Raw genomic sequence first — 144,179 nt, 5'->3', positions numbered from 1 at the left:
CTCGATTTGTCCGGGGGAGGAGCGGAAAGGGCTGTTTGGGGGCGAAGGACTTGGCTCGGAGCGCCGAGCTGGCCCCCGTTGAGGCTTCTCTTTTGGAAACGTCGGTACACTTTGGAAGGTTCGCGGTTTCCTGCGGCGCCAAGGCGAGGCCCCGTGAGCCGGTTCTCGGAGGAGCAGCGGCTCCAGGAAGACGGGGGCTGTTGTTTTGAGTCCCGCTGGCGGGCCCCTGCGGGGTTTGGGTGAGCGATCCGCTCGGTGTCCGCAGTTCGATGGTTTGTTCCGACCGAAATGAGCCGCCCGTCCTCCGCCGGACCCAGCGCTAACAAACCTTGCGGCAAGCAGCAGCAGCAGCAGCAGCACCACACGCCATCGCCGGCTGCTGCTCCCGCCGCCAACCCCACCGCCGCGGCCGCCACCATCTCCGCTGCCGGAGCCGGCTCTTCCGCGGTGCCTGCCGCGGCCGCTGTGATCTCGAGCCCTGGAGCCGGGGAAAGCAGCGGGGGGCCGGTGTCGCCTCAGCACCACGAGCTGACCTCGCTCTTCGAGTGCCCGGTTTGCTTCGACTATGTGCTGCCCCCGATCCTGCAGTGCCAAGCCGGGCACTTGGTTTGCAACCAATGCCGGCAGAAGCTGAGCTGCTGCCCCACATGCAGGGGATCCTTGACCCCCAGCATCAGGAACTTAGCGATGGAGAAAGTGGCCTCGGCAGTCCTCTTCCCTTGCAAGGTAAGGCTGGTTGGGAGAAATCGGGCAATGCCACCGAGAAGGAAGGAAGGTGGGCGGGGAGAGGAGCGGCATGGAGCGACGGGGAGCGACGCTGTTGGTCTGAGCACCTGCCCTTGAGGTTGCGGCAGGGAATCGCAACGGTTTCTCTAATAGTGGCTTTATCTTTAAAAAAAAATCCCCCGGGTCGCCTTGAAATTGTAGCTCTTATTAGAAAAGTCTTGGGTTTCCCGTTCTCGGGGAAGGGACAGGGAGCTCTGGCTCTCTGACACGTTCGTGAAAGTGAGGTGTAGCATATTTAGATCTAGATCTCTATACATATTCTTTCCCTGGCATTCATTCAGAGAACCATCCCAGTAGCTCTTTTGCTTAACAATTAATTACGTTCTCTTTACTCTTCCTATTGGACTGGGCATCAGCATTTTTCTCGAAACGAAATGATCTGCTCAAGATTTCTGCTCACAAGCCATCTGCCCAGTGAGAAATGGTTGCTACTGCATTTTCTAGGGAAAGAGACTGAAATGGAGATATAGGAAGGCAGGCACCGGATATAAATCTCACCTGGACCACGGATGTAACCCAATAAAAATATTCCTGTCTCAGCTCTTGATCCTTGTTTTATAGGCTATTTAAAGTACTCTCTTAGATCAGCAAGTCCTCAAGCAGGCCGTCTTCAGTTATACTGGGGCTGCCTTTGGCCCTGGTTGTGAAGGATTCCTGAAGTTGCAGACCTATTTACCTTTGAAGGATACCAAGTTACAGAATGCTACCCTAAAGAATTGTTGTAAAAAGATTAAATTAAATGTATGTAAATACAGTAAGTAGTCTTGAGGACTTAAAGAATAGGGATGCTGTATAATCACTAACTTTGTTTCATAGATCTTTACAGCAAACTTGTCTCCGTAGTTGGATTACGCCGGGAGGGAAGTGGGTGGAACCAGAACCTTACAGGTTTAGTACACCGTAGTCTTTTTTAAATGTTTGGTTCTTAAAGGTGGTATTGGCTGTTTTTCTCATCATTCCCCGCTCCAATGTTCCCCACAGTTCTTACAAAGCTATAGTAAATCATTCTGAGATATAAATAGGAAATGTGAGTTTTCTTGTGAAATCAGATAAAGCATCTCAGCCTAAATGAGAGACCCTGTGGATTAGTACTAATAAGGAAGATGGGGGGAAAAAATGATCGTTGCTAGTCCAGGAAAGAGGAAGTCCGGCTGATTTGGATAAGGTATGAAATCAGTCTTGGACAAGTTGCATTGCCATGGAAAGATCAGACTGAATGCTTTGTAGGTTCACTACAAAGAATTGCTGTGGCTAGAAAATATTTTTGCAAGCTTCAGCTTGAACAGCAGTTGTGGCTCTGTGTGAAACAATTGAGCATGGCTTGGATAATATCTTCATTAATTACAAACCAGACAATAGCAAAGTATTTTAAGAGGTAGCGCCTGTGGAACTTCAAAGTGCAACTTTTCTGATGCTGGCAACTTACAAAAAGTTGGGAAACAATTCAGATTTCGTACCAACTGTATTTGATTCTAGTTCAGAAGTGCTATTGTAAATAAACGTGATCCCAAATGATTACAGGCAGGGCCATTTATAAGCTATAATGTTTTTTTATATAATCTTGCCTATGCTTGCAGAACTGTGTAGTGCAGAGGTGTCTAATTCAAGCCTTCCGAGGGCCAAATCCAGCTTAGATTTGGTCCACAGGGCTGTGCTGGAAATAGCAAAGGACCGGTCCACAGTGCCTCTGCTAGTGAAAATGGAACAGCCTTCCTGAGCTCCATTTTCGCTGGCAGAGGGTTGCAGGAGGCTGTCACAGCCAAAAATGGAGCTCAGGAGCCCATTTTCGATGGCAGAGCACTCAGGCCATCACATGTGTCATCCCCCCCGACACAAGTGATGTCATGCTGGTCACACACACCCCAAGGTCAAACACAACCTTGATGCGGCCCTCAGTGAAATTGAGTTTTGACACCTCTGGTGAAGAGTATACTTTATAAATGCTTATGGCTAAGATTTGTTAGATTGGCATGGACAAGAAACAGTGTTGCAGCCATAACTGAAAAGGCCCAATGGTCTATCCCTTTCAGTTGAAATGTTAAAGGAGGGGCAAAAATATTTCTGTTTAAAACTTTCTCCAGTTAAATTCATAGTTGGGCTGCAAATTTAACATTATTTTTCAAAACTTCCTTTATGTTGATGGGGCTATTGTCCAACAGAACTCTTCTTGATACATTGTTTGATGAAGTTGTAGCACTGAAAAGCCTCTAAAGCACTTTAAATAATAACATGAAATAAATGCTCCAGTTAGTGGAGGGTGGAGAGGAAATATTCTTAAATATCTGGGGAGCATCAGTGTTCAACAGCTACATAGTCATATGACTGGTAAAACAGGAATAAATTGAGCTATTCTAAAGTGCAGGTTCTCACCACTTTGTATTAAAAGCTTCTATAACAACAGTTCCGTGAAATGCATCATAGTTAATGGACGTCCTGCAGTAATTTAACTAGACACTTTTATAGACCCTCTTGGGATGATGCTAATTTCTATGCTGTAGTATTTAGTAGCATAATGTAATATATCATTACAGGATCTTCTTTTAAGCAATCTCTATCCACCTGGTGATATACATACATGTGAGTATATCCAGTGGCCATGTTAGCTAGAAAAAAATGTGCATAGTGATTTATATCTGATTATTTCTTAGTTGGGGGAGGTTGCTTTAAGTTGTTTGTGGCCTGAAGGAGTCCTCTCTGGATCTTTCTTCCTTTTAGTTTACTATTTAATATTCCCTACATCTTAGGAAACTTTTTTTTTTCAAATCTTTATCAGATATTACCAGTTTAGGTTTTTAAAATAGGTATCTTGTTATTTACTGATTGCTATATGTCTACCTGCAGATATGTACTGGCTGTTTCTTCAGGCGGGGGAACCCATTTTACTTCTCAAATGATAGACACCCAACCATCAAAGTTCATTATTAAATAAAAAGATAATAGCTAGTCAACATGGTGAGCATGGATTCCACAATATAGCACTAATCCCATAGGATTCGTTCTGTGCTATTTATTGCTTCTTTTTTTTTAAATGTCTCCTTACCTCTTTCTGCTTTCATACTTTTACTGGGGGAAGCAGCTACTGTATTGCATCTAAGTGTCAGCTGGCAAGGGGGAGAGCTTTTTTTTTTTTTACCCTTTTTATCACTACTAATCTCAAGAAGCCACTTTTAACTTGATATCCTGGTATCAGTTTCAAGTGTCTTTTGCTCCCAAGTTAGGTTTAACCTGATCAATATGCACTCTAAACCTTCTAAAGTGTCATTGAGACAGATCTTTAAAAAGCTGATACAAGCAAGATTGGAAATGCTACTTAAGTTATCCAGAGGAAAGGCTCCAAGGGAGAAAAGAAAGCTGAGGTTGAAGTAGTGTTGTCCTATTGATCCCTAGGTATGAATTAAAGGAGAAGGAGAGACATTAGATACAATAGTTGTTTTTCTTTCATTTAGGTGGAAAAGCATTTCGGGTTCCATGTTTGGGTTCTCTAATTCAAGGGTGAAACATATTGTTTCCTGAAGATGTTAGGCAAGAAGATTTAAGTTAGAATTTAAGTTGGACATTTTCTGTCAATCATACCCAGGAGTATTGGATTAGATGAACCCATGGTGTGATACTTAAACCTACCGTGTTCCTCACAAAATAAGGCGAGGCCTTTTTTTTTTTTTTTTCTGAGCCCCGAAAAAACAGCTAGGATGTCTTTTCGGGGGTGAATTAATTTCTTCCTCCCCCCCCCTGCACCAGCGCCGTCTCCAACAACAGCATCTTAGTCACTCCCACTTCCCACTCCCCCGTCCCTATATCAGCAGGGGGAAAAAAGATTTTGAGGTACCTGGGAGCGCCACGTGCTGTATTTTGGTTTAATCCCGAGCGGCTGGGTAGGTGTGAGAAGAGCCGAGCGAGCGTGTCTGCTGCTGCTACCCTTGGTGCTCCAGCCTTGGGCTCTGCAAGTTTGCAAAAGTCCCGGTGCGCAGCCCGTTCCTGCATTCCAAGTGCCCAGGCTGAGCTGCAGCTGTCCCTCTCTCCCCAGCGCCATCTCCAATAACAGCAGCAGCAACGGTGGGAACCATGGAAGTGTTTTAGCTGCTTCTCGGGTGGGGGAGCCGCCTCCGTAACTTCCACGGTTCCCGCTGCTGCTGCCGCTGTTATTGGAGACAGCGCTGGCGAGAGGGACAGCTGCAGCTCGGTCTGGGCACTTGGAATGCAGGAACGGGCTGCACACCAGGACTTTTGCAAACTTGCAGAGCCCGAGGTTGGAGCACCAAGGGTAGCAGCAGCAGACACGCTCGCTCGGCTCTTCTCACACCTACCCAGCCGCTCAGGATTAAACCAAACGCAGCTCGCGGTGCTTCTTGGTACCTCAAAATCCTTTTTTTCCTGTTGTTACAGGGCCGGGGGGAAAGCGGGAGCGACTCAGATGCTGTTGTTGGAGATAGCGCTGGTGAGAGAGGTGCCAGCACCGGTGGGAACCATGGAAGCTACAGAGGCCTGAGAAGTGGTTGAAACGCTGCCAGACATCCATGCCAACGCCGTCCGCCTGCTGACCTGGGGAGGGGAGGGGTAAGGGAGCCCTCCGTGCTCCACCATGGTGCTAGGAGCGGCTGATGGTGAGGCACAGCTGCCCGCGGGACACTCCTAATGGCAAGTTCCCCCTGCCTCCCCGCCCCCAATTTTGCATGTTTTAAACTAGGCCTAAATTTGGAGGGAGGGGCTTAATTTCATTTTATGCCTAGAAAACATGCTGGGTCTTCCTATTTGGGGGGAGGGGCATATTGTTGGAGAAACACAGTAGTTCTGCTCAGCATAAGAAGCTATTTTATATTGAGTCAAGCCATTGGCTGAATTAGGTGACTTGTCTTAGATACTGAAAGGTATGGTTTTCATCAGATTAATTTAACATGAACTAAGATTAGGAAAGATGGCAGCTGTGATCCAAATCAACTGGAGAACATTGTTAGAACAAAACTGTCTTACATTGACTAAGGATAGTTCTCAATGGTTTTAGCTGCAGATTTTTTCCAGATCTATTTAATTTAGGTATCTCCAAATTGAACTGGGAATATAAGCATATGTGCTACTGCTGAACTACTGAACTTTTTCCTATTAGATTACTCAACTCATCATGGATGTAATAAGACCTGTCAGGCATTAACAGTTGTTTTGTCACCAAGCGAAAAATACTTAGAGGAAGAAATTTGACAATGTATATCATGTCATTCTAGTCAGCAGATTACCCTATAATCTGCTGAGTCTCGGTGATGCAGTGGTTGGAGTGCTGTACTGCAGGCCACTTCTGCTGACTATCGGCTGCCTGCAACTTGGTGGTTCAAATCCCACCAGGTTCAAGGTTGACTCAGCCTTTCATCCTTCCGAGGTGGGTAAAATGAGGACCCAGATTGTTGGAAATATACTGACTCTATAAAATTTCTCAGAGAGGCCTGTAAAACACTGTAAAGTGGTATATAAGTCTCAGTGCTATTGCTGTGAGGGCTGAATGGCATGACATTAAGAAGATAGCTGGCTTGAAAATTGTACTAAAAGAGCCCATCAATCAAATTAGAGTGATATCAAGTGGACCATCCCAAAATTCAGGCCCTAGTTTCCATTCTTCAGTATTTTATTAGTAATGGATGGAGAAGTGGAGGGAATGCTTATCAAATTAACATTATACAAAACTGAGTGGACTAGCTTCAATACCTTAGAAGAAAGAAGTGAAATGTCAGAAAATAACAGAGTAACATTTAACATGAAATGTTATTTAATTAGGAAACAAAAATCTAAAGCTTAATAATAGTATTTGTGAAAAACAGATTCGTAATGGATTTGAAATTAAATATGAGCCAGATGATGTCACATAGAATATCAAGATCTGTTGCCTTTTTATTAGAGTTCAGGACATGGAATAATGGATCTAAGTTACAGGAAGCCAGATTTTGATTGTATGTGAACAAAGCTTTCTCTAACAGTAAGAGCAGTGAGATGGAGTAAGAATAGTGAGACTAGAAAAGTGGAGTAGTTGGTTCCAATGTTGCCCTGCTCTACTGCTTCATATGATGTGTTTGAGTGAAAGCTAGACAACCATTGGTCGAGGTGCTTTATTTTGGATTCCTGTTCTGACTCCTGATTGGACCAGATGACCTAAAGTTCTCTTCCCATTTTATGGTTCCATGAAATGGCAAATGAGCTTTGTAGAGCCACTATTGATATCTTATGCACACTGTTTGGATTGGCATATTGCAAATTAAACATGACGAAGGTAACTATATGGAGAAAGTGAACCTAATTTATTTTACCTTCAGGCAATAATAGAATAATTTAAATCTTCATTGCCATTTAGGCTGTAGAGACCCTTTATTCTGCAGACGCTTCTGTGTTTATAATTTCTTTTTAGGAGGAATTATATATACTATTAAAAATCAAGCACACATTCAAAATATGTTTAATAAATGCTGGTTTCACGCTCAGCATATGCTAATAAACTGTTGCTCAAATGAACTGTTGCTCAGTTAGGAATCCTGAGAAACAAAAAAAGCCAATTATGCGCAATGACCTGGGAATAAGTCTTTTGAACACTGAGTAAATATGGATATAAGCCAGACTAAAAGTTCAGTTATCATTTGAGGAATTGGAAAAATCAGTTCACTTCATAATATTTTTAGCCTGGTCATACTGAAAATATTAAAAGCAAGACAGGCATACACATTAGTATCCATGTTAATTTATTTTACAATATTTATTTAAAAGATTTCCAAAAGGACTTTTCTCACAAGCCAGTTTACAGAAATGAAATGAAATAAAGTGAAGCAAATTGCACAAAATACATACATAGTAATCAGCATGTGAAAGTCCAATTACAATAGGAAAGTTTGCAATATTTAAAAATTAAATATATTTTTTAAATATTTGGGTAAACAATTGTCACCTAAAGACAGCAAAAATTGGTGCCAGCCATACTTCTTGGAATGAGAATATTCCATATCTGAAGTTCTGAAAAACTTTCGTAGCAAACTTTGGAAATAAGAGTGAGAAATTATTATTATTGTTGTTGTTGTATCTGGTCACACAGTCAGCCAGATGTTTAGACTTGATTCAGCATTTTCATCTACTAATCAAATCATTTCCAAGGACTTAGGATTGATAGATGTTGTTTGATGGTGTTAAAGGTATCGCCATAGGATGTAAGCTGTTCCAAATAAATAATAGTGATTTTGTCAATATGGATAGTGGTCAAGTGATGTTCCAGTTGTTTTGGGATTGCACCCAAGGTGCTTATTATTACTTATTATTACTATTGGCACTATGTTTGCTTTTTTTGTCACAGTAGTTCTATTTCTATTTGCAGATCCTTCTATTTTGTTATTTTCTCCATTACTTTTTCTTTTATTCTCCAGGTACTGCCAAGTCCACTATCTAGACTTTTTTGGCTTTCTTATTGAAAAAATTTTAAGTCAAGGATATTATGTGGCAGATGCTTGTTTGTTTAAATTCTAAAGTCCCAAAGCACATTTTCTATTACTTTGTCTATTTTATGGTCCCATCAATTCTTGATTTCAGGCAAATGATATTTCTTGCATATTTCATGGTACCATTGTTGCTACTTTATCATGCCACTGCTTGTAATCAGTCTGTATGATCATCTTGCAGAAGCTAGCTAGGTCCAATATTCTTTTTTATTTTTCAACTGTGTAGTGTATTTGCAGCATTTCACACCCACCTATTTTCCTTGTTAAATAGGTCTGTCAACATCACTGTTTGGATAGGCATTAAGGGCATGATTCATTGTAGGATAGGATAGGATAGGATAGGATAGGATAGGATAGGATAGGATAGGATACGATAGGGCTGAAAGGGACCTTGGTGGTCTTCTAGTCCATGCTCTTACTCAAGCAATAGAATCTATACCATTTCAGATAAGTGACTGTCCAGTCTCTTCTTAAAAACCTCCAGTGATGGAGCATCCACAATTTCTGAAGGCAAGCTGTTCCACTGGTCAATTGTCCTCACTGTTAGGAAGTTTCTCCTTAATTCTAGTTTGCTTCTCTCTTTGATTAGTTTCCAACCATGTCTTGCCCTCTGGTGCTTTGGAGAATCATTTGACTCCCTCTTCTTTGTGGCAGCCCCTCAAATACTGGAATCCTGCTATCATGTCATCCCTAATTCTTCTTTCTTTATACTAGTCAAATCCAAATTCTGCAGCTGTTCATTTTTTCAGTCCTCAGGTCTTTGATCATCTTAGTTGCTCTTCTCTGAACTTTTTCCAAAGTCTCAAACTTTTTTGTAGTATGATGACCAAAATTGGTTGCACTATTCCAGGTGCGGCCTTACTAGAATTTTATAAAGTGCTACTAATACTTCACGTGATCTATGCCTCTGTTTATACAACCCAGGATTGCATTAGCTTTTTTGGCTGCTGCTGCACACTGCTGCTCATATTCAAGTCATCATCCACTAGGACTCCAAAGTCTCTCTCACAGTTACTGTTTTTGAGCCAGGTCTCGCCTAGTCTGTACTTACACCTTTGATTTTTCTTTGATTTTTGTAATGTAAATGTAAAATGTAAAACTTTGCTTTTTTATATATTATTTTTATAATATTTCTATCTGGGCTTTTAATTATGCTTGAGTCCATTTCATTATTCCAACTGCATGTCTAATGACTGGAATTGCCCAACTGTTAATAGCCCTGGTGGTATTTCCTCCACAGGGTTTGGACTTCACTCTCCTGATGTATTCTAACCTTTTTCTCAACTTCAGTGTACTTGATGTTGTCAGATTAAATGATGCCTCCAGTTATTTGTAATGATGGTCTTTAGTCTTTAGCCAGACTCTTGATATTATTTCCATAGGGCAGAGGTCTTGGCAACTTTAAGACTCGTGGACTTTAACTCGTTGAGCTAAAACGACTGAAGGAGGAATTTTGGGAGTTGAAGTCCACAAGTCTTAAAGTTGCTAAGTTTGGGGACCCCTGCCATAGGGCATCTTGATTCCTTCAGTTTTCACTATTTCTCCTCTGTTGATGGTAAGGGTGGCACATTTGTCCAGGGCAAACTCCATTGCAATATCTTGACTGTATATACAGGTGTGTTCATAAGTTTACATACCCTGGCAGAATTTATAATTTCTTGGCCATTTTTCAGTGAATATGAATGATAACACAAAAACTTTTCTTTCACTTATGGTGGTTGGCTGAAGCCATTTATTATCAATCAACTGTGTTTACTCTTTTTAAATCATAATGACAACAGAAACTACCCAAATAACTCTGATCAAAAGTTTACATACCACAGTTCTTAATACGGTGTATTCCCCACTTTAACACCAATGACAGCTTGAAGTCTTTTGTGGTATGTGTGGATGAGGCTCTTCTCAGATGATAAAGCTGCCCATTCTTCCTGGCAAAACGCCTCCAGTTCCTGTAAATTTTTGGGCTGTCTTGCATGAACTGCACGTTTGAGATCCCACCAGAATGACTCAATGATATTGAGATCAGGAGACTGAGATGGCCACTCCAGAACCTTCACTTTATTCTGCTGTAACCAATGCCAGGTCGACTTGGCCTTGTGTTTAGGATCATTGTCATGTTGGAATGTCCAAGTACGTCCCATGCGCAGTTTTCGGGCTGATGAATGCTAATTTTCCTCCAGTATCTTTTGATAACATACTGCATTCATCTTGCCATCAATTCTGATCAAATTTCCTGTGCCTTTGTAGCTCACACATCCCCAAAACATCAGTGATACATTTCTGTGTTTCACAGTAGGAATGGTGTACTTTTCATCATAGGCCTTGTTGAGTCCTTTTGAAATGTAACGTTTATAGTTGTGGCCAAAAAGCTCAATTTTGGTCTCATCACTCCAAATGACTTTGTGCCAGGTTTGAGGCTTGTCTCTGTGCTGTTTGGCATATTGTAAGCAGGATACTTTGTGGCACTTTGTCTTTCGACTGCAGTTTGTAAAAGGTCTGAAGACAATAACTTTCTTAGTACCAAACTGGAGGGCTCGTAGGGAGAGACAGGGAAACAGCATGGGTGCAATCTTCTATTTGCTTAACAGTTCTTCTTCTCTCTTCTAAGATATAATTCAAATTTCTTGCTACTGATTTAAGAAGGAATCAAAAAACATCTTTTCACTGTCTTGCCTCAGGTAATATTTATCTTCCCAAAATACCTGAGATAAGGAGCTAAACACTACAAAGGCTTCCATACAAAGTTTCTTTATTGGATTATATGAGGCATCCTCAAGGTATAACTCACAGTTATGCTGAGATTCATCTAATGTCCAATCTTTGCATTGTTGTCTTCATAGTGTGAAAAGATAGTTATCTTCATCCCATAATGATACAGCAAGGGGAGACTCCAGCACATTGCTGGGTCCAGGTAAGAATGACCAAAACTCCCCCCAACCCAACCTGAGGTCAATTCAGTGACCAATCAGAATTGCAGATGTGACCACATGACATGAACTACATCTCCCATGAGGCATCAACTACATATCCCATGAGGCATTCCCTTAAGGGGGCAGTTCTCATTCCCAAACTAACTATATACTGTTTAACCAGCACAGCACACACTTGTGCAATAATGGCTTTCTTCTGGCAACTCGGCCATGCAGCCCATCTTTCTTCCAGTGCCTCCTTATTGTGCAGTTTGAAACAGCCACACCACATGTTTTCAAAGAGTCCTGTATTTCACCTGAAGTTATTTGTGGGTTTTTCTTTGCATCCCAAACAATTTTCCTGGCAGTTGTGGCTGAAATTTTAGTTAGTCTACCTGACCGTGGTTTGGTTTAAATAGAACCTCTCATTTTCCACTTATTGATTAGTGTTTGATCACTGCTGATTGGCATTCTCAATTTCTTGGATATCTTTTTATATCCCTTTCCTGTTTTATACAGTTTAACTACCTTTTCCCACAGATCCTTTGACAATTCTTTTGCTTTCCCCATGACTCAGAAGCGAGATATGTCAGTGCAGCACTGGATGAAAGCTGCAAGGTCTGTCAAGAGTCCAGGAACTCACTGACCTTTTATATACACACACTAATTACTAGCAAACAGATCACAGGTAAGGATGGTTACCTTTAATAGCCATTTAAACCCCTTTGTGCCAACGTGTGTGCATGGTATCAGGCCAAAATCACCAGGGTATGTAAACTTTTGATCAGGGTCATTTGGGTAGTTTCTGTTGTCATTATGATTTAAAAAGAGTAAACTCAGCTGATTGATAATAAATGGCTTCAGCCAACCACTAACCATGTGAAAGAAAAGTATTTGTGTTATCATTCATATTCTCTGAAAAATGGCCAAGAAATCATAAATTCTGCCAGGGTATGTAAACTTATGAGCACAACTGTATAGACAGTGTTGAATTCTGTTGCAAATGATGCTTTTCCATAGAACTTCAGATCGTCCATGTAAAAGGAGGTGGGATACTTGCCAGATGTTTTTGATATTTGACAGACATGGTCTGATTTGTTCAGTATTGTTGTCAGAGGAATTAGTGCAATAACAACAGTAGTGATGATAGTGAATCTCCTTTAAAAATTCCTCTCTTTTGTTATTAACCACTCCCAGTCACCTATCACCATTGACCAACAACTATATCTCTTGAGTTGAATAGGTTAGTCTTTGGCAATCTAGTGCCTTAGAATTTATCTTATCCAGCATGGTCAATATCAGCATTGGTTGGAAATTGGGTGAATTGTAGTGCATCCGGAGGACCTTAGGCTGGAAAAAAATTGAATATAAGAGACAAAGCTTTTAGATGCATAATTATGCTTATGAGCATCTTGGAACAGGTGGTTTCCCAAGTTGGAGGGGAACAAATAAATACATCTTCTTTTACATTTCAGGTTCAGGGCTTTTCCCCCCTCATTTGCATTTCCTATTCTTACATCTCTGCTTAAAATCTATATTGCTTGTGGTCTGTTATTTTAAAAACTTTTGTCTTGCTTCTTGAGTCATCTGTCTTCCTGACTATATTTACCTCAGAATTTGAGTGGCATGAGCCAGAAGGCTATAACACTTCCCTCTGACCCTGTCTGTATCTGTGAAAATGATTTTTTTCTTTTTTCATATCTGCCTCAATTAAGGGCAGTACTGTCAAACTTTTCCAATGGAGTTGAGAAGAAAATCTTAGCTGTTTCTCTTTTCTCCTGCAAGTTTGAACAATCCATATAGGCACAAACCCTATGGGCACAGGAACATTAGCACTTAACCCTCAAAATAAATATGTGCCCAAAACACCCTTTAGGATGATTTCCTTGAGCTATTTAATTTTGTTAACAACCTAGATAAGAAATCCCTAATAGAAGACAGGAATCTGTTACCAGAAAGTTTCTATAAATTGACTTCATGAGATCTTAAAGGCAAACGAAGGATACATATTACTGATTTTATCTTACCACAGCAATTTGGTCAGAAATGTTATACTTTATCAGACAGTTCAGATAAGGCTAATAGTACAGCCCACTTAGTTTAAACTACAGCTCTAAGCACTATATCCACTTATTTCATTCGCAATTTGTGTTTTCAGGTATATAGTTAAAACTTATGAAGGGTGCATCTCAAAATCATTTCTGAAGTGGGCAGAATCAATTGCAGAGGAGTTGGTGCAGTGAAGGCAGAGTTCACTTTACCTCATCTGACTTACTAAGGAACCCAACCCCTAGTAGACATATAGCTAATAAAACTATTTGTGTCTTTCAGAGATATTTGTGGGTATTAAAGAAGAGATAGTATAATGCAATTGGTCTCCATTAGCCAAAAAAAATCAGTACTACCAGTATTTATTAGCTTTTGTCAGTTGCCCATTTAAGCCTATCTGTTTGGAAGAATGAGAGTTATTTTTCCAGTTAACATGTTGCCAAAAACAAAGTCAAAGCAGTAGTAATGTCATTGCTTCATGGTCACCCAAAGAGTTAACACTCTCCAAGGAAAATGGGGAAATCATAGCACATTACTAGAAGTACTAGTTTTTCCTGTTTGAGAAGAATATCATGGGAAAAAATGCAGTTCAAATATAATATAATTAGAGCAGATAGCTGATCTCAAAATTGTGTTGGTCAACCCATCTATCCTTTAAACTGATTTACAGTAATCACAATACACTAAATTTTTATATTATCAGCCGACTTAGCTATCTTGAGATTTGTCCTAACTAGGTGTCAGGACCCAATTGACTTTGGCTGGTCTCAAAAAGATATATAGACTTGGATTGGCTTACTACATGAATGGAAGATTATTAGGGACTCCTAGGCTAGAAGTTGAAAAAAAAAATCCAAATGTAGAACTAGTATACCACTTCTCTATAAAGCTAAGAAAGCTATATGAATTTTTTTTCCTGAAGTCAACAACTGACAAGCTTCTCTTGAAGGAGCTTTTGCTTTCTTATTCAATCCATTTGAGAGTTTTAGGAGGATACCAGATCATGAAAAGCACTTATGGGAGAAGTTGAGATGAATCCAGAGAACCTAAACTCAATCATCTCCTAAATCCTTGCTTCTAGATAAGGCCTACAAAAGTGCCATCTTCATAATAAGTCAGCATTTATCTGGGGTGAAAGTTTATAACTTAAGTAATCAAATAAAATTAAATTAATGAACTAGTGAATAAATTTGAAGGAGACCATTTTACTTGTAAATTTGAAAGAGAAGGGTTGCCTTTGTAGCTAAATGGTCATCGCTAACTTGCTTTGGAAAAGTCATCAACTGTGATTATGGACTATTTTTGTGATCCAAATCAAGCAACTTGGGGGATTGGTAAGTTAGGAGGAAAAAATGCTGTGTTGATCTTTTACTTCCTTTCAAATTAAATTCATAAGTAAAATCTGACTCCCTAAAAATGGTGGCAAAACTGCTTTTGGTTTATTGGTTTGGAACAATATAGAATTATAGTGGCACAATTTTTTAATGCCAAAAAGAAAAGCTATAACTGATAACCAATAAAGAGGTGATTAGGGCAGGGGTGTCAAACTCAAGGCCCAGGATGCTTAGATCTGGCCCATGAGGCCACCCTGGAAACAGTGAAGAACTGGCCCCCAGTGTCTGCCAGCAAAAATGGACCCAAGAGGGCTGCATGTGGCCCTCCCGAGCTCTCTTTTCACTGGCAAAGGGTTACAGGAGGCTGTTGCAGGCAAAAATGGAGCTCGGTCGGGAGTCTGTTTTCGCTGGCAGAGCACTTGGGTCACCACAGGTGCACCGACACAAGTAACATTGAACTGGCCATGCCCACCCTGACCACACCTACCCCAGCCCTTGAGGTCAAACACAACCCTGATGCGGCCCTCAATGAAATCAAATTTGACACCCCTCAAAAACAAGCACTGATGTTCTCTGTCTTCCCTGAATCTGTTTTTTCTCAAATTAGTAGCTTTGGAGGCTCTTATTCATAAAAGGCTGAATTGCTTATCAATCTGTTTGCTCAAAGTGGGCAATCTTTGGAATAGACTTTCAGGAAGAAATATCATCTTGTAGCTCAGGTGTTGATCTAGCATTGAAAAAAACCTAACTTCAAACCTACCTTTGCTACCAAAACTTGCTGTGTGATTTTGGACTAGCTTTGTCTCTCAACCACATCAACAAGTTTACTGTTTGAACTCCCAAGGAAAAAGTGAAATATTAATCCATTTTTAAAAGAAATCTCCTAACTTTTGGTTAGAACTTGCCAACATGGTTTTCTTCTTAAACAGGTGATTTTAACATCAGCCCTAGGTGAATGTTTGATTAAGATTTACTCTCTTTTTAAATTTCTGAATAGCAGGCAGCATGATTGCCTCGATTCATGCTTCCAAGGCACCTGGCCATACCCCACTTCTCTAGTTTTTTTCTATTACCAATAAATCCAACAGTGGGATATTTCCGGGGATTTATTTTAGAGGAAAAACAAGCTAGAAAGCTTTAAGCTGGGCAGCACTAGACAGGCGAGAACTAATAGGATGTTCTGGCTGAATGACTGACCTGTGACTGAAAAATATTGTACATATGAAAGGAAAGTTCCAGAAAGTTCCATGACGCTCCATTTTAAGGGGATGATAGCCACAGAACTAGAGTTTCAGGTTTTATTGATAGGTTGCATTTTGTTATTGCTCAAGAGTAAATAAGAGTTCCGCTTCTGGTTTTTTGAAGATTTAAAGACAAAGGCAGTATCTGCTCAAAGCATATGTTGTTTTTCTTCTCAATCATGTCCTCCCACAATATGTGTGAAATTAGCACATGCAATCTAGTCCAGAAACCTGAAACTGGAGCCTCTTCTCACGGGGAGGCAGGGGCTTCTGCAGGGGAAATCATAAAATCAATGTTTGCCATGACTATATGATCAAAGTCTTCCTCTTTTTTACAATGGGTATGAAAAAAAAAGACAAGGCTTCAGTCATGCAATTTTGCCCTCACCCCATCTCAACTAGTTTTTTGACTCACTACCATTGCGGACATCCTGGAAGGGCAGGTTATCCATTGTTGTTTTTTTTACTCCAGTTAAATTTCTCCTATATACCTCTTTCCTTGCTTCTCTAGTTTGATGATGCAGACCAAAATGGATGCAGATCATTCTCAAGTTATGACCACAATTGGAACCAGAACGTCTGTTATTGAGTGAGATGGCTGTTCAGTGAATTGCACCCAATTTTAAAGCCTTTTTAACTGTCATCACTGTGAACCACACGGTCATTAAGCAAACCCAGTTTCCCTCATAAACTTGGCTTGTCAGAAGTTGAAAGTAAATTTGCAAATGGCAATTTCATGGCCCCAGGACGCTGTAGCTGTGATACATACATGTATCACAGCTACAGCATGACCTCACCCCATCCCTAAGAGGTCTGTAAGGGGCGTGCATAAATGCACAATTGTGCCTACCGTCCCTGTCCTATTGTCCCTATTTATTCATACCTATTTCCTGTATTCTTACTCATGTTTATACTTATACCTATTATCTTGTAAGTGATTGACAAATCTGAATTTTGATCATGTGACCATGAGGATGTTGTGTCAGTTATAACTGCAAGGCCTGGTCATAAATCAAAAAAATTTCAGCACATTTGTAATTTTGAACTATCACTTAATGAATGTTTGTAAGTCTAGGGCTAACTAATCTAGGGCTAATTGCTTGAATTGCAGCCACATCAGTCTGCTGGTTCATATTTTGTTTCTGATCAACCACTATTCTAAGCTGTTTTTCAGTACTGTTATCAAGCCAGGCAACTTTCCAAGTGAAAAATGTTGCATTTGCCTGTGTCAAATTTCCTTTGGTTTTTCTTTAGGACTATCTTATCTGTGCCTTACCAGAGTATATCATTGGACACTACTGGTCTCTGTCAACAGCAGCTTATTCTAACAAATTGCTTTGCCATTTCCAAGTTCCTTTAAAATATGCCTGAAGACCTTTTTAGATACTTTTGGCCTGGATGATTGAGTCTTCATTTGCATGATTCAAGAAGGGAGGGGAAGGGAAGCAATCATATTAAATAGTTGGCTTCTTTAGAGAAGAAGTGCTAATGGCTTATACTACTAGTATAGGCAGGAAATAATTGTGGTGTTGACTTTTTCTAGTCTGGGCTACCAGATCTCCACTGTTATAATAAGAGTTTTCTGTTCCTCTTTATTCATATCCAATGGCATGTAGATTTTACAGCTCACATCCAAAGTCTTTATCAAGTCCTGATGTAAACAGAAGTTCAGACAATGTCAACTTCAGAAATATAGATCTTGAGGCTTCCAGTTTTGGACTTCCCCGAAGACGGACCGCTGACTGTGATTGTCCATGGCTTTGGTCCATGCTTCTTTGTCTGAGAGCCTCGATCGGCTAGATCTGGGGCAGAAGCCCCCTACTAGGGGCGGTGGAAGAAGGGGAGACCATCAGTTGAGTAGAGGGCAGTCGTAAACCCCCTCCCTGGCTTGGCAAAGCTTCCTCCCGAAGATGTCTGAAGCAGTGGTCTAAAATGGCCACCCTGAAGGGGAAGAATATGCTGGAATAAGATTGTGCAGGAGAGAGAAAGAAGCGGGCAGCATGAGAAATGGGATGCTATAACTATATGAAAGGTACCTCAGGATTAATTTTTAAGATTTTTTTTTTTAAAAGATTTAAAGCGGCGAAGAGAAAGAAAAAAAAGGTGTGAATTGTTTTTTGACAGCGGCTGGGCTTTGAACCAAAAAAGGTAGAAGCTGGAAGAAGAAACCATTTAACTGATTTGGACAAATATATTCTCTTACTATATAAGTACTAATAAGGCTGAACTTGCGATTATCAAAGAGAAAACTCAATATCAATTGGACTTGATTTTTTTTTTTTTTTTGGAAGACTGTGGTTTAAAAAGCCCTGAATGGATGAATTAAAAAAAAGGGGGGGAAATTTGTTATGATAAAGAGTGCCATCTAATGGTTAAAGTTAACTTATTTTTTTTTTACTAAAGGACTCTGTTTCTTAAAAATCTTAAGGAATATTGATACAGTATAATAGATCTTTGAAAAATTGAAACTTTGAAACAAAGAAAGAAGCAGGAAGATTCTGCCCTGCAATTAACTATTGATTTTGGCTAGACTTGGTATTGGACTAGTTATGAGTTAAAAATTTGAGAAGAATAAAACAAAAGCTGACTGTTGGAAACTAACCTTACAGATGCTATTTGGACTAAATTACTAGATAGAAACATAAAATGGCGGTATCTCTTCTGGAATTAAAAATGGAACTCAGAAACATGAAAGAAATATTACAAAAACATGGTGAATCATTGGGTTATATTACACTTGGAAAACGTGATCTTAGAATATGAACAACAAAGAAAACAAAGACAAAGATGGAAGATGAGGAGAAGCTGACTACAAAAGAGGCCATTTTCAACTATCATTGAATAAAGAACAAAGAACTTTGAAAAAGAAGGAGGAAAAGAGTGAGAAATAAAAATATGAGACGTAAGAAGTTAAATAAAAAAGGGAATATTTCAAATTTAAAAAGGTAAATCAAAACAGCAGAAAATTGAAGGGTGGAAGGAAGCTATAAATAGGGAGAGGGATAAAAATGAGTGGCAGAATAAAGGGGAAAATGAAAGGGGGAAAGGGGGATAAGAAGCAGGTGTTGGAAACAGAGAAATATGGCAATTGTAAAAAAATGAAAAGGAATTGTTTATTTAGAAGGCATAAAGACAATGGCTAATTAATATTTTAAAAGGGGATTTTTCAAGGTGAGGAGGGGTAGTTTAAATATACTTAAAGTTATGAATACTGTAGGAAATAGGGACATACAGATTATTAAGATGGAAAATAGAACTGATACTCTTTAATATTGGAATGTAAGCTCTTTTCTTATATGTATAGAGATGAATGCATACTTAATGAAAGATGTTTATTATATTGAAATAATTGAAAGGAAATATGAGGGGGGTTGTAATGGAGTAGACATTTTTTAGTTCTGGAAAACAGGCCTTTTTGTTTAAAGGTATAAAAATGAATGGAATAATTAATGGAATATGTTTATTAAAAATAATTGAAATGATATAGGAGGAGAGCTGAAATGGAATTAATATCAGAGTTTAGGATTAAAGAAACAGATTAATATGTTTTCTTTAGTTTGAAAGCGTAAATATTTTTTATGAATTTAAGAAGGAGAAAAACTATGCAGAATCTGATTTATATTTGTTATGTAATTTTAAAAGGATTATTAATTTCAATTTTTTAGGTAATAAAAGTTAAATGTTCACCGGGATTAAAAGGGGAGATAATTAGTGAATATGTAAACTTTAGAGGTGGCACACTTAAAATTGGTTATTTAAGGGGGAAACTAACTTTATAGAATGAATGTATTAAATTATATTTTATGAATGGATGCAATAAGAACATGTGATGAAATGACATATATGTGATGCAAATATGGCAGTTAAAAGTATCAAAGTATTAAAATATAATATGAAGATATGAGAAATATTGGTGAATTAAATAATGAGGCAAGCATTTGGAATAATATAAAAATTGAATATGTAACTATAGTCATATTTGTATGTGAAGATGAACCTGTAATCATGCTGTTCACTAAAAAGAGACGTTTTTAAAATGTGGAAAACTGAAATAAAACTTGTTTTTTTAAAAAAAGAAATATGGATCTTAACTTCATTGAATGTTTATTCAACTTACTAATCATCCTTTAGTTCTGGCTTTATTAAAGCATCTTTTCTTAATCTAATTCAGCAGTTCTCCTTTCTGGTATTAAAATCAAAGCATCTATCCAAATTAATTCATCTTTATTCTTTATCTTAAAATAGTGTTAATTAAAATGGACCAATAGATCCTTTTTGCTCTTTTTCTGTCCCTGAGTAGCTTGTCTGACTGAATCAAAAGCTGTTTGGAAAGATCAAATATGAAGCAGAACAAGATAAAAGAGGCCAGAAAATGGGCTTTGGTAGAAGTTACCGTGAATGCCCTTTCTATCAATGCTGCGAGAGAGCCCAGGATGGGTTGACTCCTTCCTGTGACATCATTTAGCTGAGTCTGTACTAAGATATAAAAGCCAGCCCCCGGGAGAGACCCCAGCTTTGGTGAAGATACTTGACAGACTGAAAGGTGTCTCTGAAAGCACAAAATGAATACGGAAATATGTCTTACCCTCTCCAGACGAATCAAGGGAGGGGCTGGGATCTCTCGCAGCATAGATAGAAAGGGCGTTCACAGTAACTTCTACCAATGCCCATTCTCCTCCATGCTGCACCGAGAGCCTAGGATGGGACATACCATGGGCGGCTTGCATGTCCATGGGTGGGTCCTCGTCCAGCTCATCACACTGACTGTTGAACCACTAGTTGAAGCACCCGTCTGCCGAAGGCTGCAGTTGCTGAGGCAAAGGCATCCAGAGGGTAGTGTCTGATGAAAGGAGATGGGGACATCCACGTGGCCTCACGACAGATCTCCTCCAAGGATGCTTGGGTCGCCCAAGCAACAGAAGTGGCCGCGCTTCTGGTAGAGTGCGCCATCAGACCTCGGGAGGGTCATCAGAACTGGAAGGGCCACAGCTTTGTAGGCCTGCTCAGTGCAAAACCTGACCCACCTGCTCATAATAGGAGAAGAGGCCTTGTGCCCCAAGTGAGAAGGGAAAAAGGAAACAGACATGGCTTCCGACTTCCTGAAGGAGGAAGTGCACTTAATGTATATTCTAAGAGCCCTTCTTACGTCTAGCGTGTGCCACTGCCGCTCTAAATCATGGTGTGGGAGGGGGCACAAATCAGGCAACACAATGTCCTAGGACCTGTGAAACCAGGAGTTAACCTTCAGAATAAATGAGAGGTCCAGACGGAGAACAACCCTAACATCGTGAAAGGAACAAAGGTCCTGTCTGATGGAAAGAGCAGCAAGCTTGGAAACCCGCCTGGCTGAAGTGATAGAAACGAGGAACACTACCTTCAGAGTCAGGAAACGGAGAGGCACTGTTCTAAGGGGTTCAAAGGGGGGCTTTGTAAGGGCATTAAGGACCAAATGAAGATCCCAGGAAGGATACCTGTGAACCCAGGAAGGATACCTGTGCAGGTTGGAAGCCTCTTTCAAAAACCTCCTGACTGAAGGTTGATGGGATAAGGAAGGAAGCAAACCCCATGAAAGAACCGAGGAGAGGGTCGCAACTTGTCTGCGGAAGGAGTTGGGGCCCAAACCTTTCTCCAGACCATGCTGAAGGAAGCTAAGAACTTCTGCCAACTGGGCTGAAGCAGAGGAGAGACCCTCCCTAAGGCACCATTGGGAAAAGGCCTTCCAGGTGGCATCATAGATGCACCTTGTAGAAGGTTTGCGAGACACCAGGATAGTGAGGATGACCCTTTCTGGAAGATCAGCCTCATCTAGCCACTGCTGCTCAAGTGCCATGGTCAGCTGGAGCCACTGGGGCTCTGGGTGGAGCAGAGCCCCCTGATGAAGGGAAATAAGATGGGCTGGGATCCTCTAAGAAGAAGCCATCGATAGGTTGACCAGGTCCACAAGCCAGGGCCTCCTTGGCCAATAGGGGGCCAGGAGGAGGAGCTCTGCTTGTTCCTCCAGCATCTTCCGAATTACTGCCGGAATAATGGGGAGCAGTGGAAAGGCGTAGAGGAGACCTTTGGGCCATCTGCACTGAAGGGCATTGGTCCCCTCTGCTCCCTGGCAAGGAAACCTGGTGAAGAATCTGGTGACTTGGGCGTTTTGAGGAGTGGAGAAGAGATCCACCTCTGAGGGAAAGGTCCCTGAATAGAGATGGAGGAATGGACCATTCTGCCTGGTCGACTAAGCTCCTGCTGAACCAGTCGGCCTGGGGATTGTCGACCCCGGAGATGTCTGCCGAGATCGACAACAGGTGTTTCTCTGCCCATAACCCAAACTGTAGATCCTCTCTCAAGAGGGCTTTGGACCTCATCCCCTTTGCAGATTGACATGAGCCTTTGCGGCCATGTTGTCCATAAGAACTAGAACATGAGAGCCGGTCACTGAGTGCCTGAAATGCTTGAGAGCCAGAAAAATGGCTCTGAGCTCCAGCCAATTTATGGGAAGAGTCTGCTCTCACCTGGACCAAATGCCCTGAGCTATCTGGCCCTGCATATGGGAACCCCAGCCCAGGAGGCTGGCATCAGTGGTTATTGCTAGCCTGTCTGGGACCCTGAACAGGATTCCCTTCCAGATTGACGAGGAATGCCACCAATTGAGAGATCTCCGGATTTGTGGTGGGAGCGGGACCTTGAGGGATGAGTGGCTGGTTCCTGCTCGTTGGTAGGGAAGCAGGAACCATTGGAGTGGTCGGGAGTGGAGCCAAGCCCATGGGACGATGCCAATACAGGAGATCATCTTCCCCAGAAGTTTGGACAGCAGCGACAGGGGGACAGTTTGATGTTGCTGGATCTGGCTGATGATCTCTGCAAGGTTCTTTCCATGAGCTAGGGACAGGAAAACCTGGCATGACTTGGTATTGATGACTGCTCCCAAGTGTTGCAATTTGGTTGTGAGAGAGAGCTGACTCTTTTTGGTGTTGATGGAAAATCCGTGGCTCTGGAGATATGACAGGGTAATTTGCAGATCCCAATGGGCTGCATGGATGGAGGAGGACAGAATCAAAATGTTGTCCAAGTAGCATTGGATCCTCACTGGAACAGAATGCAGAGATGCCATCAATGCTGCCAGAACCTTCGTGAAGACCCTTGGAGCTGACGAGAGGCTGAAGGGAAGTGCTTGATACTGGTAATGGGTATTCTGATAACAGAAATGGAGAAACTGGCGATGATGAGGCAAATTGGAATGTGGAGGTAAGCCTCCGTGAGATCATTGGAAGAGAGGAGATCGCCCTCCTTCTAAAATAGAATGCAGACTCTGCATTTTAAATCACCTGTATTTTACAAATTGGTTGAGAAATTTTAGATCAAGGATGGCTCGCCATCCCCACAAGCCTTTGGGAACAATGAAAAGGTGAGAGTAAAGCCCACGTCACCGTTGAGAGGAGGGAACAGGTTGAATAGCTCTGATTTCAAGGAGGTGTTGAATGGCCTGATTCATGAGGGCTTGCCTTGAAATGTCCTGAGAGACAGGACAGATCAAAAAAATTTCTGGGGTTGGAGTTAGGAAGTCCAATTGTAACCCTGACCTAATAGTGCTGAGCACCCAGGCATCCGTCATTGACTCCTCTCATTTGGAGGCAAAGAAGGCTGATGGGTGGGGAGAATGAGGGATTACTTAGAATGACAGAAGGAATGACCCCCTCCCACCCGAAAGGGCCATTTACCAGTAGAAGGTTGTTGCCTGCCAGATGCTTCCGCACATTGGTCTTGGCATTGGGAGTACGGCCTCTGAGAGCGGGGGAAGCAGGATGAGGTCTCCGCTCGGAAGGCAGGAGGGCAATAAAGAGCTGGGCGATAGTCAGCTTTCTTCCCAGAGGAAGAGAGAATTTTACGTTTATCTCTGGTTTCGATAAGATAAGGTTCCAGAACATCGCCAAAAAGCTTATCACCTGTGAATGGAACTGAAGCCACCTTCCATTTTCGATATGACTCTGCCTGCCAAGTTCGGAGCCATAATAGTCTTCTTGCTGCTACTGAAGATGGCATGGCCCTAGATGCAAATTTGGCGGAATTGAGAGTGGCATCCGAAGTGAATTCCACCGCTTCAATAATCTTATTAAGGTCTTGGTGAGACCAAAGGTCAGAAGCAGGCAATCTATTCTGGAGTTGGCGCAGCCACCGTATAGATGACCTCGTGAAGAAGGATGCTGCTGTTGAAGCCCGAACAGCCCATGCAGCGGCCTGGTGATTGCACTTGAGGGTTTGTTCAGAGCGTTTATCACCCAGTTTCAGGATATCTTCTGGCTCCGTGGGAGTGCCAGAAGATGAGAATGAGGCCAGAACCGAAATGTCAACAGAAGGCACTGCCAGGGCATTGTCCAGGGCTGCACTGACATTGTAGAAATGCTTATCCAGAGACGATGGGCAAGGACCTGCCGAAGGGGAAGCGCACTGTTCCTTGACCATATCCAGGAACAAAGTGGGAGAAGGCAAAACCTCTGCATGCACTATAGGCTTGGAGAAGAGCGAGTCTCCCTGGCTAGAGGAATTTCCTTGTGGTTCAGGAGCCACTTCCTCCGGTGACAGCTTGGCAGTGAGCAAGGCCTTGCTGAGTAATGGCCTGAAGAGAGTAGGTTTGAAGACCGATGCAGAGGATGACTGCTCTGGGCGAGAATCTCTGAAAGATTTTGGTCAAAAATCTCACCCTCTTCATGCTCTGAACGAGAGGAGTAACTGTGTTCAGATGGTGAAGACCTTCTTTCCTCATCAACCTCCTCCCATAAGAATGGACCCTGAGGTCCTGGGGCATGTGTAAATCAGGGTGATGGTGCAAGGAACTTATAGATTGAGAAGGGAGAAGGGCCTGAACCCTTTCCAAAGGTCGAAAAAATTGCTTGCAGCCTTCAGCCAATCCCTGCTAATGGCCAATGACACAACATCTTGGATATCCCCTGGTCTATGCTCAAAGGTACAGGCAGAAGGCAGAACGCCCGCTGCTATGGGAGTGAAGGTGGTTTCAGGCCTAGATTGAGAAGAGGATCGAGGCCTGAAGGGAAGGGGAGGAGCATAGGGCCCAGAAGCCTGTTGGAAATAGGACCCAGATCTGCTGAGATCCCGAGGATCAGATTGTTCTGCAAAAGCCTCAGGAGACCAGGATGGAGGATGGAAAGGCTCATAGATAACTTCTCCTCCCCTGGGAGGGCTTGGCTGGGGCCCACGAGTATCACCTGAAACATGCTGTAGTTGCACTCCCTTCTGTTGAATAGTTCTGTTGAACTGCCTCTCTAGAGCTACATGTCTGCGCTTCTCTGCCCTCAATTCAGCCTGAGTTGCCTTCTTAGGGGCTTGAGCCTTAGCTTTGATTTTTGCAGCCACCTCCCTCTGGAATGATTGGGTGCATTGCCTACGTCTTTTTCTCCTATTGGGCTTAAGAGACTGTTCCACTGGGGGTGAAAGCTCTGCCAGAGCCTTATCTTGCTTCATTTGTAAAATAAAGACTCTAGCGTTGGAAAGAAGCTGTTTAGGAATTTTTCTTTTAAGCCCCTTCGGGTATAAATGGCCCCTGGGTTTACAAAATGGTGCTCACCTCATGGTGGAAGGCTTGAATCCAAGTTGGCCACTGACTACAGGAATACAGGCTCCAAGATTGAAGAATCGCTCCTTAGGCTATACAGAGCCCCGAGCAAAGTCAGCAAGGGAAAAACACAGCAACCAGCTACATGATCAGCTGGCTTGAGCTCTTATCAGTTTGCCGATCGTGTTTACGATCACTCCAAACTGCAGGCCTGGGGGAGGTCTACAGACGCTGCACAGAGCTCTGTAAAGCTGCTCCCAATGTTGCAGGAGAGAGAGAGAGCCCTACTCTCCTGGAAGAGCAGCTGCCCAGATCCCTGGGAGCTGCTTGAAGAGAGGAAAAAAGTACTGAAGATCACTGGTGATTGCTATTTAACAGAACGCTTTCAGAGACACAGCTACTGACTGAAAGGAGCTGAGTCAAAAGCTGGGGTCCCTCCCGGGGGCTGGCTTTTATATCTTAGTACAGACTCAGCTAAATGACATCATAGGAAGGAATCAACCCATCCTGGGCTCTCGATGCAGCATGGAGGAGAATGCTTTCTTTTTCACAAAAGTTGATAAATCAGATGGGTCAGAGCAGCTGTTGATCCTGTTTATAGTTGTTCGTGTGTTTCATGGATAATTTATGAATACCTTTGAGTTTCTTATTCACAAGGGTAGGATTTTGGCTGATCTAGGATGTATCTTTGTATTATTTGGATTAAAATTAGATTGTAACAAGCATGGCAAGAGCCAGCCACATTTTTTGGCTTATTTGTTATTTTAAGAATAGGTTCAGATTAGCTTTGCAAATATTACTTGTGGGGGAGAGTGGGGTTGTACAGCTATAGGAGACATAACCGGTTACAAAACATTAATTTACCAGAATACTTCTTAAGCAGTGTTTACCCCATCTGGTGGGATATTGGGTACTATTGCTATGTTTTAGGCCAGAGATTCAGTGAAACACATTTATTCAGATCACATAAATAATTACAGGTGCAGTTGTACAATATATATGACATTTGATTAGCATGTTAGCCTTTTTATGGCTTAGCACTTGTTGCGCAAATCTGCTTGGGTAGCTTAAGGGTTAATTCACTAGCTGGGTTAAACAGGTGATATAACCTAGTCATGCAGCTGGGCTGCTATGCACAAACAAGTTTTAAGGAGTAATTAGAGAAAAGAGGGATCTATATCAACAGAGCTTAGAAATCTAAGAAAGGAAATCAAGAACTGTAAACTTCCCAGAGTCACCTTAGAGTGGAGATGGGCAGCATAAAAATATAATAAATAAATGAAAGGAAAATCCTAAGCATGGCATAGAAGACAGACTGATATTATCTCCAACATCTCCACAGCTCTTAAGTTCTAAGTGGTTAACTCCTCTATCGGCTCAGCTGTTTCTTCATGAGTCTGGTTCCGAAAGAAGTTACTGTATTTCTCCAAGAGATCTTGACCCTTTGTCCATTCAATTCTTCTTGGACACAACATTGGATTGGACTTGAACAATACTGGAACCTGCTACTCTGGGCAGTCTGGGTAGACACACACATAGGGCTTGTGGGCCTGAAGATACCAAAGGACTGTGTCATACCACAACATTATTACTTTGGTATCACTGTTTGAAAAGCAAAAGATAATGCAGGTAAAAGCATCATAAAAGCTTGTGTTTATTGAAATCCCTTGTGGAGCTCTGGGGAGCCCCTGTCTAACACTTGATGTTGTAGAAGGATTATCTTCCAAACAATGAAAATGGTAGATAAGATGTTGGAAAGCCCCATTTTAAACTATTTATTGAGCCACGACTGAATTGAGCTCATTAGTTGCCCTTGGTTCAGTTGCCATTTATTAATCTCTCTCAAGGGAGTATTATAAAAGGAAAGGAAGAAGAGAGATTAGATAACTCAAACTCCTTGGGATAGAAATGCAATATAGTAAACATTAAATCCTTACTTTTACAAACCTACTTTCTTGGCTGCAGTGATTGGCTCACATGATTTTTCTGTATTTCATATGCATTAAATAAATTAATCCAATTTTGAATAACATACCAGTGTTCAGATTAAGTGATACTTCCCCCACTTTGTTCTATAGAGATTTTTCTCTTTTAAATGTTTTTTTCTGACTTTTTCCCCAGTTGTTTTCCCACAACTCAAGGCTCTCCATTTGTTGAATGAAGTAGGAGAAGAGCAACTCTGCCCATGGTTTTGCAATCCTGCTTGCTTGTTCTGTCATTTTCTGATTCACTTGTGCTTGCTACTTCAGCACTTTTAGTAGCTTCCCTTTCCATTCCTGGTATACCTCTTTCCTCCAAGAAGCAGCTTGAAGAGGTTCATACATCAAACAAATCTAATGAGACTTCTTGGCTTTTGGCATATTGTGGAAAATCAGCCATTGTGATCTGCCAGTCATATATTTTGCATGCATACTAGACATCTTAAGTTGTGGTTAATTTGATGAGTGAACCTAATACTTATATAGGATTTCAGCTTCATTATAGGATTGATTTAGTGTTCTTGGCTTATAATTTTCATTGGTCATTGGCAAGGATCATTATAAACTTGGATGTGTATCCTAGCTCAGCTTGCTTCCTGTCTCTGACATTTTAAAGAGAAAGGTGGAAGAAAATGTAAATGACTAAAATAATACATTCATTATAAAACTATTGATTTTAGGGAAAAAACTGAAATTCATCCTAGGAATCCTGCTCATTTTAGAAATTATAAGCCTAGAGATCTACAATTCAACAAGCTGCCACAGGTATTATTTACTTTTGTTCCTCACCCAGCTCTGATTTATGCACACCTGGCCTTCAGGTGAGAATATTAAGTAAACTGCTCAGCTGTATGAACACCTGCATTGTGCAGATGGCACTGCTGTATTACTAGGCAAACTTTTTGCTGACGTGATGCACACATCTTTTGCTCTCCTTTGTCTTTTCCCTCCTCTCTAAAATGCATGGTTCAGGTTTACTCAGCTTCAGAACAACTGAAGATCTGCTGATTACCAGTATTGTTTTCCCGCTGCAGATTGCTCTCATCTATTGCTGATTAACAGCTGCTTCATCTGCCTGCAGCTTTGCTCTTGCTACAAGCAGAAGCCAAGTTTTCATAGCAGTCTTGGATATCTAATCTGAACTGGGAAGGAGGCTTCTGAAAAGATGGATGGGAAATTTAATCACAGAGTTTAACAGATATTAGAGAGGGATTGTTTCTTCTGGGAGCAACAGACTTCTGTCTTTTGTCCATTCCTGGACAATAAGATAACCTGTCCTAAAATGAGAATCTGAGACATAAAATGCCCAAAACATTCAGTAAACCAAAAGACTCAGTAGCTCAAGAAGAAAACAAAAACATGAGTCCTCTACAGTTTACAGCATAATGACTATAACAGACACTATTTGGGACAGACAGGCAGAGTACCAGCAGACCACGTTCATAAATATCAACTAGCAATCAGAAGACACATGGAAACACATGGTCAGATTCAACTCAACCATGGTTTCAGCTGGGAAACTCAGCATCCTAGACCAAGCTAAATCTAAAAATGCAAATGGATTCAAACAAATCAATAGGCACATAAACTACACTTGCACCACATTCAAAACAGACAATAAAAATCTACGAAGAAATCTAAAAATCCAGAAGACATCCACTCCAGCAGCCTACTCCCAGATAAGCGTGGATTAATATAAGACAAACAAACAAGCAGAAAACAATACCCTAATCAAGGGACTACCAAGGAGAAAATCACACCCTGCCAAAACTGGCAGGGCATGTTACTGTACATAAAACAGGTAGCAAACTCTCACTCACTTGCACTGATTATGTTATCTATTTGGGTAATAAAATGTCTGCAAGCAAGCAACCAAGTTAGACAGCACCACTGTTCAATACTAAACTATTATTCTCTTCTATGAGATTCTCTTCTAGCAAACAAATAGTGTCCAGAATTTTTTCTAAAATATTAGCAAATTACCCTCTGTCTAAAGTCAGTGCTCAAGCTCTAAAGCTACGTTCAGACCCAGTAACAGAAGTAGGAGATTTAATCAGTGAGATTTTAGTGTATTCTCAAATTGTATATAGTTGTTTTCATTTTCATGATTGGGTCTGGTAATAAAAATACCTTCATCCTTTCTGGCAGGGCTACAATATTATAAAAAAAAAAATGCCATGTGTACAAGATTTCTGTGTTCATGTTATTCTGATTTACTGTCCTTGACATTCTTTTTTTTCTCATTTGGTATACAGAAAGCAGTCAAGGCAGATCTCTAAATATTTTGTTGCTCTCATATTTCCCTGACCATTGGCTTGTGCTTATGGACTAGAGCACTAGATTGCATACTCAAGTTTAGATGGAAACCAGGAAAGTTACATCTTTAAAACTGAAACTTTGCCCCAATGCACAATAAAAGATGGCTTGGAAACATGATGCTCATGGTTTCTGAAAATTAAATGAAAACTAAGTTTAATATTAAAATACTGGGCATTTGAGTTCTTTTGTAATGCTAGAAGATTAGATGGCAGATATGATTTCATATGATTGCTGTAACATTGATTCCTGGCCTTTGCAAAGGTTACGGACCCTGCTGTAAATCAAATACATTTCACATTTGTTCAGTTTTCACAATTCTTCCACTGTTTAAAGAGAGCAAATGATACTCTATCTCTCTCCAGTTTCTTTTTCCTTATAAGTTAAAAATTTGCATCCAAATGCAAATTCTCTACTTGCCTGGACCAAACCTAATGTCATTCTTAATCTTAATAAGTTAATTGCAGAATACAATTGCTGCATTTCAAAAGCTCTATTTCTGATTGTGTATCTAATCTGCAGCATTATAATTCACTAATTCAGAAATAATAACATAAGCAAACAATTAACTGTGTGACTAATACAGCATGTGCTAACCTGTTCAGCTGCTGAGACTATGGCTAACCATGATTGTGGGAGGTGAAGTGGGAGTAGCAGTCTCAAATAAAATGTGAAATAATTGGAAGGGACAATGGCTGAACAGATGTCAGCTTTCTGTATTCAGATTTCAAGGATTTAAGTATAACTTCCATAAACCCTAATGATCCATTGATTTTTGGGTGGTACACAACTTTCTTTGTCTGTTTAAAAGGGTTTTCTCACCCATGGCTTTTACATTTGCCTATGGATGATAGGTCATAACTGTAATCTGAATGGAGCACTTCAGAAAAGTTTAGAAAAGTATTTCTCAATCTCAGCAACTTTTTAAGATGTGTGAACTTCAACTCTTGAATTCTGCTGAAGATGAATTGCTGAGGTTGAGAAACACTAGATTATAGCATCTTAGAAAATGCTCAAGAGACACCCTTTCAAGGATGCATGTCCCAGCACCCTCAGCAAAATTGGCTGATTGCTGCGTCATACCATTTTGCTATGTCAGTGTGTCTTCCCACCCATACACAAAAAAATATAATAGTACTGTAGAATTGTAAACAATCAGAGGGGAGAAATCTCTTAGCCCAGCTCTTTTTAATGGAGGAATTACACACCTCAAGTATTCAAAAGCTGTCTTCAACTTCTGTTTACAGGCTCCCCTAGAGGAGAACCAACCACCTTCCAATCTACATTATTGTACAGTAATAAATATTTGATTTGTTTGAATGTATGCAAATAATCCTTTCCCTTTGACAAATGCTCAGAGGATACATTTTAGGCACTTTCCCCATACATACCCATTTCGTTTGTATATGTGTGTGTGTTAACAGGTAGTTATTCCATTACAAATTTAGAAAAGAGTTGTCCTCTATCTGATGCTCTTCGCTTGTTGGAATCTGGAATTCTCATCCTATCCGATCACTGGAATCCTGAGAAGTTGTCACTAGAAGCATCAAAATTGATTTGAGTGAGATTATTCTGAAATTTCATAGACCTGCCTTATGATTTCTTGCACTCTCTTTCATTTGTAATCCTCCTGATTTCCCAGCACATTTTTCTTTCTAGGAAAAAAAAATTTCAAAAAAGAACAGATGAAATGGAAACTCTCAGTTGGGGAAGGAGAGCATCAGACTGAGGAAGGTTGCAAAACATCATAATTCATACTTATCTAGGATATACAACTATTAATGGATGGAACTCATACAAGCCCTTATTCTTGAATATTAGAGACTTGAAAAAATATAAAGCTTTAAGGATCAGTCATAGCTTAAAAGTCTTAATCAGGATTTGGCTTATGAAGAGATCTGATTAATGGGTCATTTCTCCAGCCTGCCAAGGCTAACAGGGCCAGGCAACATTTTTTGACAAAGATTTACATGATATTCTTGGAGAGGGTAGATGAGGACTATAAGGCAAGTATGGCTAATGTTTCAGGAAGAATTTTGAAGATTTTATTTGCTTTTTTAAATGCTTGTTTTGCAGCTGTTTCAAAATGGGTGATAAAGTTAAGGTCAGACCACAGGCCTGGCCTAAGAGAAGTGTGAGAGCTGCAGATGAGTCTAGATGGCCACCATTGTCCACCTGTCCTCTAGATGCATTTAACTGCTACCATATTTACTTCCTGCCCCCATAATTCAAGAGAACTGACTGAAACATTCAAATGTATTATTGAGACAAATATGAGCTAAAGTGTCCTCTTTTTAGAGGGAAGAGGTGTCTAGACATTTCCTTCTAGAATGCCTTTCTTGTCAGATGAGTCATGTAATAATCACCACCATGTTTTTAGCTGCCAGAAAGAACCAATAAGAGGCAAATCAAAACAGGCCACTCATGTACATGTTATTAAAAACAATATAAAAGCATCTGTCAATAATCACCATCAGGATGGTTACACAGCTGCAGCATTCTGCTTTCAGCTATGCTCAGGTATATTCCTTACTACATAGTTTTGTTTCTTCTTTGGATTGTAGAGATACATACACAAACTTCATAGCCTGAGCAATAAAACCTAAATATTCTTATCGGGATTAAGTCACAGTCTTCATATACCGTATATGTTGTATATGGGTCAGATTTATAATCCAAATTATATACACCTTATGCTAGAAGTATTTCCATTCCAAGGAAGCTGAAATACTCTGGCATTACAATATTTATGCATATATATTTCTAAAAAAATCCTTAGCCTGCATAGTTTGGATCTTCTTTCAATTCAAAGAAGTTGCAATGGTGCTGAGAGAGAAACTAAAATGGACACCAGGCAAAGTTATGAGTATTAGGAGCAATTTTCAGCATCTTTCATGTCTGTTATAGAAATGCTAATTTTTTTCATTGTAGAAACTTAATAATTTAAGTAGCTCATCCATGAACTTAGCAATTACAGTGGAGTTCGGAATGATTTCTTATAAGAATTCCTAAGTACCAATTAATAGAAGTTTTTCTTTTCTTTCTTATATCCCTTTGATCAATATTTATGTAAAATTCAAAATATTCTTGGCTATTTTTTGCAACAAAGAGCTGCCAGCCAAGAGTTATTCAGGGGTTACAGGATCACTCCAGTAAATGTCCCATCTGTTCAACTTGCCCAGCCGAAAAAAAATGCTGCATATGACCAGTGAATAAAAAAGCACCAGCCTTCCCTCTCACAGAGAACATATTATTAGAACAGCACTAGGCAGCTCTCAACACCGTCAAGAAACAAACATGTTTCATACTTTTTTGTTGACTTAGCTGTAGTTTTTCTGTTGGGCTTGGTAATATCTCACTTAGCAACCTCAGCAAATCTGATCAGATTTCATAGGTAGCCCCAATTATGAACGCAGCATTCAAACAGCAAAATGCCATGGGAAATGCTTCAGCGCGATTATACAAGGTAAAGTGTTAATCCAAGATAGAATGATAGCTGCTGGGTAAAAAAATAAGTTCTGCCTGAAAACCCTTGATGACAAATGGATAAAATGTATAACCTGGAAGCCATGCCAGTCAAAAGAAGTGATAGCAGAGAAAACTTCTGTTGGGAATTCCCGTGCATTCCATCCTCTCATGGTTTCCCATTGTCCCCATAAGTCAATCAATATTCTACAGCCAGTGATCTTGATTGATTGATTGATTTATAATTTATTGACTTATTTATATCCTGCCTTTATTATTTTCATAAACAACTCAAAGCAGTGAACATAACTAATACTTTTTCCTTGTTCTACTGTGTTTCTCCGACAATATTAACAGCTGCACGGATTTTGTATGCACAACTCTGGAAGGAAAAAAGGGTTCCACCGGAAGGCATGGTTATAAAAAATAATAATAAATTGTATAGAGATGGACAGGCTAACAATGAAATTAAAAGACAGAGTAGATTCAATTTATTATAGGGCCTGGGATGCCTGGTAGGAGTGGTTTGGAAATAAAAATAAAATAAAATGGCAATTAGGAAAAGAATGAGGGAATATGTAAATATACCATGGAGAAGATTGAGATGTAAGGATAAAAGATATTGATTTATAACAAGAGTAAGATGTAATGGTAAAGGAATAAGTAAATACATATACTGAAAAATGTGAGGAGATGCAAAAGATGTCTTGATGTTGATAACAATGTATAAAGTTTTATTTTATGTTTTTAAAATTTGGAAACTTAATAAAATTTATTTTTTTAAAAAATGAAGATTTGCACTGCATTTCTGCTTCCTGAGCCAGCCGCTCTTCTTTGTCCCCTCAGATAGCCCTATTTCCCCCCAGAGATGTGTATCATCTTATTCTATGGGCAAACTACAGGAATGGCGTGAGGTAGGTACCGTATTTGCGCAAACCACACCACAGACCACAATGTTCTGTGCAGAAGCCAAAACTATATTTGTGAATTACCCTCGCCCTTGTACTGACTGAAAGAGAGACGCCAAAATACCCCACCAAGCACACAAGGGAGAGCTGAAGCCGGACTCCACCACCTGTCAGTGGTTGGGCTGCAAGCAAAACCTCGAGAAGAAGGTAGGAGAAAGGTGGGCTGTTTAGCTCGCAGTTTTACGGACAGCAACCTCAAAGCATTCCTTCCCCCTGGAAGACACTAGTGAATGGCAAGGGGCACAAAGATCCCCCCGACCTCCCTTTGAAACCAGTTGAGCAATTGAGTAAACTCTGAGTTCCCTTAGTTGGCAGCCTAAGCGGAGGGTCCCGGAACTGCCCATTGCAGGTGAAAGATGGAATCAGCTTCTTTAGTGACCCTCCTGCAACCCATTCCGTCCAAGTGGTTGCAGTGGGAAATCTGGGATGGGTGGAAATAGGGCTATCTGAGGGGACGAAGAAGAGCGGCCGGCTCGGGAAGCAGAAATGCAGCGGGAATCTTGAGATCCTCTGATATTTACTCTGACAACAGTATATGTACGTGATTGAGTTTGCAGTTGAGAACCCGATGCATAGCCATGCCTCGCCATGGGGCCGCTTCTATCGGCCGATAGAAGCAGCTGGTGACTCTGCCCTTGGGGCGCTTCTATCAGCCGATAGAAGCGGCCTCGAGGCGAGGTGAGTACGCGTGGCGCTCTAAGTGGGGGTGCACATGGGAGGAAATTAAGTCACCCACCAAAAGACGGCCTAGCCGTTTTTTCAGAGCTCAAAAAAAAAAAGGTGTTTTCCCCACAAAAACGCTGTTGAAATGAGAGACAATATCTGACTCACAGTCATGTAGCTGGCTTTCATATCTAAAGTAGAACTAGAAATCACAGCCTCCTGGTTTCTAATCTGGTGCCTTAACCACTAGACCAGACTACACTATCTTAACTTACATTAGGTTGCCTTGATTTACCCCTCCACAGCCTTTCTCTCCTACAAATGTTGCAGTTGCTCCTTGATGGACATAAGCTGTTCCATTTTGATATGTAACTGATAGGACTTGCAACTTGTACATTATCAGTGATGAACTACTGGAAACAGTTTACACTGAGTTCTTGGTTAGATGTAATATTCCAGACTAATAATTAAACTTATATTGTGTACCTGATTCACAAACTTAAAACCTCCTTTGAACATACATAGAAAATTATTCATCTTATTATAAGAAATGATTCATGCAATTCAAGTATTGTAAGCAATGGAATATGCAACCCCTTTCTGATTTTTGGAATCTTTAAATTTAGGTAGTTGTTATTTTAAATAACTTTTAGATGAATTATTTGGGGAGCTAAATCATGGTCAGTCACTCTGTCTCAGTTCAACCCACCTCAAAGGGTTGTTGCTATGGGGAAGATAGGAGAAAGGAGGAATATTAGATATGTTCACCGCCTTCAGTTATTTATAAAAATAATAAAAGTGAAACAGAAGTAAATGGTAGTTACCTTTGCTTAAGAACTAGAATAAAAGCTTTGTTGTGTAGCAAATTTAAAAGACTTTGATCTGCTTTGAATAGAAAATAATAAATAATGTATGTAATGCTTATCGATCAATGCTGCTCGTGTTATGTATTTTTTTAAAAAAATTTATACTTCATTTTCCTTGAGGATTTCAAGAGGGATTCATAGCTTCCCTTTTCCAAACTTTCTTTGCATAATAACTGTGCTTGAGGGAAGTTAGGCTGAAAAATGTCAAGAGTGAAGCTGAATCCAGGTTTTCCCATATGTTTTCCTACTTTCACCACATGACCTCCTTTTCTTTGAATAGGGGATCTCTGGGAACTGCATTCTGAAGTTAGACTAGATCGGTGTTTCTCAACCTTGGCAAGATGTGCAGACTTCTTGCTCATGCTAGCTGAGAAATTCTGGGAATTGAACTCCACATTTCTTAAAGCCATCGGTGACAAAACACTGGACTAGAGGCATGTCAAGAACAATATATAAAAGGAAGGTCCAAAGCAGCATACTTCCATTGCTTTTCTCATCTCCATGCAAAAATAGTCCTTCCTGGTATCAACAAACTCATGATCTGATCTGTAAAAAGCAGATTCTTATGCTTCTCAATGTCATGCCATTCAGCCATCTCATAGGTTGCGCTCCTACTGTTGTATGTTATTAGGTGATATGAAATAGGAGTGTGGAAACCTGGCATCAAACAACAAAAATCTAAGCAGAGGGGGAATCCTGCTCATTCTGACTGCAAAGATTTAGATATTTGCTGCAACCACTAACATTTACCCAGAGTTACTGTGGAAAAAATATATTTGCAATTCTCAGTAAAATGACCTATGTCAATAGCAGAGTACTTTGAAATTGAAGTATAGATTGGCAGGAAAAAGAAGAGAAAGGAAGGGGGAAGTAAAATGCTGTGGAATCATCATTTAGGTAAATTCTTCTGGACAGAATGCAGTGGGAAGAAAATGAGAAATCTGTTGCTGTTGCTGTTGAAATCTGAGCAAATTTATATTATACCTATTTTGATTCTGGGGTTTATTATTTTGTTATTATTGCAAACAGTCCAAAATATTGATAAAGGATGGGAGTGAGGTATAAAAAAAGATGAAGCATTTCTTTTCAAACAAAACAATATAGCAGGCTTGTAAAAAGCCAGATTCTGAAACTAGTAGGAGTTGCATACTGAACTGCCTTTCTGTGGAATAGTGTTTAAAGTTGAAGTGTGCTTATCATTGCACTTGTTGAATTTTATCTCAAAGAATAAATCCATGATAAGACTCATGCAATTAAACTCTTACAAATACTCAGGCGTACTCCAATATCTGAAGGGCCTAATAATGCAGCTTTTGAAAACCAATAGGAGGTTTAATTCTTTCCCTCCGGAAAGGCTTAATTACCCCACTGAGACAAAACTCTGAAGAGAAGAACATTATAGATGTATATGTGTGGCATCTTAGAGATATAATTAAACAGTAACATTTCCATGCAGAAAGTCCCTGGTTCTAAACCTAGCATAAGAGCCATGGTGGTGCAGTGAGTAGAATGCAGTACTGCAGGCTACTTCTGCTGACTGCTGGCAGCCTGCAGTTTGGCAGTTCAAATCTCACAGGGTCAAGGTTGACTCAGCCTTCCATCCTTCCGGGGTCAGTAAAATGAAGACCCAGATTGTTGGTGGCAATATGTGACTCTTTAAACCTCTTCGAGAGGTCTGTAAAGCACTGTGAAGAGGTATATAAGTCTAAGTGCTATTGCTATCTCATGACACAGAACTGGGAATATCTGCTTATCAAAATCCTAGGGGAACCAATGATATGCCCTGCTGTAATCCAAGTTTCTTTGTTACTGATCAGGAGAATTTGTTTCCTTTATCCCATGTCTACCAAAATTAAGACATAAGAGTTTTGATATATATCAGAAGGCACAAGCTTTGCATGCAAATAGTCTTATTCCAGTCTCGTTAAACATTTGGGCACCAAAAGAAAGGAAAGATCTCTATCTATGGCTCTGGAGAGCTACTAATCAAATTAGATGATGCAAGGCTGTACAATAGGAAAAATTAGAACAATTTTGCAGAACATGTAGGAGTTTAAATCAAATAGCAAATAAACAATTTAACTTATGATCTTTCATCTTTTCAGTATGCTACCACAGGCTGTTCCCTGACACTCCATCATACAGAAAAGCCAGATCATGAAGACATTTGTGAGTATCGCCCTTACTCCTGCCCGTGCCCAGGAGCATCATGCAAATGGCAAGGCTCCTTGGAAGCTGTAATGTCTCATCTAATGCACGCTCACAAGAGTATCACAACTCTTCAAGGAGAAGACATTGTCTTCCTCGCCACAGACATTAACTTGCCAGGAGCCGTTGATTGGGTGATGATGCAGTCATGCTTCGGCCATCACTTCATGCTGGTTTTGGAGAAACAGGAGAAGTATGAGGGCCATCAACAGTTCTTTGCCATAGTCTTGCTCATTGGCACTCGCAAACAAGCAGAGAATTTTGCATACAGGCTCGAACTGAATGGCAACAGACGGAGGCTGACATGGGAAGCAACACCACGCTCCATCCATGATGGGGTGGCAGCAGCTATCATGAATAGTGATTGCCTTGTGTTTGACACTGCCATAGCACATCTATTTGCAGATAACGGGAACCTTGGAATCAATGTGACTATTTCTACATGTTGTCCATGATTTTTTTGTGTAACTTGTGAAACCATGTGGTTTCTCTGGGCATAGTGCTTTCATGTTTTGCTGAGTCATTTTTTTTTTAAAAAAAGGTATTCAACTGTTGACCTGTCTTTTCCTTCTCATGCAGATCATAAGTACATGAGGAAGAGCAGGAATTTGCCACCAGTGCCATCACAAACCTATCATTCACTTTGGAGTGATGTATCTGTAGTGTAATCTATATATGTACACTCCCTCCATTATATGAAATCCTGCACAAATGTTAATCACTGGTGGCAATACACCCACATAGGGAGTGTGTATCTTCATAGTAATACAAGTCTTACCCTGACATTTTAATAAACTATATTCATTGGGAATTTTAAAATAAGATTTATCATAATAGTTACTAAAGCAAAACCAATGCCCTTTTAATCCAAAAGGAAAGAGATATATTTTTAAGAGGTTCACTGGAGTTTTTTAGAGGGAGAAACAATGTCATCATCTTAAAACAAAACTTCTTTTTTAAACATAGGAAATAAAAAAGGTGGGACAGCCATCAGAGGTAGCAGATCTTCAATGCCTAAAGAGTCCATGCACAAGTTTGGAAAAATGAATAGATTACAGCACTTCTGGTTACAAGCAGGGAACACATATTTAAACAATTCCATGCAACAGAAACATGGTACAGCAAAAATAATGTCACTAAATTACAGCTTCTCTCCTATAAGGCTGTGCTACTTAAGGGACTTTTTTTTTTCTGTGAGGGAATTTTTGAAAATGTGACCCACAACCTGGAGTCTATTTCTACAATCTCAGTACTTTGATGGTTCGCTATATTTCATCTTCAGGAAGGGACAACACACTGCTTCAAACAACTTATAAAACTCTTGACCATCTTTGTAGCAAAATATTAAAAGGAAAGTGTAAATGAACAGAACGTGACAGTGTTGGAATTGCTTTATTTTTAAGCTTTTTACACACAGGAATTAATGGATATTACATTTTACACAGTAATGCACACAAGAGAAAAGGTTTACTTTATCAAGTGAGTTTTCTTGCTTTTTTTCTGGCTGATGAATTGGTTAAGTTTTTATCTTTTAAAAAATGAATGTTTTCTATTAGGAATGAAGACTTGGATATCTGCACAGTGGGCCCACTTCATCTACTCATCTGTCTATTTCTACAAGAGTTAAAGAGACTGTGTCAGAGCTGTTTACCTAAGGGGTTGCAAAACACACACGCATGTACACTCAAACATGGCATACTTCACATATACATTAATATTCTAAAAAGTGATCTAGAATAACATAAGGGAAATTGATATGAGGGTAGTCTTCTTTTCTGCTATTTAATTTTTTTTTCTGTTGGCATAGCCATATTTACTCTAGTTTTCTAAATAAACCTTTTGCAAAAACAACAACAACAAACTTGTGTGGGCTCTTTTACTGAGTAGAAAAAGAATACCTGAGCATCAACTTTGCATTCATATTGTAGCTGCCAAGGACAAATAAATCTCAGTGGGATAGCACATCTTATGCACTGGTCTAGTAAGCTTTTCCTATCACAGAGACTGTCAGTGAACAGACATGGAATTTATTCTAGTAGGACTGCATTCCCATGATGTCACATGGTCATGACATTTGTCAACAAAATATGTCGCAATGAAGTCATTCTGCACGACCATTACTCTCACCACAGACCCCCATGCTTCTCATCTAGCTTTCTGACTGAAAATATAGGTGTTCATAATCCATCCTAGGAATGATAATAGACTAGGGAAGGTTGAAGTTAACTCTTGGAGTTCAGGAGACCAGTTGCTTTAGTTTTAGACATGTTTGACTTTTTTCTCTAATAATACATATTGAGTTTTATCAAACATCAATGCAGAAATAAATTAAGAAAATTGAGTGTTATACAACATAAAAGCACCTGGTTTAATCTTTGGTAGCGCTAGGAACTTTCTCCATTGAGCTGCTCCAAGCATCCAGAGAGTGGGAGATAGTCTCTGCTCGGATAGGTTGGGCTTAACTGTTAGGACGCTGTTGCTCCTCCCTGGCTCCTCCCTAGTGTCCCCCAGTTTTAACTCAGCCTTTGGTGCGATAGGCAGCTTATCCTTGGCCAGAGCAGGATTGAAAGGTTTGAATTAGTTTGATCAGAACAGATTTCCAAATTTAGATTTCTATTTACTAAGTTCCGACTGCAATTGGCAAGAAAGCAGTTGGAACGACAGAAAGCAGATTGCCTTGGCGATGTGGCCGCTTTAGCAGCCTCAGGGTTTTTGGGATTTCCCTGGTTATGCAGCAGTTGCTTCTCTGGGAGAGAATGCTGTTTTACATTTCTTTGCCAAACACCTTCGCCTTGCCATTGTGATTCGACCTGCAAGCCTCTTTTAAGGAAGCGTGCTTATTTGTCTCTAATTCATTTTGCCGGTGGTGATTTCCTCCCCTTGGAGAACGCAGGAGATGGGGGCGTCGAAGCCTCTCTTATCCCCTCCTCACCGCTCAGTCACACAGTAGCTTTTTTATCAGACGGGCTGAGCAGCAGAGGCTGCTACTGTGTTCGTGCCTAAAAAAATAAGGCCAGCGCCATTTTCCTTAGGGGCCTGCAGACCATTTTGGCGCACTTTTTAATGGGCACCGCCATTTTTCCACATTGCATCATGGGGCCATTCACTGGTTCGCCAGTACCCTGTGAGAGGCTTTAATCACCTCTAAGCACACTAGTTACAGAGGGAAATAAGGACATTTAACTCCCTTTACTCCTGTTTCAGGGAGATAAAAAGCTTTGTTGTTCTTGGCTACCCTCACAAGATATATATGTGTGTGTGTTTGTTTTCTTAAGTTTTCACGGGTACTTACATATATGGTATTCAGCTTTGTTCAGGTATGTTCCCATGTCATTATAATTGTGCTTTTAAAGTTGTAGCAACGTTTCGGCAGAATCTCATTGCCATCATCAGGCTTTTGTATAGTGTATACTATACAGTATACTGTACACTATACAGAAGCCTGATGATGGCAGATGAGATTCTGCCGAAATGTTGCTACAACTTTAAAAGCACAATTATAATGACATGGGAAAATACCTGAACAAAGCTGAATACCATACATATAAATACCCACGAAAACTTAAGAAAACACACATATATATACACACATATATATACATACACACACACAATTATAACCTACTACAGATTCCTCATTGTTGAGGAAATTAAAGAAGTACAATGGCAAGCAGAGGTGGTGCTAAGGCACAGACCCATGGTGAGTCCAAAAAAGCTAAGGGTCCTTCAAAGGCAGCAGAGAAAGATGCTTCCCGACGCCAAATGGCACTGGAAAGGCAAATTAATAAACGCACTAGAGAGGCTGAGCAGTCTTCCCAGCCTCCCCCTCCAACACCACTGCCTCAGTCTCAACCCACCCCAGCAGTATTAGATCTGTCCATGCCTACTAGGCCTATTAATTTTGTCCAGGCCTCGTCAGGAGTTCAGGTTTCATATCAAGCCCCCGAGGCAACTTTCACCCTGACAGCGGTGGGCCTACGCCAGGAGGAATTGCTGCCAGACAAGATTCCAGAAACAATGAAAGCATGGATGGAGCTGGCAATCCGCAGGGGTATCGCAGCGGAGGTGCAACAATCTATGATGGCCAGGCAGAGACAGTGTCGGAATGTGACTCATAATCAGTAAGATCTCTATGCAGAACTGACCTGCATTATCTTCAGGTACCTCCTCAAGGGGATCTTTCTATGATTTCCAATACACATTCACACAAATTCCAGGAGGAGGGAGAAGGAGAGGATCAAATGGATCAATCAGAGGCAGTCTCAGTTCACGATAGTGAAGCCTCCCCAGAGGCTGGGCCCCTAGGAAGAGGCATGTCTGATGACGACATCAAGCCTGACCAACCTACTTTTACACGACTGTTTCACCCACAACTGTTCAGATCTCTTGTCTTTAAGGCAAGAACCACAGCTCACCTTGAAAAATCTTCTATTCCACAACCAGAATCTCTAGGAGAATTGGATGATCTGATTTTCTCACAGCCCATTAATGAGGTTGAGGTTATTCCAGTTCCACAAATGTTTTCAGACCTGATCCAGAAACAGTGGACCTGAGCAGCAGTGTATCCAGCTCCTACAAGTTTCGATAAAAAATTCTTCAATTTAGCTTAGGAATTCTCTGATTCCCTGAGTACCCTGGAAGTAGACGAGCCAGTAGTGACTTTGGCATCCTCCTCCGCTATTCCCACCAAGGTGGAGGAGGCCCTTAAACCAGAGGAGAACAAAACTGAGATCGTTCTCAGAAAGGCACATCAATCCAAAGCATGGGCCATAAGGACGGCAACTGCCGCGTCCTTCACTAGACCATCCCTCAGATGGTTCTGCCAACTAAGGGACACCATACCAAATTCTAATATTAGAGTGCATCAGGACATCACAGCTGCAGAGTTTTCAGCGATGCTATTTTCATTTGGTCAAATTTTCAGCTCAGGCCATAGCATCACAGGTTACAGCTCACCATTTCCTTTGGCTGAGACATTGGCAAGCCAATTCCAAACATAAATGGAAGTTAGCTTCCTCCCCAATTTCAGGTGACATTATTTGGTACTGCCCTGGATCTGCTATTAATTGAGACTAGAAGAAAGAAGAAGATTCTCCCCTCCCTCTTTCGGCGCTCAGACAGCAGGAACTATCAGCCCTTTTGGAGAGGCTCCTTTCATCCCTATTATCAAGGTCCATTCTCCCCTAGATTCCAGAGGGTATCAGGATACAGGGGAGCCCAGCAGTCCGATAGATCAGAATTCTCCGACAGACCTCGTGGGGGGGACAGGGGAAGAGACCTTTTAGGGGGACAGGAAACAGAGGTTTCCGTCGTCCACAATAAATCTAGCGATCTCGCTCTCCTTGGAGGATGACTGAGACTCTATGCAGACCGTTGGGAATCTTCCACATCAGATTCCTGGGTGCGCGACACCATCAGATTTGGCTTGGCTCTAAAGTTCCACTCCACACCCCCAAACTTTTTCATGAAATGCCCTATTTCCAGGAATCCTGTTAAACGGAACCTGATGGAGACAGCGATCAATCACTTACTGGAAATCAAAGCCATCCAACTGGTATCCCGGGATCAACAGGGACAGGGGTTCTATTCACTAGTTTTTGTAGTCCCTAAGAGTTTGGGGGGATGGAGGGCAATCCTAGATTTAAAGTGACTTAACCACACTCTAGTCTATCGCAAATTTAAAATGAGTATGTTACAATCCATTCTGCTTAGCATAAGAAAGGGTAACTTTTTAACTTCCAAAGATTTAACAGAGGCCTACTTACACATACCAATCAGACCTTCACACACCAAATTTCTCAGGTTCTGCTACAACAACTAGCATTTTGAATACGTCACTCTGCCCTTTGGGTTGTCATCTGCCTCCAGGACTTTTACAAAGGTTCTGGCAGCCCTGGCTGCTCATCTTAGGATCGCCCCTGTAAGACTCCAGTGCTACCTGGATGACATCTTGATATTATCTTCCTCAACCAAGCAGGCAGAATTGGATACTCAAATTACATTGCGAACCCTGCAACATCACGGTTTCTCCATTAATTGGGCAAAGAGTCAATTGTCTCCCTCCACACGCCTAGCTCACCTGGGTTCGATAATAGACACAATTGAAGGAAGGGTGTTTCTATCCCCTGAGAGACAGGAGAGCATTAAGAACTTAGCTTAGCCTATCAGATCTCTCAAACTGGTTCCTCTAGCCAATCTGTCTAAATTACTGGGGAAAATGATTTCCTGTATTTCCATTATTCCCTGGGCCTGGTTCCACGCTAGGTCGCTCCAGTGGTACCTGCTTCTGTTTCAAAGAGTGGGATGAAGCAACTCTAAGACCCGAGTATTGATTCCAATGAAAGTCCTGCTCTCGCTGCTCCAGTGGACCATTCCAGCCATCAATGGGTTGTCCACTGCAAGAGCCCCACAGACTCACCATCACTACAGATGCCAGTCTGTTTGGATGGAGAGCACATTTACAGGCCCTCTCAACTCAAGGGCATTGGTCAGCAGCAGAGCAGTCGAACAGCATAAATTGGTTAGAGCTCAGGGCAGTCCACCTGGCCCTTCGCAGTTTCCTTCTGCACATTCGAAGGAAACATCCTCATTCTTACAGACATTACAACAAAAGCACACATCAACAGACAAGGGGGACCCACTCGAAACAACTCATGTGGGAAGCAGAGACTCTGTGCCTTTGGGCGGAAAGGAACTTGGGTTCCTTTCCTTTCCAATCAGAGTGATGCCTACACCCGGAACTGTTTCAAGCGGCAGTGCAGAGATTTGGACTACCAGTTATAGATCTGTTCACTTCTCCTCTGAACGCGCAGCTCCCGAGTTTCATTTCGAGATACCCTTCCCACAGAGTGGAGAATGTCAATGCCCTCCATTGTCGGTGGCCTCAGGGACTCCTATATGCCTTCCCCCCTCTCCCATTGATACCCAAAGTGGTCGAAAAGATGCTGGAAGAGAAAGTGGAACTGATCTTGGTGGCACCATTCTGGCCCAGGAGACCGTGGTTCGCAGATCTGAGGGGTCTGTCCACAGAAGACCAGTGGAAAATTCCACTGCACAGAATTCTACACACCCAGGGATCGATCCAAAACCCAGACCCTCAATGGCTACACCTAGCCATTTGGAGGTTGAGCGGAGACACCTAAGAAAGGAGAACCTCTCGACTAGGGTGATCAACACCACTCAACACGCCCCTCAACGAGCCACATCTATAATGCCGCATGGAACATTTTCTATAAATGGTGTTCAAAATCCAAAGTAGACCCTTTTGCTCCATCAGTGGCATAAGTGTTAGAGTTTCTTCAAGATGGACTCGACAGAGGTTTCTCACCAAACACCTTAAGACAACAGGTTGCGGCTATTGCATCGGTGGTGACCTGGCAGGGTCTAACCTCCATCTCCCACCACCCTCGGATAAAGAGCTTTCTCCGGGGAGCCACAAATCTATGTCTGCCAGTGGTACATCGTTACCCAACCTGGGACCTTAACAAGGTACTCACAGCACTTTTGAAGGGCCCATTTGAACCACTGAAAACTACCAGTCTCTGTTTTCTCACATACAAAGTAGTCTTCCTCGTTGCTATAACATCAGCACGACGTATCTCAGAACTAGCGGCACTATAGGCCAGAAAGGACCTCTGTATTTTTTATACAGACAGGGTCGTTCTGCGGCCAGACCCCACTTTCATACCAAAGGTCAACTTGGCCTTCCACAGGGCACAAGAACTGGTTCTCTCAAACTTTTGCCCCAGGCCTTCACAAGAACTAGAGTATCAATGGCACCGGCTGGATGTCCGCAGAGCTCTTCATACATACTTACATCAAACGGCTCCCTTCAGGAAGACTGAAGCCCTTTTTCTATCCTTTCAGCCAACCACTCAAGGGGCATAAGGTCTCACCTTCAACTATAGGCAAATGTCTGAAAGCCACAATAGTCAAAGCATATGAGACTCAATTATTACCTGTGCCTAGAGGCATCACAGTGCATTCAACCAGAAGCGCAATAACCTCAGCACCTGGGCCACTCAAGCCCCTATAGCAGAAATACTGTTTTTCTCAAAAAATAAGGCCGGGACTTTTTTTTTTTTTTGAGCCCCCAAAAAACGGCTAGGACGTCTTTTCGGGGGTGAATTAATTTTTCCCCCTCCCCGCACACCAGCACCATCTCCAACAACAGCATCTGAGTCTCTCCCGCTTTCCCCCCATCCCCGTAACAACAGGAAAAAAAAGATTTTGAGTTACCTGGGAGCGCCGCGCACTGCGTTTTGGTTTAATCCCGAGCATTTTAGTTGCTTCTCAGGTGGGGGAGCCGCCTCTGTAACTTCCACGGTTCCTGCCGCTGCTGCTGCTGTTATTGGAGACGGTGCTGGAGAGAGAGGGACAGCTGCAGCTTGGCCTGGGCGCTTGGAATGCAGGAACAGGCTACACACCGGGACTTTTGCAAACTTGCAGAGCCCGAGGTTGGAGCACCAAGGGTAGTAGCAGCAGAGACGCTCACTCGGCTCTTCTCACACCCACCCAGCTGCTCGGGATTAAACCAAAATGCAGCACGCGGTGCTCCCAGGTACCTCAAAATGTTTTTTTTTTCCTGTTGTTATGGGGACGGGGGAAAAGCAGGAGCAACTCAGATGCTGTTGTTGGAGATGGCACTGGCGAGAGAGGTGCCAGCACCGGGGGAACCATGGAAGCTATGGAGGCCTGAGAAGTGGTTGAAACGCTGCCAGACATCCACGCTGACGCCGCCCACCTGTTGACCCTGGTAAGGGAGGGATAAGGGAGCCCTCCACCATGTTGTTAGGAGCAGCTGATGGTAGGAGTAGCTGCCTGTGGGGCACTCCTAATGGCAAGTTCCCCCCACCTTCCCCCCCATTTCACATGTTTTAAACTAGGCCTGAATTTGGGGGTAGGGGCTTAATTTCATTTTATCCCTAGAAAACATGCTGGGTCTTCCTATTGGGGGGGGGCGTATTGTTGGAGAAACACGCTATGTAGAGCAGTGACATGGGTTTCTCCATCGCCCTGTATTAGACATTACAAAATTGATGTCTTTGCATCCGCTGAAGCCTCCTTTGGCAGGAGGGTATTACAATGAGTCCACTCGGACAGTGGGGGAGCTCCTGCCCAGACGGAGACCCTCCCATAGGACAAGCCAAGCTTTGGTATGTCCCACCCTCTGGATGCTCGGAGCAGCTCAATGGAGAAAGGTTTTTGGTACTTACCTGATATGCCCGTTCTCTGTGAGCTGTGACGAGCATCCAGCCCCACCCAGTATCCATCTGTTGTTCCGGCCAACAACTAATCTGACAGAATACAGAAACCAATGAATGACTAAATCACAGAATTTTATATTTGTTCCAAAGAATTCCAGTTAGACTTGGAAAAGATTATTTTGAAGATTTAAATAAAATTGTGTTGAAATATATTGAAAGGTAAGAAAGCAAGAATAAAATTAAAACTTTTGCAAGATGCTAGAGTTAGAGGAGGATTTGGTTTGCCTAATTGGGAATTGTACTACCAAGCTACAAATTTGATGTGGGTTAAAGAATGGGTAACATTAAGAAATGCTAGATTGTTGACACTAGAAGGACATGGCATGCTTTTTTATGGTATAAAGGAACTAAAACACAGGGGTATTTTAGAAGACATTATATACGGGAGTCTCTGTAGTTAAACTGGGAGAAGACTAAAAGGCAATGTTATTTGAAAATTCCAGTCTGACTATCAACTATTGAAGCTTTTTCCTATCCTATAATATACAAAAAGGAACAAACAGTTAGATATGGTGAAATATTGAATGAAAAGGGTGAACTTAAATCTATGCAAAAATTAGAACAAGGTATAAAGATGAATTGGTTTTCATATATGCAAATACATTTAAGGTATGATAAAGATTCTAAAACAGAAGGTTTCTATGATAAATTGGCTGATTTAGATAAGATTTTGACAAGTACTAATGAAAAGGTAATTAAAAAATTGTATGGCTATCTATTAGAAATTAAATTAGAAGAACAAGTTAAAGAAACAATGATTGCTTGGGGGAAGAATTTCGGATATGGGATTGATCTAGAGAAATGGCAAAAATTGTGGTCTCAAAATTATAAAATGACATTGTCAACAGCATATAAAGAAAATTTGTATAAGATGTTTTACAGGTGGCATTTCCCCCGACAAGAATAGCAAGAATAAATCTGAAAAATGTTGGAAATGTCATCAAGTACCTGGCTCATATTACCATATTTGGTGGAGTTGTGTGGATGCCAAAAAATATTGGACTAAAATCCACACATGGTTGGAAAAAAAATGACAAAAAAGCATATAGATTTGAAAGCAGAGATATTTTTATTGGGAATTTTACCTGAAATACATAGTAAAGAATTGAAATACCTGATTGTAAATGTATTAATGGCGGCTAGGATTGTATTTGCCAAATACTGGAAAAATGAGAAAGTACCATCACAGGAGGAAATTATTAAGAAAATATTGGAATGTGCTGAAATGAGTAGATTGACATTTGAAATCAGAGAACAAGATGATAAACAATTTTATAAAATTTGGGATCTATTCTATCAATGGTTAGACAATAAAACATGGTAATGAAATATGTAGATTTTTAGAACATAATGAATATATAAAAATGTATTTTTTTATTATATCTACAAAATGATTGTAGGATAGATCTGAGATAATAATATGAACTGTCACAAAACAGATTAAATAAAATATGGATTATCTTGTAAAACATGAATGAATAATAGTATAGTCAAAGGTTTGATTAATAATGATATTAATGTATTTAGGAATATTTGATTGACAATATGAGAATATATACAATGTAATTGTAATTGAAGACTACGAAGTAGAAGCACAAAACAATTTGTAAGCCAACAGACACATTGTATGTATATATATGGCAGGTGGCTTGATGTTTTTATGTTTTGTTTGTCTATGTTTGTCTTAAAAAACAGTAGAACTTTTTTTTTAAATGCTCCTAGAGAGCCATTTTAACAAAACTTCAAACTCCTTCAGCTCTTGCTACTAATATTAAAATTAATTAAAATTATTATATTATTTATTTAAATTTTGATCTGACCCCACCTAATTGTCTTAAGCAGACTCATTTTCTAGATGTTAGAAGACACTGCTTTGAGGAAAAAAAAATAGTCTCAAATCAATTGCAATAAGAATTCATGGTCTCTTGGTCTATTTGCAACCCAATTCTTATGTGTTTTAATGAACAATTCAACAATTATCTTCTTTTATAAAGCAATGCTTGTAAACTGTAGCTGAAAGCATTACTGCTTGAAAGAGAGAGAACTAGGATGTTGAAAACTGTTGACTTGAGCATAAGATGTTAACAAATGCAACAGCTTAACACTTCCATAACAGACAAGAAGCTGATTGCAAATATTCTGTCTCAGACAGCCTAGATCAGGCTTAACCACATAGTTTTACAACAGAATACTATGGGAGTAGAAAGTCTGGGATAACTTATGTGGATGTAAGCAGTTAGGAATAAATGTAGGTCATGGCTTAAGGAAGTCCTAGTTCAAGTCTTTCTCAGCTTCATGGGAGTTTGATGTCTTCTATTTCTACCCATCTGTTGCAAGGATTTTCTTTGCAACTGTGAACCTTTTGCACTCTACTTGACCACGTTCATATGTTATTTGTCTCATCTGAAATCATATCCTGCACTAAAATGTTAGTCTGATCTTTAAAGTATTTGATAAATCTCTTGGAAAAGTATCTATTGTGATGGACAGCAAAACATCTTATTCATGTAGACAGATAAGTCAGTTCTCAGTTAAGAACTATATCAAATTGTTCTATTATATTTAGCACAAATTAAATGGTTCGATAACTACAAAGGGGAAAAACCCTTTTTGAGGCATAGATTTTAATCATTCTGCATGGGATAGATTTAGTGATCGTTAAGTGTTGAAAGAAGTGAACTCCCAGAACTCAAGAGGTGACTTAAGATCTTTTAAATTGTGACACCTAGATTAGCTACTATGCATTCTAAAAGTGACCTCATCTGGCTATTCAAGCCAATATGTTAGTACAGCAATGCCTACAGCTGCTCTTCCTTGTCACTTCCCGGGATGTTTTTTGCATTCCTCTGCCAGCAAGCCAAAGGGGCTTGCAAACATAATCTTTTGACCACAACCATATAGAATTCCATTATGATGAGCAAAGCCTACAGAAAGAGGAAAAGAATGTCGCAACTTCTGCAACAATATTTCCAACCAAAATGTAAGCCGTCTCAGCAAGGAGAGATTTTTCCCAGGTCCTACTCAGAGCACGTAATGGATTTTCCCCCAACAGATAATAAAATGGATCAGAACAAAAAGCTAGGTTAAACAATGACCAAGGAACTGCCTTCTTCCCTATAAGTAACTATAGCTCTGAATTTCATGGTTATAAAAAATTTATCCCAAATACAGAAGAACTGTGACTATATATGTATACTTTTGATTCTGTGATGACTAATATTCAATAAAACTATATAAATATTGAAATGTTAGTATCCCTCAGTGGAACATTAAAAATACAATATGTATGATATAAAATATAATCAATTTGTAACTGATAAACAAATTTACTGAAAGTCACATACTACCTAGATTTCTAGAATATTTATTCTGAGACTCAATAGTGGAGTAACTATATTTAATCATGTTTTACTTATTTTCATGTGATATCTATATCCTTTTTTCCTACAGAAACTCACACTGGCATACAGTGCACTCCTTCCTCCAATTTTTCCCACAATCACCACCTTGTTGTCAAAGTTGTTGTTACTTCCATGGCTAAGGATCAACTAGAACCTGCTTCCTCCCAGGATTGGGATGCCTAAGAACTCCTTTGTTTAACAACCCTGTAATCCCTTAATTATGAGCACAGTTGGGATGATTCGATGGAGCTGAGCATTTACCAGATGGACGCTTTTCCTGATGCCATACAGAGTTTGCAGCAGGTTTTTTTTTTCTTTGTGCCCTAGGAGAGAATCATCTGCCACCACCTAGGATTGAACTCTCAACCTTCTAAGTGGAAGACGAGCATCTTCACCACTAAGTCACCACGCCACTCATCTGGATGCCTAATAACAAACCATTAAAATCCTCTTAGCTAACATTAAAACAACAATAATCAGATTGTTATCCAGAATAAACCATTATGGGCCAAAGACCCATAAAAAAAGAGCAGTGTTCAAGGTCTTCTATAGCAATAAAGGAATAAGGGGTCAGGCATACCTCCAGATATTTCACTGCAAAGATCTGCCTCTTCTCATATGGATGGAACTCTCAGTAGATCATCTCTGTGTGTTTGGAGTAGATGGGCCAAATCATTATTTGGTAAAGCAGCCCTTGATGTAATAGCATCCTGACATGACCAGAATCAATTATTTATAAGAACATACATACTTATTGAAAAGCAAGTGCTACTGAGCATTGTGGGATCATTTAATGAGCACAAAATAGTATGGTGATCAGAATTCAGGAAAAATTTTATACTGTTTTAGATTTTAAATTTTTTTTACATTGTATTTCTTCATATACAAATATTTAACCAGAGTTCTCTTTATATTGTACTGTTGTTATTATATATGAAGTAAAAATATACATTTATAATAAGTGTTAATGTATTATCAATGCTGAACTAAGAATTTAGAGTTGGTCATTACATCTATTAACACAAATAGCATCTGTTAACACAAATAAACTTCTCAGGAGTTACACATGAAGAATCATCTGGAGGGGTGGATCTGGATAGTGATCTCGGTACAACCAAGTCAGTACGACAAGTAAGGAAATGGACAAGTTACATAAATCTCACTTAAACCATTTGAACCAATTCTCAGATGAAGGAGTCATCTGGCTTGTAAAGGAATCGATCAAGAATGGGAATGGGTCAAGGCAAGAGACATTGAGAAACAACTGAGGATAAAAGAAATGCACTTCTAAGAGAAAAATTTCCATGATTGCTGAGCTCAAAGCACATCCTTACCCTGTCTACATGCCCCAATTTTTTGTTTCCTGCCATTAACATTTACCTCATGAACTACTTAACCCTGAGCTTTAGTTTGCATATAATTGGATAGTGAATGGTTTGCTTTCTATTTATTTTTCTTTAGTTTTCTAAGCAAAGAAAGAAGTTAAAATTTAACTTCTCAGCTTGCTATCTGGTAGCAGACAGAATTCCATTTGGTTTTCCTATCTTTGTTCAACATTTATCCTTTAAAAGGAAGTGAGCTCACAGGGAGTTTTCAGCAAATGCTGAATTAAATACAATTAGGAAAGCTATTGTTCTCTAACAAAAAAGGTAAACTGGGAAGTTGGGCAAAATAAGCTCTGATAAACTGGATTTTGACAGACTCAAAGTCTTGGGGAAGGAAGAGATGTCTATGTTAGTTTGACTAACTGTCTATCAACCCTGGGTAGGTAGCTTGGGTTTCTTTGCCTCGGTGGCAAATTATTTTGCAATCATTCCATATAATGTCAGGGGTTACTGGTGTAGCACAGAGCATCTGCTTGAGAAAAACTGTACAGGACATAACTAGAGCAAGAGAAGAGGATGACAAAAAAGAATACTTTTTGTGTACTCTTCTCCCTTATAGCCTGAATCAACATCCCGTGTTGATTCATAATAATCAGTGGAACTACCCAGTGCAAAAATAACAAAAAAATGGGTATATGTGCTTTTGTCATATCTAGTTAAGAATTGATTTCACACACAACAGTGCTTCCACAGTGAATAATTGTGACTAAAAACATTAGTAGGAATGCATGGAATGCGTACAAATGAAAACATTTTTTGTAAATCCTGTTTTTAAAAAAGGCGGTGATTGCAGCACTCCTAATCTAGTTAAATGTCAATGTGATGTGACCTTATTTATACAGGTAGTCCTTGATTTACAACCACAACTGAGCCCCAATTTTTTGCTGTTAAGTGAGACATTAAGTGAATTTTGCTCCTTTTTATGAACTTTCTTGCCACAGTTGTTAAGTGAATCAATGCAGTTGCTAAATGAGTAACATGGTTTGTTAAATGAATCTGGCTTTCCCATTGGTATTGCTTGTCAGACGGTCACACTGGAACACTGCAAACATCAGAAATGTGACTCGGTTCTCAAATGTTTGAATTTTGATCACATGACCGTGGAGATGTTGCAATGGTCGTAAATGTAAAAAACCGGTCATAAGTCACTTTGTGTAGTGCCCTTGTAACTTTGAATGGTCACAAGATGAACTGTTTTAAGTCAAGGATTACCCGTATTACATTTTTACTGATGCAACTAATATTATTTATTTTCCATGCAGTACTTTGTTTGCTATCATCACATAATGGTTCTCAATAATACAATGTCATTTGTGCATATAGAATACTGCCTTTGCTCATAGAAATGAACATTCTCATAACACACAATCCTGCTTCAAATCATCAGTCTGATCTCACCCTTTTTTTCAAACTTTGCAATCTTATGCATCTCAGGCAGTATCCAAAATAAACAATTTGATTGGGATTGGATCAAAATAATTCCACACATTTTATACACATTTTATACACATTCTGTGTATAAAAACACCATATTTTGTCAATCTGCTAAATGCTTATGATGAAGGAAGTGAAAAAATATTTTTAATACCAGAATATGTAAACATATTCAGACAACACACTAATCTATAAATATGATTCACCTGCTTCTGGTTTGCATGTTGGGTAAATAGCCAAGTCACAATAGAAGTCACAATAGCCAAGCTGATAAAATATAATAAGCCAAAATATTTAAGCCCAAACCAACCAAGTTATGTCTTAACGTGATTTAAGAATTAATAGATGTATGGATTCAGTCTTAAAATAAAAAATCAAAATCAGTAGGGAAAAGCCAGATTCATTCAATGACCACATGATTCACTTGAAAGTTAATTCACTTAACTGTGGCAAAAAGTCATAAAATTAGGCATAACTCATTTAACTACCTTGCTTAACAATAAAAATTCTGGTCCCAATTGTAGCCAAATGTTGAGGACTATCCATACACTTCCTTTTATTCTAAACTGCAGGATTAAAAGCTTACTAGGGCTGGTCCATTCTTGCAAAAAAGTAACCCACTAATATTAAATATGCGCACTTACTTCTACTAGACAACATGCACAATATTATATCCACTTAGGCCCATTACAAACAATTTTGCACCTGAGGGAAAGAGGACCTGTCTTCTGACATTCTCTGAAGCGCTACACAAACAAGTTCAAATAGTGAATTAATTTTGCTTCAATGTGGATCGTGATCTTCAGCCCCCATGATGGCCTGGCCCATCCTGGCCCTGGATGGAAATTCGGGGAGGGGGGATGTAGACCCAAGATACTATGAATGCCAAAGAAGAAATCTGACAGTTGGGAGCACCAAAGCCCCTGAAGAAAACTAGGGTGGAAAAGATGGGTTCTCGAAAATTCATAGCAGGCCATGTGGCCCATACAGCTTCTCTCTTTAGAAGAAAAGGAGCATATAGGAAAGGCCCCTCAGCACTGAAGTTTCCTCACTCTCTTAATATCAGAAAACAGGCTGATTTGCCAACAAATCGGAAACCACTGCCCATGTGTCCCTTGAAGCTGCAATGTTGCAACATCCACCATTTAATGCACTTGCTATTCAAGTTCTTTAAAGATAAAGAATTATTCAAATTCAGTTTCTGGTGTACTATATGGACAAGTCCCTGCAATTTTCCAATTCACTCTACAGCGTTAGGGTAGCCTTTAATTACTAATCACGCCAGATCTGCTTGGCTCTTTTTCCGAGATGAGTTAAGGTCTGCTACATGCTGCCCCCTGCTGAAAACGTATTTAAAAAAAAAACAGAGGCAACAGGACAGAACACTTGCTGCATGTGGCGTCATAATTTACTAGCGTTGCTAATAAACGTGCAGATCAAACACGCCCGACAAAGAACCAGCCTGAAAACTTTCTTATCGGTGAACAGGCAAACGGGGATAAAGGAGTTTAACCCCAAAGAGAGGTGAGGATACAAGACACCCACACCCCAAGCATCAAAAATAAGCCACCCGGAATGAACATCTAGGTACGGGTGGAGTTTCTGCCCAGCCGTGAGAAGGAGCGCTTGAGCTCCTTCCCTTGAAGTCCCAGGGGAGTCGAGTCCTGCTGCGCCGTTTCCCGAGAGACTAGAATGCAAAACATTTCACGTCACAATGCACATACAACAGCGGTTCTCCAAGCAGCGCTCGGCGTTTTAAAGGGCCTGTCTGAGATGCAGTGAGAGAGAGAGAGAGAGAGTTGGCGCGCGGATGATGGAAGGATTTTCTCGGACCTCGGAGAAAAATCGAGATGGAGGCAATAATCCAGGTGCTAGTCGAGCCTTAATGCTCTGTGCCATCGGGTGTCCTAGAGAAACACGCGACGAAGTCAACTGAAAAAAGGGGAGGGGAGGGGAGTAGCGGGAAAAAGACGTTTTCAGCGCGCCCCCCTTCAGGGACTCGGGCGCAGACCGCAAGAAGCAAGGAACACGCGTGAGTTTAGTGTCACGTGCGCAGAGAAGCCCAGCGGTCTCCCAAAGCTGTTGTGTTGTTATGTTGGCTAACGAACTCACATCAGCAGACGAGAGTTTTCTTAGTGGGGGTTTAGCGCACACGGAATAACCGTCTTTCCTCTGAACGTTTTTTAAAGTGCAAACTTAGGTCGAGCTTTACCAATCTTTTTGTAAGTGATGAAAGGAAGTTAGTCGTTTATATATTACATGCTTGTCCCTGCTTTTTTTTTAAAATGGGAACTGAAAGTGGTGTTCTTGGGGCCTTCTGATTTTAATCCCACAGCAACAACTCTGGGGAGTAAGAATTTCAGAGCCCTCAAAATTAGAAGGGTGAGTAGATGTGGAACAGCAATGTGTGTGATTGGTATCATCTATGAAAAAGGTTGGGGAAAGAACTGGACAGCGGGACCAGAAGATATTCTCCAGTGCAGAACATGTCTCTCATTTCAACATAAAAACATTATAAATAATCTGGGAACACTTATTTGTTGGTGTTTCATGTTGTCCGCAGCTGTTGAGCAGAAGAAACATAAATCATCTTTAAGTGTTTCTCTCCCTCACTCTTTTAGTCTCAAGGCTGTTCAGGAATAGCTTAGAGATATATAAAATCTGTAAGATTTCTTGCCCCACACCTAGAAAAGAATCAGGCAATTGCACTGATTTAAATTACAGTAAGTAACAGTGATAGAATAGGAATCAGCAAGCAACTCAGCCAATTTCATCCTAGTTTAGTTTCCTGCAAACATTTGGGCAGAAAGCACTTTGGCTCACTAGTGAAATCAAGGCCCAAAGAAACTGGATCCAGTCACCTAATAAGCACTGTGGTTGAGTGGAGATTTGAATCTATGGCTTCCTGGTCCAAGCCCAGAACCACTGACTTGGTAATTTCCTTCCCTTTTTATATCTTCCCAAGGCAAACTTCCAAGATTATGCTTTTCTTCTACAGTGTTATCATGGGAATGGCTGAGAAATTTTTGCTGTCAAAACTATAGACACACTCATACATTTCATTCTTCCATTATCCTGACTCAAAGGAGGTTAGGATGGGAGATGAGATAATTTCTGTCAGCAAGATATATACCTCATATGTGAAGCCTATCTCTTGTATTTATATCGTCTAATCCTGTGGGTTTAAACCAATTTGAATTTTACTTTATGTGATTCAAAACCTAATTTTTATGTTCAACATGCAGCATCCATAGATACATAATGCGGTTAATGGATCTCAGTGGTATCTTACTGTAAAAGTATAGTTTCTGTAGTTAAATGCAATCACTAAACAATTCAGATTTTTTTTCCCAACATAGTTTATTCATGATGTATCAACTATGTGGCATGTGTGGAGTAACTTAAATGTTGTCTAAGTTACATTTGATTTTTAAAGGAAGGAACATAGGATGAGCAGATGCTTATATTTTTTTAAAAAAAGCAGCCCATATTTGTGCATATGCCACACATTCCTATTCCAATTTTGTTATTGTAAAAATGGTAGATTGAGTGATAATGCTTCATCCTTGGAAAATTCCCTCCAAATTCTTTATTTAAATAGCAGAACATTGGGAGACTTGCATAAATTAAAGGTAGGTAGGTAGGTAGGTAGGTAGGTAGGTAGGTAGGTAGGTAGATAGATAGATAGATAGATAGATAGATAGATAGATAGATAGATAGATAGATAGATTTCTTTATTGGCCAAATGTGATTGGATACACAGGAATTTGTCTTTGGTGCAAATGCTCTCAGTGCACATAAACAGAAAAGATACATTCATCAAGAATCATAAGGTACAACACTTAATGATAGTCATAGGGTACAAATAAGCAATCAAATCATACTAGGAAACAATCAATATAAATCATAAGGATACAAGCAACAATGTTATAGTCATATAGTCATAAGTCGGAGAAGATGGGTGATAGGAACGATGAGAAGATGAATAGTAATACAGGCTTAGTAAATACTTTGACATTGTTGGGGGAATTATTTGTTTAGCAGAGTAATGGTGTTCGGGGAAAAACTGTTATTGTGTCTAGTTATTCTGATGTGCAGTGCTCTATAGCGTCGTTTTGAGGGTAGGAGTTGAATCAATTTATGAAATGCTGCTTTTTAACGTTAACATCTACAGAGTTTAAACTTTTTTTTTCTCCTTGTCTTTATTATTTTTATAAATAACTGAAGGCAGTGAACATACTTAATACTCCTTTTTTCTTTTATTTTCCCCATAACAACAACCCTGTGAGGTAAGGTGATCTAAGAGAGAGTGACTAATGGAATAATTCCTTTAGTAACTTTATAGTTTGTGAAAGAAAATTGTTTGGCCCAAATCCATGTGATGTGTCATGATTTTTAAGTCCCATTTTAAGTCTCAGTCAAAGCAGTAACTGATCCCACAGAGATTTCCTTGGAAATAGATGAAGTTGAACTAAGACTGGGGATATCCAGAATCAAATCATGAATCATGAAACTTGCTGGATGAGTTTGGGTCAATTTTTCAGCCTTATCTATCATTTAGAGTTATGAAAACAGTGGATGGGGAAAGAACCATTTACCTTTTGATCTTTTAAAGAAAGGTCAAATTTTTATTTTATCAAATAAATGTTCTTAACTTTCACCTATGGTTTTCTCTAGCTGGAATGAGGATTATATTTAGCATTACTTTAAAGTTTAAATTCAAAACCTGGTAAATTCATGCATATATTTATAATAAGTGTCTGTATTTACCAGATAGCAAAGATACTGGAAAAGAAAGTTCATCTTCTGAAGCTGATAATTCTGATAAGTAAGTAAATGGTAAAAATTGTTTTCTTTTTCTGTAGTTCATCAAAGTATTGCAAAGTATACTAAGAAAATGAATATCCTCTCAAAGCCATCCAATAAAAATTCATTGATAATAAATTTAGGCTAAAAGTCAGAAAGTAATTTCTCTGTGCTTCACACCAATAACTTATGGTATTAGTTGCCGAAGATGTGGCAATTGGAAGATTTAAAGCAACAAGATGAATGGGGGTAGTGTTATGGAAACTAATAGGAATATCTCACAGCTGCAAGTAGCCAGCTAGATGCAAACACAACTGTCCCACTTGAATTCCCACAGAATTATCTATCTATCTATCTATCTATATGTAGGGCTAGGTGTGTTCGGGTCTTTTCCCGTGTCTTGGTGACGTTTCGGTGAGGTCCCACTCGCCATCCTCAGGCTGGTGCTTTCAGCTTCGTGCCAGTGCAAGCAGTGTGATCAGAGCTGCGGTCTCTCTATAAATACTGGTGCGGGGGGGCTGGTATGCTGGGCTGGTTGGCTGCGCTGCTGCCAAATGACCCAGGAGATTACAACACAGGACCCAGAATACCACAACAAAAGAACTCGCAAGCCCATCACACAACCCATTACCCAAGCTGTTAAAACACGGGAGGCTAATGGAAAAAAAATCACTACAAAACAAACAACCCAGGAGATTACAGCACAAGATCCAGGATATCTCCACAACAAAACTCACAAGGCCATCACACAGCCCATTATACCAACATCAACTCCATCAACCAATCAAGAGGCAGCAGCGCAGCCAACCAGCCTAGCACACCAGCCCCCCCAGTACATATAGAGAGAGACAGCAGCTCCGATCACACACTGCTTGCACTGGCACGAAGCTGAAAGCACCAGCCTGAGGATGGCGAGTGGGACCTCGCTGAAACATCGCCAAGATACTGTTAATCTTACATGGGAAAAGACCCGAACACACCTAGACCTACATACTTGTACCCGTGAAAATCTATGAAATAAATAAATATATAAATATGTATGTATGTATGTATGTATGGCATTCAGCTTTGTTCGGGTATTTTCCCATGTCATTGTAGTTGTGCTTTTAAAGTTGTAGCAATTTTTCGGCAGAATCTCATCTGCCATCATCAGGCTTCTGTGTAGTGTTCATCTGTGAGTCCGGCTTTTATAGTGGTTTCAGATTTAAATTTGGGGCAGCCTATTGCTGTGCCAGAATGGTTTTTTCTTCACCTTGATTGGTTGGGAGTCTTGGTCTGTGTTTATTGGTCTTGGAGTTTGCTGTGTTCTGCTTGATTGGTGTTTCTAATATGTTCTGTCTGTTTTTTGGCTCTTTTTGTCTCTTGATTGGCTGGCAACATTGTGTTACTTTATTGGAGGCCTTTAGTGCAGCTTGGCTCCGGGTAAATGGATGGCTATCATTAGTTAGGAAGCTAGGTTTCATCTGGGTGCCTGGTTGGGGTGTGTTTGAGCTGGAGGTATCAGGGGGCATCTGTCTGTGCCCAGGTGTTTGCCTGGCTTGTGGCGTGGAGATTTTTTTGTTTGTGAGTGCAGGCTTCCAAATGATTGACAGTCTGGTGGAGTCATCTCTTCTATTCATGCTTTCTGGTCTTTTTTCAATCTCTATGGCTTCTCTGATGATTCTGTGGCTGGGGTTTTCTATAGTGGCTAGGGTTTTGGTGCCATTGAAGTTGATGCTATGACCTGTGGCTTCCATGTGTTGGACTAGTGAGGAAGTGTGTTGCAGCTTTTTGACTGCATTTTTGTGTTCATCCAGGTGGATACTTATTCTTCTATTGGTCTGTCCAATGTATATGGCCGGGCATGATGCACAGGGGACTTCGTATATGCCTTGGTTTTCCAGGTCAATTTTATCTTTGCGGTTTCTAAGGATGGCTGCTATTTTTCTGTCTGTTTTGAAGGCAGTCTTGATGTGATGTCTGTGCAGTATCTTACTAATTTTGTCCGTAGTACCTCTTATGTAGGGCAGGACAGCTGTTCCATAGGTCTGTTCATCTTCTGGGTCTCTATTATGTCTCAGTGTGTTTTTGTGGATCAAGCCGGTGATTTTGCTTTTGTGGAAGCCTTTGGCTGTCAGTACCTTAGTCAGGGTGCATAGTTCAGTCTTAATATGTGTCTTGTCTGCCAGGCGTTTGGTTCTAGTAATTAGTAACTTGATTTTGGGGTGTGTGCTGTTTAGGTGTGTTAGGAAACACACCCCAAAATCAAGTTCACCATGGAAACAGAAACAAACAAACAACTACCATTCCTAGATGTACTAATCTACAAAAAATCAGATGGCACACTAGGACACAACGTATACCAGAAGAAAACACACACTAACCGCTACCTCAATGCCCAATCCCACCACCACCCAGCACAGATAAACTCCGTGGCTAAAACACTAATTACTGCCCCCTGATACCTCCAGCTCAAACACACCCCAACCAGGCACCCAGATGAAACCTAGCTTCCTAACTAATGATAGCCATCCATTTACCCGGAGCCAAGCTGCACTAAAGGCCTCCAATAAAGTAACACAATGTTGCCAGCCAATCAAGAGACAAAAAGAGCCAAAAAACAGACAGGACATATTAGAAACACCAATCAAGCAGAACACAGCAAACTCCAAGACCAATAAACACAGACCAAGACTCCCAACCAATCAAGGTGAAGAAAAAACCATTCTGGCACAGCAATAGGCTGCCCCAAATTTAAATCTGAAACCACTATAAAAGCCGGACTCACAGATGAACATTACACAGAAGCCTGATGATGGCAGATGAAATTCTGCCGAAACGTTGCTACAACTTTAAAAGCACAACTACAATGACATGGGAAAATACCCGAACAAAGCTGAATGCCATACATGTAAGTACCCGCGAAAACTTAAGAAAATATATATATATACACATACATATATATATATATATGTATGTATGTAAATATATATACTTTTTATATATATTTTGTATGTATGTGTATACACACACACACACAGAGAGAGAGAGAGAGAGAAGGAGGGAGGGGGGGAGAGAGAGAGAGGGAGGGAGCGTTTGGCATAGGTTGGTCTTCCCCTTCCGGTCAATAGAGAAATTGGGAACTCTTTGTAACATCAGAACCTAGGCAGATTACTCTATCATTGTATTAAGATCAAATTAGTTTTGGTAGGAGTACAGGTAGTCCTCAACTTATGATCACAGCTATTTTGAGCCCAAACTTTCTGTTGTTAAATAAGGCGAATGTTAAGCGAATGTTACCCCATTTTACGACCTTTCTTGCTACAGTTGTTCAGTGAATCACTGCAGTCATTAAGTCAGTAACACAGGTGTTAAGTCAATCTGGCTCCCCCATTGACTTTGCTCACCAGAAGATCATAAAAGGTGATCACATGTCCGGAGGACACAGCAATCATCATAAATAAAAATCAGTTGCCAACCATCCAAATTTTGATCACATGACTATGGGATGCTGCACAGTCATTAAGTGTGAAAAATGACCATGTCATTTTTTTCAGGGCCGTTATAACTTCATACAGTTATTTAATGAATAATCCTATATTAGCATGCAGAAGCAATAATTTTTGTCTTGTGTAATATATTGTTATTTTTATTATTTATCCATGAAAACAATGGTTCTTGATCCCTAGACAGGTGGGACATTTTAAATTATTTGAATTTGAATAAAATTTGAATAAAATTAAGAAATTTTAGGAACAGGAACCTATGATTGCCAGTGGTTTCCATTTCTCTCCAGTTCTATTAGATGCAATAAAATCTTCTGAAGCCAATAGATCTACATCAGGATTTCTATGAAACTACATACAGTTTAGGCATGCCCCAAAAGTAAGTACAGCAAAAGGGTGTGAACTAGTAAGCAAAAGAAATTACAAATGTAAGAAAAATGAATGGCACTAATAGATAAAATAATTTACCCAATACTCAGTCTGCCCTTACAAATCATTCTTCTACCAGATCCATACACCAATTCATAAATAGTAATTAAAATATTAGTTCTAGCTTCCCTCATTCTTGGCTGGAAGTTTTCAACTTTGTTTATATATTAGAGTCAATATGGTGGAAAATGCACAGTTGCTGATTTAACAATATCTTGGTTCCTGGAGTAATCAGTTGCTTATTTTGCCTTCAATAATTCATATATTATCATTCTGTTTCTTCTAGGTCTTCTAAAGAAATCAAAGCAGAAGAAATTAGTGGTAGTCCAGATATGAAATCAGATAGAGCTTCTTCAGAGAGAAAAATGAAGTTGTCTTCCCCAAGTACCTCAGAGAAATCAACCTCAAGCACAGGTACTCTGTCTTAATTTCCTTATAGATGTTCTATAAGTTAAGAAGGCAGAGAGTAAGGAATTTCAAAGCCACCACACTGGTCATAAAGAAACTTCTTAAGTGCAATTGCATGAATTTTTCTACTCCAATCTAATGCTCTCCAGATGTTGTGGGATTATAGTTTCCAGAATTTTCAACCAGCATTACCAAAGTGCTCCAATCCCAATGCATTTGAACCTTCAGAAAGATCATCAGTTATAGGTTCCAAAATTAGGTAGTCATCACATTGCTGGCTATAGTGTTTATAGAAATTTGCCCTACATTATTATGTTAATTTGTGCAGTATAAGACCTTCAGCAGTTGCACTCGTTCCTACATAATGCAAGAAATTTTAGACAATGTGGCAGAAATCCAAATAAAATATATCTGTATCACAGAATTAAATTAATGTTGACCTTAGAAAGAGCTACAATAGTAATAGCACTAGCACCTAGACTTACATACTGCTTCATAGTGCTTCACAGCATTCTAAGTGGTTTACAGAGTCAGCATATTGTTCCCAACAATATTATTGTACAGAACTCAAAAGGATGAAAGGATGGATCAACCTTGAGCCAGTCAGGATCAAACTATTGGTAGTGGGCAGAATTAGCCTGTGATACTGCATTTTAAACACCACCACCAATGTAATAACTTTCCTTATTGATGCTGGATTCTCATATTAACTTGGCAGTATATAAAGAAAAAGTATAACTTGACTAATCTCTTAGCCAAATGAGTACCAAAATGATGGCATTAAAATGAAATTTAGCAGAGTTACAGTATGTTAGAATACATTTCTCCATTTTCTGTTTGTATGGATGCAGACTAAATTCTATGTGCAATCAAGTTCTTCGTTCAAAACAACGCTTGCAACAATTTTTGACAGAGCCTATTTGTCTTACAGGATGGAAGGGAAGTCAGTTATAATAAACAGTGGAATCAAATCTGATTCCATTTGAAGTATCTGAAAAGGAAGAGGGAGGATAGATTTCATTAAAACAACAGGAGCACAGTTTGGTTCTAGATGCTATTACACTTGGCATAGTATTTTTTCAAAATCAATGGAATTAGTCATATTTAATCTCTTGGTCTCAATCTTGATCCAAATCAGCTACAATAATAGTAAACATGTTATAATGTTTTAAAGACTTAACATGAATTATACATACTATTTCAATACGACAGAACTATTACGTAAGTTGTTATCCTGAGTGTTGCAGATGAAGAGTTGCCTCATAAGCTGACAGCAGATGGTAGATTTTAATGATAATTTTCTTGATTCATAGTTTACCATGAAAATATCTCAGTTTGAAATAAAGGAAAATACTTGTAGCTTGGGTTTTAGATTTTGGCAGTGGTTTTCTCGTCAAGCTTGTTTCCATTTAGTTTCTGAACATTTCATTACCAAACTTGGTAACATCAGTAGCAGGATTTTCTCGTCCTAGTTGAGGGCTCACGACCTGCGGGCCAGACGCATCACATGCTGGCCACTCCCACGCCTGGCTTAGAGAAGGGGGAAAAAGTCACAATACATCATGTGATGACATGAGTTTGACACTCCTGTCCTAGTTAAAGAGGAATACGACAAGAAAATCCTTCTGATGATGTAAATCTAGTCTGGTAACGAAACATTCAGAAACTAAATTGAAACAAGCCTGAGAGCAAACCACGCCCAAAATATCTCGGTTTAATTCTATTACTGATTGATTTTACAGGATTTACACCTCATCCTAACCCTAAAAGGCACTGGATATCATACAGCATCAAACAAACAACAAATGAAATTCAGCAGCAAACTGATCAAACATTGGTTCTGTGATTTGGGGCCATGTTTGTTTGTTTGTTTTGCAGTGAGGATATTAAGGATGGAATATTACTAGCTGCCTCCAAGAACAGCTGTTACTATTCTTGTCCCATTCCCACTTAATTCCCATAGAAACAAGCTGAACTCCTTAGACCAAAGCATTGTCTGAAAATCTCAGACATAACCCTTCCAAGTTCATTGCCACATCTGCTGACCTCCTAAAAGTTTGGAGTCTGAGCCAGAGATCATCTGTTGACCATCTTCAGATATTTAGTCCACTTTTCTGCCAAGACAGAAAGGCTGGGTGGGGTCACAAGATATTCAAGACATAGAGATGGGCTAGAAGCCATCAAAGCTATCTCACATAAATGGCCTATAGGAACATATTTATATTTAAACTCTTCATAGCCAGTACAGAACAAAATTTGGTTTCCATGTGAATGATGCAATTGTTTTATGAACAGGAACAACTAAGAGTTTTCCAAGGATATTAGGAGGAGTTCGGAGAGAAACTGAAATCAGCAGGTAAGTATTTAAGACGAGTAGCTGTCCAAAAGAAAGTTAATCATGTCGCTATTAAGTAACAATATTCCACACTTTAATGATGTCGCTGTCTGTACATTCCTCTTTTCCAAATGATGATTGGAAAAAGTTGGAAATAACTTACGTTCCTTCTAAATTGTGCTTTAAACAATGAGTATAATTATAGAAGTCTCTTTTTCATCCAGGCAGCTGACATGTGCATTAGTTTATAATTCCAAAATTTGTAGGAATCCAAGGTATCTGTAAGGCTCCAGGTAGTTTGTGAAAGGCTGGACTACATTGTGTAGGTTTAATGATGTATACACATGGGCACCTGCTGGGGGACAGGAGAATAAAATACAACATTAGCAGGTTGACCCTGTGCCTCAAATTCCACAACATATATACTTGAGTCAGACTTCAGTAGATAATGGCGGCATTTCTCGAATGATATAATTGTGCATGTGGTATCATTGTGGTTTCTGTGAGTGTCATTATTTTCAGACTGAGGGAAGTACATTCTAGCTGATTTTTTTTTTATCTTTTAAACTTTGCTATGGCTACAATTTTGTGCTCTGAATTAACTTTTCATGATTGATGTATTTCTTTATCTTGACTGTTCCTTGATATATTTATCAACTTTTCTTGGAAGAGTTCAATTACAAATAAGATTAATTGTGATCAGAGAAATACCTCTCAGAATAAGAAAGTTTCTATTTTAGCCAGCTAATTATACTGGATTTTCACATAAAATGCTGCCTTATCTGTTGGTAAATTCCTTCCGTATATATTGTTTAAAAGCAGTGGGCAACAAATATAATTTTGGGACATGGTACATTGGAGTTTATTTGAAGATAATTTGATTGCATGATATCTTGTGTCTGCTAAAAGGGAAATATTGGACACCATTGCTGATATGCCTCAAAAACCCTTAGAAATATCTGTCTCAATGCAGACAGATGCAAGTTGGATTCATGACCACATCTACGAGAGAAAGGGTAAGTAATGAGCTTATTGTAATATTGGAAATATATATAATTGAAGATATTTTCATTGTCTTGAGGAAGGAAAAACTGCTACTTGTTTATCTGTTTAACTGGAAGCGCTTTGGGGTTCTTTTTCACAGCATTTGCTATGTAATGTGTTTTGTTATAGAGATTATACTATTTCAATCTGGAATCTTTGGCATACAAGAATATGGTTTACCAACCATTAATGGTTCTTCATGAAAATAAAATTAGTTGTGTACCCTAGGCAGGAAATGAATTTGAGCCCAGGATCTCTTGTTAAGCACTAATGTTTAATTCTGAAATTTATCACACTATATATTTAAGTTTTGGAAATTTATGAAAGACATAGTATTTTTCTCATTGTCTGAATATCCCTAGACACTACCATTTGTTGCTTGGGGATATACCATGGCAAGCTTGTTGCAAAGTTCTTTTGCTCTAAAATTTGGGAGCTGGACTGTTATCCAAAGATAAAGGAATGGAAGATACGTTGCTAATGCTTAAATAACTTCACTGGTTGCCACCATTCTAGTTCTAATTGCTATTTATTTTCCTAGAAAGCCATATACAACTTTAACGTCTAGAGTTCAGAAGGACAGCCTACTTCCACCCAAATTTGTCCAACTGCTAAGGGCCCTTTATATTAAAATTTGTAGAGCTCAGTTTAATAAAGGCCATAGAATAATCTGAATTGTGGCACCTTGCCTGTAGAATAATTTTCTCTGGGAGGATCTTCTGGCATTGAATCTGGTTGCTGTGGCTGGTCTTACCCAAAACTGTGTGCTGGTATTGTTTTGGTATCCTAATTGCACTTTTGTTTTTTTAAAAAAAAATTGCTTCAAATGTGAATTGTTAAATTGTTAAACTTTATTGGGAGGTTGAAACACAGAACATTATTTTAGATACAGAAGTATGCCAGCCAGACAAACAGGTGTAAAAACAGCTTTTATCCATGGGCTGACTCCTAAATACAACTACAATCACTCCATGCATGCATGGAAACATATGACTGGTTTCTCCCTAATTACTTGTATAGGGACCATTTTCTATATTATTTATGTATATTATTTATTTATTATTATGTATTGTTATTTTTGTATTGTTTTTTTGTTATGGATAGCACCAGCAGGAGCAAAATCAATTTTGCTGTATATATGTACAATGACAATAAAGTTGTTGTTGTTGTTGTTGTTGTTGTTGTTGTTGTTATTATTATTATTATTTCTTTTGGATAAGAATGCATTAACAGAATTTAAAACAAGTGCCCATGCTCATGACAATCTTGCTTTCCCTTTATAAATTATAGTTTAGATCATTATTTTTCATACTTGGCAACTTTGTGTGCATTTCAATTCCCAGATTTCCCAGCGGGCATGGGAGCTGAAGTTCAGATAGCATGCGGTTACCAAATTTAAAAATACTGGTCTAGAATCCTCTTGATTAATTTGGTACCAAATTCTGCTGCACTGCTTGCTACCAGGTGTCATCCAGTTCTAACAGTGGTAATATTTGGAAAGAGTATTTAAATATATACAGTTTTCATTTCACACTTTTTTTTTTAATGTTTTCTTTCTGGCTTCATCTTCTGTTTGAATTCTGTAGTCCTCTAAAAGCTAAAGTGGAAAGCTGGAGTAGCATTTTCTGAATTAGGAATATCAGAGTTTAAGTTTTGAGGATATTTTTCCTACTCTCTATATATTTTAAAGGAAAATACACAGAAACCAAAAGTGTGCTGTTCCTTGTCAGGCTGAAAGATGACATCGGTAAGGTGGTGACAAAAACATAGGTGGATGCGGTTTAATTTAATGTGAATGATGAAGTAAAATGAGTTAGCATGTATGTGTATGTATTGTGTGTGTGTATGTGTATATACATGCTAACTCTTATTTACAGCTCATTGTCATCTTTGGAAGGGGTCTTATGAATAACCCATAGTTACACATAGTTTTTGGGGCTGTGATCTGTAGTTTAAAACCTTTGTTGGCAGTGAATGCTGTGTCTGCAAATTGTAATCTCATATTGCTGTGCAATTTTAATTTTTTTGTTTGGAAAACTCTGCATGGAAGCAAAGGAGCCTACATTGCAGTAGTGGGATTCAAATTCTTTTACTACCGGTTCTGTGGGCATGGCTTGGTGGGCATGGCAGGGGAAAGACTCCGTAAAAACTCTAGTCAGAGGTGGCATTTGCCGGTTCTCCAAATTACTTAAAATTTCCGCTACGGGTTCTCCAGAACTGGTCAGAACCTACTGAATGCCACCTCTGCTACATTGTTCAGAGTGGCCTGTTTGGACATTTATTTTCTGCCCAGTTGCTGCCTTTGTTCATTTTCTATGCAACCTATTTTTGATCTTTTTCAAAAGAAAAAAAGAATGTTGATAGAATTGGGCTGCTTTTTATCCCTTTTCAGCTCCCTTTTCAGCTCCAAAGGAGCAACAAGAAGAGGTTCCTCCCAAGACTGGTAAGTGTCTCCCCAAAACATCTATTATTCATTTTGAGAATAATTTGTATTTCTATACTTTTTGAATCCACAGATTCTTACTGGTATCAGTGAGCTATCAGACTGACTGTACATTTGGTATATTATTGCTCTTTAGTCACTAAGCTGCTAAAGACATCTTAGTTTTAATTTCCATTGAAAGCAGAGGCATTTTGATCATTGCTGGTAGATTCTCTGTTTTTTCATTGTATAAAGGCTTTGCTGCAATTTTTTTTAGCGCTGTAATGTCTATATATGGCTCTCTTTTAAGTTTTGGCTTCTATTTCAGCATATCGCTTTTGCCAATTCATTATGGAAATGTAACTTTTAGAGAGGACAGTCATTCTGATTGAACCTAAAGCTATGAGATATGATTGGTCTGCAGCTATTCTTCATTTACTGACCACAGTTGATTCTGATGAGTGTCATTAAGCAGGGCAGTTGCTGAGCGAAAATCACATGACTGTGCTCATGATTTTACTTTAGCTTTCCTAAATTACAAGAGAATAGGCACATAACAGGAATACACATTGAAAGCAATGCAGTAGCACTGGCGGTTTGCCTTAGCAGCTTCAGAGGCAAAAGAAAGCCCTTCAGTGTGAAATGGACTAGGTTCCTGTCAGTGTCTGCAGCAGTCTCTAATCAACTAATTAAGGTTACCTTAATTAGCTGAGTTTATTAACTTGCTCTTTAACACTTCTTACAAACATGGACACTATGGGAAAAGGTGGTCAGGAAAAGGTACCTCTCTGCTCTGCAAGGTAGGGAGGAGAGGAAAAAACAGGTGAGGAATTGAACAATAGTATTAACTGCTTGTAATGGTAAACATACGACTGACAATCATCGTGAATATGGTAAATGTGGGCATTGATTGAAAATTCCTTTTTCATCTCTGTTGTAACTGAACATTGCAATCTGAGGTGGTTGCAAAATGAGAACTAGCTGTATATTCTATGAATTATATGCGCTATTTTTATAATATTCTAGAAACAGAACGATCCCGCTCTCCTTAAAATGTGGTAGTTTTCCTCCAGCCTAATTCTACCCAGACTGCTGCCCCAAATGTACTAGCCCTACAATGCTGAGAGTGCTAATCTCTGCATGTCCAGTGAGCACCAATTTGAAGGAAGACTGCTGGGAATCTAAGAATCATATTTACAGTTAGGTTTGTTTTGTTTTTTAGAATTCCACTGGCTGAATATATACCACATGCTAATCTGATTGAGAAATTTGTGGTTCAGCATGCTGTGGAATTCTAGATATTGAATTAACGTTAGGCCAACCAGACCATCACATGATGTAATAATATGATTTGGCAGGGAAAGTCTACTATATTAACAGTCATGGTGTTTTGTTAATTTGGATATAATACAATGTGTTGCCTGAGTTCAGTTTTTAAGTATCCAAGTTAAATGAGAACCATATATATATTACTTTAAGATTCAGTTCATAAAGGAGAACATATCCTTTCCTAACTAATTGTTTATTGATCCCTAGATTTCTATGATGTTGTGTCCCAAGATCTCAGCTGCTTAGAAATTTTATGCGACACAGAGGTATTGATCATAAGTGGTCTCTATACAATTTATTGGAACCTATTTTCATTTTAGTTTACCTATCTCCTTTCCTATTCCAGTCTCTCACAGTTAAATAAAAATGGAGGTGATTTATTGTGCAGTGGTGCTGCAGAAATACTCTGGACAAGTGGTTTGAGGTTTGTGATGATTTTTTTTTCTCTTTTTTAAAGTTTAGAGAAGACTTCTTAAAACTGTTTCAAGAATCTCTGCAGACAATTTCCAGTGTTGGCCCACCTACTATTCTAGCTTATAGACCAGAGTCATCAAGAGCAGATATTCACATTGAGGTAATGGCTCTACCCACCTATCTCCTATGCGTTACTTTGCACTGTAAATTTATAACTTCTTATTCTTTACTGAAATGGGCAACGTGTTTTATCATTTCCCTTTCCTCCTGGATAGGGAAGAGCACTTTGGAGAAGGAGGATGAAGCAGGGGGTTAGGAGAGATTTTAAGGAGACTAACTTTTTCTTCCATTTTCACTGGTATTCTGCTCAAAGTTCCAGTTTCCCATAGATATTTCTGCTGAGGAAAGAATCATTCAAATATATCCTATGTTCAGTTTACCTTGGAGGATTAAACTTTATGTTTTCTGAAGAAAGAAATAGTTATACCAGTCTGACATCTCCATAAGACTACATTATATTTAAGATTTTAGACTAGCTTAAGTAACTACCCTAAGACAGGGGTTGCCAACCTATTGGACTTCAGGGATCACCAAACTCATAATTTTAAATCCTACAGACCAGAGACCCTGGGAAAATCCCCCAAAAAGTCTGCAGGAAAATTCCCCACCCCATTTTCCTACCAATTGATCATTCTTTATTTGGGATTGCAGGATACCGTCTCCAGCTCTGTTCTTGGGGAAAGAGAGAGACTTTTGGCTTCATTCAAGGAAAGCAGCAGAAGTCTTTCTTTCTCTCCCCCAAACTCCACCAGAAATGAGTCTTTGTGAGACTTACTGTGCTGGCACAGCCTCTTGGAGCAAACTCTGGCAGAGTTTGGGGGAGAGAAAGAAAGACTTTTGCTGCTTTCCTTGCATGCAGCGAAAAGCAGAACAAAGAAGCAGCCCGGTGGCCAGGAGAGGGGTGCGGGGTGAGTGGGACAAGTTTCCCCCCCTCCCCCGTTTCCCCCCTCCCCTCACTACCTCGTGTTGTTTACACTGCAAGTGATGCAAGCCTTGTGTTCCCATGGGTTATGTGGGCGGCACAGCCTTGTGGTCCCACGCAGCCTGGATTAATTGCTCTGGGGGTGACATTTCTCTGCGGACCACCAAAATTTTCTCGTGGACCGCCAGTAGTCCCTGGCCCACTGATTGGCAACCACTGCCCTAAGATACACAAACAAAATGAGATAGAAGAGATGTGTGTTTTGGATAATATTGGCAAATTCATTCTTAGAATATGGGATTGAGGAGAATCGTATTCCCTTTCACTGCTTTGCTTGTTATCCTTTAACAGCTTTTAAAAGCCAGTTGCCTTTAAGTTCCCTAATGAAATTGCAAAATGAATCAATTACAGTTCGTTTTAATCCCTGTAGAAAGGAGAAAGAAAAGCAAGGTTTTTTCCTACATCTCAAACAGCTGGGGGTAAGAACAAAAAAGCAGCAATGATGCTTAGTGATTGTGGTGCACAGCTGCCTAAACCACCTGTTCCAAGGAAATTGCAGAAATAAGAGATGAAAAAGCACAAAATGGTTTTTCTCCACCACCCTTCCAGGGGTGGGCTGCTGGGGCTTCACAGGGGTTCAGGAGAGCCCCTAGCTAAGATTCTGTGCAGTTCGGAGAACCCCCAAACCCCTGGCTGGCCCTGCCCACCCCTCCCCTCCCAGGAGTCCTCACGCGGGCCATTTTGGATTCAGGTGACTGCAGGGCACGTGCAAAGGCTCAGGGAGGGTGAAAAACGGGTCTCCCGGAAGTTCGGAAAGGCCAAAAATGGGCCCATTTCTGGCTTCCAGAGAGCCTCCAGAGCCCGGGGAGAGCAAAAACGCCTCCCTCCCCTTTGCTGTGGTGCAGGAGGCCAGATAACCCACGCTCACTATGGCACGCCCACCCAACAACCGGGCAGAGAACCTGTTGCTAAAATTTTTGAAACCCACCCCTGCACCCTTCCCATACAGCAGGATTGCTTTCATATACTTTAAGTGTTGTTTACTACAGGACAAGCCAGCGTCATCCATGTGACAACTCATATTTGTGGTTTTCTCCAATCACCCGTTCAACTTTTCTTTAAATTTCACATTTGTTAAGTAAATGAAATTCTCAGTCCTTCTAGTTGTGAGTAAATAAGGTGGCCAGTCTTTTAAACTTTTAATGGACACGTGGTCTATATATCATTCATGACAATTCTCTCAAATTTAAAATTACCTCCCACTGATTTATTTACAGTAGTGATACCCTTAAGATTCTACAATCTCTTTTCCTCCTTCCAAGAAACACTGCAAAGCCCAAGTCGGTGCTCATTTTCCAATACCATTGCTTTTAAATGAAGACCAAAATGTTAATGCCCAATCTGCCATCACTCTTCAGGCACTGGTATTAATCCAGTCTTTAAAATGAGGCTCTTTCCACTCCCCCAGTCATCTGTTATTTGAGCTGCCCACTCTACTGTTGTATCCGGATAATTTTATGGCCCTGTTTACTCAAAGATGTTTATAGTAATCTGTGACTGAGAAGAGTGTTTTTATATCAAAATATATGTGCAGTTTCTAATTATCCCTCCCATGTATTATATCTGTGTTAATAAAATGCACATGTATATATTTTGTGTTTTGCTTCAAGAAGATACGGGAATGGGATAATTTCTGTATCTTCTGTAATTTCTGCTTCTAGTCCCATCCATGACAGGATCATGCTAGTGCAAAGGGAAGGTGGCTGCAAAAAAATAATAGACTTTGATCAGAATATCTCACTTCCTGTACAAGCTCAATGACATTAACGATATGGGTAAACTGTGTTTGGTAACATCAATTGCATATGAGGCATAAAGGCAAGCACTTAATTGAAATAGAACATACAAAGAAGCACATTTTTTTCTGTAATTTTATATAAAACAATTATATTTAAAGATTGGTTTTTCCAAGCTAGATACTTGTTGACTCTCAATAAGCATGGCCTTTGCTGAGAAATTTAGGAGCTAAGATTCAAATCCGTAAAAGGCATTCAGGTTGGGAAAAAACGTATAAAGTACTGTATATATAAAAAGGCAGGTCACTTTTTACTCTAGTTGTATTTCAGCTGAGAAAAAAACCCAACCCTGGATTCCAAAGCAGGCCAGCTAAGAAATCCCAGGGTGATGTAGAAGCGTGGGCACAGAGCAAAATAGTGGCCCACATCCATCTGATAGGTTTCCCTCCAGCAAGAATAAGTTGCAAGCAGCCCACAAGTCCGTTTTGCAATCTCCAGAGCTCTCTTGCTTCTCAATATTCAGTGGCTCTTTTGTGGTTGTCAGTTTCAACACTGAGCTTCAAAAAAGCTTAATATCCTTTAACTGACTGAAACACCCCAAAGTGATCTCTAAATTTGCATTACTTTCAAATGTCACTACTTCACCTAACCAGTGATGAGAAACAACAATAGCAACCTCCCCTTGCAGAGTCAGAACATTCTAACATGGGGAGCCAGAATGGAGTATTTTAGGGGAGACTGTTCTAGTCTGTATAATTGTGCCCTCTATTGATAATTGGATTGCAATGAGAAAATAGAAACCCAGGCTATAAATCCTGTAATTTTTGTCTCGATAACTGTTGTAAAACTTTCCAAAATGCCTTCCCCCCGCCTTCTTCTCTGCAGGTTCCGAAGGAAGCCCTAGAAACCTGTGAATTCTGTGGAAGCCCCATAAAATACTTCCCTTCATTTGAAAGTCTGGAACACATAGCAGAATGGGGAAATGTAAGTAACGAGAGCAATTTCACCACGTGGTTTTCCATTGGGTCCAAGGTTCACCTGTCCAGCTGGTAAGAGCGGGATCTCGCTTTCCAGTTTTTCTGTTGCCAGCAATGCCGGGAGCTTCATGAGTTCATTGTCAGTGAAAAAAATCGCTATCAAAAGAGAATGGAGAAGATTGATGTTGCCCCTCATAAGGCCCATGGAAGTCAAGCTGACCGAGAACGGGCAAAAGAAAGAGCTCGACAAAGGTATGGCAAACTGGGGTGATACATATTTGAGTCCTTAAGAGGGCTTGGGGGAACACTGAAATCTGGTACCTCAGAACTACCTGCACCTCTGAAAGTTTTTCATCCTTCCTGCAGAGGTCTCTAGAAGTTGATACCAAATTGAATGTACAGTGTGACAGAAGGAAAATTACTAATTACACAGCTGAAGACTAATAACTCTGTTTAATTTTAATTTAAATGAAATCAAAGTTACTTTTGGATGTGCAATCTACAGAACACAGCTGTCAAACTCCTGGCCCACGGGCCGTATGCATCACATGCTGCCCCATACCTGGTTTAGTGAAGGGGAAAAAAGCCCTCACACATGATGTGATGCTACCGTGGTTGACATCCCTGCTATACAGTATGCAGCTTAAAATTAGCTAGCTATTATACCGCACAAAACAGACCACTTTAAACTATCACAGTGCAAGCAGCAAGAAAGGAAGTAGGAAGGAAATGTACCACCTACATTGGATTGTATTCTACCATGAGTTAAGGAAGTCTTAGAGGAAGAAAATTTCTAATTTCTCTCCCTGAAGTTTAAATGAGCTCTCCAAAAGTTACCTAAAAGGAAGATGACTCTCTAGCTTAATACAAGATATAGACCTTGGGATCCTGCAATTTGTCACTTTTAGGATGCACATCTAAGAAACTTTAACCATATCTCCTCCTTAAGTGGGAGGTCGCATAATCCAGTAAAGACACTTTGGAGGAATGTACATGAGTAGTCGTATCATTAACATCTTTAACTTACCTACGAGTCCCTATTCTTGGGTTTATATAGGTATTACTAATGCAGAAGAACTGTTCTAATTAATTAATGCTTCATCAGTCTTATGCATATAGTAAAACTCTAATGATCAGGGTTGTTAAAAGATGTTAGGGGAAAAAGATAAAGTAGAAGAGCTTATTTTTTCTAGACATAGTTATGAGAAGAGCTAAAGAGCATTTAGAGCTGTTAGAGCATTGCTAGGGAAGAAGACATGAAGTCTTTGGCCACTCCTGGATCAGATGTTGCAAAATTCAGTTTTTTTCTTTATACCAACATGGGGTCTAATATCCTGATGATACCATAGCAAGATTTGTATTTTGAACTGAGGCTCAGCAGGAAAAGCAGTAGAGAGTCCTGATCCAGGTTGAGATGTGCAAAACAGAACAAAATTTAATTCTAGCAAGATAGTGTTGAAATCCTACAGTTCCATATATTGCTCCATGTTGACCTGCAATTTTGGGGTTCTCCTAGTTCTCGCAGATTCTGTGGAATATCGAGTAGAAATCACACCCAAGGAAGTTTTGATCTAGCTTCATCAAACTTGCCAATCTGTTCCTGAATTAGGGGGTGCTGCAGTTGGCACAAAATGCAATGCCTTCTGAACAGCACCAACCAACTTAGTAACATAATTTCTGTTCAAGAACTGAAGTGGCTCGCAGCAGGCATTTTGGCCCAAATCAAATTGCAGGTTGTAACTCATAAAAACTCTATGGGTTCAACCTCACTACCTACAGTATAATCTTGCCATGGGTACATAGCCCTACAGAGATGGGGGGTTGGCCCAGGGACCTGAAATATGGCATTCTCACTGACAACCCACTCACATTGTAACCACTTTTCTTACTGAGGTTAAGCTGGTCCCCATCTATTATCCTTTAGAAGCAGGTTAAAACCATTCCCTTCCAGAAGGCATTTAGGGGAAAAAATTAATAGATGATCACAACAGGTATTTTGAAAGCTGTTAATTTGATGTTATGGATGTTTTAATGTATGCCGGTTATAAGCTGCCTAGAGTTGTTTGAGTAGGGGACAGAGAACTGTAACAAATAGATTTTTTTTAAAAAGTTGACACCCAGCATATTTTAATGTTGCAGACTCAAAGAGAGACAAATGGCAAAACAAATTGCCTTCATGGCAGTAGAAGCAGAAAGGAGTGCATTTCCAATACACATCCCTGAATGTAAGTTGGATTATTCCACTGTTATTTATGTTTGTGTTACTATGCACAGAAGGAAGAATGATTCTTATCCCATATTCACTCATAAAGAAGAATCAACCAAATGCATATCAAAACTTTGGCTTAAAGTTACTCAGTTCCAAAGCTGATGGTAGCCTGGAACCTAGGTTCCTCTATACTAGTCCACTACCTTCATCACTGCAGCATATTGGCTCTCATGAATCTATTAATTTTGGTTGATCTGATGACCCCTAAATATGGGCAGATCACAGTAATTAAAAAAAAAATGGAAACAGCAAAATATAAAAAAAAGAACTACCAGAAATGCAAAATAATCACAAAATTATCCCAACAATATAGCGAGCAGAAAACACGAGGAGAAGATCATTCCCCCTACTTCAAGGCCTGGGTAAATACAGCTAATCCTTAATTTACGGCCACAATTGAGCCCAAAATTTCTGTTCCTAAGCAAGACCGTTGTTAAGGGAGTTTTGCACCATTTTATGACCTTTCTTGTCACAGTTGTTAAGTAAATCACTGCTGTTGTTAAGATAGTAACACACTTGTTAAGTGAATCTGGCTTCCCCATCGACTTGAATACATGGCAGCTGCCAAGTGTCTCAATTTTGATCATGGGACCCTGGGGATACTGCAACAGTTGTGTGGAAAAATGGTGACAACTCACTTTTTTCAGTGCTGTTGTAACTTTGGTCACTAAACAAATGGTTGTACGTGGAAGACTATCTGTAGGCAGATCTTTAAGGCCTTCTAGAACTGCTTCAGGATGGGAGCCATATGGATCTCAGAGTTTCAGCACAACTTTGCTTATAATGCAACGAGAAAATAATTGTGTGTGTATAGAAAATGAGAACAATTGTTTTCAATTTTACACAAAGGAAACATTTATCTGTAGCATGTTCTCCAATAATTTCCATCTACAAAATTAACAGTAGATTAGAACAGGGGCCCCTAAACTCCGGTCCCTGGCACTGGCACCAATCTGAGGAATGACAGAAACCGGGCCATGCAAACGAGCCAAGCCCCATCCCCAGGATGCAGGCAGCACATGAAACCACGTCCCCTCCAGTTCACTGAAAAACCTGTCTTCACAGAATCAGTCCATGGAGCCCAAACATTTTGGGGGGGTCACTGAACTAGAAGATTGTCTAATCAAAGGAATTGAAAGGAGCCATTTATAATCCAATCATCTGCTTTGTTTTAGGATACAAATTAAAGTATTCTAGATAGATAGCTGCCAAGTCTCTGCTTTAATTCATCCAGTGAAGGATGTTCACATTTTTGGATATTTGGTTTCATTGTTAAATGGAATCATAACCCTACTACATATGTCTTTAAAAGAGAAAACCTGGGTGATATCACTAACTATTAATTTTGATGATGCCATTTTCAGCAATATAATTGCTGAGATAGCAACAGCACCAAAGAATTAGGGCTGTTCTGTTATTCCTGGAACTTTGCTCGAAGCCTCTTGGTTTTCTTTATGTAAGATACTGGACTTCATGACCCCTTGTTTCTAAACCAGTATCCCCTTGTTAACATATATAAATGGGTGCTTTATTAGTTTTACTGTTGCTTTATCTTAATTGTAAATTTTAATTCTGATTTTGATTACATGTCGCAATAGTTTGCTATAATTTTGAAGTGCTTGATTTGATTAAATTGTTTTGTTTTGAAAGCAAGTCTCTATCTTCCTACTGAAGGACAGGATTTTAATAAATATCCAGTCAAATTAAAAATAGTTTCCTCTAATAGTATGAATCTCTTACGGTAAAGTTATCAGATCCAATATTTGAATTCTGCTGGCAAAATTTATTGAATGTATGGTGATATCAGCACTTCCAGACTAGCCAATACCACTTTGTTATTATTTATTGGATGGGTATGTTGTCAACTTCATCCAGACTTGTGACAATTAAACAAAACAATACTATACAAGAAAAATGCCACTTATATTTTTTCCACTAACAATACCTTAGGTACAATCTTACATGTTGCTAGCTGATCACTAAAAATCCAACAAAGTAAGTTTGCTTGTTCCTTTTAAGTCAAAAATCACCACTTAATTCTTGTTTAATATTTTATTTTGTAGACAATAAACAGCTTAAAACAATTTCCTTCTTCCTATCTCAAGAGACACCTTCAGCAATAATTTATCCACAAGTAGTTAAAGAAACAGAGATTCTGGACAATACATACAGCATCTCTTGCTGTGATTTCACTATTGCAGGTGGAAAGGTAAATAAATGATTTTACACAGTAGAAGCAATTTTTGAATTGCAATAGTAGAGAATATCTGTATGTATGAAATGTAACATTTTTGAATTTGTAAATGTAATGAAATGAAATGTAATTTACATCTCCAGCATAAAAATATGCAACTTCTTTTTTAGAGCTGAGGGCTAAACTTTCAAAGCAATGTGCTTAATGTATCCATGTCAATTAGATGTGGGATTAATACCAAGGAAAGGCTAGGATCACTTAATTTGAATTTTAAAGATGAAGTAAATGTAGCATTATTTTCACTATATAGTCAATAGTTTCTTTTTATGACATTGATATTACAATCTTTAAAAAACAGGATTTGTCCAGGAATTAAGGAATGCAAATAGCACTTGACGCAATGGTGAACCCATTTCATGGACATGGGTGTGTAACTAACCTTTGAATATAAGAAACCAAAACAATCCATTTCAAATGGGAATTGTAATTCAGAATACTTTGTCTAAAGTACAAGGCCAAAAAAAAAAAAAGCTTTATTTGTTATGGGCCCCACTCATTTTCTCTCCTCCCAAATTAAAGCGGTATACCTCCCAATCTTTATGGTATCTTTATGGTATCAATGTGCTTGGGAGTCAGACTGACGTTGCTGGTCACTGCAGACAAAAATAGGACTGTAAATTTAATTTTTAGTGTAAAGCTGTATCTCTTTTGCTCATTTTCTTGATTTAAGCTTGTCATTTAGTTGTTGCCATACTCAGATTTATCTGTTTTTTCTACATAATAACATACATGTATCTATAGCAAAGCATATAATGCACCATGGCTCTTTGGTAAAAATAAACTAGATTTCTAATTAACTCCATTTTGTATATTAACTTTATTGTTCTCTCTTTCAGTATCTTGCCTTTCTCTTTTGAGTTCCATAGGGAAACTTAAATCTCCATGTTGTTCTTTTTTTCATCAATAGTTGGTGAAAAACCAGTTCATACAACAGTACTACAAAAATGGTGTGAAGTTCCTTACCATGTTTCCGGACGGCACTGCACAAATATTGTATCCTTTTGTTCAGTTGAACTTGATCAGAATTAGTGGGCTGCAGCAAAATAATCTGCAACTAAGGTCTTCAGAATGACAAACACAACTAATGTTCTGTCCCTGCTATGCTTGGTGGTGACATTTTTTAAAATATAGCCACTTTAATATACAACAGTCACCACAGTTAAGATTTGAATGTCTAAAATGCATTGACCTACAACAATTAAACCTCTAATGTAATGCTTCTCATCCCTGGCATCTTTTAAGATACGTGAACCAACTCCTAGTGTTCTAAGAGATAAAGTCCTCACATCTTAAAGTGCCTAAGATAGAAAATAATGTTATAGCACCATAAGCAGAACATTCATAGGATCCCTTCTTGGGGGTTGGAGATAAGACTATACAAGACTACAACTTCACAGGCAATAATCCAGTACCAAAGTCTGCCTATTTATTTCTCTTGTCCTATTTCTGATACCATAAGAGTCCAGTGTTGGGAGCTAACTGTTTTCAGCAAAACAGAAGCAACCCTCCCACATCCAAATTCTTTTTTTCACAACTACATGCTTTCTGGAATCGTGGATTCTGCCTGACAAAAATGCAGATGACAGTTACAGAGATACCACATATACACACACATACACCAACACCAACACTCCTCCATAGAGTTAATCATAAACTTTCCTGCTGCTGAAAAATGGAAATGCATTTAAAAGTGGTCTTAATACAACTTTTAAACACTTTTTCCATTTTTGCACTGTGTTTTACCAAAGCCTGTTACATGATTTAGGCAGTAGAATGCATTGAAGTAGCCTTTTTCATCATTGGAGCCATTCAGCTTTGTTGACTTCATCACCCAGAATTCCCCAAGTAACATGGCTGAAAGTCTGATTTTGGATCTTCATCCATCCAAATGGGGAGAGGACAAGCTGAGAAAGGCTGGGCTGGGTCTCTTGTAATATTACCATTCTGCAGTAGTTAGTCCTTAACTTACAATCACAATTGAGACTAGATTTTTGGTCGTAAATCACTTCAGTCATAAGATAAGGCACCCATGTGACTGTATCTACTTTTACAATATTATAATGGTTGCTAAGCAAATTACTGCAATGGTTAAGCAAATCTGGGATTTTTAGGCAAACACTGCAGTCATAAGTGTAAGCCCATTGTTTCAAATGAGTGGTTTTTTAACCAGAAATCAGAAAAAAAACGAATCAGTCACCTGCCCATAGGATGCTGCAATCGATTGGGCGGGTGAGCAATTGCCAAGTGCTCAAAATGCAGTCACATGATCAAGAGAAGGAATGTGAGGTTTTACAAAGTCCAGAAATGCTTTACAGGCTATAAAACACCCATTCTGGGCCTGTCATAATTTCAAGTGATTGCTAAGTGACTAGACATAAATTGAGAACTACCTGTGTCTTGTACCCTTAAGTCATGGGTGTCAAACTTGCCATGTCACATTCTCATCATGTGATGTTTTGCAACTTTTTTCCCATTCATGGAGCTGATGCGCATCACCAGTTTGACACCCCTGCCTTAAGTGATTTACAAGACCAAGATCAGCCCCTTGAATCAAGCTGGGAAATGGTTCCACATTTTATTTTGTAATCAAAATGTTGGCAAACTTGGATTTCTAGACATACAAAGTACTGTATTGTTTTATAAGTGAGATACACCCTAGTGAAGTAGTCATTTTCCTTGTGTACTATTATCCATACTGCTGTACCACCGCAAAATTAGGGAGTTTTGATATTGGTACAAAACAATAATAAAAGTTCTACTTCTAAGGCAGATAAATCTATTCTGTTTAAGATTATTTGTTGCTTGTCTAGACAGGGAAGATTCATACTTACATCAGTAAAATAGAACCAAGGAATGAATTCAAGAACTGCAGGTAACATATGGGGAAAAGGGATGTTAACCAAGATTCCCCTCCTTCCCCACAGTCAGAAATTTACTATACCATTCATACATCTGAGCTAGCATGTCTAACAAGTAAGAGAGTAGGGGGAAAAACCTTAGCTACATGTACAGCTATCCATCTGGAAATCTGGCAATTATTGTTGTACAGAATGAAAATGCAGGGTACATTTGTATAGTCCAAGAAGATAAGTGTGAGAAGCCCAAAATCCAGGCAGTATTTGACTCTTGTGGGAAAGGAACTTGTTATCATCCAAACCAAATTGTATGGTGAGTTAATTATAGAGAAAATTTTCATTTTTTGCTGTGGATTTTTTATTTCATATTTTTATTAAATATTTAATGGGTAGGATTTCCATTACTTCAACATATGCAGTATTACTAGAAACATTCTTTTGTGACTGGAACCATGCTCAAGTTGTAGAAAATACAACTATTTCTAAGTGATAGATGGTAAATTCATCATGCTGTAATTTTCTTTTCACTAGCTTTTTCCTTGAAATTGCAAAAATTATAAAATTGCTAGTCATTTCTAAAGTGTGGTTGCTAACATCATGTTGCTTTACTGCAGGGGTGTCAAAATCACATTGTCACAGCATCATCATCCCCTTTGCTAAACCAGGCAGGGGCGGGGCCAGCACGTGACGCATCTGTCCCACGGGCCATAAATTTGGCACCCCTGCCTGCTATTGTCAGAGAAGACATGTAAATTCAGTCTTCTCATGCCAAAGCATAAACCGTGGTTTAGCAATATTACTTAGCATGATTTGTGTTAATTACAATTGTTTTTGTAAATGGTCACATTCTCGGTATCTTGCATTTTATTGTCCACTAAACTTAGCTTTTAATTTACTTTCCCCTAATATAATTTGTATGTTTATTTAAACTCCATACTTATTATCAACTAAATACGTGTAAGCAGCTTATGTTTTAACAAATAAAAGCATCACTGTTTTTATTATAATGGGCTAACTTAGTTGCCATTCTGGAAACTATTACAAATTACAGGTCCTTTTTTATGTATTTGCTTGGAGTAATGAGGCAAATGAATCAGATAGATCATAACTGAGCTGAGCCTGTCTTCGTAATTTTTATATAGGATATGTTAAGATTTGTGGTTCAAATATACAGTCAGTTTATTTTTCTTCCTTGTAGGATAAACATTACAATTCGAGGAGGACATTACTCAGATCAGGCTGGCAACAAAGTGAAAAAATGGATTTGGCCCAACAATCTACAGAAGCACAATCCCCGTGTATCATTTAAACCTATCTTTCTGTCCTTGAACCTTAATGTTGGTGTCAGGATACTCGGGCAAGATAAAATTGCCATTTCTTTTCTTGCAATGGGAAAACAAGCAAAAATCAATGTAGGAACCAAAGTGCAGGTACATGTCAGAGGAATTAATGTTTATCTATCCTTACAAGTTACAATTAAGCAAGGCATGGAATGTTGTGTGGAGAACAGAAAATCTTTAGAGAAATACAAAAACTAAAGTTTTATTCAAAATTGATCAAGTTAATGTTTTCCAACATAATCTATATAGCCATTTTATCTAATTTAAATTAATTGCAACATTACTTTCATTCCTATGCTGACTGAATTAACTTTTTTTTTCTTAAAGCCACTTGCTGAACACCTTCCATGGCCAAAGTACGTAGCTGAAGATGACCTTCTGCTCTTCGCCAATAGATTAAAAATTCTTCGCATCTTTGCTAAACTGAATAGATATTTAGACTTTCCTGCCAGTGACTGGTGGACTAAACTGCAGCTCCCTTCATTTCTTTTGAAACAGACTTCGAAGTTAATACATCTTTGTAAAGAATGTGAAATAGGCTGTTCTCTGGATAAGTTAATAATGGCAATAGTAAAATCACCAGTTTGATCAAGAGCTGATAGTTGATTGATGTTGACTGAAGAGTCTTAGTCACTTTCTTGTTTAAAATATTTAATATTTATTCATCTGTTGAATTCCGTAAGAAAATTTATTTGTATTTAATATTTATGTATTCATAAAATACACTATATATGGGTATCTTCTTGAATGTTCTATGTCGCATTAGAAAATATAAATATGAAGCAAACTTCAATAAGAAAATTGAATTATATGCCATAGGATTCAATAACTATTCATAAAACTCTAGATTCATTTTGCTATGGTTAAAAAAATCATAAGCTTTTAAAGGCCATACTTATACTAACTTACATAATTCATCTGTAGTTTTTGTTTCTCCACACCTCTTTAAGCAAGATAGTAAATAAAACAGAATGGTTGGGCTGAGGAAGAGGATGCTCAAGCCACTGGCTTGCATTTAGTTACAATCTGGATGGAATTAGATTTTACCAGCCACTGTCATGTTTTCAGATTACATCAAAGTTTTGTAAAAGCTGCTGGAAAAGATTTGTTGTTCCCACTGTCTGAAATCAAATCACCCAGTTGTTACTCAGGTTCATCTCCATCTTTAGGGAAAATACCTAATGCATCTTTGCCTATTTCATGACTTGTAATAGTTATATTAGCATAGGTAAATTCCATTTATGTGTATATGTAGTGATGATTTCTCAATTTTATAGATGATTTTATAGAAGCACTTTCTATTGCTATTACTGTCATTCAATCAAGGCATTGTCTTACAAACCAATTTTTAGACAAAAATGGTATGTGAATTCTTGTTTATCTTCTGATCTCTCCTTTTCCTTTTATGAGTTAATGGACTATTAGAAACAGATGTTTATAATAAATTATACCCTCCAAGGAGCAGACAGGAATTAAAACAATGTAATTGAGTAATATGGTAAAACAGCAGCAAAAGTGGTAGGACATATAATTAAAAGGGAAGCTGGGATGGCCGTTACTTATTTTCCATTTTCCATTTCTTTTCATCAACTCTACCAAGAAATCTATATTAGTAAAGCACTACAAAAGTAAAATTATGCATCAAAATAAATACTTTATATTCCTATGGATGCTTCCCTAGATGTAAACTTCATTTAAATCAATGTGATTTATTTTTGAGTAGGACACACTAGTATGCGAAGTTCAATATTTTATCTAAGTGTAATTTGCAGAGGCTCTTTCTTTTTCATCCTAGTTTATTTTATCATCTATATATATATACTTAAAAACTGCTCAAAAGCAATTCTTAGGAAATTAACTAATAAAAGGAAATTATATGAATGAAAACATAAAATAGCAAAGGACACAACAATGAAAAAGTTCACTCCAAAATATGCCTATCAAGTAATAAACTTGTCCTAAATGTTTTCTGAAGTAGTAGACCTAAATAAGCAGAACCAGATAGTATAAATGGACCTCGTATAGAAGAAAATTCACAATCACAGAAATGGATAAATTGTCTCACATAGTTAATGCTACATTTCAGAGGCGCTAATCGGTGTGTGACTTAATTAATGCAACATGTTTTCTAAACAAAGTACTACAGAAAAGTTCTCATAGAAGTCTTGATTTTCATATGCCAAGAGTGGTTAAGGCTGAAAATCTACTTTTTTTGCTCATGGACTAGTTCACAAATTAAAGGTTTAAGTGAGATCCAGAGATATTCAAGTAATTTGAATTTATACTTGTTGGAACTGTTCTGAAATTAAACAATCTCAATGACTATTGAGCTTTTAACTCATTTTAAAGAAAGGGATTTAAATACATACCTACTTCAGGTGTTTGCAGATTTAATTTTTAAAAAAACTGAACATAGATGTCAATCCTTTAAACCATATTCAAAAATACACTGGGAGCAATTATGCAATTTATGACTATTATCAGTAGTTTCCAAAAGATCCACATGAAAACAAATAGATTTACTACTGCATTCTCAAAATACTTCATCAGGTAAACTACATCAATATTTACTTATTAGTTTACCTATCTTTGATTATTTTCAAATAACCAAATTATGGAGGAGGAAAGCCTCTCTTAATCAGAGCTGTACTTATCTAGTTTTCTGCACTGTAGATTGAACAACATACTGTTCTATAATCTGAGAAACTGTTTAAGGGAGAAGAGGCAGTAATTAGATCAGATTTCCATTTTATAAATCATTTCATATCCCAAAGTTGGAATTAGCCACTGCTAAATCAATAGACTTACATGGCTTTAGTTGACCTTTTCTCTTACATTTCATCAGCCTAGCAAACTCAGTCCTTACATCCTTGTGGTACAGTGAATACACAAATGGGTTTATCAGTGAATTGGTTTCTCCTAGAAGGAATAAAAAATCCCTCAACAGTGGGCTCAAATTGCAGGATTTACAGGTAGCTTTCACAATAGCAGTCCCATAATAAGGGCCCCAAAATACAATGAAGCAAACAATCACAATGATAGTCCTTAGAGCTTTGAAGTAACAGACATGAACAGAGGGAATATCTGCATGCAAGCAAGAGCGCTGGATCTGCTTATGCTGTAGATAGGCAATCCTTCCTACTGAGATATGCAAATACACCAAGGTCAACAATGCAGGAATGAAAATGCCAAAACATATTATGTAGAGGTAATCACTTTTGGCAGCAGACAGGAGCCCACAGTTGCCTTTCAATTTGTTCTGCTGCAATCCTGAAAAAATAAGCGGCAAGTGTCCTACCAAAAAGGAGATAACCCAGAGGACTACAAGAGAAAGGATTACACGTTTCTTGCTCATAAGGGAGGGATAATGAAGCGGCAGTTTCACTGCCAAATACTTGTCCAGAGAAACCAGGAGTAAGGTGAGAATAGAGCCAATACAAGGAGTAATACCCATGCAGATCCTTATAAGACAAAAAACCAAATTTGTATCAAACAGTGCATCTGTTGCATCATCCAAGGCATCCCCAATGCACATCACACCCACAAGTAGATCAGCAGCTGCCAAGTTGAGGATGAAGACATAATTTCCGCTTGATCTCTTCTTCTTCAACCGACAGACGACAATGATTACCAGTAGATTAGCAGATGGAATAAATATACTTAAGATGACATGTAGCACTGCATAAATAGTTGACATCTTGTTTACTGTAAACTGATAAATATATTAGGCTTTGATACGCATTGCATATGCAATCTGTATCAAGTCTTCAGTAGTAAACATGCTTTCCAATCACCAAACTGTTTAGTCACAGCAAGAAGTGAAGACCTAGTAGCTACAATCCTCTCTGGACAGACGATTTTCTTCAAACTGATGGCTAGTCTGTCCCAACATCTTTGTGGTCGGTTTGTTTCTCTTGCAAAATTGATGATACTCTTCGCTTTGTAGAGAGATATCGGAAGATATATGGAGGATCAAAGTTCTGCCAGTTAAAAGCTTCAGACAAAATCAACTAATTGGCTGAAATGGAAGGGACGCACAAATAGTGCAGAAGCAGATTTGTTCTATTTACAAAATTCTCTGATGCAGAAAGATAAGGAAGGAGTTTTAACAAACAGAGAGACACTGCAATCAGTTACCATTACACATCTAAAGGTGTGTGATTGTTTGTCTTCTCCATGCATTAAAATGATCTTATGTGAGGAAGCAACCAACAGATAAAATGTCTCCATGGTATCCCTAGCCTGTTGGATCTGGGAAAACTTAAGTTATTTCAGAAGTCCAAGAAAAGAAAATTTTTCCAGGTAAGAGGAATGGATATTGGACTTAAAATTGAAAAGTAAATTAAAAAAACTATCACTGGAGCAAAAGCTTTGTAGCTTGTCTGGGTTCTAGGGTACTGTTAAATGAATGATTGGGAAGATAACATTTTCTAGATTTTCTACATTTACAAGTAGTCCTCAATTGGGACGAAAAATTTCTGTTGTACGTTATTGCATCATAAGTCAAATTAGACCTGTTTTGACTGTTTTTATAATGGTTATTAAGCAAATCACCATGGTTGCTAAGCTAACCACATGGTCGTTCAACAACCCACATTGTCATTAAGTAAATCCAGCTTCCCAAGTGGATGTTTTTGTTGAAAATTGGCAAAAATTTATAAACCGTGATCCCATGACTTCGGGATGCTGTAACCAGCTGTAAACACAAAGCAGTTGCCAAGCACCCAAACTGCAATCACATCATCATAGAGATGCAATGGGATGATCATAACTGCAAATGCATCCTTTGGCAGGTCCATCTGACACCCCTTGTCGCACTTGTTGCCAGTGTGCTTCCAGGTATGATTCAAGTGCTCATTATGATCTATAAATCTCTACCTGACATAAGGCTATTTGAGAGACTTGTATTCAGCAGCTTGTAGTAACAAACAATTTTTGAAGTGATACATTTAGAGTTAGAAAGTACTTCATGCAATGTAAAAAAAAAAATCTTCTATTAGCCTAGATGATTACAGATTCTAATCATCAGGACAGAAGTTTACAGTTGATCTATTAAATCCAGCCCTTTTTTTTTAAAATAATGTGGACCTTGAGAATAAGCTAATAGATTGAAGGAACAGTGCAGAGTGGGGTGCATCAGAAGTTAATGTCAATCAGGATCTTTGTTATGGAAAGTTACGGAAAGAAATGGCTGAGATTTTTTTTTAATACATGACAATATGGTGCAGAGAAAAGTGAGTTGAGATAAAATTCCCTTGCCTGAAATGTACGTATGAGCATTCTTTGGCTAGCAGAGATTATATAGTACAGTATTTCCTTGAAATAAAGCACACTACTAAGAAGCAATCAAATAAAATATAAAAGAAAGATGTGGCATGTAAGTTGAAGGTGCAACATAAAATGTAATGTGTAAAACATTTTTCTCATGCCCCTCAAATAATAACCTATAAAATGAATCTTAATAACTATAAGCAAAGGGAGATACAATTGGAATTTACAGCACTTTAGAAATATTTTAATAGGATATAATGAGAAAAAACTACCAAGTTTGAAGTAGAAGAGATTTTTTTTTAGAAAAGACCCTAAATTATGCATTCTAATATGTAGTATGGCATTTTAATGTTACAATCTGAAAGTTAATAAAGCAAAGTTAAACTTAAAGTGATAAGAAATGATAAATTATAATAAAAATCAGCTGAAAAACTGTCTATATGGAATTCTTAGCTCCCTAAACTCGAAGAAGAGGGGAAACAAATACACAAGGATACACATTTGACAAATGGGGATTTTATAGCTTAGAAGCACAGATTTAGTTGACTGCTACTGTATGTCTTTAATTCTAACACTAAAGTATCCTCTATTCAAACAGTATCCTCTATTAAATTCACGATTATTGCAGTTTCAGATTTTATGTCAGCCATTTTGAGATAGATATCACCAATCTTTTCATAATGGCCACCAAAAGAGATGCAATAATAGCTCTGCAAACACTATTTAAAGGAGTCTGTACTTTTGGGTGGTTTCAAAGCAATTAACACAGCTTTGTCGAGCTTTTATAGCTTGAAGCATTTGTTTTTAAGAGTAATCACAACAGCTTTCCACAATCAGTGCCTACTACAGGTGCTACATTAGATCTTCACTTCTGGCCAGTAAGCACTAACATTTAGGTGGCAGGGGCAATAGGAGCTATAATGTATATCTGGAAACCACTAGGTTGGTGAACTCTGCACCAACATCTTGCAGAATTAGCAGGAGGAGATTTTCAGGAATATATTTATGTATTTATTTCCTACAGGCAAAACTGAACAATGTGATGCCTTGCTTTAACATGCCAATCATGTACTTTAGAAATATCCTAACAAAATGTAAATGATATATATACTATTAAAATTCTCATGTTTTATAACTTCAACTGGGAAAAATTATGTATCACAGAGCACTTGTTGAATCATGGGCTCAAGGGGCTAAATTACAAAATGGGTATAAATCTGAAATGATTTCCACAGGATTGAGATTTGGCAAATTTGTTGCTTCAGTGCTGCTATGCCGCCACCTGGAGGTTGGGTAGACCAGTTGCACCCTAGCCCTCTCGCTGGCTAATTAAGTCAATTCTTCCTTTGGCCACTGGAGATCAAGCAGAACGGTCCTTCCCTAGCCCTCCAGATACCAGGTAGACCAATCCCATCATCAACTGCTGGAGAGCAGACAGCCGCTGTCAAACTGGCAGGAAGTGAAAAGTTGCTCCCACTCCCAGAGTTTTTGACCTTGGTCGTTCTGTTTAGATATGGAAATATCTCTGAAACAATGAACCAACAGATCATGGGGTGTCTTGTATTATTTAAAATTTATAGCAATTTTATGAAAATAAAATTGTGGAAACAAATCTTATATTTAGAATGTCAAATTCTTAATACAGTTAACATCACCTAATTTAACATTTTCATTCCAAAGTCACAAACTATAACACTATATCAGTACATGTAAATGTGGAGTACTTTCAGAGTTATTTTTCAATGAGATTAAACCCCGCACACACAATAAATGTACATAAAAGTGAATTAAATGGGCCTAAGCCGTATTGACTTAGGTTTTATTGAAATCCAACAGTTTTGATATATAATAAAATATAAAGCTGATTATATAAAAAAGCAGAGATTCTATTCTGATTGGCTATAGTGAAGTTAAGCTTTATATATTTATTTATTTCTTCCCTGAGATGAGATTTAACCATTTGGAACAAGAGAAAAAGATATGTATTCTGAATGAAATAAACTATAAGCGTGGAATATTACACCAACCTAAATACATTACTATATATCCTATGATTAAACTAGCAATTTTCATAGCAGTAACAAAATATATATGAGAATGCAGAAAGTATGTTATTAGCTCAACAAAAGTTATGGTACACTAATTTTTTAAAATACACCCACTATGTATGAACGTATCACACAAAAATAAGTTGTATATATGCCAAGCAATACTTAATCCTGATTTTAAAATAAGACAAAAATCCCAAATGTATTTCAACCTAAGTCATTATCATGGATAAAGAGTTTATAGTAGGCATCACATATACTGAAAAAACCCAAACAAAACCAAAAGGATTACAAAAATCATGACTGAATTAAGTAGATGTTAAAAAAAACAACAATATATTATTGGAACTGCCCGATTTTCATAAAATTACTTGAAGTCTGAAATGAGTTGGATCAATATACCCATCAAAATTTGTTCTTATTGTTTCTTTGTATATTTTAAAATATTTTTAATTAGTTCTTGTTCCATGCTGGTTGTTTGGATTTTTTTGGCTGAGGAAGAATCTCATTACTGTCCCATTCAAAAACCCACTAAAAATACTGTAGACATATGGAAAAATAACTGCAAAAATACCGAACACGTTTTCATTAATGTGTGATGTATTGCCACTCATTGTGTTTATGTTTCAGAAATTTATTTTTGAAAACATAATTCTTTACAATCAAGAGTAATATTTGTAGCCCCAGATTGAAAGGAGGGGTCGTTGGGCTCTGAGCTTGGTTGTTTTCTTGCAGACGTTTCATTACCGAAACTGATAAGATCATCAGTGCTAGCATGATAATGAAATGTCTGCAAGAAAACAACCAAGTTCTCTGGCCATCAAGTTCAGAGAGCACCTCATAATTCTTCAACAATTTTGAAAAATTATAAAAAACAGCTTTTTACAAGGAATTAATTTTATAATAAGATTAGAAACAAGTATCTGTAAAGCTTGTGCAACTATGCAAGAAGTCAGAACTAATAGTTACAACCCTACAGGCAGTCCTCAATTTACAACCATTTATTTAGTGACCATTCAAAGTTACAACACTGACAAAAGCGATTTGCGGCCATTTTTCAACCTATGGATGTTGCAGCATCCCTGTGGCCATATAATCAAAATTCAGATGCTTGTCAAGTGGCATTTATTTATGACAGTTGCAAAGTCCTGGGGTTATGTGATCACCTTTTGAGACCTTGTAAGCAAAGTCAATGGAGAAGCCAAATTTACTGAACAACCGTGGCAAGAAAGGTAATAAAATGAGACACAATCCACATAACAACTATCTTGCTGAAGAACAGAAATTTGGTGCTCAACTGTGGTCATAAGTCGAGGACTACCTGTAACTGATGTTTATCAAAGTAGGGCTACTGCAAAATGTCTATTCTATTCTTAAAAATCGGGGGGCGGGGGGGGGGGAGGGGGGCATGTTAATGCTTTTGCTTTGAAGATATCCTTTTGCAAGAAAAGCTTTATTTTCTACCCCAAACTAATTTTGTCACACATGAGTTCTGAATGTTTCCTAATGTAAATTGATATTTGAGAGGAGGGGGAGTAGAAACCTATTTTCTTCAGAAGATGCCACTGAACAATGTTAAATAATAAGATCACATTATACTTTGGAATAGGGAGACCAAATGTCAGTGATAAAAGACAAACTTGAAAAAGTTCAGTGGCAACATACAGTCTTAAGAATTGGCAGCTTAAGATTCCCAGATTTTGAGCTAGGGTGGTTAGATTTCCATGTTAAGTATGTTACATGTTATTTATTGTTGATTGTGTATTTGTTACTTTGTTTTTAAGTTGTGAGCCGCCCAGAGTCATTTGGAGTTAGGTGGCATATAATGCAAATAACAATAATAATACTGAAATTATTGCATTGCCACAATGGAACTCTTCATCACCACCAACTTTTAAACTAAAAGTTCATTTAATTACAATTATAGGTTAACCATAAGAGTAATAATTAACAACCAAAATAGCAAGTTGTGCTCTCCTGGACTTCCAAATAAGACAATATAATAATAATTAACTTATTTGCCAGAAATAACAAGAGACAAATTTGAAATAGGTATCTAGGTGTTGTTTGCTATCAACAGAATTAGGTTGATCAGATATGGTTAGTACTTGTAGAACCAAATGAAAAGCCAAGAAAGTCACAAACAAGTTCCAAAATACACAATGGCAAACCATTTCAGTATCGTCACAGAAAAAATACCATTGATATATTGAGTTAACACAAGAAAGATTTACCTTTGTAGATGTTACACTTGTAGATGATTATTACTAGGACTTTAAACAGCCTGAAATTAGCATTTATTTATTTATTTATTTATTATCCTGTTAGGCAAAGAATTATAGATCAAAATATCCCAATTTTAGATTGGCCTTAGAAAGATACTATCATAGATTATACTATTTTTTTTCTTTTTGTGCCATTTTAGATGACAAAACTAATCATAAAACATCCCCAAACAAGAACTCAAACAAACCTTAAACCCATATAAGAAGCTATGCAAATTCACAACTTAGCAAGTGAAATTAATCATGTCCGTAGATGATTATATGCTTTCTGAATTCAAAACTGTTTATACTGAAAACCCAGATTTTGGGGGGCAACATGCTGATTCTGTAAACTGCTTAGAGGGCTGTAAAGCACTGTGAAGCAGTATAAAAGTCTAAGTGCTATTGCTATATACATGGAGGACATTATAGATGGAAAGTACAACCCTTTTTTCTACATTTTTAACCTTACTTGTTACTGCAAGTTACTCAAAAGGGTAACATGGGAACAAATAGAGACTGCAGCACACTTGAAAAAATTGTGACTGGAGCCAGAGTACTTTAAAAAAAAAACTTACTCAATGAAAACTTTTTCTTCAATGAATTAAAATTAAAAGTTCACATAGTTCAAAAATATTTTTGTTCCTCAATGTCTGGTCTAAAAATATTATCCTTTAAGAAATTGGGATCGCCTTTTGGATTCATATGATAGTTTTGAGTACTGCCAAAGATTATGTAAGGGAGATTTAGGATATCCATAATGTATATGAAATTGCTTTTGCTTCTTTCTTCAATATATTATTCAGACAACTTTATGAAGTGATTTAAGCTGATTTACTCACAGTAAATAAAATTTCTTTATTTAAATTAGTTTACTTAGTTCATATTTATGACAGCATAAAGGCCAACTACTTGATCGTACAATTTGGGCCAGGAAACAGACTTCAAATTGTTGAGGGAATCTGAACATCACTTGGTCTTCTGAAGTCATGACGTAGAAGGTAGTTACTCTGCATATCATTTGTTTATATAATTTAGTTTTATAATGTACCATTCACTCAGCAATATACCCTGAAAATATACAAAACTTACACAACCAAATCAGTATTGTTCAGCAGCCATCAGTTATCCAAACCAGTTTAAAAGACAGCCAGTACTTCTCAAGATTGATTTTAAATTACAAATATTCTATAAAGGCCACATAAAGCAAATCAGACTTTTTCCAGGAAAATATTAGAATATTAATAAATTTTGCCACCTTAATAGACATGAATACAAAGAGTTAGATCAAGACTCCACTGGTTGCATTTAATCCACACTAAATTTAATAGGTTTGAAATGCAACTTAGTCCGGATCTAATCCAAAGCAAAAAATCTGTAATCAAGTAACACCTGTGTTTTTTTCTAAAACTGAACTGGCTAAATTACTTTAAAAAAACTATACAGTATTATTGCACTCCTTGAATGTGCAGTTCTTGGACACGTACCAGCACTGAAAGGGATCTTGCATTAAGATTTTCAGAAGGTACAACATGAAGACAAGTAGATCATCCAGTCTGTACCAACAGCTTTCTGTCTTCAGTACAGACCTTCATTTATTTCATTCATGTTGCCTTTGGAAAGTATCACTTAATGTCTGAAAGCAGAATAAATCAAAACAGAACAGTTACAAGATAGCCTCATAAAGTAAACTCTAAGAAAATCTCAACAAAGATATTCAATGATAAAGGATTAAAAATCCCCCCCCCCAAAGTAGGGTTTCTCTGTAGGAAGATTCTACTTCAGTGCCCCCCAACTTTTGGGGCACCAGGGACCAGCTCCATAGAGGGTGGTTCTTATGCAGACCGGGAGGTGTGGTTTCGTGCATTGCCTAGATCTCACACATGCGTGGATGGGGTTTCACTTGCTTGTGCGAACAAGTTCCTGACAGGCCACTGATCAGTGCCTGTCTGCAACCTGGGGGTTAGGGATCTCTGCTCTACTTCACTGCTTAAATATCCTAGATAGGTACAGAATATGGTCAGAAAGGAAAGATCTATTTCTAACTATCAGCAAGTTCCAACTGCTCCTTCTTGAACAGCTAAATGCTTTAATATTAAATTACTGTATGATATGTATGTGTATATGTATAGACACACAGATATCAAGCAAATAAATCATTTTAAAAACTTACAAGAAGTGTTCAGTACTGATGAATGGGGCTATGATCTATGATGTGGCATTTGCTCCATATGCACATTGAGTTTCATTTCATTATCAAGGATTTGAACAAGTTGCTGCATGGAAGGAAGATGCCCAGACTCCAGCTTAGACCACACTGGGACATCTAAAAAGCATAAGAAAAAAAGGATAAAATATATAAGGTGATGGAATAGCTTTTATAGCTACCTATATTCCAAATACTTATGCAATCTATGGATACAAGCTTTTGAAATAAAAAAAGTCAGGATATTCCGGTTCCTTCTAACTAAGCAAGAATTCCACAGTGCTGAAAAATCCACAGAAAATATAAACATTGCAATTCTGCAAACAAAATTTATTCTCAGTAAGTGTGGAAGAAACAACACACATGCCATCAGTATTGTTGTTCTAATTACTCTGTAGTTAAGTATATCATTCATGAAGATTTGGGACATCAGTGAATATCTAAAGACTACAAATTCAAATAGTTACTTCTGTGTTAATGATTCAAAACATTGAGAGTAAAAAAATTAACACGGTTATTAATAGAAAGGAAAACCAGTATTATTCATGCTCTGATTTCATTTCAGTTTCTTTCTAATATCAATCATTAACACATAAATTCTCAGCCAACTTTAGCAGGGTCTTAAAAACACACAGCCATTTTTAAAACATTAGTTCAGTACAAAATACATACAAGAAAAAAACCTGTTTCCTTATCTTACTTGGGAATTTCCAAACTGAGAAACAGAAACAGTTTACTCTCTAAATTCAAATGAAATGACCTTACTAATCTAAAGAAGACCATAACTAACATTTTTACTGTGTTAGGATACAAATATAATAAACAAAAGAAGTAAAATAATCTTAGTTTTGTGAAAGTTTAGGGCTCAGATCCAAAGAGGTTCTTTTTTATCTTTAGAAACCCTATGTCTGATCTTGGGTATCAAATGGAGTTTATATATTGATAAAATTCTTAACAAATAAGAATTTGTTCAAATCAAGTTTGACTCCAATCTGTGTCTTATATGGATACCGTTTTAAACTTAATGGAAGATAAAATATTATTGAAAATTTACCATTTAAAGTTATTTCAAATGCACCTGTTGACATACACTGGTTCTCAATCATGTTGCTCAGGAAGAAAACCATCATACAAGCATATACCTAAAAAGAGCATTTATCACAGTTATTAAATCACACAATATATTTAAGAGTTATGTCATGAATTTGTGAGTTCCCCCAATTAAATTGATAACAATTTTTTTTAGCGTATGGCACATGTTAGCCAGGGATCATCAAGGTGGCTGGCTGCCTTTGTGAAAGGATTTTTTTCAGGCAGTGTTATTTTTACCTGCGGGACACCTGAATGCCGGTAGGCATTTGAGGGAGGCCCCTTTCTTGTCCCTACGCAGTTTATTCGTTCATGGGAATTGAGCCGCCGACTTCAGTGGTACACAGGCCAACGTCTTACCACATGAGCCTCCGTGGCCCCCTATTGATAGCAATATCTGCTATACGTATTTCTTTATTATTCTTTAAGAGGTTTTATTGATTTGCTATTTTTATATTACAAAAATCATTTATATTTAGAAAAAATACTTATGAATAACATTGGCAACATCAAATTTTAAAAGAAAAAAAATCTAAGAAGTGCAATGTATAAATATGTCTGTGTGTGTGTAATAAAAGCTCCATAAAACATTATAGTTTCACAATCTGCTAAATATTCTGCTTCAACCCTAATAATACTTAATTAGCATTTGTTTAGTATTAGTCAAGGATGGGATTATATAAATCTTACCAAGATAGGTCTGAAAAATTTTTAGTCAAACATTATAAAAGTTCTTTAAAAATACATTTTCATCAAAGAAAGTATATAGCCGGGGTCAAGTTATTAAATTTCAACCCATTCTTCATTCAATTACTTATTTTAAAGTGTTTCACAAATTCTAATTTTGAAGACAAATAGAATTTTAAACACTCTTATATCAACTAGATAGTAATGTTGCTTTTGTTATTATTAATTTAAATTTATTAGCCTTCAAATTCCGATGGACTCTCCAAACTACTTATATCAATCAAAAGAATGTATTATTTTTGGCATTTAAAAGGACCAAAAATTATCATGCCCATGTGAGAACCAATTTGCTGTGATAGTTAAAGGCACAAGACCACATGCCATGAGTCTAGTCTTGCTTTAGGCACAAAGCCAGCTGAGTGGCATTGGATTGGTCAGTGACTCTCTCAGCTCTAGGAAGAAAATAATGGTAAACCATTTCCAAAAAATATTGCCAAGAAACAGGGACTTGTTCAAGTAGTCCCAAGAGTCAAGACTAAACACAAAGGCATACTGTATGTGTACATACATACATACACACACACACACACACAAAATCTTACTTGTAGCCAAAAAAATATCTTTACGAGTCAAGAATTTTTTCATTCCTAAATGAGATGTTTTGGTTCTATTACTATGCTTATAATGTTTTTAAAGTACACTCTGTTTCCAATCTTATGAGTAAGAGGATACTCATGTAGTGTGGTTCAATTAACAGTATAAAATCTGCTTCTAGCACAATTAAAAAATAAAATGCTATTAAGAAATCATACCTTATTTTCTTGTCCCCACTGCCAGATACCTGGAGTTTGCATGCCAAATAAAGCAAAAGGATCCTTGCCAACAATAATGAAGCCTATTAGCACTAGTTTGAAGACTGACAAGAAAGAGGCTATATGTCTGGTAGGAAAAAAAAGTTAAGTTAATCACCAAAGTACTGATAGAATAAAACTAAATTTAACTCATCTAAAGAAACAAAAGTTATGCCATGCCAATGTGAACACTAATGGATTTTGCTTGACAATATATCTGAAAAGTTGCACGCAAATGTTAAAGAACATTAACAATGGCTGAATATTATTCTTTTAAAAATCTTTTTGATGTTCTTTGAACAGCTGTTTGCTTATATTTTGTTACTTTTCAGACTATTGCATTATTATTATTGTACACAGTAATTAAAACTAAATAAGAATGCCATCAAATATTGCTTTTGAGATTTCGTAACATTACAGAACTAGATATTCCCCATCCATTCAGGTAAGTTATTTAGCATATTTTAACTCAGAACTAACTTACCTATATATGGGTTGGGGAAGGTAGTTTTCCCCTTCAATGCGGATGTCTGGGTACCGCTGGCTAATAACCCGCATGTACTCTTCAAACACCCGCCTGTATCCTCAGGAAACACTGCACAGAAGTATTTTATCACAATTAGTAGTTGTATGATGGAGCATTTTATATATACATAAACACACACAGTCCTCCCCTCCATCTCACTCTGATAAATTCAATGGTTTGGAAAAAACTCTTCCCATAGAACTCTAAGACAGATAATTAGAAATATCGGCAACAGCCGCCTGAGAAAAACAAGAACCAATACTCCCAAAAAAGTGTTTTACTAGTTAGGGTAGTAGTAGTGCTGAAAGTTCTCACCATAATACCAGTGATTTTGTTTAGAAAAATGCTTGATATGTAGATTTATACTGAGGTTGTAAAAACATTTTCCCTGATTATATTATATTGGAAAATTTCTAATACTGGTGTACAATACTGTCTAATGCTGATATTTATGGTTTTATTGTGACATTAGTTTATACTATATTTTTATTTACCATACGGTATAGATATACATTATATAAAACTATCATTAACTCTAATTCCATCCAGTATGCATTGACCTTTAAAATATTAGCAAAAATGAATAGAATAGCAATTCAGCAAAATTATATATTTTTTGCAATACTATTTAGAATATAAAATTATTACTTTGTTGCTTCCATAGTTTCTCATTACAATTTGTTACAAAGCCTTTCCATAACCAGTTTCTATATTATATTTTAATGTACAACAATCTCTAATACCATGATGAGAAACAATTGGAAAAATCAGAATAGCTTTGGTAGTAAACCAGTCTCTTTGATCCAATAATTAGCATAAAACAAAAAATCCATTTGTTATAGTCTTCTGCTCAAATGACTCCTTCCGAAAGTCTTCATCATAACTAAGGATATTGTAATCATGCAGTCTAGTTCAATAACTAGATAGATATCATCATTTCAAACAATGTTCTGGAAGCCACATTTGAGTTCAAGAATAAATTTTAGTTAATTATTGTTAGTACTGCAATGTTCTATTTCTATTTCTTTGTTTCTCATTTGATTCTTGCCAAATACTCTATTGATTTTCATGTTAAAAGTCATTTTCTGCTTTACAGTTGCTCTCATGGAGATTAACTTTTTTCAACAAACATTTTTAATAAAATTAATTTTAACCTATTTTTACATAAACTCATTTAGTGCTGTGAAAACCAAATTTATACTACAGTTCCTGAGCTTAATGTGAGGAATTGTATATAACATTATATATTTATAAACTTTATTAAATGCTGTTTTAAAAATAAAAACCTTAAAAGACTAATGTGAAATTGTTTTTTAAAATGATCTCCTGTTTTCCCACTTTAATTCCTATGTGTTTTGTTATGCTGATGTAACTCTGATTCATCAGAGACATAACAATGCTTGTTTAAAAATAGTAAGAAATAGTCACATATATTCTTAATTCTGAAAGTTTCATAGAGGAAAAAAATGATAAATAATTAAGGGGGAAAAAATCAAAAGATACTTAGGGCAAAACAAAAACTGAAATATTCTCAAATTTCAAAATCATAATCTTTAATTAATCAAATTTAAGTGGAGATCTAGCATGTTTAGTTTCATACTTGTAATTTGTAATGTTGAAATCTCATTTCCAAAAATATGTGCATGTATGATGTTGTAGATGACTTAAAATTTTTAAAGATATATTGTCAGTCCATGTTCACCTTTAACAATGATAAAAATTGTGCTATTTTAGAAATATTTTGCTAAAACTGATTGCTAAAAAATTCTTAGAATAGGGCCAACGAACATTTAATCCAATAATATCTGGAGGATTATATCTCTAGCAGCCATCACATTTGGCTTTCCTTTCTCAGTTGTCTTCAAAGCTGTAGTTTAGTAAATCTAGGCAGCTTCTAGTATCCAGTTCCAGGAAAACACTACATATAAATGAAATGCAATGGAATTAAATGTTAAGTATGTTTACTGACAAGAATTCTCAGTCAGCTTTTTAGAATTATTCAATTGTTGTGTCAATTCTAGGCATACAAACTCAGGAGTAAGCTCCAAGAGTCTGAATTGCCTACAGGTTTACTTTTACAGTTAGTGCAAAAGTTGTTCCCTTAATGAACAACCAATCTTATGACAAATATGAGGGTAAAAACGGATTTGAATAACCTGTATTTTATTGCTTCACTTCTAATAGACTGTTCCTTTATACTGATTTAATTACTGAGCAAGGATTAAGATAACTTGTCTTTTATAAATTTGGGGAAGGAAGGGTGGCAGCTAGGAAAACAGATAAAAAGATGAGCGGAACCATCTACACATTTTTCTACTATCCCAAGTTACCGTATATACTCGAGTATAAGCCGAGTTTTTCAGCACATTTTTTGTGCTGAAAAAAACCCCCTCGGCTTATACTTGAGTGAGATTCCCCTCTGAAAAAAAAAATGGTGTGGAGCTCTGGAGCTGGATAGCCGCTTCCCTGCTTCCGTGTTTCCTTTGCAACTTGTAAGCGTGGGGGTAATCGGAAGCAGAAAAGTTCTTGCATGAGGATATATTGTGGTTTTTTTTAACTGTTTTTAGGGGGGGGGAAAGGCCCACCGTCATGTGAGAATGCTCAGACACGAAATCTATCCACCCGAAAATAAATGTGTGTGTGTGGGGGGGATTTTAACAGAGGGAAGACGTAGGGAGAAGGCAAAAGCGACGGAAGATCCTTCAGGGGAAACTGAGGGGGAGACTCACCCTTGGTCCAGATGAGCCCCCTTCCCCGCCCCTAAGGAAGCAGAGGCAGCCAGCAAGGGCAGGCAAGCCCCACTTTGCGGACTCCGTCTGTCCTCACTCCCACCCAAAGCCACAAAGTCCCCCAATCGCGCAGCCCATAATCGCCCTCCCCTCAGGGGGCAGCAATGACGCCCAGTGTTTCCTGAGACAAGAAGCTCCGCCCTGCAATGAAAGCGCCCTGGCTCTAGGCTCGTGGGCTCAGAAAATAACGCAAGCCGAGGTGGCTTCGGCTCCGCTCAGCTTCGTTTCCTCAGCCCCAGCTGCTTTCAGTCCGCTCGGGAGGAGGAGGTGGTGGCGGCGGCTCGCGTTGTTTTCTGAGCTCTAGGCTCGCAGGCTCAGAAAACGCGAGCCAAGGTGGCTTCTGCTCCGCTCAGCTTCATTTCCTCAGCCCCAGCTGCTTTCAGTCCGCTCGGGAGGAGGAGAAATGGTGGCGGCTCGCGTTGTTTTCTGAGCTCTAGGCTCGCGGGCTCAGAAAACAACGCGAGCCGCCACCACCTCCTCCCCTCCTCCTGAGCGGATTGAAAGCAGCTGGGGCTGAGGAAACGAAGCCGAGCAGAGCCGAAGCCACCTCGGCTCGCGTTGTTTTCTGAGCCCGTGAGCCTAGAACCAGGGCGCTTTCATTGCACGGCGGAGCTTCTTGTCTCGGGAAACGCCGGGTGTCTTTGCTGCCCCGAGGGGAGGGCGATTCTGGGCTGCGTGATTGGGGGACTTTGTGGCTTTGGGTGGGTGGGAGCGAGGACGTTGATTTTAAGCGCTGCCGACCGAGTGTTTCACAAATACCAGTGGGACCTCCGTCCACCACCACCCCTCCCTCTTTTGCCTCTTTCCTTCTGATCAATCAGGTTTTCCCAGTATTTGCTCACAGTTGCGTTTTCTCTTCTGCCGTGCTAGGCGTTGAACGTGGGGATTTCTGATTCCCCTTACATGCGTGTGGATATGCCGCGGGGTGTTTTCTTCCAAACGCCCCACGGGCAGAGAACACTGACTTTCATGATAGTGAGATCGTTTCCCAAATTAATTGATTCACTAACCCAAAAGATGATGATGATAACAGTGGGAGGCAGGAATCACTCTCTCCCTTGCAAGCCCCCAGTGCCCGGCCCTTGCAAGAAAAAAGCAAGAGCCGTTCTTATGATCTCTCTCTCTCTCTCTCTCTCCGTAATACAGTCAAGCCCTTTCCAGCACGCGCAATCCGCCCCCGCCACTTTGCACCTTGCAAATGCAAAACCCCCGGGATGCTCTTGCTTTTTTCTTCCAAGGGAGAGAGTGACTCCTGCCTCCCACTGTCATCATCATCTTCTTCTTTTGGGTTAGTGAATCAATTAAACCTTTCATGATAGTGAGATCGTTTCCCAAATTTCCCTTAAATCAGAGAAGAAATCAGAAACAAACCTTTGGACTGAGAATAAGCCTGTTCCTATGATGCCATTTTTGTTCACTGCAGTGTGAAAAGTGTGAAAAAACACACTTCTTTTTCTTCATCTTCTTGTTCCCTATTTACCGGTCTCTTTCAAAGAGGAAATTATGAACATCAAACTTATTCTCAACTGTCCTAGTGAAAGTTTTTATTGGTATCTATTTTTATTTTTGAAATTTACCAGTAGCTGCTGCATTTCCCACCCTAAGCTTATACTCAAGTCAATAAGTTTTCCCAGTTTTTTGTGGTAAAATTAGGTGCCTCGGCTTATATTCGGGTCGACTTATACTCGAGTATAAGCGGTAACTGCTTTTTTCACTGTAAAGTCACAACACATACATTACCAGATCAAAGACAACACTGTCCTTTTCTCTACAATTTCTGAATTCCTATATCCCATATCCCCACTCCAATCAAAGAAATTCACAGTATGTTAATCACACTATAGAGCTTTTGATACTGCCAAGTTATATTACAGGTAGTCCTTGACTTATGACAACTGAACCCAAAACTTATGTTACTAAATGAGAAATTTGTTAAGTGAGTTTTGCCACATTTTACAATCTTTCTTGCCACATTAAGTGAATATGGCTTCGCTATTGACTTTGCTTGTCAGGTCACAAAAGATGATCACATGACTCCGTGACACTACAACCATCACAAACATGAACCGGTTCTCAAACATCCAAATGTAAATCATATGACCACGAGGATGCTGCAATGATCATAAGCGTGAAAAATGGTCATAAGTCACTTTTTTCAGTGCCATTGTAATTTTGAATGGTCCTAATGTAAAACTGTCATATGTGCTAAGGAAAAAAGCAAGCAATATGAAACAAAAAAGGTTATGGCATAAAATCCATATTAATGAATACTTTCCAGCATTATATATTACAAGTAATCCTCAATTTACAACTACAACTGAGCCCAAAATTTCTGTTCCTAAGCAAGCCAGGTAAGTAGTTTCTCCCCATTTTATGACCTTTCTTTCCACAGTTAAATAAATCACTGTGGTTATTAAGTTACTAACACGGTTGTTATGCGAATTTGGCTTCCTTGACTTCCTGACTTTGCTTGTCAGAAAGGTGCAAAAGGACATCATATGATCTTGGGACAGTGCAACCATTATAAATAGCAGTTGTCAAGTCTCTGAAGTTTGATCACATAACCACTGGGACACTGCAATAGTCGCAGTGAAAAATCATTGTAAGTCCCCTTTTTCAGTGCTATTGTGACTTCGAATGGACACTAAATGAATGGCTGCAAGTTAGGGATTACCTGTACTGCTCCCAACTCTGTAATAGAAAACACGAGCTCATGTTTTGCTGTTAACCACTTAAAGTTACCCCTCTGACTTTCAAGGCCTTCCAATTCCTAAATAGCTGCCCGGTATTTATCTTATTCCAACATCACTTGGCACATCTCGTTTAGCATAATTTCAAAATAAATAAACCCAGTAATCTACAGAAATGTAAATGAAAGGCAAATGAGATCATTTAAAAACTGGATCTTGCCTGTTTAATATGCCGATTATGGATGTGGCAAGTTTGCCTTTGGTAGGAAGGAGAGTTTGCTTTGCCAATAATTCTGGGGGGGGGGAAGGGGGGAGAGGCAAAGATTCTAGTACTTCCTAACTATTACAATACTGTATTTTTCTAGCCTCACAACTGCCTGCATCTTCACTCTATCCTGCCTACTCAGGCTGTCTCCTTGCTGTTATTCTTAATATTAGCTGCAACCCAACACCGAAACGAGCAAGCTCCAGCCGGTTTCCCTAGGAAAGAACCCAACCTGCAGAGCTTTGCATGCCAGTCATCGCCTCCTCTCAGGCACCACCATCTCTCCGCCTCCTTTCCCCGCAGCCTCCAGAGCTTCAGGATCGGCTCCCGTCCTATCTACCCCGATTTCCTCCCCACCCGTCACTTCCACTTGGGTTGGTTCCCGCCGTGACATTTCTTGCCTCTTCCACACACCAGCCTCGCCCGCACTTTGCCCCACCATCCTCCGCCGCCTCCTTAACTCCGAGAGGAGGACGGAAAAGAGGAAGCGGCGGCGGCGGGCCGGCCTTCGGCACGGGAGTTCAACTTGGCTCCGGCTTACGGTCGGGAAGCTGCGGGCAACCCAACGGGCCTCCGCACTCACCAGATCTGGAACTTGAGCAACGGCCCGGTGGCGTAGGCCATGCGTAGTTTCTTCCCAGGAGGCAGACCGCCTGGCTGAGCCCCAGCGCCGCTCAAGCCCACCGCCACCAGCAACAGCAGCGCCAGGGTCGGCTTCATCTTGCTCCCGCTGCCCTCTGGAGCCAGAACGTCCCCCCCCACCGCCGCCGCCGCCGACCCCCTGAGCCCGGGCGTGGAAAGCTTCCGCCGCCCGCTCCGTCGAAAGCGGTCAGGTCACGCGAGCCGGCGTCGTAATGCGCCTGCGCCGGAATGTACCTATCGCGAGCCCAAAGGGAAAGGCTGCTCCAACCGCCGCCGTCCTCCTCCTCCTCCTCCTTCTCAGGAGCGGGGAATGAACGACCGGGCGCCGCTATTGCTCAGGGAGGGTTGTAGGAGCCTCTCGCCTTCGCCTGAGGGGCGGTCAAAATACGCGGTGCAGGATGACCCTGTGCTGTCATTACAACGGAATTGAAATTGAATGCCACCGCGTCTGCCTCAGATATGGTACTGTGACAGTCGTTGTGTATAAAACTGGAGGTGTAATTCATAGTTGCTTTGCACGGGGGAGGGCGAGATGGGAGACCCACCTGCCGTGTTGGGCAGAGATGCTTGAACTATCGAGAGGCGAACTATCAATGGCTTTAGGTGTGTTTGAATGTGGGGTCATCATGCGGGTGTTCTCATAAGGGGATTGCTGTGGGAGAATTTGCAGTGGTAAGCATGGATTGTCCAAAAAACATCTGGGCCGAATATGACCAGCAGGATGTTCTTTACAATCCCAGCTTTTTTTAAAATGTGTGTCATAAAAGTCCCCCACCCACCCCCACCCCCGCAAAAAAAACCCCTGGGTTTTGTTTTTTTTTTAAATGTAGGATGCATAGGCTCATTGGAAAGAACCGATACATAGTAAACCTGGAATTTTAGGGTTCATTATTAGCATTTTAATAAAGGTAATATTAGCATTTTGGCATGACATCCACGCCACCTTTTGAAATACAGGAAACCATGTTTTCCTTATAGCCAAAAGCATTTCTTTTATGGGCAATAAATAAACCTTTCAGCAGGAGAGGGAGCTTATTCTGGATGCCCTTGCAAGTTTTAAGAAAGATACAAGCTCAACTGGAAAAAGAAGATTTAATGTAACCCATAAATTCACCACTTTTAGAGTCAATGTTTTCCATTGTTCAGTTCTCACATTTAATAATGTCTGATCAATTGCTTTCTCACATATATATACTGAATGTATCATTTATTTCTGTACCCTATATTTATACCCTATATAAAGTTTTGATCTCTCTTAATAAATACTTTTTACGAATTACTTAGTGTTTCATATTTTGGGGGTGGGTAAAAAAAATCCCTTTGTAAAGGTAAAAATGTTTTTCTCTCCCAAATTCAAGGATCAGGTCTTCAGCTCCATGCCAACTTGGGGTACCTGAATTTCAAAGCAACAAAATAGCACTTTAAAAAAAAAGTCAGTTTCCAATTTTCTTTTCTTTTATTTAAAATAATATTTTGGGCTGAGAAATTAATAGCTGCCATATTTTCTCCTTCAACATTTTAGTCACTGAAGTTTTCTTGGAAACAGCCCTATACCCACTCAGGCATGGCTGGCATAATACTATTTCTGAAGTTCAGAGAATATTATTCCATCTTCCAAAACTTGAAAATTAAGGCTTGGTGAAATTTGACATTCTTTTGAAGAATTATGCTACCAAAGGATCCTGATTTGAAAGAATGGTTATTTCTGTTTTTGAACTATTATGAGTAGCAGTTTGTGTTTATTTTATTAACGCAGCACTGTATATGTAAAACACTTCAATGGCAATACTAACAGTACCTTTAAGAACCCTAAGAACAATATCCTTTTCTCAACATCCTTTTCTCTTTCCACCCCTAAAATGATTCTTCTTCTTCTTGGGCCCTATCCATCATTGGATGTTGGCGATCATGTTGGTAATCCTGTTTTTATCAACAGACACATGAAAAAATGTTGTAGAGTTTTGTCCAAACCAGTTCCTTAGATTTTGAAGCCATGATGTTCTCCCACCTGGACCTCATTTGCCTTCAATCTTTCCTTAGAGGAAATGATTGAATTGGAATTATATGGTCATTAATGAAATTGGGACTAAGACTACATTGGTTGCTAAAATGCAATTCTAAGGTTATGCCTAATAGTTTTGCTATTTGAAGACTGTTAATTTGTCCATACCATGTAATAAGAGCCATTGTGGAACAAATTTATATCTAGCAGTGAAGCCTATTGCATGTTTCTGGACTGCCTCAGATGAAATTGGCTATTTAAAATTTAGTATGATTAAAACATTTTTATCTCAATTTTTACACAACAAAACTCCCAGATCTGTTCTCAAAGATTAAGCCCAGTAATTGTGCTGTCATCCACTTTAATTTGAGACATATAACATAACTTCCACCAAGTTCTTACTAACATTATTTCTAATAGAAAAGAGTAAAACAATTCTTCTCTGAACAAAATATGGACGGAAAAGAATATTTCTTCTGGATAGGAGCAAAGGGATCATGCTACTTTTTTATTTCCATATGAATGATCTCTTCCCAAAAGGTAAGGTTAAAAATGGATTATTGTTCATTTTTGAAGGACATTGTTATTTCAACATGTATATCAGACCAAATAATAGCTAATATTGTAGATTGGACAATGCATCTTGTTTTATTTTAGAAGGTGCAGTGTGCAGGGGTTAGCTGTGTAACTTACTCAAAAATTCAGGTACTATTCAGATACTTCTGAGCTTAGACATCTGCCTGCCACATGGGGGACTAAAAATATTCTTCTTCAAAATAGAAAGCTGAAGTTTTGATTACTATCACAGGTACATTTTCTTTTAGATGAAATTCTGTTACAACTCTAATGCTGCAATCTGCTAGTTATCCTGATCTCTATACCCCTAAACAGCAGCTGTGCTACAATGTAGTAGCAAATGTCTGTTTTCCTCAGAAAGATTCTAGATTTTTACAAGCACATTTCTCTAGACAATCCCAGCTATAAGAAGAAAATATTCTTATTGTGATCTTCTGGATTCGTCATAAGTAACACAGTTGCATAATTAGTCTCCAAGGAATCCTGCTTCAAAAATAATGATCCTCCTGGGTGTCACTGCAAGATACCAGTCTGTTATTAAACATAAAAATAAGAGTAACCAATGAGAACGTCAAACTGTCCACACTATTTTTGAATCACAATTTTCCTTACATATCATTTCTTGCTGGAACTAGGAATGTAGAAGCTGCAGCACCCAAAGAAATGGACCTCACATGCAGGAAAATGGAGGTGTTTATTTAAGTTTATTTGAGCTCTGCAAATAGGGAAAATCAAAATAGAAAAGTTGTGTGGCTATTAAATTTGAATAAATAAATAAAGGTAGACTGCATTGGCACAATATAGGCTAATCATTTTATAGTGGAGAATATTTACATGGATTATTTTTTTCAGGCCATTCATTTCCTCTCTGTCAAGCTCAAAAGAGCATCAATGAGAGCTGAAGTTTGTAATATTTTTCATCAGAATTAGGAAAAAACAGTACGGTAAGCCCTTCTAATCATAGGTAGTCCTTGACTTGCGATTGGTCATTTTGCAACCACTAAAAGTTATGATAGACCTCCCCAGAATTATTATCACTCCTTGACGAAGGTTAAGGTGCCTAAGCAGGTGGTGCAATCTTTTCAATGGTGGCTCTCCAGAGCCATTTCCAAGGGTCTATCCTTGAAGATGGAGGACAGACTCATCCTCATGACCGATGCCAGTTTATCAGGTTAGGGAGCTCATCTGGTTCTCACAGGGCTCAAGGCATATGGTCGACCGAGGAACAAGCACACAATATAAATTGGCTGGAACTTAGGGCTGTCCATTTAGCTCTCAGAAAGTTTAGTCAACAGGTCTCTGGTATACATGTCCTCATCATGACAGACAATGTAGCCACCAAAACCCATATTAACAGGCAGGGAGGCACCAGGTCCAAATCCGTTATGACAGAAGCTCAGGCTTTGGGTAGATGGGCAGAGTATCACCTCCTGTACATATGGGCTGAGCATATTTCTGGCACGGATAACATGCAGGTAGACTGGCTCAGCAGAGCTACTATTGACCACACGGAATGGAGGCTACACTCTTCCCTCTTTCCACAGATTACTCAGAGATTTGGACTTCTGGTGGTGGATTTGTTTGCTTTGCCACTCAATGCCCGTTTACCAAGATGTTTTAGTAGATTTGTCACCCTGGGGGCTGAAAGAACCAACGCTCTCCATAGCAGGTGGCTATATGGCTTTCCTCCATTATAGGCCTTTCCTCCATTGCCTTTGCTGTCGACCATAGTATGGAAAATTTTGGCAGAAACAGTTGAAATTGTTTTAGTCGGCGCCTTTGCTTTGCAGATTTAATGGGTCTCTCAAAAGTGTTCACCACCATAAAAGAAGCATATAGTATTTCAAGTGTAAATATGTCTTATCTTTCAGTATTCAGGTAATCTTCAACTTGCAACCACAAATGAGCCAAAATTTCTGTTACTAAGTGAGATAGATGTTAAGTAAGTTTTGGCCCATTTTACCCATCTTTCTTGTCATAGTTATTAAGTGAATCACCACAGTTATTAAATTAGTAATAAAGTTATTAAATGAATCTGACTTCCCCATTGCTTTTTGTCAGAAAGTTGGAAAAGGTGATCACATGACACTGCGGCCGTCATAAATATGTATTTGCAAGCATCTGAATTTTGATCATGTGACCATGGGGATGCTGCAATGGTTGTGTGAAAAATGATCAGAAGTCATTATTTTCACTGCCATTGTAACTTTGAACAGTCACTAAATGCATGATTGTAATTTGAGGACTACCTCTACTTCCTCTTAGGTGAGTTTTTCAAGTGGATGTTTATGGTATGATCTGGTAGTTGTACTGTTCCTTTAAAAATAGAATTCTAGATGAAATGTTCATTTTGTTCCTTTCAGACTATTTAATTGATTTAGGGATTTGCAAAAAAAGGACTATTACAAATTGTTGAAAGCTCTGACTCAGGATGATATAAATCAAATAATTTATCTAAAAATGAAAAGCTGTTTTTAAAAAATGATGCATATATTAAATGTATTGTAAAATAATAAATGCTATACTGCTATTGATAACTTTGCAAATTATTACAAATTCCAGCAAATCAAAACATCCCCTTCCATAATTACCTTCCCATGAACTGAAAAACAATCAACTCTGTCAGTGCAGTCATAAAACACATAGCAGGTCAAGAAAAATTGATAAAGCGTAAAAGAAGCTCAAGCACAGACTTTGGGAAGTAAAAGGACTATAAGATAAACCCATAAAAGTAACTCTAGAAACTTTTTTGTAGAATACTGCCCTTGTTCTTTCAATAATTACTTCACTGACCTTACTAAACATGTTATGCTATTAACCAATTTAATGTAAATCTATTTTTGTAATTATTTGTATAATCTAATGAGCAAAATTCTATAAGTATATGGGCTTTATCCCTACAAATGCAGATTTGATTATATTGCCTCTGGTATGATAGTACACAGTCAGTGTTGATCTGATCTCTGCTTATAAACAAACTTTAATGGAAAATACCAAGTTGATGTGTTTTGATTTATCTCCTAAAGAGTACATCATCCAGCATGATGTCATAATGCTAATGATGTGTGAGGTTTTATGTCATTAGAAATGATACCATTGCACAAATAATGGACAGAAAAGAAAGTCCAAGGTTTTGTGGAACAGTTTGCAATAATCCCAATCTGGTGGAAAAATCTTAACGTTAAAGAATTGATTCAAACACTGGCATGTGTATATCGCAAGACATTCATGCCTATTTTCTATGGCACACTTGGTTGCACAAAGACAACGTGTCGGAGAACTCTTGGGACTTTTGCTAGCTGCTTTTCCTGCCACTCAGGTTTAGGAAGTGCTTTCTCCTTGATTTCAGGAAAAAAACATTCTTACAGCTGAGTGTTTCATTTCCTGTGCTGACAGGAAACAACTATGCTGTACAATTACTGTGATGAATACTGTATAGACAAACAAAATCTGAACTGGACAGAATCAGGTATGTCAGGGATATGAGAATTTACTACAACAAACTTATGTTTTGGCAGCCTATGCAGGACATTACAAGGATAATCCTATCCTTTGCAAATGGACCAGTCTCCATCCTCCTAGAGACAAAAGGCATGGGGTATTAACAATAGCACTTAGACTTATATACCTCTTCAGTGCTTTACAGCCCTCTCTAAGCAGTTGAGAGAGTCAGCATATTGCCCCCAACAATCTGGGTCCTCATTTTACCGACCTTGGAAGGATGGAAGGTTGAGTCAATCTTGAACCACTCAGAATCGAATTCCTGAAATGAAGTGAGTTAGCCCTGCAGTACTGCCTTCTAACCACTGCACTACGACAGCTCTTAACCCAAAAACATCAATATCAAATGGCAAAATATAATAGCCATATTCAAAAGATGGGAGGACCAGAATTCAGAACAGAACAGAATTCAACTGAATTTGTATTTCAAAAAAGGTGAATTAAGCATTTAACGTGACATGATCTGAATAAAAAAAAACCCAGCAAATGTGAACAAAATTTTAGCTTATAGTAGTGTGAAAGCTAATCTACTAACAGCCCTTTGTAGGGATCTATAACATCGAGTGTCAAATGTGAGGGGAACTGTTTAGAGTTATGAGAAAGTCTATCTCATTTGCAAATGATAAAGCAATTGCTTGACTTTTCCACTAGAGGGCATTTAAAGCATTTGTTTCTTTTTCCTGTGTATCTGCCATGTGATCTTATTTTGCAATAACTGAGCATAATACCAGAATGCAAGGTCGGAAGACATCTTAGAGTTCACCTAGATGACTCCCATCCTGAGTGCTGCTGCTACAATTAGTGTCACTGATAGACATCCAGCCTGTTAAATGATTCCAGAAAGAGTGTATTACCTCACACAGTAGTGAGTTCTAAGGTGAGCAGCTGTTACTTTTAGGACATTTTTCCCAATGCGAGACCAAAATGAATTTCCTTGCATTTAAACCCCATTATTTCTTTACCAGGCTTTAGCAACAATTCTGAATGATTTTGCCTCTCATTCTACATAACCTTTTATATATCTGAAGGGAACAATCATGCTTCTCTGAATCTTCTATTTTTCTAACTTCAGGTATTCTTCATAATCTTTCTTCCAGCCCTCATCATTTTAGTAACTGTCCTCCGAGTTTGCTCTAGCTTATCCTGGGAGGATTTGTCAAATGTTTTACCGAAGTTAATGTTCTATCAAATTCCCATGGTTATCCTTTTTTAAAAATCAGTTTTGCTATGATTTATTCTTAATAGGTCTAGACCGGCTCTTTTCGTTCACTCTCTCCTAACTCCAACTGTAATTATGAGAGTCCACCTTTTTCCAGGACATGCATAACTTTTTAATTTCTATCCTGGCTTCTGGTGAGGATTCATGGCAAATATTCCTTAAAGGGTGGGAAATTATATTGCAGCAAAAGATCAAATTATATTGCAGCCAGTCAGTGGATTCTGGTGAAATCTTTCCAGAAAAAGGAGGAAATGGAAGAGACTGCAACAACTAGGCTTTTTGTGGGTCACTTGTCATGGAAAATACTGTTTTGGATTCTTAAATAATAGGACTCTGAAGACTGGACAATTTAAAAGTGGATTTAATGACAAGTGATTTCCAATATGGAAAGAGATGCTACACTGGAATGAAACTAGCTTGTATCTTAATAATTAAAAGAAACATTCAAACCAAACTAAAAGAGTGATTTAACTCCCTATATTGAATTTACAAAAGAGATCTGTTAAAATTCTGAAGGATTTTGTGAGTAGAAACAAAGAAAAGTATAAAAAGAAGTTCTAAGATATTATTTGACGGGCTTAAAGATAAAGATTGTTAACCATAAAAGAAATGTAAAGTTGATTTATTTGATGGTTAAACTAGATTTATAGTCTAATCATCTTAATAGTCTGTTGCTGACCAAGACTGAATGACAAGACTTTAAGGATATATATATATATATATATTTTCTATTCAATTTTTGGGGGAGAGATGCAGTGATGGATAAACATAAGGACATCCATCAGTATACTATTGTTTTTCTCCATTTATTTTTTTATATATTGTTTCCTACATTGCAAATATATTGAACGAAATTTGCTAAACTAATAACTTTAACTAAAAATAGTATTTGGATACAAGCCAAGAGTTGCAATCAAACTTGAAAATTAAATGTAACCTAGAAAGTTGCAGTAAAGTAGGGAAGCAAATAAATATATTGCAAACTGGAAGAAGCTGCCACTAGAAGTAAATTAACTCCAGTGCTTACGGATACATTTGCACAAAATTGTAGCTGAAGGAAATAATGTTATTCATTACCTGTATACTACTGTTTGTATAGCCATTGTTTTCTTACTAAAGTTAGTAATAAATTTGTTCTTGTATGTATATAAATAGAGATAAATATTTTTCTTAGATTGATGAAATGTGGAATTTCACTTTACAGGTCACCTGATGGCTGAAGAATTGGCAAAAGGCTGGTTTAAAATGAATTTAATGGAAGCTGAAGAGATCCTGCTGGAAGATCCTCCTTGTGAATCAGCTTCTCAACTTAAGACGAGGTAGTGTACTTCTTTAAAACACATAGATACAAACGCCTATTTCTTCTGGTTTTATAATATTACGTGATGGTAACCTGTTAATGAAATATTTTGTTCCTGAATGTCCACTCCCTTTTTCTTATTTGTTGTGGGAAAAGGCTCTTACATTATAGGAAACTGATTTCACCAAATACATATACATACATATATACATAAACACATGTGTATGTCTCTGTGTGTATGTGTGTATATATAAAACCTGTTTTTAAGACCTATGATAAGGAAATGATGAAATAGCTATTGCAACATCACAACCAAACCACAGTATGTAAATTACATGGTTTTCTGCTTGAACTGCAAACTTGTACATATATATCTGCCAAATCTTAAGTCTGTTTTAAAAACAATATACATCAGGGTTACATCTTGAACTTAGCATTTGCCAAAAAGAGATGTTCCAACATACTTTATTTTGGATTTTAGCAATACTGTTTTGGAATCAAGGCAACTGATTTATTTCTAAATTATAATTATTTTACATTTTTTTCAGATGGTAGGCAGAAAAAAAGTTAATCTATTTGGGAAGTAATAAAAGTAAGCATTTTAATTATTTATTTTCAAATGAATCCATAGAAGAAAATTGTGATTTTAATTTTCTGTAGCTCAAACACCCAGTTCCAAGTCTTCCAATTCTTTTAGAAGGGTAGCCTCTTTCTGAATTTTCTCCATCTACAATATAGACATAAGACAATCTTACTTAGTACACATAATGAAACATAATATAAAGTATAATCAGTAATTTACAAATGTATCAGATTTAAGATTGCCTGTTTTCCAGACTCTTTCTATGTTCTCCCATGTATTCAGATATGATAAATGAAGCCTCTATGCTGCCTGAAAAACAATGAAGCTAGTATTTAACTTAACAGATAACAGATAACAGATAATCAGATTTGGAAGGGACCTTGTAGGTCATCTAGTCCAGCCCCCCCAAGCAGAAGACCCTACACCATTTCTGACAAATGGCACTCCAATCTCTTCTTGAAAGTCTCAAGTGCCATTAAGTGAACTTAATGTAAGACAATAAAGCTTGTGAAATTGGGAAAGGGACTAACAGTTTCTTTGAAATGTATGTGAAACAGATCGCCTAAATAAAATAAGTCTTTTCTTATCAAATACCCAATTTCATTTATAATTATCACAAGTCACTAGCACTGGCCTGTTTGCTATCATGCCGGTGGCTACCCTGTTTCTCCAACAATACGGCCTCCCTCAATAGGAAGTCCCAGCATGTTTTATAGGTATGAAATGAAATTAAGCCCCTCCCTCCAAATTAAGGCCTATATTAAAACATGCAAAATGGTGGGGGGGGGCTTGCTGTTAGGAAGTACTTTTGTTGCACACCCGGATATGGTGCTGCCTGCATTGACCTTGATACAAAGTGCCCCACCAACGCCGAAGTCAACATCCAAGCCGTCGCCGCCCACCTGCCCGAAGATGCAAGGGGGGGGGGAATTAAGTCACCCCCGAAAAGATGGCCTAGCCATTTTTTCAGGGCTCAAAATAAAAATTAAGACCCGGCCTTATTATATGAGAAACATGGTAGAAACTGCTATCTGCTTAAGAAGCAAAAGAAAGTCTTTGCAATGAAACTGATTAGAATCTTGTCAGTTAAGAGGCAAAAGCTGCTAGCTGGCTAATTGTTTACAAAGCAAGGCTTTGTAATACGTTTTCAGAATTCAGGTGATGTACAAATTATAAACAACTCTGTATCTTAAGAATATGATAAGCATACCTGGTTTTTCTCTAGCTGTTTACCTGCAGCAGCCTGATCTTTTAGCTGTTCAATAGCCTTGAGTTTCTGTAATTCAGAAAACATGGCTAAAAGCAGGGCAGAAACAACAAATTTAATTTTTCTGTGGTGCATGCACATATGTGAAGGATCTTACGTATTTTTTACTGAGCTGAAAGAGAATCCTCCAAGTTACCAATGTTTTTATATTCCTTTCCAATATACACTACACTAAAAAAAGATTTCAATTGGTTTAATGTAAAGCAGATTCTTAAGTTCCTAGAAAATAATATCCAAACTTCTTACCTCTCTTCTTTGGTTGCACAGACATGATAAGACTTACATATAACATAGAACTCTTTAATTTTGGTTTACTCCCATTTTTGCATCTACAGCATCCAAACTAGTCAAAATGCAGAATTTGGCTAGCACATTTTTTGCAGTTTGGGGACAACATGGAATTTTTATAAGGCTTATACCAAGTTTGACCCTCGGCACTATCTCAATTCAAAATATCCAGGCCTGTGAGTTTAGTCCTACCCAAACCAGTAACTTTACTACACCACAGCTATACCCTTATGGCTCTGAGAAGACAGATAAAAATGATGACAATAATACCAAAAGTACACTTCCTGTTTCCCAGGCCAAAAAGAGGGCTGGATCTCCTAGCTTAGTATGCTTTGTGAATTAAATTGTGCAGTTTGTAAACCAGCGAATCTACAAGAATGGAGGGAGTTCAAAAAATTCAAGATGGCAATCATAATGACAATTCTGGAGGCCACCTTTTTGATGCTGAATACTTGGAAGTCTTTGGATGCTGTACGCAAATTTTCAGAGGCCACATGTGGTCCTAGGGCCTCATATAATGTACCTTGGACATGTAGCTCCAGCTGTCACAATAGTAAGAAAAAGTAAAACAAAGATCACTAATACTATTGCTCAACAAAAGGAAATGGGAAAAGAATCTATCAATAGCTTTTGTTAGGAAAAACTTCTTACCTTTTTAAGATTTTTAATCTTTTTCTCCAACTCAGGATCTCCTGATATTTCAGAGGATATTGTATTGCTCGATTCATTTTGTACTGGGGGAGATGGAGTGATTTCCTGGTCCCCTTTAGCCCTCGCCTCCTTTAATGAAATGTATCATTAGTTAAGATGACTTTTAAATGAAACCATTCTAGGCAGTAATTTTATTATTAAGATGTTTTGAGTTCTCTGGAATTTTTAAGTTTGGCTTATGTGATAGTGAAAGAGAGGACACTTCGATCTTAATACAAAATTCTGTGCAGAATCCTACTAAACAATGGTTTACCAAATACTATCAGTTCAACTGCAATGAATCATGATTAAGAAAAAAATAAATAAAAACAGCTATACCTGTTTAGCCACCTTCTTGGCTTCATGCTTCTTTTGATTTTTAAGTGCTGTTTTAGATAATGGCTTATCACCACTTTTTGACTGTGTTCTCATGTTCTGGGGTGGCTCATCCTCATGCTGAGGGAGACCAACACAAAAATAATTGATGTATAAATAACAGCTATAATTAACTGGTGCAGAGGCATAGAAGATATAGCGGGTATCTTTTTACACTCTTCCAAGAATGGTTACTTACCAGTTTAGAACTAGTTACAGGTTTATTTCTGAGAGCTGGAGGTCTATAGGTTGGGGCAGCCTTTGGTTCCTCATTTGACATTTTGCTTGGAACAGTATGGTACGTTATTGGCTTTGCCGTAAATACTCCATCCAAAAAGGGCTGCCAAGTAACTTGCCAAAGTTCTGCATTTGGCTGAACTTTGTATTTGTATAAGACAGAGCCAGTATAATGCCAGATCTTGAATCCATTCCCAACTCGTAGTCTTGGAGAACATGTAGCTGTTACTATATGCTCTCCATCAGGGCACCAGGCAAAGTATGTAGAATCAGAGGCTTGTGGTTTGGAAATAAGTTTGTAGTTTTTAATATCCCATACATCAAGTTGTCCACTAAGATTCCCAAATCCAGCTAATACTAAGATATGTCCTTGAGGACTGTAGTAGACAGCATTGTGGGGACCAGTCCCAAAGTCAAACACAGGATCACATTTTAGATTGAAGACAGTAGATTTAGCAGGCATGAAACCATACACAACGCAGAACTCTGTGGCATTGGGATTCCAGGCTGCATCATAAATTGGACCATTTTTTGCTGTACAGAAAAAAAACAGCTGAAATTGTAAAACAATATCTAAGTTGTTGAAAGACAAGTAAAATAAAAAACTTAAACCTAACACAAATCACAGTTTACAATTTTTCAATGAAATCATAAATACTCCTAAATTTTGGTAATAAATGTTAGTTAAAAGCCAAATTGGAAGGAAGAATATAGTCTATATTTCCTGTAGGACCAAAAAAGTTAAATATAAGGTCCTAGGGCAAGACAGGCTAGTTTTGTCATTTAGCAACTTGAAAATGGTTTTCTGACCAACTTGAACTGTTTTAAGAAATGCTAAGCTCCTCATCTGTGACTTTAAATAAACTCAAAATTAAATTATACACAGTTGTGTCTGTAAACTGTTGAGAATCTACAGACCACAATATGTTTATTTAAGATTGTTTTTAAAATAGTGCTAGCACATGAGACTATAAATGTTTCTTTGCAAGTAAGGTTAGCTAAAGCTCCCGTTTTCTGTTCAGAATTAGTAACTCTGAGCAACCTGGCCAGTGCCTGGAAAAATATCTGTCAATTCATCAGCCAAAATATTGCCCAAGTCCCTTGCACACATTATCAGTAATAAAAGATTACTGAACAAGGGTTACTGTAACCATTTTTAATACAATTACATTCATTCTCTACTTTTTTATAGATTGAAAAAAACTCAATAGGTTTAATAATAAGGAAAGTTGCAGAACTCAGATCACCTACAATTTTGCAATTTGTCAGTCCTGTATGTAATTGGAAAAAAATCTAAATCTAAATCTAAAATCTAGTTTCATTAAATGTAATCATAAGGAATAAAAGTAATTAAGCAGTTTTTAAAGAGAGTAGTCCTTAAAATTGGTTGGCAGTTCCAGAGTCTCTTTCTAGCGTAATAGTCTAGAAAGAAACTTCTCATATAGAGTTGGTCTCTCTGTCCCATAAACATCTTTTTTTGTATAATGGAAACTTTCACTTTAAATCTTATACGCTTCACTCCATTTCAGTCAGTAAGTACTGGTTGGTTATAAGATCTAAATATGGCTCTTTAAAGGGGATCTTCAAATTCTCATGGGATTCTCTTTCCATCATGTGTTTAAATGCTTTAAAACGTAATATAAATACTATTACAGCCACTTACGTAGTTGTACGACAGCTGTTTCTCCATTGGTTGCTATGTAATGTAGAGTTTGTTCTCCATAATAAGATGCTCCTGTTTTATCAACTTCTGTACTAGCTATTACTAGCATTGCAGTGCCTATTCAGATGAGGAAAAAGAAGGTATTTTTAAAAATAAATTATACTGTAAAATATAACAAATAATAAACATAGCTAGATGCACTCTTGCAGTCTGAAGAGCAATATGATTTAAAAAAACTAGCTTCGGATAAAGGAGACCATTTTAACCTTCTTCTAAATCCTAATTTGCAGCTGATGCTCTCTGACTGTTGGGCTACAGTTTCCAGGGAATGTAATGGCCGGAAATTATGAAAATAGTTATTTAACATAAAGCCAAAGGCTCCAAGTTAGGAAAAGGTGCTTTGGTTTCTCCTCCAAAGTCTGCACAATTTGAACATTCAGAAATATTTCTCAGTGTATTCTGAAGAGTTAACTTTCAAATAAGCGTACAAGGGATTACTGTATGTTAGAGTTTTACAGAATGGGTTTCACTAGCATAATAGCAAGTATAAATGTCCTTTGAGCATTTTGATTATTCAAGACTATGTGCTGACTACTTATAGAAAAAGAAAAGTAGACTCAAATAAAGACAAAGCTTTTTCTAAAAAAAATACCTTTACTATTCCACAGCATTTTCACCCTATCAGCTTTAAAGAAGCTTTTGTTTGCCAATGCAGATTGTGAGCCTTCAAAGTTAGGATATTGGTAAAGCCTTACAAAAGATGGGGCTCCTTTGGTTCCAGGAACATAAACAGCAACCTGCATTAACAAGATGTGAAATATCTGTTAAATAAACATTAAAAGTAGGCATGTTCTAAAATCTGGATGAAATTAAAATTGTGCCGGGAAAAGAATTCAAAAAGAAAGCACCTTGGTTGGCTGATCTCCTGGCGACAACACAAAATCACTGATTTTCTGCAGATGAAGCTTATTTGCAATCGTACCTGCAAAGGTCACCATCCTCAAGTTAAAGTTGTTTATTACAATTTTTTTGTGAATTGTTAGGTAGCATTGCCTATGGGTTTCAGCAAGTAATAAGTAAATAAACAATTGTAAAATATATTGTATACATGGCACATTTACTACTTTAAAAGATTTTACATGAATATAAGTATGAGAAAATAACTGACTATAAATTTTATCTCAAACAGATTGAATTTAATGTAAATCTTGTAATATAAAAATATTTTAAAGCTTAAAATGGCTGCATTTCAGGTAAAACACCATCACATACAGCAAAAGGTTTAGAGGTAAATAAAAAGATAGAAGTAAAATTTCATATTACAGATAGCCCTCGACTTACAATAGTTCGTTTTGTGAGTGTTCTAAGTTACAACAGCACTGAAAAAAGTGACTTACGACTGTTAAAGCATCCCCTGGACACACGATCAAAATTCAGATGCTTGGCATTGATATTTATGACAATTGCAGTCATAAGGTCAAGTGATCATCTTTTGCAAGCAAAGTCAACATGGAAGCCAGTTTCACTTATCAACTACAGAATTCACTTAACAACTGTGGCAAGAAAGGTAGTAAAATGGGGAAAACTCACTTAACTGTCTCAGGAACAGAGATTTTCAGCTCAATTAGGTTTCATAAGTCGAGGACTACCTACCTATACATAATTGAACTTCAAAACTGTATTAAAGACTAAAGGTGGGAACTGCAGTAAAGCAAGCAGCTGAAAACATAAGAAAATCATGAAAAGATTAAACATTGAATGTTTATCTAGAGAACAAGAAAGAACGTGCATACCGAAGTTGTTGTTTTCAAAGAAATGTAGCTCATTGTTAACACTCCTGGCGCACAGGCTTTCGTCATCTGACCAGCAAGGACACCTAATGATTATAGAGTGTGGTGGAGTAGAATAAATATTAAAACCAACACCTGGTACTTGTGGCCTTCAGAAAAAGTATTTTTAACAATATTTTTAAAAAGATTTTTTTAAAAATCAACATTAAATGTAATATATTTAAGTTGTAAATGTGAAAGGCAAATTCATAGATTCTAATAATTACTTATTATATTTTCAAATATTCCCATGAATATGTTATTTTCTGAACAAGTTACATTTAAAATTAAAAACAAATTCAACACTTATAGAACTCTTATTTTTTGACCACAGGATCCATCTTTATCTTTTCTGTACAATGAAGTGGTATGTTATGTCATTTCCATGTGTGTTGCTGTAATTGCTCAGACACATGCACTTGGAAGCACAGGGCAGGATGCATACATTCTCTTCTGGGTCATGTGACCAGGAGGGATAGGTATTCAGAATGAAGCTGGTAGAACTTTTGAGTAGCTGCCCATACGCATACCGTGGGACAATATATTTAGAATTTTTGTCTCCCCACCCACAGACCATTTTCCAACTCAGTTTTGCTTTTGGTGGCTTCTCTTGCAGACCAAATTTGGCGTTCTTGTGTTCAGTTTTGTAGAGTTACTGTGTTGAGAGCTAGATATAAGCAACTTTCTGCAGTTGAAAAACTTATTAGACAATTAGATATTCTAGTGTTTTCAGATACCATGTTAAATAATAAAAATCATTGAAATACTACTTACCAGTTCTGTGACTTTTTCTGGATGAATGACTTCAAGCATTTTCCATTTTTCACACTGAAAAGTTGAAGGTTGGGTTCTCCTGCACCATCTTTTGCAGCTACAACATACCAAATGCATACATTATACCAACATCTCCAAAATCATCTCTGTTCCTCTGCAATATACCATTGATGCAGGTATCGTTTTGTTGCAAACCTTTTATAGAAAAGGAGCTTTTTTCCTATTCTCCCTTTTTGTGAAGTACAAAGTAATATTTGCTAATAGTGATAGTTTTCTTCCTCTCAAATCAAAATAAGCTATTCTTGCCACTGTTAAGATGAAATTCATTATACTACTGGGTAAGACAATCCTCAGTTGTCAACCCTTTTGCAGACAGAAAAATACTTTTGTGTTTGAAGAATACTTATACTGTTTTTTTTCTGCAATATCATCTTAACAGCCAAAGATAGAGAAGGTAATGGAGAGAATAGGTAGTATTACAAATCACCAAACAATACCCTTTTTCTGTCTTTGCAGCGAAGCCATTTTGTAAAACAGTGCAGCATAAAAAGGTTAATCACATTCTTCCCACCCCACCTTTTTCCTTAGAAAAAGGAAATAATATCACATATGATTAGGATTGTTTCTTAAGTGTAGAAGTATAGAGATACATGGAAATGTGCAGTACACCTTGAAATATTTTTATTAAATTTGTTAAATTTCTATGCTACCCATCTCCCCAACATGGTGACTGTGGGCTGCACAGAAATTTAATACCTGAAGAATATCGCACAGAAGAAAATCAGTACATCTTCTCTACTGTCCCAGAGTTCACAATATGAAATAATATATTTAAGTCAAGGAAATAAATGTGGGGATTGATTAAACATTTGGGGACAATACAATGAGAAGTCAGAAAAAGGAAACATAAGCCAAGTCATACACATTTCTTTGCTGCTTTGGAATGAATCCTCTTTTCCTCAGAGGTTCCATATTTTCAATGTTCCAATTCAGAACAAAAAATAATAATTACTTGACCATTATATTATTCAAAATTGGCATGGTTGCTGTCACGTTTGCAGTCGCTGTAATACTCACTTGTATAAAGCTGCCATGTCACAAGGACATTGCTCTTTGGGGAGAATTCAAGGCAAACTGCCTTGGGCAGATCAAAAGAATGCAGCAGGTTGTGGTTGGTGACATTTACAATGTTTACTCTGGAAGCAAAAGAGGTCAGCTCAGTCAAACTTGATTACTCTGGTTAATTAATAGCTATTTAGCTATTCCTTCTAAATTAGCTCAGTTCCCAATCACAGAAAAGAGATTCATTATTCCAGTTACTATGTTGCTTGATATATCATCAATACAATAATTCGTAAAGCATCAAAACATAATTAGAATAAATTAGAATATAAATATAAAACTCCAGAGTTTCCAAACTTGTACACATGGATGGGGTCCTTGAGAATCAAGGTAGGTAGACATCATTTCCCCTCTGATACACCACTTTTTCCCTTGGTTAAAGAAAGCAAATACAGTACCTATAGTATTAGGAAACTTGGATACAATTCTAAAATATCTGTAGCAGCACTTGAAGACCATCAGTCAACTGCAAAAGGCAATTTTACTTGGACAGCTTACATCCTGCTACAATACCTTTAACACCTCAAGCAAAATCTGCCTACCTCAGGTTCTTGAGAAGGGCTCGACAGATAAAAATGCCAAATCTAATCTAAACATCTGGCTGACCAACTATAAATTACAAAATTTATATGCCACCCAATTCCTAGTGATTCTGGGACTCTGGTGACCTACAATTCTGCGATTCTGGTGACCTACAATTATTAAAAATATTTTTAAAAATACAAAACCTATAAAAACACCATATGATAACAACCTGGGGGTGGGGTGGGGGGAGAAAGGGATATCAGTTATCTTTACCAAGGGCCTTGGCAAAAGCCAGGTCTTTAGGGTTCCTTGAAACACTAGTAGGCTGGGAGCCCTTTGAATTTTGAACTTCATTCCAGAAGATAGGGTGCTGTTGCAGAGAAGATGTCGGGTTCAGAGAGATGGCATTGTTTAATCGATGAAACCCAGAATGCACCAACCCTAATTAGAACTAGCCAGGCAACTACTGTGGGAGAGACAGTCCCAAGCATTTAATATAATCAGTGGAAACTACAAAACCCAACTCTTTATACTTATTACATCATTGTGTGATACACTGAAATCTAAGAGAAGTTTGCAAAATTTATCTTGGTTAATCTTACCAATGGAATATTTTATGAAAATGTATTTCTTTATTCATTAGTTTATTCATTTAATTTATATGGTCACCCATCAAATTTATGACTCTGAGCTTATAACGATTAAAAATACCATAAAAATATCAGTATAAAAAACAAATGTAATTAGAAAACAACATAGCCATTGCAGAGATTCTGCCACAAATCTGGATCCCCAAGCCCAGTCATCTTGCAAAAGGCCAACAGAGTTGAGGCAATCTAAAATGTTTGAGAGGAGAATGTTCCAAAGGGCAGGTGCCACAATAGAAAAGTGTTTCTTGCTGGGCCCTGCCATTCACACTCCCTGATAGAGGGAACATCCTCTGTTATCAGACCTAATGGGACAGGTAGACATAATTGGGGAGAGAATACTATACTACCTATATAAAATTCAGCAAAGAGGTACCCTTCTTATCCAAAATATCATAAAATAAAAATAATTTGTACTCACATCCCATCAAAGAACAGATAGTCCTCAACTCACAACCAGTCACTTAAAACCTGGCACGAGGCCCTACTGGGATGTCCCATAACTGGAAGTGGTTAGTGAATTAAAAGAAGGCTCCATCTTTACCCTATTTTATATTGGTTCCTTCTTTTGCTAATTTTTGTTAATATTAATATTTGTCATATTTATCATTTCAATATTTTACATTGTTTTATCTTGAAGGCCACCCAGTTGCTTGATAGTGTAAATAAATACTGGTAAATAAATATACCAGTATAGCCAAGTCCATTATATCTTTTCCCATTCCTAATATATCAATTAATAAATGGAAATATCTGAAGCTTGTCAATTTTTAATAAAATAAAATCTTAAAATTCACATTAAATGTGAAATAGGCCTATCGCTAATACAGAATTTAGGAAGTTTGCCAGGTTTTAAAATCAATCTTATATAGACTTCATAAAAGGAAGAGGCAACTGGTTACAAATCTCACAGAAAATGTAACCTTATATGTTTGAAAAAGATTCAATCATGATTCTCATCCAAGACAAATTCCTTGGAAGCCAAATGAAACAGAGTATATTTTACTGATTGCAAAAGTTGTAGTTACCTGCTTTATAACAGTGAAGAATGCGAAATACTTTCCTGCTGGAGGGTGTATCTGGCTAAAACTAATGAGCTTATTTTAGCAATGTTTTTAATATATATTATTAGAAATAGAAACACCCCAAACACAGAAAAAGACTAACTTTTCTCCATTGCCCCATGCAAAAAGGGATCCATCTCTGTTGAAAGTAAATATTTTTGCATTTTTCCCAGAATCCCTGAAAGCAAAAACAAAAGCAAATTGGAATTCAAATAACTCTTATAAAGAAAAAAGAATTTAGATGAAATATAAAGTATCAGTATTTAAAAATGCTTCTAACAATTTTATTACTTTGATATAAAAGAAATAAACTTTATGATCAGACAAACTAAAGCAGAGGTGAAATAAGCCAGATGAGATATATCTCCCACCCAAACCAGAACCAAATGCAGATTTAAGTATGCATTCCAGTAACACAATGGTATCGTCAATAGTATGCTTATTTCATTTCTGTTCTCAGATATGTGAGCAAAGAAAAGTGCTAATTATCTACACTTAGATGCCCTTCTTTCAATACATGGAATTGTTTCATTTTCCATTTAATGACCAAAATTGTCCTGCCCTATCCACATTAGCCCCCAAAGTTGTAAATTAATAGTCCAAAACTTTCTGATTCTTACAAAAACCTGAGTAATATTTGAAGTAACAGAAGCCGTAGAAATGTACATTCACATTTACAAAATTTAAGCTCTACTGAACAGTACATCAGTGCATTCCCAATCTCCACATATGTATCTGATTATCTGTTGTTATTTTTCAGTAATAGACATCCTAAAGTGTATACATTTAATAAAGCCAAAAATTAAAATACCTCTGAAATGTTGTATGCTCTGTAAAATGAGGTGCCCCATGCAACATATAGAGTCCTTCAGATCCTCGTACTAGCAAAATAATGAAATAATAAATCATGTTTATTTTGCTCCAAATTAATGCATTTCATACAAGAGAAAATGCTAACTTAAATGAACATATTTCAGTTTAATAATAAAATATGAATATATATATATTGTGTAATAACCATGCCAATCAGTGAACAAGCAAACCTGAAGTCTCATATTTATTTACTTATCAAATATACATTGTGCTCATCTTGCAGTTTGAGGCAATTGTAACCCACTTACAACATAATAAAACAAATGGATGTAAAAACAATAAGTTTTTACAACAACAACAACAAGTTTTAAAACAACAAAAGCAGATTAAAATTACAAAAAACTATGGGTTTAGAGTAGAAAGATAACAGTGGTTTCTATTACTACACTAGCCACTTCCATCCATCCTCCTTCAGGCCCTATGCCAACAGGTATATCCAGGTTTTAAAGCATTTCCTAAAGGCCAGAAAGGCCACCTCCTGCAGCAATATGTTCCAGAGGGTGAAGGCTGTGGCAAAAAGACTCTTCTCTTGGACCTCACTGGCCGCAATTCCTTGATTGATAGTCTGCAATAGGATCTTTTGCCAGCATGAATGGAGCAGGCCAACCCCAATGAGGCAAGGCAGGTAATGACCAACACCTTGAATTGAACCCAGAACAGATCAGCCACCAATGCATCTCACATATCAGTGCATGTATCACACTAGGCAACATCAAAACTCTACATTCTGCTGCATACTCTGTAACTGCCTAGAGTTGCTCCAAAACAAGATAGTGGCAAATAAATTGAATAAATAAGATAAAATAAAATAATTCTGGACCAATTATAGCTTCTGAATATTCTTCAGGGTAACCCCATGTAGAATGAATTGTAAGAATCCAAACAGGAGATAATCAGGGCATGAATAACTGAGCAGAGTTTCACAGTACAGAAAATGATTCAATTGGTGCTTTTCTAGCCACGACTGCCATTAGCCCCAAGTTGGGAAGTCAGCATGCCTCAAAATACTAGTTATAAGAACAATGGGAAAAGAGTATGTCTCAATTTGCTGCTTATAAGCACCCACAAGCCACCCATCAATCAATCAATCAATCAAATTGTTGTCCCTCTCACAGAATACTCCAAAATAATCCAATGTTTAACATATCACTGTTTCCTTTGTGACAATATATTCTAGCATGATATAAAATGAAGGAGAAACACATTCACTATTTCCACTTAGCACTTTTATTTTAAGTGCTTTCATACTGACTTAAATCCAGAGAAAACTAGTGACTTGGAATAAAATTACCTTAAGCAAATATTGAAATCTGTACAAATGCATTAATATTACAAATCTCATAAAGTGGCACTTACTCTCTAATGTCACTTTGTTAGTTATTTCATTTACATATTAACTCCAGTAAAATGGAAGGTAGGCATTTAAAATTAAATCTAGGAGCATGCCTCTGGCATTAGCTTTGCAGAAATATTTTAAAAGATTACTTAAGATGCTACATAATTGTGATGCAAAACATCAAGGAACACTGAAAATGAAAAATACAATAAATGTAAAACCAGTTTAGGTTGGATTCAAACACATCTTCACATGAATTTAATACACTGCTTTACTTGAATTCAGAATTACATAATTATACAAATTTCAAGATATAGCTCTGCTTCAGGATTCTAGTCTGAATGATTATGGCAGAGAAAAGCATGGTTGCATACTTGATGACTCCACTCTCTAATTTTGAGCTCTTAGGACTTTTGTAGTACTAACTGCTTTCATTGACAAGCTAGGACATTTTCTAAGGAGTATAGCATGAGCCAAAAAGCAGCCTCGGTCATGGATGAACTACCCAAACTAGGTAACATCATCAGACTACTAGTACTGATGATGTTAACAAGTTTGGGTAATGAAATATCTGCAAGAAAACAACCAAGCTCAGTGTGCACCTAAGATCCCTCATTTCAACCCTGAGTACAAATGAATATACCAGATGAAAGGGCCCAGCATAACCCTAAGCAGGGCTTTAGTACCACAGCAGACATCAAGCATTTCACCATTAGTTGAGTATGCTGCAAGAGAGTTCAGCAATTATCTGATCATCTGGCACGTACTAGTAAATTAAGGCCAGGTAGAGCTGGGCAGCTTCTGTAATAAGGAGGAAATCTGCCAAACCAAAAAAAGAGCCTTTAGGAATTCATGAGCAAGCAATATCATTCTGGGGAGTTACCACTCAAAAAAAGTGGAGGGAGGAAATTATGTAGGTGATAATAAACAGAGGAAATTACGATGGAAAAGATGGGGAAAGTATTAGTGTATTCCAAACCTGGCTTCTCTTGGGCGAGTGAGAAGACATCTAGACTCTTTAGATTCCGAATGAGCACAAATGTGCTGAGTGAGGATAAATGAACATTTTGGGTACATACAATGCATTTAGTAATGTTTGTAGCTTAAAACTATCATTTTTTCAAAAAGTAACTTTTTTCCCGTTCTGGTTGAACCCAGACTCTTTGACAGAATGACTGATAGAATGTAAGGAAGTCCGGTATTTCAGATACAGCTCCCTCGAGAGATGCTTCTATCTGCAGCTAAGCCTTTGTATATACAAGCAACCGAATATTCTTCCCCAACAACTTTTTCCCTTTAGAAGCCTACGCTCGCCATGCACGTATTACGTGTGCACAGACATAGATCACTGGAGGGAAAAAGCTTTCCCCCCAAAAGTGTAGGTTATATAAAATCCGGCTAAAAATTGCCGCCAGTGTGTGATATTCTCGGGCCTCTACCACACCTCACAACAAGCTTTACAATGAAAACCATCTTGACACAGAATGAGTCTGGTTGATTTATTCTGAACCCACCTGCCAAGAGCGGCGTGGGAGGCGCCATCTTTATCCGGATGCGGCCCTTGTCCTTCCGGGTGGCGCACAGCGGGTCACAGCAGAAAACTGTACACGTCTGCTCTGCCCTCCACCGCCAGCTCAATAGCGAAGTTTTTTCCGGGTGACGTGTTGCAAGCTGAAGGGGAGTGCCTTGGATCACCTGGCCACGAGAGAGCTTGGCCACAGGCTCCTCCAGTGAGCTCAGCGCCCATTGGACAATAACGACAGAGGGCGGGAGCTCCGTCAACTACGCTTTTCAGACGAAAGCGTGAGGAGCGGAGGCTCGAGGAGAGTCTCGCTTCCGGGGGCGACGGCGCTCCCGCCCGCCCGCTTCTCCGCCGCTGGGCAACGCGCTTCCGGAGGGCGGGATTAGCGTAAAGGGCAGTTGCTGCTTACGCGGCGCCTTGGCTGGGAAGAGCCCGAGAGGCGAGGGGCGGACGGTCTTCCCGTGATCCCCGGCGCGGAGCTTCCACAGCCCGAGAGCGGCGTCGCTTGGCGAGTGCCAGACGGAGGCGGCGGGGACGGCAACAGCAGTCAAGATGGTGGCGAAGCAGCGGATCCGGATGGCCAACGAGAAGCACAGCAAAAACATCACGCAGCGCGGCAACGTGGCCAAGACCTCGGTAGGGGCCCCGTCGCAGCCCTGTCGGGCCGCCGGCTCTCTCCCTTTTCCCGCAGCTCTCGGCGGGCCGGTACCCCCGTCCCTTTCTCCCGGGGGGGCGGGCGGGAGAGAGAGAGAGAGGAGCCGGAGCAGCCGAGTCGTCGCTGCTCAAAGCCCCCCCGTCTGTCTCCCGTTTGGCTTCCCTTTGCTTCGCGATTCCCCCCCCCCCCACTCCTCCGTCCCCTCTCGGTCTGGGTAATCCCCGGGAGGGTTTGGGGCGGGGGCCGCGGGGTTTCGATCCCTAACCGTCGGTGGCTCTTCCTGCAGAGAAACGCCCCCGAGGAGAAGGCATCGGTGGGTCCGTGGCTGCTGGCGTTGTTTATCTTCGTGGTCTGCGGTTCGGGTAAGTAAGTGTCGGTGCTTGGCTGAAGCCGGGGAAGGTCAGGGTTTTCCCCCCAGGAATTGAAAGGGCCCCTGCAATGGTGCTGGCTTCGCCAGAGGGGCCGAGCATGCGAGTGGGTCCCTTTGCAACGTGTGTGGAGGTGGGAGGCGAGGGGAGCGGTTTTGGTTAGGATCCAGGCTGCTTCAGACCCAGATCCGGCGGGGATGGGAAATGCTTAAGACTATTTCAGAACATTTCTTCGATGAAGAAATAGTCACAAATGGACAACTCTGGGAAAGCAGCAAGAATTGAAACAAGCGTTTCAGGAAATCAAATGTGACATTGCATCTGACAGGCATTCAGGTGAAGATGTTTTGTGTATTTGGGAGGGTATAGAGAAGATATTGCTGCAATAGTTAATACTTTACAACGATTTGGCAATCAATATATGATGCAGATGTGCACTTCTCTAATTTGCAAGCTGCTTGGCTTAGGGTACTTTTTTTAGTAAGCTTACACTGATCTTTTTCTAATTCTGTAACATTTGTATGTGAGCAACTCCTGAAAGTTCATTTCACAATTCATTTCTAATCACTTCATTGAAAATAATAGGCTTCCTGTATACCAGATGGCTCAGGACAAAGCTTTGCAAAAAAAAAAGATGAAAGCTTATGCAAAGTAGCCTTAAGCACTGTTATTAAGGGGGGGGGGTCATGTGACTATTCACCTGTGCCTTTTATCAGCTTTCAACTTTGTTTACCATTACAAATTATGTAAGACCATATGGGTTTTATTACTTGATGCTAGACTTTATATTTTAATGCGTATAATATTTCATTTTATATTTTTATGACTGTTTTGTATATTTTTATTGTTGTAGACCTCCCAGAGTCCCTTGTGTGAGGTGGCCAACCATATAAATGTGATAAATATATACTTTTCAAATATCTTTACATAAGAAACAACTTGCTGCCTTATACTTGAACTTTAACTGTTAGGGTGATTTGCTCATTCATTAGCAAGATGCTTATAAAAATAGATTACACATAAAGGAAAGTAGTACTGTACTACAAACATCTAAATTTGCAATATTGTAATCTAAACATTGGTAGAAGTTTGTACACTGCAATAACTTGTTTACATGTTATTAATGTATGAATTGACTTATGTCACATTTGAGGGGATTATTTTATTTCTGTACTATTGAATAAGTTGATAAGCAAATGATAGAGCATTGAAATAGGGATCCTTTCAGATAAGGAAGGTAAACTAACTAAAAAGGCATGTACCATTTAATGAATGCTAATGTACTTTGCTTAGTAATACTTTTTGATTTTGTTTTATAGCGATCTTCCAGATTATTCAGAGTATCAGGATGGGCATGTAAAAGAGTTGTTCTTTAAACAAGATATTTTCTCCTGTGAACTATGAACTCTCATTCCTAATGTTCAATAACTTGGAATTTAAATTTCCTGTCGTCTTGCTTCTGAAGAACTGTCCATGTTGGCCACATGTCATTCCAGGTTCTCTCACAAATCATTCCAGGTTTTCTAATCCATGCCACAGTGCCTTGAAAAAGCACCACATGTATAAAGCAATAAAGAATTATTGTTAACTTAAAATGGTGGATCTACTTATTCTGTGAATCAAATTCATGATTTATGTTGATATTAAAGTATCAAAGTATATTTTAAAATATAATCAGTGTAGATAGTGATTGCATCATATGTAAACACTGATTTTTGTTAATCTGTATAAATGGAAGTGTTTTATTTAAAAAAAAGTGAAACTTATTCAGTGGTAACTGTATAACTAGCTTAAAGCACATTCATGCAATTTAGTTAAAGGATGCCTGCTATGGTTTTTTGCTTATCTAAATCCCATCTTGCATATGTGTAGCTTAGCTTTAGTGTAGCATGTGGCAATTTAATTACAAATCTAGTAGAATACCTTATTCTTTGCTTCTTTTGGACCCTGTTTTATTAAACAATGTAATGTAAAACCAGTGGCTTAACTGACCCTAATTTACATAAAGGAACAAAGTTTTTCAGTCTTAAACGCACCAGAAGTTTCTCAAAATGCTTAGCTGCTACTGTTAAATTGTATTGAATGTCAGTGTTTCTTATGCCATTATTGCATTGTTGGGGTAAGATAACTGTGGGCACAACTCAGAAGATACATTTCAGATGTAAATACCACCTCTTGATGTGTTCCACATCAACCATATATTGTTAATACAGACAGCACTAACATGCATATAGGCTGAATAGTACCCCACTTCAGCTGTACAAATTAACAGATTAAACATACTGCTGAATCCAAATTTTTGTATTGCTGTGACATGAGCCATTTTCTGTAAATTCTACTGCATGTTAATGTAGAAATCAATGAAACAATGTAAGGGTAAGTGGGTTGCACTTTCACAGGGTAGTAAACGTCAGAGTGAAATGTTCTTACCACTATTAACAGCTTCTTGCAAAGTATATAGCAAGGAAAATGCTAAGTTTGGTACTCTATCAGGGAATGCCTTATAGAAAGGTAACTGGACCACATACTACTTTTTAAAGGGCTGAGTGGAACTTTAACTAGGAATCTTAATCCTGAAAAATGGGATGATGGGCAGATTACTGGAAGGCTATACTTTGTACTGTTAGCAGTACATTCTGTAAATGGGAAATGCTTGTTTGTAATCTAACAATTTCCAATAAATTACTTTAAAATCTGATATGTGTTAAGTTTTCAAAATCCCTGATTTAATTTGCATGAAGAAAATCCTTTACTAGGCAGTGTGTTATTTTTCTGTTCAGTGCCATTTTATGAGCTATAAAGTTCCTGGGCTGGAGATGTACTACCAACTTTGCCAAAGTATTCCCTATATTGATACAAGATTGGTGGTGCAGAACTGAAAATGGGTGCATAGGGAGAAGAGCAGCTTCTGCCACAGTCTGACTCTTTAATTACTTCAGAACCCAGTCTTGGTCTTCACAGTGTTGTAAGTTTATAATATTAAAAGGTTTAAGACAATACAACAGCTAAAGTCAATCTTCCATCATAATGGAGCTTAGTATTCAGGCTAACCAGTTTTTAATGTTACAATCTATACCTTATGGTCATTTTGAAGTACAACATCTGGAATTACTGATTAGCCTGGCCTGAATTTATTGACACTGCTCCAAAAGCGTGATTCTTTGGTTGCCTATCTCAGGGTAGACAGCATGGACTCTTGTCATGCATTTTTAAATAATAAAAGTTTTGGTGATTGGAAATGTGAAAAAAAAACCTAATATTTTGGCCATCCCATTTATGGGAGTGCAAGCTTAACACAACTAAACAAATGTGGGAAGAGAGGCAGATTTAAACTAGATCTGCTTCAAAGCATTTCCATTGTTCAGTTTTTTCAGTGGTGTATTAGCTAACCCTAACTTAGTTTAACATTCGAATGAGCTCTCCTTCAAGTCTCTTGAGAAGAGGTACACAGCTATCAGCGGCTCCATTGCAATCCTGAGAAGTAACAGTTGTAAAAAAGTTTAGAGCAGCAGTTCAGGATATTTCTTATCAGAAGAAGCAGACAATTGAAATAATTCTTTTAGAAAGAGCTGTGAGTGTATTTCTAAAAATTTCTAAAATTGTATTTTAACCTTTTCCCAATTTGCATACAAAAATCTCAAATCACTACTACTAGTTAATAAAGATTTCAAATATGGCATACTACTTGTTACTACTAATAAAGATTTCAAATATGGCAATGCTATTAATGTATATATATATAATATATTAATATATATGGTGTGCTATGTCACAATGTCCAATTCCAGATTATATTCTTACTGAAATATTTTACACTAAGCAAAATTTCTGCATCATTTTCAAGAGTAGCATCATGTAAAATGCAGTGCAGTAATCTGGATGAACAGTTGCTAGGGCAAGATACCAAATTGCAACTGGCCACCCAATTAGGGTTTATCTAAGCTAGTCAAATGCACTCTGTGTTAGTGAGAACGCTTGTAACTAATGACAGAGATTGAACAAGAAGCACAGTACAACTTGATCTTTAAAAATCAGGGCAGTCTGCCCAGATAAAATTGGTTCTGGATTGGTAGGCCATTTGTTTACAATATTTGTCCAGCTTGATCTTCAGTTTGTCAGCCTTGATTTCAATTGCCTCGCCTGAGTTGAAGAAAGGGATAATAAGAACTGCATAACATTAATGAAAGGTCTTGGTCATGGTATTATAACTTCTTTGTAAATGACAAAGCAGGAGGTGTGAGGCTTAATGTATATGCGGATCACAATAAACTGGAAAGAGGACCTAGATAAAATCATAGAAGATAAACACAAATACATAGTGACTATGACCATGAATTAAAAGCATTTTAGTAGGGACAGTCATATGTACAAATATAAGATCAGTAATAACTGTCCTAACTATAGTAATACGCAATATACAAAGAAAAATAGCTGTTGTGACTTACAAAGACTAATACAATTCCAGACTTGGAGTTAGGATTTGGGTCAAGGCTACATAAGGATAGTATCCAGTTCATGAAAAGTATACTTTATGGTTTGGTTCTACCTTATTTAGAATATTTTGCCCAATTCTAACACAACACTTTAAAAAACCATGGACAAACTGGAACATGTTTTATCCAGAAGAGTACAATACAACTAGCAAGAGGCCTGGAAATCAAGAATAATTAAAACAATTGAATATGTATACATAGAACAAACCCTAACCATGTTCAATTATTTGAAGAGTTGTTGCATAAACAAAGGCAATTGTGTTTTCTATTATGTGAAGCCAATCCAAACCAACCAATTCATATTATGTTAACATGGGTTTAAATAAACATTAGGAAAGATTTCCTTACAATACAAGCAGTTCAGTATTGAACCTATTTCTTGAAAGGTAATTGACCCTCATTAGATGTTTAAGCTGGGGGTAGATCTTTCTAGGATGATGTCTAAGTCTGGCTTTATTGGAAATATTTCCTTGACATTTCCAGTAGGAAGCTATATTATAGTTTAAACTTCTTAGGTACACAGATCTGCTTGCCAAAAGATCATTTGATCTTTTGGAAGGATTTGAAGACCTGGCTCTTCTCCCTATCCCCTACCCTGCCCGCCCCCCAGGCCTCATGCCAGAATGTTTCTTAAGCCCAATACAGGTGCAGTTGTGATGGAAGTTTGCCATGGTGCCTTCGATGCATTATGGTTAACTTCACTTTTGTTTTGTATGTCTTTTTTTAGGGGGGGTTAAAAAATGTTTATAGATTGTTGTTAGCCACCCAAAGTTACATATTTAAGATCAACTGCCACGTAAGCCTAAGTAGCAATAGCACTTAGACTTATATACCGCTTCACAGTGCTTTTACAGCCCTCTCTAAGCTGTTTACAGGGTCAACATATTGCCCCCAACAATCTGGGTCCTCATTTTACCCACCTCAGAAGGATGGAAGGCTGAGTCAACCTTGAGCCTGGTGGGATTCAATCTGCCAAATTGCAATAGGAGTTGCTTGCAGTACTACCCTCTAACCAATGCGCCATCATCTCATAAATAAATAACTACATAAATAAATGTATAATACTCATGTGTGTACATATATGTTCTCATTTTTCTGATTGCTTTATATTTCACCTTTTTTGCAGTAGGTTGAGGCATGAATATAGTACTACGTTCCTCCAGTTCTTCCAGTGAAGCAGGTTGAGCTGAGCAAACATGACTGCCTTGAAATCAGCAAATGAGCTTTCCTAGTTGAGACACAAACATGGGTCTTCCTAAACCAAGTCAAAAACTGGATTCTGGCTATTCGAACTAATGATTTCTTTGTTTTACTGAATCACTGATAGAAGCTGTCAAAATGTGATAGGGCAGAGGCGATCGGCATATATTGAGCTAATGAGTCATATCCATACCTCATAGAGAATCCTCAGTATGAGATACAATATGTTGGTGTTGCTGCCATGGGTAGTGAGGGGAGGTATGGGCAGAGTATGCCAACAGATTTTCAGTAGTTTGAATTGTTTTCCTTTTCTTTGGAAGTTCTTCAATGTTTTGCTAGCTGACATCATAGGATTTTACTTAAAGGCTTATTAGATCAAATACTAAATAGATTATGTGAATTTTTGAAGCCCTGCTCTTCTCAAAACTATGTAATACATATACATATTTGTGTATTTGTAGTGAGAAGAGAAATTTAAACTGGATACAAATCCATTTGTCATTAAGAACCAGAAACCTGTGGCTAGGTTCCATGACATGCTGGATCAGGGAAGTTAAATTTGCAGCCCGCAGGCTGGATGTGTCATGCGCTGGCCACCCCCACCCCTGATTTAATGAATGGAAAAAAAGTCACAATACGTCACATAACAATGTGATGCTGCGAGTTTGACACCCCTGTGCTGGATGATCTAATATAGACAATTTGTCCAGAAAGATTTTCTGATTGGAATTTGTAAATTTTAGAACATTAAAAGGTGAGCGTATTGCAGACTGGGTGCAACTACTAGCGCTCTGCATGTTACTTAAGATACTTGAAAAAAACTGAAGTATGAAATTCAACACTGTGGGATCAATTTCATGTTAACCTTAGCAGTATACATTTACTTGAGATTAGGGCATTTGATGTGTTTCCTACCACCTTGTGCCTTTATTCTGTTTTCTACAGAATAAAAGAGGTTTTTTTTCCAATTTCCCATGAACAGAAAGCAGACTGAAGGCATATGAGGCCACCTTTATGGGCATTGCTTAGATGAGAAATGACCTGTTTAGGAATTTGTGAAAGCTTTGAAGAAAGACAATTTAAGTATGTGTAACATTTTCCACATCCAGTGAGTGAACATTTTTATAACCTGTCTGCTTTACCCATTCTTTTTGACAACATATAACAATGTCTTGCAGGCTTGTATATCAATCATTCTTTGACCTAAATTCTTTAGTTCCCTCTAGTGTCCAGTTTTTGAAATCATGAAATTGCTCAAGCATGTAAAAACCAAATCAGAATCTATTTCTCACAAAAAAGCTGTTGTACTTTATAATGAATTCAAAAAATCTTTATTTTAAAGTTTCAATATTCCATTTTTATCTGAATATTTAATCCATGTATAGCTTTCTAAAATTAAAAATGTATTGAGCCTTTTGCTGTTTATTTCAGTCTCCATTGCAGAAAGAAACCACCCAGAGCACATGTGGGAAATCTCATGTCCTCTTCTTGTCCAGAAAGGTTCCCAGGAACCTGTAGAACCTACTCTCTGGTTCTACAGTCTTTGCCATGGTCATCAGCTCTGCTTTCACAGAATCATCTTCAATGTGCTATACCTTCCCCCAGAGTCCTAAATACAAAATATTCCTATATTAGGTCAGCCACATACTATAGCCCATCATATAATATTATGGTCCAACAATATATGATATCCAATTGTGTTTTTTGCCCATTTTATCATACAGTCTTTAATGTATTCATTTTCTGTTTCCATTTTCAGTAAACATCTAAACGTCTTAGCAATCATATGCTCATCATTTGTACACAATCCAGTCTTATCATTTTCAAAGTCCGGATGACACATTTTTAAAGTTAAATTTCGGTATACATGCACATCCATAGTGAACTCCATTTTCTCATCTTTATAATAGATTCTAACAGAATCCCAGTTCCCATCTTTATAATAGATTAAGATGCAATAGAAAAAATATCTCTTCTATGTATATTTTGTGATAGACATCACATATATTCCACCCCGAGAGAAAAAGAGATTAGATAGATTTTTGCTACTGATGGGCAACAGAATTTGGGGGAGGAGTAGGTGTCACACCTGACCCCCTCACCCTTTACAAGTGTGAGTAGTTCACCAGTGCCCTATACATCATCAATTCTTCTAAGCCTTTTCACTAGTAATAAATTATGTTGACTAACATAAAATGGTTTCTTATCTCTTCTCCTTCTTCTGTATTTCCTAAATGCAGGAAATATCCCCTGAAATAACATGCACTATCTTTGTTTTAGGTTCATAGGATGAGTAAATAACCTTACCGTCCTTTTTTGCTTTATTTGTTTTTTACAGTCTTGCCATTCTTTTCCACCATGTTTTCCACCACTTCAAGTTGACTTTCATGTGATAGGCTGACTGACATGAAGATCATTATTGGATGAAGAGAAGCTATTATGAACTTTATTGCTTTTTTGGTTTGAGGCTGGATTCTGCATTTGAATGTATAGATATTACAAATGGTTTAACAGTCTGCAGCAGTGTCTAAAATGGATGAAGCAAGTGTCAGGTATTAGCAACAGTGCAGTGCCAAGCTCCTGTTTTCAACATACATCATCACATTGCATGTACACCAAATCACAATGCAGACACTGCTATTGCCTGATAACTATTTTTTTCCAGATGATGAAGGAAAGAAAGAAAGGCATAAGGCCAAATATATGTCATATGGAGTATGAAGAGAAATAAAAGCATATTGGAAGAGAGAAAGAAAAATCTTGCACAACAAGCAGTTGCAAAACCCTGAGTACCAGTTGTCTGATAGGTATTTTGGACTAGAGGTACAAAGGTTTTGTGCAGTTGTGAGCTCCAGTTTTCTGCAGAAGTCTGAAATCTGCAGAAGTCTGAAATCATGGGCATATGTCACTAAGCTGACTCACCCTGTTGAGCTTAGCATCTTATAGGATACCAACAATCATTGTTTGAAAAGCAAGACTTTAGCATTTTAAGGTTAAATGGCTATGGAGATTCTCAGTCATTCTAGGTCATGGTTGTCCCAAAGGTGCTTTTTTTTCCTTTTTTTCCCAAGAGGCAACTGGAATTTCTGGTTTTTTCTTTGAAGACGTTTCACTTTTCATCCAAGAAGCTTCTTCAGTTCTGACTTGGATGATGGGGAATGGAAGGTTTATACTCCTTGCAGACAGCTGGTCAATTGCATTGTTTTAGATTTAATTCGTGCACAAAATCCTTCCATTCCTCACCATTCAGTCAGAGCTAAAGAAGCGTTTTGGATGAGAAGCAAAATGTCTTCAAAGAAAAACCAGAAATTCCGGCTGCCTCTTGAAAAAAAAAAGAAGAAAGAAACTCTGGGACTATTTTAATGTTAGTTACTTTTATATCCTACTTTCTCACCAAGAGTCCCAGGTGGATTATATGGGGCCTCCATTTTTCTGCCTTGCTGTAACAACAACAAAAAAACGCACTTAGATGAAATAGGCTGGAGTAAAAATGACTGCCCCAAAATTACTCTGAGACTTTACATGGCTGAGGCAGTAATAAATTTCCATATCACATTGGTTCCATATTGTGCGAGCCCAGCCAGTGGAGGTAGGTAGTAAGTCATGGAGAATTGTGATGCAATATGTTATGTGAATTCAGCAAGTTTGAGGTCATTTGCTTATTATTATTAAATCTCACCACACTTAGTTTATTCTATGGCATAACTAATGGTGAACTTCTTAATGGTGAACCCCTATGGAACAGCTGAACTGTTGGTACTTTCTGTTCTAGTGCATTGGCCAATTGCTGCTTAACCTCAATGATTTACAACTGTAAAACTCTAAAGAAAATACAGTAAGGCTCCCCAAGAGCACCATCTACTGGCAGAAGTACACACAGGCACCCAAACTTATGTTGGCAATAGCCTCATTGACTTAACTACATCTGTATAAAATTGCTGCAAGCTGTCAAAGTTTCTTAAGACAAATCGAATCACATCTGTGCTAGATCTCATTTGCGGTGATGGAGAGCCTTGAAATATTACAGCTGGAGCTTAACAGGTATGGTGAGAAGAAGCCTCTCCTTTTAGAAAGAAAACAACTGATACAAACACAAGGTAAGCCACTCCAAACTCAATTGCAGAAAATACTACTTCAGCAATAGAGTGGTCAATGCCTGGAATGACCTACAAGACTCCATTGTTGCAGCCTCAAACCCTCACAGCTTCAACCTGAAACTGTCTACAGTGGACCTCATCCCATTCCTAAGAGGTCCTTAAAGGAGGTGTGCATAAACACACCAGCATGCCTACCATCCCTGTCTTACTGTCCTCATTTATCTATATTTCCTTCCTTGTTCCTGTTTATGTTTCTACTTATGCTTGTTATCTTGTACATGTTTGACAAACAAATAAATATAAATAAATAAATTTAAAAGAGGGCAATTCCCCTGCAGCTGGGAGATGATTTCCCTTTAGAAAGGGCAATTGCTGCTACAAATGTTATCAAATTAGGCAGAGAATAATGGGAATGTGATGAGCACAACAATCCTTTATTTGTATGAACTTCATCCCCTCCTATCAGAAAGCAAAAGTCCTCATTTAGGGACTGCCTCAGTTAGAAGCCTTTCACAGTTACCACAGCAATGAAAAGGTAACTTTACAACCAATTCTTGCATTTATGATCTTCACAGGTCGGTATAGCAGAGGAAAGCTGAAGCAAGATTGTAAGCTTGGCCGCAGTTTCCCTTAGCAACCATTTTGCTTAATGGGCAAGTTGTTGGTCCTAAACACAGACTCCCTGTATCAGTGTGTAACCATGCAACTGAAGCCCTGCCCCTTTTTTTACATGCAAGATTTTGATTGCAGGGTTGCAGCTGCCATCTTGGCTAATACTATTCATCTCCTTAAAGTGGCCTTGCTTGAAATACAGTGAAGTGTTGAGTAGCAGTCCAGTTCTGGGACTGTAGTGCAGTCCAGTTCTGGGACTGTAGAGCACTACTATGAACTAAGTTCATACGAATTAAAGAATAGTGTTGTTTTTTCTTAAACTGCAATCCCATGCTCCTTGGCTATAACTCTGGAGGGGGAAGCTGGTTGTTCCCAACATTGAAATCTCAGCAAAAAAAGGCACGTTATAGGCTGAATAAGATTCAGAATGGTTTTGGATCCAAAGAATCCAGAGAAATTTAGCCCCACTCCACATGCACAAAGCACTTATATTTGATCTACATGGAATTCTCTCCTGCTCTTTGGAAGAAGAACAAGACAAGGACAGAAGAAAGAAGGCAAGGGACAGAAAAACCTACGAATCTATTTTTCATTCTACCCTGCTGATTTGTCAGTAGCAAACTACTGAACTAAGCAAAAAATAGTTTAAAATCTAGCCATAGCTCGCAGTTCTTTTTGCATGCATCATGCAAGATTGTCTTCTTCCTCATTGGACTTTGTAAACGTTAGCAGTTTCTAAGGTATCTCTATATTGGGTTATGTACAAATTTGAATCTCATTCTGAAATTGAACACTTAAGGTTCAATAATTGGAAGTGGAAAAGCTTATGGACACACACACACATACACACACATTGAACAGTATTATAGAAACAAACTATATGCTCTTTCTTCTAATGTGGTGTTCTCTTCTAGATCAGTGTTTTTGAAACTCAGTAACTTTAAAATGGGTGAACTCCAACTCCCAAAATTCTTCATCTCTTCCACGCTTGGGAGTTGAAAACCACAAATCTTAAAATTACTGAGGTTGAGAAAACTTGTTCTAGATGTATCCAATCTTCATTCTAATTACCTCCAGATAGCTTGGCCTTTATAGGCTGGGACTTAAGGGAGTTGAAATCACACATATCTGGACAGAATCAGACTGAGTAATGTTGCCAGTGTAACCTGGAAGAGGTTATTAACATTTTACATCCAGCATGGATTGCATAGCCAAACCAAAAGTGGTGTGGAAGTAATATGTGGGATTAGGAATATGAAAAATAAGGTACATATTTCCAAATCTGGCACTTTTGGAAGGCACCAAGTTGGAGAAAATACTGTATATTGCCAAAGAAGCAATTTTAGATAAAAGGTCTAGAAAAGGTCTAAACCTAATTAAAAATTGTCATCTTATGATACACCATTTCACCAGCTAAAAGTTATGGGAACAAATTTTTTTAATAGTATATGTATTCTTCTGGACAGCTCTAAGTGCAAAAAATTCCATATTTCTATGTCTTTATGGAATCTAAATCCTAGAAATCTAACTAGGAATAACATATGCACCCTCAATGTGCCAAGATCCATCTCCAAGTGATATTAACAAACTTTGAATTTCAGCCTCACTTCTACTAATTGTAGAACAAGCCTAATCCATGTGATTTAATGTTACAGCTCCTAATTTTAATATTCACCAATAATGTCCACTATACACATGCAATTTTCTGATGAAGTATGTCTAAGGATATAGTGCAGATTTACATTAAGTAAATTTACATTAAGTGCAGAGAATTAGAGAAGGAAGTATGCAAGCTGTTTCTCAGAAAAGTAGTGCAAGAACATGCATGGTGGAAGTGACAATTCCATGCAAAGTTATGCAACACTAGATACTCTTTCAAATATCAGATGAGGTGGTGAGCACTATTTCCATACTTTTTCCCTTTTCTTTTTCTGCAAAAGAAACCCAGAGCAACAATTGTTTGACAATATCCCAGCCTTATAAATGATGACATAGCTCATCCACTCCTCTACTCGTTGTAGAATACCTTATGCCACCAGACTTGAAATTCTAGAACTAGAAAACCTTGAATTACGCCGTCTTCGGTCTGATTTAAGCATGGTATATAAAATCATACATTGCAATGTCCTACCTGTCAATGAATACTTCAGCTTCAACCATAACAACACAAGAGCACACAACAGATACAAACTCAAGGTTAACCGCACCAAGCTTGATTGCAGGAAATACGACTTCAGCAACAGAGTGGTCAATGTCTGGAATACTCTACCCGACTCTGTAGTTTCTTCCCCAAACCCCAAAAACTTTAACCTTAGACTGTCTATTATTGACCTCACCCCTTTCCTAAGAGGTCTGTAGGGGGCGTGCATAAGCGCACCAACGTGCCTACCGTCCCTGTCCTATTGTTTCTTTTATTTTTCTTTTATTTTTCTTATATGTACTCATTTCATGTATTCATAATTATGTATACACTTTTACTTATCTCGTAAACAATTGACAAATAAATAAAATAAAAAAATAAAATAAAATAAAAATATATTGTGCTGGGTCATGTTTCAGAGTTAATCAGAGTTTGCTGTCTAAGCCACTCTCCACTGTCTTCCTTGTAATCCAGGTAGCCATAAACAATGGCTTACTACTGTAATCATAATGGGTTCATGTCTGGGTTCTAAGACTTAACCAATTAAATTCCATTAATAATTAGAGTGACTGGGGAACCTAGACATTTTTAAATGAATATAATAAATGTTTATTCTTTATTCTTCCCAGAGAATGAGTTCTCTGTTAAGGATAGATTAGCTCTGGAGACAATATTTTTCCCTGACACATTCACAAAAACCAGTTGACAGTCTTGTGAGGTAGACCAGGCAGGAAGCATGGCCAGATGAGTTAATTCTTCTTTACGGTAAAGTTGCATTAACAGACTCTTGCAAAACTGAAAGTACATTTTTCTCTACAGTCCCCTCGACAGCCCAAGAAACTAAGCTGCTTGCCCTACCCATATTCCTTCTCTGGGCTAAGTAGCCTTTTATCTGACCATATCCTTGGCTGAAATTCTCCCTATCTTGCAAGATCATTCCCACACATCATTACACCCATAACACTGCAGGAATTTATGTTTGCAATTCTTTGTTCAGTCTTTGATAATGGTCTGTGAGAATAACCTTAGGCGACAAGGAGATACACAACCTAGACAAACATCCATCATCAAAAATCTACCTTAGCCCATAGTAGAGAAGGGGGGCATGGGAAGTGACTCAGAAGGGACCCTCCCTAAGCCCTTGAAAATAAAGACAGGGGAGAGTAGAAATGCTTTCAGACTGCCAAGGTTTAGTTACTATAACCTTACAGTAAAGGTTGTGTTAGTATTCATACAATACAGGTTGGGGAGCAGAGATCTCACATGTACTTGAGTTGTGGTACTCATGATTTCTCATGTTCAGCCCCATGTAAAGCATGGGGCTGAACATAGGGCTAAACCAAGCAGGAGGTTAATGAGTAAGGCCTCCAGGTCTAGGAAGAGGTACAATTGCAAACCAGCACAAATCTATGTAAAGGTCCCTCTAGCCACCATTGCCACCTACTCTTCAGGTGAGTTCAGAAGGACCCCCAAATTGCACACAGGATGATCTGCCTGGGATCTATCCTATCCAGAACAAAGGATAGAAAGTCTCCAAAACTAGTGGGTCCCCAAAATCCAAAGCCATTTGTTCTCACTAAGGTTGAACTGAAATCTGCTTTTTCCAATCCAAATTCCCACAATCTGTAGATACCATCATGATATTATTTTGCTATTTGCAGCCTATATGCTTAAAAAAAAAATTAAGCAGCACCCTGTCCAGCTGCCTAAAGATTATGCAGCCCTATTTTAAACTTGTAGCATTACATTGTGACAAATGTAAATGCCATTCATTTCAATAGACCTATGATTAATCCTGGATTACATCAAACGAACAAGAAAACTTCACAAATCAAATTCCCAAAGCCATCAAATACAATTTGTATGAGAATATGTACAGTAGTGGGTTTCAGAAACACTTGTCTGAAAACTTTCCACCTGCAGGTGGAGATAAAGTATAAGACAGAACAATAACTTGGGAATTTCACTGAGCAAGAAGAAAAGAAGGTGTCACCTGGGCATATTATGCGATCAGATCTTGGAATATGATCAAATTTTCTTTTCTGTGATTTTTTTAATTGCAGAAGGAAAGGGGGTGTTCAAAAATACTTGGGTTGTGCCAGCTATCAATGACTTTTGTTGGATTCCAGTTTTAAAGGTGCTCAGAGTTCTGCATTAGAAAGTTAAGTTGATGTCAAACTTCCAAGGGCACCTAACAGGAACAGAACACAAACAGTGCATGCACTTTTCCTACTGGCACTGCACCAGATACTGTAGGAAGCAGGGCACTGAATAGCTGCTATTTAAGTCTAGTCCCCACTGCTACTTCAGCTATTTTTATTAAATCAAACATGCTTTCATACTTTTAATAAACTCTTTGTGTTGTCTGTTTCATTCTTTGATTTGAAGGACGGTGTGAATTTATAAACATTGGATATGGAACTGAAGATGTTTAAGTCCCAATTCCTCTTTCCCACGAAACTCATGTGTTCATCTGCCCAAACGTACCTGTGCTAAGCTGCATTCATACATCAACTAAGCACCCATCTAGTTTGGGTCTGGCTGAGGCCATTGAGCAAAGCATTCCATTGACGCTTATTCAACAAACCGTAGTTAAAGACATGATGGCTTCATGCCTGGAACAACACTGCTGGGAAGTGATTTTAATCTTTTGAGTTCCTTAGCTAGATAGAGAAGATGGTGATGAAAAGAAGAGGCGAAGAAATTAAATTCTAATGATGAAAAATAACAATTTGTTATTTACTTCTCCATCCTTACTCAAAGCTATTCTGCTGAGAATGCTCTTATTTCAAAGAACCTTCAGGTTGTATCCTTAAATGGTTCAGTTTGCCCTCCTTTTGCAATGGAGGGTCATCCTTTGCCCAGGGGTGGGATTCAATTTTTTTTAACAACTGGTTCTGTGGGCATGGTTTAGTTGGTGGGCATGGCTTGATGGTCATGTGACTGGGTGGATGTGGCTTGGTGGTCATGTTATTGGCTGGGCATGGCCAACTCAATATCACTCACATCAAGGCACGCATCTCCTTGCCTGGCCTCTCATGACTGTGGGGATGCTGCGACAGTCATAAGTGTGAAAAATGGTCATAAGTCACTTTTTTCAGTGCCACTGTAACTTTGAATGGTCACTCCACACAAGCAAAGTACCAGCAAAGAAGGGGAAAAAACGTTCCTGAGACAGGAAGTCTAGTCCTGCCAAGAATGTAATAAGGGTTAACAGAGAGGCAGTTTCTGTAAACAACACCAGAATGTTTCCTTCCAGCCTTCCTTACAGGATTAGGCCAGTAATTTCTTCTAACAACTAGTTCTCCACAACTGCTTAGAATGTTAACAACCGGTTCTAGCAAATAGGTGCGAACTGGTAGAATCCCACCCCTGCCTTCCTGCCTTTGCCCCACCTCCTTTTCAGAGGTTTTCTAGTTAAGAGGAGAAATGAAGCAAAGTAACTCCAACTTTCGTTCTTCTTGG

At 38.4% G+C, this 144,179-nt stretch overlaps 6 protein-coding genes and 1 long non-coding RNA gene across 18 annotated transcripts in view; 4 read left to right on the top strand and 3 right to left on the bottom strand.

The window, feature by feature from the left end:
- SIAH2 (siah E3 ubiquitin protein ligase 2) overlaps positions 1-39,658 on the top strand; it is a 39,939-nt gene extending 281 nt beyond the window's left edge. Inside the window, exons 1-2 of the mRNA XM_026701614.2 lie at positions 1-726; positions 37,695-39,658. The exon at positions 1-726 is cut by the window's left edge and continues 281 nt beyond it. Of these exons, the coding sequence (XP_026557399.2) occupies positions 289-726; positions 37,695-38,252 (996 nt within the window). The 5' untranslated portion in view covers positions 1-288 and the 3' untranslated portion in view covers positions 38,253-39,658. The remainder of the gene's footprint in view (positions 727-37,694) is intronic.
- Positions 39,659-54,996: 15,338 nt separating this feature from the next.
- Positions 54,997-83,401, top strand: ERICH6 (glutamate rich 6). 2 transcript variants are annotated; one of them, XM_087933311.1, is made up of 16 exons: positions 54,997-55,151; positions 58,057-58,111; positions 62,290-62,417; positions 64,707-64,767; positions 65,656-65,762; positions 68,195-68,233; positions 69,749-69,807; positions 69,999-70,115; positions 73,619-73,717; positions 73,808-73,962; positions 75,850-75,935; positions 78,043-78,188; positions 79,141-79,226; positions 81,246-81,401; positions 82,287-82,518; positions 82,756-83,401. In XM_087933311.1, exons 1-16 carry the CDS (start codon positions 55,094-55,096, stop codon positions 83,014-83,016), a joined length of 1,845 nt encoding a protein of 614 aa, XP_087789437.1. In that variant the 5' UTR covers positions 54,997-55,093; the 3' UTR covers positions 83,017-83,401. The 2 variants fall into 2 exon arrangements, with proteins under 2 accessions (XP_087789437.1, XP_087789436.1); XM_087933310.1 differs by having other exon boundaries at positions 68,183-68,233.
- SELENOT (selenoprotein T) lies at positions 64,268-103,954 on the bottom strand. Of its 10 annotated transcripts, none has more exons than XR_015743592.1 (9): positions 103,698-103,954; positions 97,329-97,439; positions 96,806-96,932; positions 95,272-95,359; positions 94,185-94,337; positions 93,499-93,647; positions 73,772-73,866; positions 71,400-71,476; positions 64,268-65,101 (listed from the first exon to the last, which is right to left on the bottom strand). XR_015743592.1 is itself a non-coding variant. In XM_026701612.2 (6 exons), exons 1-5 carry the CDS (start codon positions 103,832-103,834, stop codon positions 94,213-94,215), a joined length of 588 nt encoding a protein of 195 aa, XP_026557397.1. In that variant the 5' UTR covers positions 103,835-103,954; the 3' UTR covers positions 91,957-93,647; positions 94,185-94,212. The 10 variants fall into 10 exon arrangements, 1 of the variants encoding a protein (XP_026557397.1); XR_015743590.1 differs by lacking the exon at positions 71,400-71,476 and adding an exon at positions 70,976-71,158; XR_015743591.1 differs by lacking the exon at positions 71,400-71,476 and adding an exon at positions 70,976-71,158 and having other exon boundaries at positions 64,268-65,098.
- LOC113436899 (glucose-dependent insulinotropic receptor-like) lies at positions 78,017-87,797 on the bottom strand. Its single transcript, XM_026701611.2, has one exon. It carries the CDS (start codon positions 86,123-86,125, stop codon positions 85,190-85,192), a length of 936 nt encoding a protein of 311 aa, XP_026557396.1. The 5' UTR covers positions 86,126-87,797; the 3' UTR covers positions 78,017-85,189.
- A 6,326-nt stretch (positions 103,955-110,280) lies between the features above and the next one.
- Positions 110,281-112,951, top strand: LOC148125877 (uncharacterized). The gene is made up of 3 exons (XR_015743598.1): positions 110,281-110,712; positions 112,259-112,373; positions 112,903-112,951. It is a non-coding gene; the product is annotated as an uncharacterized LOC148125877 (long non-coding RNA).
- EIF2A (eukaryotic translation initiation factor 2A) lies at positions 112,803-127,436 on the bottom strand. 2 transcript variants are annotated; one of them, XM_026701610.2, is made up of 14 exons: positions 127,142-127,436; positions 124,230-124,299; positions 123,522-123,596; positions 121,138-121,256; positions 120,061-120,157; positions 119,251-119,333; positions 118,366-118,439; positions 118,110-118,254; positions 117,458-117,574; positions 115,757-116,328; positions 115,522-115,638; positions 115,144-115,272; positions 114,148-114,213; positions 112,803-113,081 (listed from the first exon to the last, which is right to left on the bottom strand). In XM_026701610.2, the coding sequence occupies exons 1-14, from the start codon at positions 127,167-127,169 to the stop codon at positions 113,016-113,018; spliced, it is 1,758 nt and encodes a 585-aa protein (XP_026557395.1). In that variant the 5' UTR covers positions 127,170-127,436; the 3' UTR covers positions 112,803-113,015. The 2 variants fall into 2 exon arrangements, with proteins under 2 accessions (XP_026557395.1, XP_087789439.1); XM_087933313.1 differs by having other exon boundaries at positions 126,607-127,152.
- A 127-nt stretch (positions 127,437-127,563) lies between these two features.
- SERP1 (stress associated endoplasmic reticulum protein 1) lies at positions 127,564-130,870 on the top strand. The gene is made up of 3 exons (XM_026701608.2): positions 127,564-127,785; positions 128,091-128,166; positions 129,492-130,870. Exons 1-3 carry the CDS (start codon positions 127,702-127,704, stop codon positions 129,530-129,532), a joined length of 201 nt encoding a protein of 66 aa, XP_026557393.1. The 5' UTR covers positions 127,564-127,701; the 3' UTR covers positions 129,533-130,870.
- The last annotated feature ends 13,309 nt before the right edge of the window (positions 130,871-144,179 follow it).

Source organism: Pseudonaja textilis, chromosome 4 (assembly GCF_049901715.1).
Source record: "Pseudonaja textilis isolate UNSWEBS1 chromosome 4, rPseTex1.2, whole genome shotgun sequence".
Classification (NCBI taxonomy): domain Eukaryota; kingdom Metazoa; phylum Chordata; class Lepidosauria; order Squamata; family Elapidae; genus Pseudonaja; species Pseudonaja textilis.
The sequence above is the reverse complement of the archived record's forward strand: the minus strand, read 5'-3'. Positions and strand labels throughout refer to the sequence as shown.

Coding starts and splice junctions, on each gene's coding strand:
- ERICH6 (XM_087933310.1), top strand. CDS start 55,094: ATGATGGAAGGATTTTCTCGGACCTCGGAGAAAAATCGAGATGGAGGC. Junction 73,963..75,849: donor AAAGAAAGAGCTCGACAAAG/GTATGGCAAACT, acceptor TTAATGTTGCAG/ACTCAAAGAGAGACAAATGG. Junction 79,227..81,245: donor GACGGCACTGCACAAATATT/GTATCCTTTTGT, acceptor CTACATGTACAG/CTATCCATCTGGAAATCTGG.
- LOC113436899 (XM_026701611.2), bottom strand. CDS start 86,125: ATGTCAACTATTTATGCAGTGCTACATGTCATCTTAAGTATATTTATT.
- EIF2A (XM_026701610.2), bottom strand. CDS start 127,169: ATGGCGCCTCCCACGCCGCTCTTGGCAG. Junction 124,300..127,141: donor TCCCACGCCGCTCTTGGCAG/GTGGGTTCAGAA, acceptor TTATTTTGCTAG/TACGAGGATCTGAAGGACTC. Junction 113,082..114,147: donor AACAGCTAGAGAAAAACCAG/GTATGCTTATCA, acceptor TCTATATTGTAG/ATGGAGAAAATTCAGAAAGA.
- SERP1 (XM_026701608.2), top strand. CDS start 127,702: ATGGTGGCGAAGCAGCGGATCCGGATGGCCAACGAGAAGCACAGCAAA. Junction 127,786..128,090: donor GCAACGTGGCCAAGACCTCG/GTAGGGGCCCCG, acceptor CTCTTCCTGCAG/AGAAACGCCCCCGAGGAGAA. Junction 128,167..129,491: donor CTTCGTGGTCTGCGGTTCGG/GTAAGTAAGTGT, acceptor TTTGTTTTATAG/CGATCTTCCAGATTATTCAG.